This window comes from Perca flavescens, chromosome 19, assembly GCF_004354835.1.
Source record: "Perca flavescens isolate YP-PL-M2 chromosome 19, PFLA_1.0, whole genome shotgun sequence".
Taxonomy (NCBI): domain Eukaryota; kingdom Metazoa; phylum Chordata; class Actinopteri; order Perciformes; family Percidae; genus Perca; species Perca flavescens.
The window spans coordinates 14598882-14743060 of NC_041349.1; the positions used below are offsets into that span (position 1 = coordinate 14598882).

Below are 144179 nucleotides of genomic sequence, written 5' to 3' on the forward strand. Positions count from 1 at the left end.
TTCTGTAGGAAGACTTTTTTTCGACATACTATCTTATGACGTTTTTTGTAACTTTTTTCAACATACTATACTATGATGTTTTTTTGACTTTTTTCAACATACTATACTATGATTATTTCAAAATACTATACTATGACTTTTTTTCGACATAGTATACTATGACTTTTGTGACCTTTCTCGACATGCTATACTATGACTTTTTGTGACTTTTTCCGACATTCTGTAGGAAGACTTTTTTTCGACATACTATCTTATGACGTTTTTTGTAACTTTTTTCAACATACTATACTATGATGTTTTTTTGACTTTTTTCAACATACTATACTATGATTATTTCAAAATACTATACTATGACTTTTTTTCGACATAGTATACTATGACTTTTGTGACCTTTCTCGACATGCTATACTATGACTTTTTTGACATACTATACTGACATTTTTGTGACTTTTTTTGACTTATTATACTATGACTTTTTCCGACATTTTATATTATGACTTTTTTTCGACATATTATGCTTTGATTATACAATGACTTGTTTCCACATGCTATATTAAGACGTTTTTGTGAGTTTTTTAGACATACTATACTTTGACTTTTTTCGACATACTATCTTATGACGTTTTTGTGACTTTTTCAACATACTATACTATGACGTTTTTGTGACTTTTTTCAACATACTATACTATGATTATTTTAACATACTAAACTATGACTTCTTTTGACATACTATACTATGACCTTTTTGTGACTTTTTTTACATACTATACTATAACATTTTGTGACCTTTCTCGACATGCTATACAATTACTTTTTTGACATACTATACTATGACCTTTTTTCGACATTATATACTATGACATTTTTGTGACTTTTTTCGACTTATTATACTATGACTTTTTCCGACATTCTGTAGGAAGACTTTTTTTCGACATACTATCTTATGACGTTTTTTGTAACTTTTTTCAACATACTATACTATGATGTTTTTTTGACTTTTTTCAACATACTATACTATGATTATTTCAAAATACTATACTATGACTTTTTTTCGACATAGTATACTATGACTTTTTGTGACCTTTCTCGACATGCTATACTATGACTTTTTTGACATACTATACTGACATTTTTGTGACTTTTTTTGACTTATTATACTATGACTTTTTCCGACATTTTATATTATGACTTTTTTTCGACATATTATGCTTTGATTATACAATGACTTGTTTCCACATGCTATATTAAGACGTTTTTGTGAGTTTTTTAGACATACTATACTTTGACTTTTTTCGACATACTATCTTATGACGTTTTTGTGACTTTTTCAACATACTATACTATGACGTTTTTGTAACTTTTTTCAACATACTATACTATGACGTTTTTGTGACTTTTTTCAACATACTATACTATGATTATTTTAACATACTAAACTATGACTTTTTTTGACATACTATACTATGACCTTTTTGTGACTTTTTTTACATACTATACTATAACATTTTGTGACCTTTCTCGACATGCTATACAATTACTTTTTTGACATACTATACTATGACCTTTTTTCGACATTATATACTATGACATTTTTGTGACTTTTTTCGACTTATTATACTATGACTTTTTCCGACATTCTGTAGGAAGACTTTTTTTCGACATACTATCTTATGACGTTTTTTGTAACTTTTTTCAACATACTATACTATGATGTTTTTTTGACTTTTTTCAACATACTATACTATGATTATTTCAAAATACTATACTATGACTTTTTTTCGACATAGTATACTATGACTTTTTGTGACCTTTCTCGACATGCTATACTAATTGTGTCTATGTGAAATGCTATACTATGACCTTTTTTTCAACATAATATACTGTGACTTTTTTCGACATACTATACAATGACGTTTTTGGACATTACTGTATATACTATGACATTTTTGTGACTTTTTTTGACTTACTATGCTATGACTTTTTCCAACATTCTATACTATTACTTTTTTCAACATGCTATACTATGACCTTTTTTTCGACATAATATACTGTGACTTTTTTAGGACTTTTTTCGACATACTATACTATGACATTTTTGTGACCATTTTTTGACAGACTTCATTATGACTTTTTTCGACATACTATCGTTTGATTATACGATGACTTGTTTGCACATACTATACTATGACGTTTTTGTGACTTTTTTCGACCTAAAATACTTGTTAACGTACTATACTATGACATTTTGTGATCTTTTTCAACATGCTATACTATGAATTTTTTGACATACTATATTATGACTTTTTTCTACATACTTTTTGTCGACATACTATCCTATGACTTTTGTGACTTTTTCTGATATGCTATAGGAAGAATTTTTTTCGACATACTATACTACGACAATTTTTTCAACATACTATACTGTGACCTTTTTTTCAACATAATATACTGTGACTTTTTATTACTTTTTTCGAAATACTATGACTTTTTTGTGACTTTATTTCGACATACTATAGTGTGAGAGCCATTTGGGTTTATGTTTACCATTTGTTGCTGTTAAACCTCCCGCCACTGGGGTAGCAAGGGCGCTGTCCATTTGGCTGGGACAGAGGTGATTTAATCAATGTCCAACTGGGCACAGGTGGTGGCAGGAGAAGGGAGCAAACATTTTTTGACCGTGCAACATGGTATGAGAAGGAAAGTGGAATTAATGTGTTTGTGTTTTGATGTTTACACATAAATGGACTCTATGTATGGGAACTGCCTAAGTGTAAAATAAATGCTTACTGGCAATGTTTGACATTGGCTCACATAGTGCACTTAAATAGTTCAATTATCCACCCAGCAATCGTAGTGGACTTTTTTGAGTAGCAAAGGGTCCCACATATAGGAAGACTTTTTTTCGACATAGTACATTAACTTTTTTAAGACATACTTTATTATGACTTTTTTCAACATTCTATACTTTGATTATACAATGACTTATTTCCACATACTATATTATGACGTTTTTGTGACTTATTTTTACATACTATACTATGACTTTTTTAACATGCTATCTTATGACGTTTTTTGTAACTTTTTTCAACATACTATACTATGACATTTTTGTGACCTTTTTTCGACAAAAAAATATACTGTCTTTTTTCGACATACTATACTATGATGTTTTCATGACCTTCATTCGACATTCTTTTTTCAACATATTATACTATGACTTTTTTCAAGATACTAAACTATGACTTTTTTGTGACTTTTTTTCAACATACTATACTATGATTATTTCAACGTACTATACTATGACTTTTTTGACATACTATACTATGACTTTTTTTCGACAGAGTATACTATGACTTTTTGTGACTTTTTCCAACATACTATAGGAAGACTTTTTTTCAACATACTAAACTGTTACTTTTTTTACGTACTATACTACAACATTTTGTGACCGTTCTCAACATGCTATACTATGACTTTTTTGACATACTATACTATGACTTTTTTTTGACAATTGTTTGTTTCGACATGACTTTTTGTATGCATATATACTGTACATACTCTCCACTTTACTGCCTTTTGTATTTCTTTTTAGATGCTTAAATGCATTTCGTTGTTTCAGTACCTGTACTCTGTGCAATGACAATAAAGTTGAATGTAAATGTTATTGTGTCTCGTTTTTTTTTTCGAAATGCCATACTATGACTTTTGAATGAGTTTTTCGACATACCATACTATGACCTTTTTGTGACTTTTTTCAACATGCTATACTATGACCTTTTTTTCGACATAATATACTGTGACTTTTTTAGACATACTATACAATGACGTTTTTCGACATTATATACTATGACATTTTTGTGACTTTTTTTGACTTATTATACTATGACTTTTTCCGACATTCTATACTATTACTTTTGTCGACATACTATACTATGGCGTTTTTTTTGACATACCATACTATGATGTTTTCATGACCTTTATTCGAGATTCTATACTAAACTGTGACTTTTTTTACGTACTATACTATAACATTTTGTGACCGTTCTCGACATGCTATACTAGGACATTTTCATGACCTTTATTCAACATTCAATACTATGACTTTTTTCGATATATTATACTTTGATTATACAATGACTTGTTTCCACATACTATATTATGACGTTTTTTGTAACTTTTTTCAACGTACTATACTATGACGTTTTTTGACATATATACTATGACTTTTTTTTGACATAGTATACTATCATAGATATAAACACATCTATGGTATGCTATGACTTTTTGTGACTTTTTCCGACATACTATAGGAAGACTTTTTTTCTACATACTAAACTGTGACCTTTTTTTACGTACCATCCATCCATCCATCTTCGTCCGCTTATCCGGTGTCGGGTCGCGGGGGGAGCAGCTCCAGCAGGGGACCCCAAACTTCCCTTTCCCGAGCAACATTAACCAGCTCCGACTGGGGGATCCCGAGGGGTTCCCAGGCCAGGTTGGAGATATAATCCCTTCACCTAGTCCTGGGTCTTCCCCGAGGCCTCCTCCCAGCTGGACGTGCCTGGAACACCTCCCTAGGGAGGCGCCCAGGGGGCATCCTTACCAGATGCCCGAACCACCTCAACTGGCTCCTTTCGACGCAAAGGAGCAGCGGCTCTACTCCGAGCTCCTCACGGATGACTGAGCTTCTCACCCTATCTCTAAGGGAGACGCCAGCCACCCTCCTGAGGAAACCCATTTCAGCCGCTTGTACCCTGGATCTCGTTCTTTCGGTCATGACCCAGCCTTCATGACCATAGGTGAGGGTAGGAACGAAAACTGACCCGGTAGATCGAGAGCTTTGCCTTCTGGCTAAGCTCTCTTTTAAATCTAACGGTGCGATAGATTGAATGCAATACCGCACCCGCTGCGCCCGATTCTCCGACCAATCTCCCGCTCCATTGTCCCCTCACTCGCGAACACAACCCCAAGGTACTTGAACTCCTTCACTTGGGGTAAGGACTCATTCCCAACCTGGAGAAGGCATTCCATCGGTTTCCTGCTGAGAACCATGGCCTCAGATTTAGAGGTGCTGATCCTCATCCCAACCGCTTCACACTCGGTTGCGAACCGATCCAGTGAGTGCTGAAGGTCGCAGGCCGATGATGCCATCAGGACCACATCATCTGCAAAGAGCAGCGATGAGATCCCCAGCCCACCAAACTGCAACCCCTCCCCACCCCGACTACGCCTCGATATCCTGTCCATAAATACTACAAACAGGATTGGTGACAAAGCGCAGCCCTGGCGGAGGCCAACCCTCACCTGAAACGAGTCCGACTTACTACCGAGAACCCGGACACAGCTCTCGCTTTGGTTGTACAGAGATTGGATGGCCCTGAGAAGAGACCCCCTCACCCCATACTCCCGCAGCACCTCCCACAGTCTTCCCCCCCAGAGTTTTCCCCCCCACAACCCGCAGGCGTAGGGAGGCGACCCTCTCGTCCACCGGGGTAAACTCCAACACAGCGGCGCTCAGCCGGGGGCTTGTGAGTATCCCCACACCTGCCCGGCGCCTCACACCCTGGGCAACTCCGGAGAAGAAAAGAGTCCAACCCCTATCCAGGAGTATGGTTCCAGAACCAAGACTGTGCGTAGAGGTAAGCCCCACCAGATCTAACCGGTAGCGCTCCACCTCCCGCACCAGTTCCGGCTCCTTCCCCCACAGAGAGGTGACGTTCCACGTCCCCAGAGCCAGCGTCTGCTGCCCGGGTCTGGTCCGTCGAGGCCCCTGACCTTCACTGCCACCCATGTGGCATCGCACCCGACCCCAACGGTTCCTCCCACAGGTGGTGGGCCCATGGGATGGAGAGGGAGTTGCCACGTAGCTTGTTCGGGCTGTGCCCGGCCGGGCTCCGTGGCAAACCCGCCACCAGGCGCTTCGCCGACGAGCCCACCGCCTGGGCCTGGCTCCAGACGGGGCCCCGGGCTTCCTCCGGGCAGGGTCACTCCATCTCTGCTTAGCTTTTTCATTGGGGTTTTTGAACCATTCTTTGTTTGGCCCCTCACCTGAGACCACTTTGCCTTGGGAGACCCTACCAGGAGCACAAAGCTCCAGACAACACAGCCCTCAGGTTCACAGAGACACACAAACCTCTCCACCACGATAAGGTGATGGTTCACGGAGAGGCTTTTTTTACGTACCATACTATGTTAATATTTTGTATGTATATATACTTTACAACTCTCCACTTTACTGCCTTTTGTACTTCTTTTTAGATGCTTAAATGCATTTTGTTGTCTCAGTACCTGTACTCTGTGCATTGACAATAAAGTTGAATCTAAATGTTATTGTGTCTTGTTTTGTTTTTTTTCTAAATGCCATATTATGACTTTTTAATGAGTTTTTCAACATACCATACTATGACGTTTTTGTGACTTTTTTCAACATGCTATACTATAACCTTTTTTTCGACATACAGTAATATACTGTGACTTTTTTAGACATACTATACAATGAGGTTTTTCAAGATACTATACTATGACGTTTTTGTGAGTTTTTCGACATACTATACTATGACTTTTTTCAACATACTTTTTCCGACATACTATATTAGTCTCCTTCACCTTGATGAGTTCGGCACTTCTGTGACAACATTCATACACTGTTAATACCATTCATACAGCTGAAATTGTATAAATCCAGCGTATTCACATCCCTTACTGTTTATTCATAATTTTGTATGTATATATTCTGTAAATACTCTCCGCTTTACTGCTTTATGCACTTCTGGTTAGATGCTAAACTGAATTGAGTTGTCTCAGTACCTGTATCTGTGCAATAAGAATAAAGTTGAATGTTATTGTGTGTTATTGTGTGTTATTTTTTTAACTATGACCTTTTTTGTGACATTTTTCGACATACGATACTATGACTTTTGTTCCACTTCTATACCATGATTTTTTTTTCACTTTTTATTTCGACATACTATACCATACGTTTTTATGACTCTTTTTAACATATTATACTATGACTTTTTTCAGCATACTATAATACTACGACTTTTTATGACTTTATTCGACATACTATACTATGACTTTTTCCGACATTCTGTATTATGACGTTTTTTTTACTTTGTCCGACATACTATACTATAACTTTCTTCGACATACTATTCTATGATATTTTTGTGACTTTTTTCAACATACTATACTATGACTTTCTTCGACATACTATAGTTTGACTTTTTTATCATTGGCTCTCCACCTCCTGTCATTAAGGCTGTTCCTGTTTCATGGTAGCCAGAAAGCACAGGGGAGAATCTCCCTCCTGGGCTGATGCTTTTCGGGGGTAACACCCTTCACTTTACCGGCAGTATCAAGAACAGATGAAGCCACTTTGTCTTGGGAAGCTTGCTGTTTATTGTTCATTGTAACTCACTTTACAACTTCTTTGCCATTTTGTTTTCTTCTCGCTTTCGTCACACTGCACTCACTCGTACGCTAAGTTACTCTGACTCTGACATTGCTAACACTAACACTTTTATCTAGTGTTTTAATACCCCTTTCTGTTTTGTCCATATTTTATTTATTTGATGTTATTCTGTATACTCTACATTACTCTGCACATACTGTTTTTTGCACTTATGGTTAGAGGCAAAACTGCTTTCAGTTATCTCAGTATGTACTCTGTTTAATGACAATAAAGTTGAATCTTATCTGATCTAATTGGATCTCATGATATTTTTCTGACATTTTTAATGAAAATATATATTAGGACTTTTTATATGACATTTTTTACAACATTGTAGTATAATGTTTTTATGGCAAACTATATATAAATAAACAAACCAACCTTCAATTTCTTCATTAATCATACAAGTCTTTAGTCAGGCATATTACATCAAAAGAGATTGGTTTTTCTTTATACTCAAATCTTTTGACGCCTTACATAGAGCTCTGCCAAGGTTTTGGCTTAAAAAACATCACATACAATTTCAACAACATTAAACAACAGCATCCGTCTTAATCCATGCAAGAAGGCCTCTCCCTGAGTTCCTTCCATGAGCAGAACTGGTATTTGAAGCTGACCTTTTCGTTATAAACCCAGCGGAGGGCAGACATGCTGTATTCAAAGCAACCTGTGTCAGACTGGAAGTTAAGGAGTGAAAAGGAAGACAAATAGTTTTTGTTTAACTACACACTGAAATACTTACTTTTGCTGTTGTTGGGCCTATTGCAGCCACGCAATTTGCAACCATTTTTGTGGATTTTAGAAAAAATGTTTGATAGCCTCAAAATAAAGCTGCCTTGAAATTTGCTCTGACAGAAATGCACTTTAATTGCACTAAAGATTGGTTCTGAATTAAAATATTTTAAGGAAAAAAAGATTACCCCATAGACTGTGTTAACTACAGGTTCAAGTTCAGTCCAAACCCTGAAGTGCTGTTTCAGAAGACAATACATATTGTGCTATTCATGATACAGTATATGTAACAATGTATGGCTTATGACAACATAAGGAAATAGTACAACCCATTTTGTAGCACTTCTTCAGTATGAAAGCAATATGTTATACAATCTGGATGTCTCTGAAAATTTGAAAATTTGAAAAATAGTGCTTAACGGCACTGCCTCATATGCAGTAAACAATGAAAATGTATACATTTTAAGATGGCATATGACATGGTTGATTAACCATTGTATATATTTCAGATTTGGTTTAAAACATGGATGATGTCTGAATTTCTCAAAACATTACAAATAGAAAACAATTGAAATAATACATGTATGTTGTGTTAAGTTATTGATTGGTCATACCTAACGCACTAATTAGCTCATCTCATGCTGCTGGCTATGTGTAAGCAGTTAAAGACGTATGAAGAATTGGAAGAGTTCAATTCATAGAAATTTGATGTAAATTTGATATTAGTGGTGTCAAACGTGAGAATGTAAGCAGGTTCGAGAACTTGCACTGGCTTTCCTCCAGAAACTTTTGGTTTTAGTTTCCATGTGAGTCAGGGCAGCATATCCGTAGCAATAATGTCAGGCTCACAGTGACAAATGTATACATCTGTTTGCTTCCATAGTTACTTTGCATGGATTGCCACACATATTCCTATATTTTGAAGTTATTATTATGTTATGAAGAGTGAAAATTGTGTGAAAGAGAATAAGTTCAAGATATTTTTAAAGACAATTTTACAACACCTCTTCATTTGAATTGGGATGTCACACACTTTAACTCTAAACATTCCTCCTCCAAAAAACTAAGAAGATAATTTTACTAAGGTTCAAGGGAGTTAAATATTTTGAAAGGTTTTAATGTGGAATAATAGCCAGAATGTATGAAAGATGAGGAGCATTTGAGTTTCTAGCTTAAAGTATGAAGTAGATAAGTGTTCAAAATGCATGGAAAAGTGTGAGAATGTTTTAATTCTAAACATTCCGTCCATTTATTTGGTTGGGGACATTTTGCCGTGAAAATAACATTGAAGATTACGGAGTTTTCAAAGGAGTTGAATGATCACAGTTATATGTCCTTATTTAGCTGAATGTGTTGATGTTTGATTGAAGTTTCTATATTTGAAAATGTGGAAGTTGTGCATTTACACTCAGCTAGCTTTACACTGCAACAACTTTTACAAGACTTTCATTCTAAGAACAAGTCAGGGAGTCAGCATTTTAAACAGTTTATGGAGCTAATGCTAGCTTAGCTAACTGCTGCGTTCCGACTCCGGCACAGCTCCGGCGGTCCGCAGCCCTCCAGATATGCAGAGCTTCTATTTTTGCCGGACGCTGGAGAGCTCCGCAACAATTCAATTCAGCACACGGCAGATAGTGCGGGACAGGAAGTCGAGCACAGAAACAAAATAAACATCTGGTTAATTTTCTAAATAAAATACACCATGCTCACGGCGGATCATATTTCCCTGCACTACACCTTGAAAACACAGCACAGAGTCGTTTCCCCTCTACTCCTCTGGATGGAAACAAAATGTTGTTGGTTTTGTGGTTCTATTCTACGTGAATTCAAGAGAACTTGTGGGTCCTCGTGACTACAGCTGTCAGTTATGGCCGCAGCCGTGCCGCATCAAATCCGGACCAGGTGGGTATTGACGGACACAGCAGACACGCAACGGAGCCGGTCTGCAGCCGTTCTGCATAGGGTTGGGCATCGTTTGGATTTTAACGATTCTAATTCCAATTCCGATTCTTCCTTTCGATTCCGGTTCTTATCGATTCTCGATTCTGATTCTTTGAGGGGTGGAGTTGAAACAGGTCACGTGCCTATTTTCACAAATGAGAGGAAAGTTTTATTTTGATTCAATGGTGGTTTGCAGTTTTACAGCTTTTTCAATGTAAAATAAAGCCACACTAGAGCTCTGCTTACTGTGCTGCACGGCTACAACACAACAACCGCCTGGTCGCTACGGAAACCAAAACTTGCGCATATTAAATTTGGAACCTATGATCAGATTTGAAACCAAATCCTCCAAACGATTCCAAACGATTCCAATAAAGAAACAATTCTACTGGAACCGTAATTTTTGAAAACGATTCCGAGTAGGAATCGGTTCTCGATGCCCAACCCTAGTTCTGTATCCAGTGGAAATCCGGAGTCAGAACTGTCACATAGCCTACAATTTAAACAGCCTTTTAAAACACATTTAAACAACATAATCTGAGTCTTTTAAAATTAGGTTGAACATTAAAATTACCTTTTTACCTTTTATCTTGCTTGATGTAAAACATTAATATTTACATGGAAGAAAGTAATGAAAAGACTGGTAATACAAATATTTCATGTTGCTTCTTTAGTAGCTTTAAGAGGCCTTGTATTTTCAAATGTCATAAATCCAATAACAAAATGCTTAAACAGATGCTATGTAAATGATTACAGGTTTAGGAGCTTAATTTCATTGCTCTTTTCATCTGAAGTGTCTGATGTGCGATCAGCTGATATAAATGACCTGGAGCATTCCTTTTCACAGCAGACACAAATAGGTTTATCACTAAAAGTGCTTTCCTGATGACTAGTATAGGGCGCTGGATTTAATTGATAACATTGTGTCCAGCAACTATTGTGTCAAAAGCCCACTTAATGTCAGAAACACATATTTCTACTTTTACATTTTGCTCCTTCAATCAGATCCCTCAAGCTCATTGATGAGAGGCCTCATACTCTTCATCCTTCTAAGGATGTCACAGAGAGCGTCTTTGCCCATTGTGCTGGAAGTCAAACTCTGAATAATGCCACTCATCTGGTCTTTTCTGGATTTTAAAGCTCTCACAGCCTCATAGTTCTCATTTGAGATCAACCCCCTATTCTTGAGCTTCAACAGGATGCCTTCTGTATCAATCACTCTGTTAATCAGATCTGTCTGATGGAGATCTACGAAATGACCTGAGGCAGGAAGAAAAAAGTATAAAAAAATAAATAAAAAAAATATGTTAAAATTGTAAATCAAGGAACTGACAAAAATTTGAGGGTGGCAATGGTTCTCGAGGCCACTATGTAAAGTAATTTTATCATTGCTCAATCCTAATTTCTATTTTTGCACATTACTTACCTCGATTTTTATCCGTCCATGGAGAGAGTTGTGGTTTTATTTCCTTGGGTTCTGAGCTAGCCATCGCTGAGGATTGTACTGCCACACAGTACAATGGGATGGGATGCCATTAGTGGTGCATACAGCAATAAAAAATAACATTTAAAAAAATTCTACAGAAATGTGTCCCTGCAAAAACAGTGCCCCGACCTTTTATTACTTTCTAATGTGTAACTGAAAATATACATAACTATTCTGTATTGTCTTCCAGAACAGAGCAGAAGATAACACAACTAGTCCAATCACAGAGCAACAGCAACAATACTTAAAATAATTAAACAATTAAGCCTGGAACTATTTTAGAAATTTCTGCCAGGTGGGTATTTCATTATGCTTAAATTATAGTAGCCTATATAACAATTCTTACCCTTTTCTGCAGGTTTTGTCTGGATGGCAAAGGCTACAGGACCTCTGATGGTAAATCCAATGTAAAAGGAAACTTGGCGTGATCTCCAGAGGCTGTTTCGGAGGTTTGCATCCATCTCAATCTCTTTACCATCAATTCTTGCATAGACTCTGTAGTTTCGTACCACCCCTTCAACTTTGAGAAGGCGTGCTTGGATCGTCGGATCTTTGAAAATCTTCTCGTTGCTCCAGTTGTTGCTCCAATCTTGTATTGTTTCCTCATTTTGTTCAAGAAACATTTCTTTGAGGACCTTTCTGTGAACAATTCTGCTCAGATCTTGACCTTTTCCAATGAAAAACAGAGGGGTGAGGTACCTTGATCGAAAGTGTATCTTATATGCACGTTCATAGGAGTGGTGCATAAGCAGAATTAATTCATTGAGGTCAAGGACACATTTCTCTTTACTGTCTGAAGGCCAGCACAGGAGGAGGGTTAACATCTGGAGCTCAGGTGAATCTTCGGGGATCAGAGGCATTTTTGGTTTAAACACAGTTAAATCATTGCAATCAGAAGGAAACATTGCTCTCAGATTTTTTAACACAATATGATTGAGGATGTAGTTGGCCAGAGCTGAGACCGAATCTCTCTGTGAAAAGATTTCTTCCCACCATGTAGTTATTTCCTTAAGGTCTGATTCAGCGCATTCTCTGTCAAGACATGAGAGTACTCCAGCAGATGTGTCTGCCCGGTTTTGCTTAAGCTTCTGGATGAGATCAGCACCTTTGTCTTTGAAATGCTTTGGTGGGTAGTCTCCGACATACTTCCTGTAGCAGTCTGAGGTGTCTCTAGAAATGTATGAGGGATCATCTTTCTTCATGTCAGGCTTTGAGTAAGTAAGATATTTATCAAAAAATGCACATTTTCTCTCAACCTCATCTCTTAGGCTGTTTATTAGATGGTTAAATCTGAAGAGTTTGTTGTCTCCAAGTGATCCCAGGACAGACTGCAAGGACACTTTCTTTGTGAGAACTTCTCTCCAAGTTTCGTTCTGACTGACAAGTCGGTCATACACAAGGTTGCAAACTTGTAGATAACCAAACATCCCTCTGTTGTTAAAAACATGTGAGATTTTAGTCTCGCCATCTCCTTTCATCTCTATCCCACGTTCATTTTCAGCAAGTTGTTCTTCATCTTTGAAAGCCTTAATGGCCTTTGCGGCCAGTTGCAAAATTTCTCTTGGATTGGCAGGATGCTCTATGTTCTTCAGGTGGTTCTTATGGACTTGGCCCAGTGTGTCAGTAATAAATGAACTTTGGGGATCTCTTTCCTTTGCTCTCTTTGCCCACATTTCTGCCAGGTTGTAGTCTTTTAGTTCCGTGTAATAAAAACGAGCAAGTGCTTGTGGAAAAAATGGATTTTGATCAAACTTTTTTGATGCCATCTTTAAAACAGATGCACTCTGGACATAATCCTCTGTCCTTTGAATATCTAGAATCAGTCGAGAAAATCTTTCTTGCTCCTCTTTCATCTCTGTACTATTGATTTGGTTCTCTTCTATTTTTGGTCTTCTCCTGGTTAACATGTCTTTGACAAAACCAACCAAAAATGCAGGAACCTCATCTCTGCACAAAGTGTTCAATAGGTTTCTTGCTGTGTTACTTCTGGCTACGCCCGCCTCTACCATCAATTCAGTACAACACTTTGCTATCATAGGGTGAGCCATGCAGACTTTTTTTTTCAGATGCTTCTTGGAAGGTGATGATGAGATGGCTAAAGGGCTCCATTCTGTCCTCCAGTGAAAAGTCTCCATGAATGTAGTCATCATGTTTGAAGAAGTCCAGGCACTGAGACTCCAGGAGATATGAGCCTGGTACATAGGCATTCAGCAGCGATATGAAGGCAGCAAGCTGGGTTTTCTTTGGTTTATTTGCACTTCGGACTGTGCTGAATACTTTGCATACTTGTTTGACATAAGCTTGAGAGAAATTAGTTTGCATTATGTTAAAGCCATGGAATTGGTTGCATTTGTAATTATACTTTCTACAAAGTTCTTTCTTTTTCTCATCAAATTTTTGCTTCTCTGTGTCAGAAAGTTTTTGTTTTAGTACGACATGGTCACTGTTTTGTAGAAGGGCATCATTTCTAACGCAGTTAAGGAATATCACCACAGGCATACGGGTGACTATCTGCTGCTCAGCAATCTTTAGCATAATGTTGTCTTGCAGAATTTCCAAAATCTGCTCATCATTCACTAACATCAGCACAGTTTTCTGGTGACGTTGACTGCCTGCTGTGAAAAGGTGGACCACCTCCTTCGCAACATTTGTGATGTCTGAGGTTGAGCCTGTTAAAACAGCACATCTGAAGGTTTTTCTCAAGTCCCATAACACCTTCATTGCCATTGTGGTCCCCCCACAACCTGGCTGGTGGAATAGTTTAACAGTTGATATTCCGGGGAATTTCCTCTGTTGTTGAATTTGATCCACAAGTTTGTCGTATCCATCTCGTTTGATGAAAAGAGTTCCACTAATGTAAAAGTTTAACCATTTGGGTGGGGCCCCTCTGTAAAAGTTTTCCTCTGCCTGTTTAACAACTTTTGGATCAATGAACTCTCCTTCAAACTGATTTGCATTGAGAACATCCAACATTTCCCCACTTCTAGCAGTGGACAAGGCTGGTCCATTTGCCATCTCGGACTTTCAGTTTCCTGTACATTAATGGATGAAAAGTTGATGAGGAAAAATCTGTTATCTGGACTATAGACACACACAAAATGCTACAAAGCTAGCATGCAACCATCAAGGACAGATGCAGGGGAGAAACGTTAAACACCTGGTTCAGCTTTGTGAACCTCTTCCTGTTCAGCTTGATGTTGCCTAGCAACGCAAGAAGCATATGTAAGGGATAATGTAGAGCGAGGCGGTTGTTCGCTCTACATTATCCCGCTTATTACATGGCTACTTACCAAATAAATCAATAATTTGACTAATAACTTGACAAAATATTTATTTAAATGGGAGTTTATTGATTTAAATACGACTGTATTGCTTCCACTAGAGAAAATAGTCCGTTCCGTCTCTACGGTTGGGATACTGCGTCCATGGCAATGTAAACTCTGTAGCTTTTTAATGCAGCCCTTCGTCTATTACTCAGCACCACCTTACGGGCTGTGGTAGTAGCCGTATATTTTATGGGGTGCTGTCGTGGTGGACAAATGACCCAGCTGCTGTTTTAATCACTGCAGCAATTGACACAACATTAGCTGAAGCGTTGTAGTGAGCTAGCGGGCTATCGGCTGCTCTACTTCACATTAAACTGAACATTTCTGTTGACAGTGAAGTGGGACACAGTAAATGGCTTCTTTGGGAATATTTATCTGGACGTTTATGTCCTCATTCATTTCATTTCCTTTTTACACAGCCGCTGCATGTTGACACACCGGTAGCTAAGTTAACGTTAAACAAGTTGCAATGTAAGCTAACTAATTAGCCTTGTTGTCCCTACGGCTGTTACTGCGTAGCGATCATAGACCGTATATAAAGATGTGGTGATAGGCGCTCACCAGATCTGCTGTCATTGCTTGAATTGGAGGACAGAAGTTGCTCCACGTTTCCCCACTTTTTGCCACAGCTGATACATTATCCGGACTTCTAGCTGTCCTCCAGAGTTAACAGAACTGCGTCCATGGCAACGCTCTGCTATGCAACAGCGGTCTGTTATCAAGAAATCAGAAATCAGAAAAGCAAGAAAAAAATGAATTGTTTAAGTAAAAGGAATTCATTATATTTTTTTTATAATTGCAAGTGGCCATGGTATAAGCGGATGGGTTTTGGCCTCCACGTCATCCGTTACAATAATGAAGCACTGCGCAGGGAGGGTCCATTGCTCTAACCTAGAAAATAGACTGTGGCTTAACTCAATGATTCTGGTTGAGATGCATTTAGTTGATTTGTATGATTTGGCACCATGAATCATTTATGTGTATATATATTGTATAAAGAACAATTACATGTTATATGTGAACCAGTAATCTGGCCTTACCAGCCCATATTTTACAACAGCTAGTAAAAGTATTTTACTTGATCCCCAGGTTCTCAAATGTGCTGTGAACTGGAGATCTCGGAGTTAGCCCCATACATAAAATAATAAATAATTCACAATGCTATGCTGCACAGCACAGATACAATGTATAGGCCTGTGCATTTATTATTGATTTAAACATTTGTTTTTAATGAGTTATTAGCCTACTCCAACTTAGACAACAATGTTTCTGATAAAATAGGCCTCCTTCACATTAAATTAATATGGATGTTTGTTTGACATTATCAAAATAAAATGATCAAATGCTTCACCTGCAGCTGGCCTGCTAGCAGTTTTGAGCCAGTTCTGCAAAGTTGCAGTTCTTTATCTGGCTCCTTATTCTCTTTTTTTTTTTCTCTCTCTCTCTCTCTCCCTCCCTCCTTCAGTCGTCTTTGTTATGAAGGAAAATATAATAATACAAAGTTTATTACATTAACCAATTGGGACATTTGTATTTATCATCTCATAACAAAATAAGCTTTTATCTTTCACTTACGTTACATCTGCTTGTTGGTTTAAAAGTCACGTTACATATGACATGCACATGTAAACAATGTACTGTATAATCTAGCATGATTCAAGAGCCCAAACCATCACATCACTGAGCCTCTCTCTTGTCTACAGAGCACACACTAATGTAACAGACGTATAACTACAATAGCCTGCTGCTGCTACATCATAGGCTTCATTAGCTTTGTAATGTAGCATGATACTTTAATATAAGTCAATGCTGCGCGATGTGATGCAAATGTTACAAGCTGCACATTATTTGAAGCCCGAGTACATTTTTTTTTTTACTATTCACAGACATTTGTCATTATCTCCATAACTTCCAAAACTCACGTGAAGGTGGAAGGGCTTTCCGTCTTTAACATGCAGTGCCAAAGACTCTCTACTTCTTAACTGTCTCTAGCGGTGCTCAGTGTGTGAGAATATCAACAAAGTCACAAGACTGGGGGCACAGGCTGACAACTGGCTGTTGCCCAGGCAACAATAGCCCGTACCTGTGCACATCCCTGAGTAAGGTAGGCTATTATACATTGATGTATTAAAAGAGCTGGATTTAGTGCTGCCACTCTCTCCGTCTTGATATAGTTTGGCACTCAAGATACAGATTGACAGCACAAGAATGTCACCAAAAAGTTTGGTACCAAAATGTCAAATAGTATCTTTATAGTCTAACTGAAACTTCTACATGTTTGCAGATTTAAAATTGTTCTCAACTTTTTCCATATAATGCAGAAGTCTCACATGTCATGTATTCAGTAGTAGTGATCGGTAACTATGTGCTGTAACCTGAATGGTGGTTGGATTAATATAGCCAAATGTCAAACCCACAGTACGTGGGTGTAATTACAGACAGGTATGTACAACATACTGTGAATGCCAACTAAAGTAATACATATTTTCCTGCGGCAGTATCGTTTTATTGGAAATGCTTACAGAGATTTTCAGTAAAGGGTGGGGAGCTTGATTTGATCTATGAAATGTTGGTCACAGTTCATGCAAATAATTTACTATCATTGCCAATTATTATTCTCAACAACGAATAATAAACCTTAAAACACTGGTTTGTTTTTCAAACCAGTGTTTTAAGGTTTATTTTAATACACTTTCAGTTTAGTTTCCTTTGATCTCATTCCTCACAAGGAAACCTAACAATGCAATCTTTCACTTTCACAACAGTTTATTTCTGTGGTGATTTAAACCTGTTCATCAGGTTTCACCAGAGTCAGATTAAATGTCTGTTGTTAAGTCAGGGTTTTGCATAGATACTTTACAATTTAAATGACAAGTTCAGCTTAATAAATGGACTACTTGATAAATTTAGCTCATTTTATTTTTGTATGTTATGGACGGCCGCAACTAATGATTATTTTCAAGATTAATCTGGTACAAGTACCTCACATTTAGAGAGTAGAGGTACAATGGCAAATGGCATCCAACGGGGTTATTTCATGAGCTATGGGAAAATGTAGAAATGGATGTTATGACGCTCTTTTCTGTATTAAGCACAGTGTCACATCCTCCAACACCACATCAGTTTTTTGTCACTGGGACAGCACTGGATCACTTCACTGACTCAAACCAAATTAAACTGTGTGCACATTATCTAACAGCTGTAAATCCAAATAATCACACTTGTTAAAGAGCAATAAGTCTGACAAACATAATGGAGTGGAATAACAATGTGGGGGAAAAAAATACCTGTCACTTTCTACATGTTTGAAGCACATTACAAAATAACAAGCAGAAGACGAGAGAAAACATCCCACTGGCTGAATCTTAAGGCAGAGACACACAGGGCAACTCTCAGTGCCTACGAATAATCTCTGCAAAATTACTTACATCAAAATATTTTTAAAATGTATAGTTCAAATGTTCACATTTTATGATATTAATCAATTGAATTCAGTTAGCAGCTGAAAATTATGTTTCAATTCAAACCCTGCAGATGCATTTTGGGAAAATCTCTGCTACTTGGAGAATTGTCCACCCTCAAAGTCATTGAAATAATTTGTATAATACTAACACATTATAATTTTCAAGTCCTGTCTGACGCCTCTGTATATACCTTAACTCCTCCCATTGTAAATCAAAACTTAAACTGCACCACAGGAATGTTTTTCAGTTAAACCTACAGTAACACAGATCAGATTACAGTGGAAACACAACACCTCAAAATAGCCTCTTTGTCCAGTACTGCAAAAACGCACACACGTCAGAAATTCTGTGATCAAGCCAAAAACCTTAAAGTGACCATCTGAAATAAAGATTGATGACCACAAACATCATTAGACATTGCTTAATGTTAAGCACCGCACGATTTCAAATTCATCCACCCAAGCAGTTTGCAACTGAATCAAGTTGGCACTTATACCCACTATGTGAAAGCTTGCTTTTTATTGTGCATGAAATGTAAACTTTATTTGTCAAATTGAAAAGAAAACATTTCTTTGCTTTGCAGCTCTAGAGAAAAGTAAGTAGGTGTGGTTAAAAATCATGAGCACAATATTCAGGAACTTAATGTGACTTACACTCTTCCTGTGACGTCTAAAAGGTACAAAGGAAAACATAAAAACATCGCTGCACAACTTTATATGACGCAACTCTGACCAGACATTCAGCATTCCTAACATTAACACATTTTACAGCATTCTTGTGCAAGTCCTGCCACATTCAAAAAGATATTGACTAGATGCAGAGGTGTGGCATCTTGTACACACACCAGAGATGTTTATGAAAGTATGAATCTACATACAGTATTACTCTCTGATCACATCTCAAACATCTACAACCACCCAGACTATTCACATTACTCTACCCAGCACATAGTTACCTCTTCACTCTATTACTTCATCCATGCACCATTTAAACATTCACTAACACCTTCCTTTAAAAATAAAAATAGCAAATAAACTATGGAGCCAATATTGAATAAATAAACAGTAGGCCCTACACTATGAAATAAAAAAATATGAATACATTGTGTAAATTAAATCAATAAACCAATAAATTGTGAAATAATTTAAGAAATCTATTCAAGCTTAACTTCATTATAATGATACATTTCATACTAAAGTTTTATTCAATTTCATTATGTACATTCTTACTTCAAAATGCCCTTTCAGCTCAACAACTGCTACCAAATTTAGCCAGTTAGCTCATGATAGCTAGAGTAACAAGTCATTCTGATTAAATTAACTAGAAGCTGCTGCTCTTAATAAACATAGCACATTAACTATAACCTTTCATTTCGCTTAGCATGGCTGTACATGCTACCTATCTAATTAGCTTGCTGGGTTGTTTAGCAGTATTTAGCAACTAGCTCCAGTTCAAGCTCTAGGCAAGATTGACTACAGTCTTTTTGTTCTTCTAGCTAGTTAGCTGGCTATAGGTAGGTAGCATTTGAAGCTTGTTAGGCTAAATAAAATGTTAATTTCAGTGTCTATGTACTGCTTTTATTTACAGTTGGACAGAATCTGTATTACTTTGACATTTTGCTCTAGCTAACATAAGCTAAGTGGCTAAGTTTGGTTGTTGAGCTTCCTTGCTCAACAACGATTGCTAAATTAATTATTTTACACAATTTATTCATGTGACACTGCTAACAATCTGATAATAAAGGCTGCACTCTACAAATCAGAGGTCAACATTTCTTAAACTTTCTACATGCACCTAGCCCAACATTTCAAGACGCTATCTTTACATTTCCTACTCTTGGTGCAATGTGCAAGTGACAACATGTCTCATATGGACAAAAAGGCAGATTACCACTTTGTGACTGCTTTTATCTTTTGTCATGATTCGGAAACTCTGAATAAAATCATTTTCACGAGCGGTGACCACGACACATCTGATCAAATACGACACAGAGAAACATAATATGTTACATATCAGTAAATACAATGAAATGAATATCACTTTTTTTTGTAAAATCATCACCCAAAGGCAAAACAGCAAAACGTGAATGAAGAGAATAACATGAATTATAAGTGTTGAAACATGGTCTGCTTAACATTAGATAAGCAACATGTTTTCACCTCCTTGATTTGTTTCCAGTTAGCTAAACAAAATCAGGGGACATAAAAACAACAATATATAGGCATGAAAAAATTAATCAAGTTCAAAACAAACAGTGATATATACAGTATCATCACCTTCCTAAAATAATGTCAATTATTTAAAAAAAATAAGTCATATTTTAACAAAATTGATTTCTTTGCCTAAATCATCCCATCATGGTGCTTGCCACATCTGGTAAAATTGCCTACATCCTCAGTTGAACAGGTCATGTTATTCTACATCTTTAGTATAATTGCCTATGTCAAGTGTGTGACTTAGGCCGTTTAGTTTTTTGTGTTTTCTGAAAAATCTGAAAAAATGACTTAGGCAATTATAGGAAGGTGACGATATTCAAAATACATATTTAAAACATAATAAAATGAAGTAAAAAGCAACAACGAACAACAGTCTTATTAAGGGAAAATTATACTTTTGTTTGAATCAATTTTAATTAATGGTTAGCATTACATGCTGAATACCTTCACACAATATGTGCCTCTTCGTCTCCTACTTCATCTATACTCATGTATTGTTATAATTAGGTATTAACATTAAATACTTACATATTTTAGTAGGTTTATACTTTTGCAGCATTTACTAAGCAGATATGTACTTGGTATAAGGATATCCAAATTTGACATCATTTGTGACTGATATGTTGGTATATTATGTGCCGATTGGCTAGCGAAAACGCTAAGCAATGCCAAACATATAATCCACCTGGTGATGAAGTCAGAGGGGCTGTGCCACGGTTACCATGGTGACATTTATGGGGGTTGACTTTAGAGGAGTAGTAAACAGGAAGTGGATGTTAAAAACTATAAAACAAATAGAGAAGGGTGCATCACAGCCACATGTTGATGCTGACAGAACTTCTAACACTCCAGTGAATACAACCAGGAGAATCTAGAGCATCTGTCAGCTGGATTTTTTTTCTTCTTTTTTTGATGTTTACATATATTGCATGGACAAACTACTGACAAACTACCATACAATTGTTAACATGAGTCCACTGCCTACTGAAATTCTGAGAGAGAAAAAAATAAAAGTCACTTGGTCACAAACGTCTAAATTCACATGTTGCTATTCAAAAACATTTCAAATAAAAAGAGAAGATAAAAGAAAGTACAATGGCCCAAATCCTCCCTTGCTGATATTTTGAACAATTACGGAAACGCATGCTAAGATCTGCATGTTGGTTTGTAAAGCATCCTGGTATAATAATTACATCGTTTGCCATCTAAGTTTATCGTGTTAGTATGCTAACATTTGCTAATTTGCCCCAAAAAAAGTATCAATGATTGGAGTGTTATTAGTCTTGAAAGAATTTGGTCATAAACTAATGTACTGGACTGATGATGGCACTAGATGAAAAGTCAGACATGCTGTATTCAAAGCAACCTGCGTCAGACTGGAAGTTAAGGAGTGAAAAGGAAGACAAATAGTTTTGGTTTAACTACACACTGAAATACTTACTTTTGCTGTCGTTGGGCCTATTGCAGCCACGCAATTTGCAACCATTTTTTGTGGATTTTAGAAAAAATGTTTGATAGCCTCAAAATAAAGCTGCCTTGAAATTGGCTCTGACAGAAATGCACTTTAATTGCACTAAAGATTGGTTCTGAATTAAATTATTTTAAAGAAAAAAAGATTACCCCATAGACTGTGTTAACTACAGGTTCAAGTTCAGTCCAAACCCTGAAGTCCTGTTTCAGAAGACAATACATATTGTGCTATTCATGATATATGTAACAATGTATGGCTTATGACAACATAAGGAAATAGTACAACCCATTTTGTAGCACTTTTTCAGTATGACAGCAATATGTTATACAATCTGGATGTCTCTGAAAATTTGAAAGATAGTGCTTAACTGCAGTAAACAATGAAAATGTATACATTTTAAGATGGCATATGACATGGTTGATTAACCATTGTATACATTTCAGATTTGGTTTAAAACATGAATGATGTCTGAATTTCTCAAAACATTACAAATAGAAAACAATTGAAATAATACATTAACACACAGTATGTTGTGTTAAGTTATTGATTGGTCATACCTGTATCAATACTGCACTAATTAGCTCATCTCATGCTGCTGGCTATGTGTAAGCAGTTAAAGACGTATGAAGAATTGGAAAAGTTCAATTCATAGAAATTTGATGTAAATTTGATATTAGTGGTGTCAAACGTGAGAATGTAAGCAGGTTCAACTTGCACTGGCTTTCCTCCAGAAACTTCTGGTTTTAGTTTCCATGTGAGTCAGGGCTAGCCTGATGTGGTCATACTCAGATTCTAGTCAGAATGTGGCCTTGAATGTTGTAGGTGGGGCTAAGTTCGGCTGGCATCCAGGCTAAGTCAGGGCAGCATATCCTTGGCAATAATGTCAGGCTCACAGTGACAAATATATACGTCTGTTTGCTTCCATAGACAATTTTACAGCACCTCTTCACTTTAATTGGGATGTCACACACTTTAACTCTAAACATTCCTCCTCCAAAAAAAATAAAAAGATAATTTTACTAAGGTTCAAGAAAGTCGAATATTTTGAAAGGTATTAATGTGGAATAATGGCCAGAATGTATGAAAGATGAGGAGCATTTTAAAGTTTTGAATTGAGAATAAGTAGATACGTATTCAAAATGCATGGAAAAGTGTGAAAATGTTTTCATTCTAAACATTCCATCCATTTATTTGGAGGGGGACATTTTGCCGTGGAAATAACATTGAAGATTACGGAGTTTTCAAAGGTTTGAATGATCACAGTTATATGAACAATGTCCTTATTTAGCTCAATGTTTTGATGTTTGATTGAAGTTTCTATATTTGAAAATGTGGAAGTAGTGCATTCACACTCTAGCTAGCTTTACACTGCAAAAAATCAGAACGGCACAACAGTATGTTGTATGTAGCCATTAAGTGCATATTTCGGACCCTTTTTACAAGACTTTCATTCTAGAATAAGTCAAGGAGTCAGCATTTTAAACAGCTTATGGAGCTAATGCTATCTTAGCTAGCCAGCTAAAACTAATAAAATCTGCAAGCAGACTGACTACTGAGCATACCTTTGAACTCTTCGGGGGGGTCTCTGTGGAGAACATTAGGGATTAAGTCAATTTATGTGCCACACATGCATTAACATCTTAATGTGATAATAGTAATGTATGATAAATATAATATAAAAGAGACAAAGCAACACATTTCTTTCTGGCTTAAGAATGCCTGAACCAAATGGATATTCTTACAATCTTTATTTATCTTTATTTATCTATATGGGCATTTTCTTTCTAAATGACATAGTCAAAATTTACAAATCATAATTAGTTAATCATTATTGAGTGTTACTGTGTGTGAAAGTGCAAATTGAACTAAAATTGGGAGTGGCAGTAGCTCAGTCCATACGGACCGAAGTACGGAGCATGGACTGGTAGCTGGAGAGGTGCCAGTTTACCTTCTGGGCACTGCCAAGGTGTTCTTGAGCAAGGCACCAAATCCCCCAACTGCTCGGGGCGCATGTCCAGCAGTTGCAGCCCACTCACTATGACATTTCTCCATTTTTGCATGTGTAGGACCTGAGCATGTGTGTGTACTATAGACCTGTGTGTAGTGTGTTCTAAAAAAAAATTGTAAGCCCCCCTGGGATCAATAAAAGTATACATTATTATTAATAATTGCAATAACAAGTTTGTCTTTCATTGGAATTAGTTTATTATTTAAGAAAAAAATTCTTATTGGGAAATTTCTAGTAAAAAAATTCCATGACTATACACAAATGTCACAGTATATCTAGACAATCTCATTCTTATTCTTCTTAATCCTTTCTCTCAACAATCTAGAGACAAGATAAAATGGCGGACAGAGGTAACATGGGAAAATAATAACTAAATAATCCCTCTGTTTTAGATTAAAACTCTCAATGTATTGAGATTATTCTGGTTTTACCATTAAACTGAATAATTATTTTTTAAACACACAAACAGTAAAACACACAAACAGTTAATCTTCATTAATCATACTAATCTAACATTTTCAAAGTCTTTAGTCAAGCCTATTATAGCAAAACATCAAAAGTCATGTGTTCTTCCTTACATACTTAGAATTATTGATGAATACATCTAAAAAGCTTCAGTACTGTCACATAGCCTACAATTTAAACAACATAATCGGTGTCTTTAAAAATTAGGTTGACCATTACAATTACTTTGGGGATGCTTAACCCATCTTGCTTGACGTAAAACATGAATATTTACATGGAAGAAAGTAATGAAAAGACTGATAATACAAATATTTCATGTTGCTTCTTTAGTAGTTTTAAGAGGCCTTGTATTTTCAAATTTCATAAATCCAATAACAAAATGCTTAAACAGATGCTATATACACGATTAAAGGTTTAGGAGCTTAATTTCATTGCGGTTTTCCTCTGAACTGCCTGATGTGCGATCAGCTGATATAAATGACCTGGAGCATTCCTTTTCACAGCAGACACAAATAGGTTCATCACTAAAAGTGCTTTCCTGATGACTAGTATAGGGCGCTGGATTTAATTGATAACATTGTGTCCAGCAACTATTGTGTCAAAAGCCCACTTAATGTCAAAAGCTACAACACATATTTGTACTTGTACATTTTGCTCCTTTAATCAGATCCCTCAAGCTCATTGATGAGAGGCCTCATACTCTTCATCCTTCTAAGGATGTCACAGAGAGCGTCTTTGCCCATTGTGCTGGAAGTCAAACTCTGAATAATGCCACTCATCTGGTCTTTTCTGGATTTTACAGCTCTCACAGCCTCATAGTTCTCATTTGAAATCAACCCCCTATCCTTGAGCTTCAACAGGATGCCTTCTGTATCAGTCACTCTGTTAATCAGATCTGTCTGATGGAGATCTACGAAATGACCTGAGGCAGGAAGAAAAAAGCAAAAAAAAATGTTAAAATTGTAAATCAATGAACTGACAAAAAATTGAGAGTGGAAATGGTGCTCGAGGCCACTATGTAAAGTAATTTTATCATTGCTCAATCCTAATTTGTATTTTTGCACATTACTTACCTCGATTTTTATCCGTCCATGGAGAGAGTTGTGGTTTTATTTCCTTGGGTTCTGAGCTAGCCATCTCTGGGGATTGTACTGCCACACAGTACAATGGGACGGGATGCCATTAGTGGTGCATACAGCAATAAAAAATAACATTTAAAAAATTCTACAGAAATGTGTCCCTCCAAAAACAGTGCCCCGACCTTGTATTACTTTCTAATGTGTAACTGAAAATATACATAACTATTCTGTATTGTCTTCCAGAACAGAGCAGAAGATAACACAAATAGTCCAATCACAGAGCAACAGCAACAATACTTAAAATAATTAAACAATTAAGCCTGGAACTATTTTAGAAATTTCTGCCAGGTGGGTATTTCATTATGCTTAAATTATAGTAGCCTATATAACAATTCTTACCCTTTTCTGCAGGTTTTGTCTGGATGGCAAAGGCTACAGGACCTCTGATGGTAAATCCAATGTAAAAGGAAACTTGGCGTGATCTCCAGAGGCTGTTTCGGAGGTTTGCATCCATCTCAATCTCTTTACCATCAATTCTTGCATAGACTCTGTAGTTTCGTACCACCCCTTCAACTTTGAGAAGGCGTGCTTGGATCGTCGGATCTTTGAAAATCTTCTCGTTGCTCCAGTTGTTGCTCCAATCTTGTATTGTTTCCTCATTTTGTTCAAGAAACATTTCTTTGAGGACCTTTCTGTGAACAATTCTGGTCAGATCTTGACCTTTTCCAATGAAAAACAGAGGGGGGAGGTACCTTGATCGATAGTGTCTCTTATATGCACGTTCATAGGAGTGGTGCATAAGCAGAATTAATTCATTGAGGTCAAGGACACATTTCTCTTTACTGTCTGAAGGCCAGCACAGGAGGAGGGTTAACATCTGGAGCTCAGGTGAATCTTCGGGGATCAGAGGCATTTTTGGTTTAAACACAGTTAAATCATTGCAATCAGAAGGAAACATTGCTCTCAGATTTTTTAACACAATATGATTGAGGATGTAGTTGGCCAGAGCTGAGACCGAATCTCTCTGTGAAAAGATTTCTTCCCACCATGTAGTTATTTCCTTAAGGTCTGATTCAGCGCATTCTCTGTCAAGACATGAGAGTACTCCAGCAGATGTGTCTGCCCGGTTTTGCTTAAGCTTCTGGATGAGATCAGCACCTTTGTCTTTGAAATGCTTTGGTGGGTAGTCTCCGACATACTTCCTGTAGCAGTCTGAGGTGTCTCTAGAAATGTATGAGGGATCATCTTTCTTCATGTCAGGCTTTGAGTAAGTAAGATATTTATCAAAAAATGCACATTTTCTCTCAACCTCATCTCTTAGGCTGTTTATTAGATGGTTAAATCTGAAGAGTTTGTTGTCTCCAAGTGATCCCAGGACAGACTGCAAGGACACTTTCTTTGTGAGAACTTCTATCCAAGTTTCATTCTGACTGACAAGTCGGTCATACACAAGGTTGCAAACTTGTAGATAACCAAACATCCCTCTGTTGTTAAAAACATGTGAGATTTTGGTCTCGCCATCTCCTTTCATCTCTATCCCACGTTCATTTTCAGCAAGTTGTTCTTCATCTTTGAAAGCCTTAATGGCCTTTGCGGCCAGTTGCAAAATTTCTCTTGGATTGGCAGGATGCTCTATGTTCTTCAGGTGGTTCTTATGGACTTGGCCCAGTGTGTCTGCAATAAATGAACTTTGGGGATCTCTTTCCTTTGCTCTCTTTGCCCACATTTCTGCCAGGTTGTAGTCTTTTAGTTCCGTGTAATAAAAACGAGCAAGTGCTTGTGGAAAAAATGGATTTTGATCAAACTTTTTTGATGCCATCTTTAAAACAGATGCACTCTGGACATAATCCTCTGTCCTTTGAATATCTAGAATCAGTCGAGAAAATCTTTCTTGCTCCTCTTTCATCTCTGTACTATTGATTTGGTTCTCTTCTATTTTTGGTCTTCTCCTGGTTAACATGTCTTTGACAAAACCAACCAAAAATGCAGGAACCTCATCTCTGCACAAAGTGTTCAATAGGTTTCTTGCTGTGTTACTTCTGGCTACGCCCGCCTCTACCATCAATTCAGTACAACACTTTGCTATCATAGGGTGAGCCATGCAGACTTTTTTTCCAGATGCTTCTTGGAAGGTGATGATGAGATGGCTAAAGGGCTCCATTCTGTCCTCCAGTGAAAAGTCTCCATGAATGTAGTCATCATGTTTGAAGAAGTCCAGGCACTGAGACTCCAGGAGATATGAGCCTGGTACATAGGCATTCAGCAGCGATATGAAGGCAGCAAGCTGGGTTTTCTTTGGTTTATTTGCACTTCGGACTGTGCTGAATACTTTGCATACTTGTTTGACATAAGCTTGAGAGAAATTAGTTTGCATTATGTTAAAGCCATGGAATTGGTTGCATTTGTAATTATACTTTCTACAAAGTTCTTTCTTTTTCTCATCAAATTTTTGCTTCTCTGTGTCAGAAAGTTTTTGTTTTAGTACGACATGGTCACTGTTTTGTAGAAGGGCATCATTTCTAACGCAGTTAAGGAATATCACCACAGGCATACGGGTGACTATCTGCTGCTCAGCAATCTTTAGCATAATGTTGTCTTGCAGAATTTCCAAAATCTGCTCATCATTCACTAACATCAGCACAGTTTTCTGGTGACGTTGACTGCCTGCTGTGAAAAGGTGGACCACCTCCTTCGCAACATTTGTGATGTCTGAGGTTGAGCCTGTTAAAACAGCACATCTGAAGGTTTTTCTCAAGTCCCATAACACCTTCATTGCCAGTGTGGTCCCCCCACAACCTGGCTGGTGGAATAGTTTAACAGTTGATATTCCGGGGAATTTCCTCTGTTGTTGAATTTGATCCACAAGTTTGTCGTATCCATCTCGTTTGATGAAAAGAGTTCCACTAATGTAAAAGTTTAACCATTTGGGTGGGGCCCCTCTGTAAAAGTTTTCCTCTGCCTGTTTAACAACTTTTGGATCAATGAACTCTCCTTCAAACTGATTTGCATTGAGAACATCCAACATTTCCCCACTTCTAGCAGTGGACAAGGCTGGTCCATTTGCCATCTTGGACTTTCAGTTTCCTGTACATTAATGGATGAAAAGTTGATAAGGAAAAATCTGGTATCTGGACGGTAAACACACACAAAATGCTACAAAGCTAGCATGCAATTATCAAGGACAGATGCAGGGGAGAAACGTTAAACACCTGGCTCAGCTTTGTGCAGCTGTACCATGAATCATTTATGTGTATATATATTGTATAAAGAACAATTACATGTTATATGTGAACCAGTAATCTGACCTTCACATCCCATATTTTACAACAGCTAGTAAAAGTATTTTACTTGATCCCCAGGTTCTCAAATGTGCTGTGAACTGGAGAATTTGGGGTTAGCCCCATACATAAAATAATAACTAATTCACAATGCTATGCTGCACAGCACAGATACAATGTAGGCCTGTGCATTTATTATTGATTTAAACATTTGTTTTTAATGAGTTATAGACTACTCCAACTTAGACAAAAATGTTTCTGATAAAATAGGCCTACTTCACAATAAATTAATATGGATGGTTGTTTAATGACATTATCAAAATAAAATTATCAAATGCTTCACCTGCAGCTGGCCTGCTAGCAGTTTTGATCCAGCTCTGCAAAGTTGCAGTTCTTTATCTGCTTCCTTATTCTCTTTTTTCTTTCTCTCTCTCTCCCTCCTTCAGTCATCTTTGTTACAGTACAGGCCAAAAGTTCGGACACACCTTCTCATTCAATGTGTTTCTTTATTTTCATGACTATTTACATTGTAGATTCTCACTGAATTCATCAAAACTATGAATGAATACAGATGGAATTATGTACTTAACAAAAATGTGAAATAACTGAAAACATGTCTTATATTTTAGATTCTTCAAAGTAGCCACCCTTTGCTTTTTTTGATAACTCTGCAAACCCTTGGTGTTCTCTCAATGAGCTTCATGAGTTAGTCACCTGAAATGGTTTTCACTTCACAGATGTACTTTGTCAGGGTTAATTTGTGGAATTTTTTCCCTTATTAATAAAAAAGCAAAGGGTGGCTACTTTGAAGAATCTAAAATATAAGACATGTTTTCAGTTATTTCACACTTTTTTGTTAAGTACATAATTCCATATGTGTTCATTCATAGTTTTTATGCCTTCAGTGAGAATCTACAATGTAAATAGTCATGAAAATAAAAAGGAAACTCATTGAATGAGAAGGTGTGTCCAAACTTTTGGCCTGTACTGTATGAAGGAAAATATAATAATATAAAGTGTATTACATTAACCAATTGGCACATGTTTATTTATCATCTCATAACAAAATAAGCTTTTAGCTTTCACTTACGTTACATCTGCTTGTTGGTTTAAAAGTCACGTTACATATGACATGCACTGTAATGTAACAGATGTACTGACTACAATAGCCTGCTGCTGATAGGCTTCATTAGCTTTGTAATGTAGGATGATACGTTAATATAAGTCAATGGTGCGCAATGTGCTGCAAACGTTACAAGCTGCACATTATTTGAAGCCCAAGTTAATTTTTTTTTTTTACTATTCACAGAGCATTTGTCATTATCTCCATAACTTCCAAAACTCACGTGAAGGCGGAAGGGCTTTCCGTCTTTAACATGCAGTGCCAAAGACTCTCTACTTCTTAACTGTATCTGGCGGTGCTCAGTGTGTGAGAATATCAACAAAGTCACAAGACTGGGGGCACAGGCTGACAACTGGCTGTTGCCCAGGCAACTATAGCCCGTACCTGTGCACATCCCTGAGTCAGGTAGGCTATTATACATTGATGAATTAAAAGAGCTGGATTTGGTGCTGCCACTCTCTCAGTCTTGATATAGTTTGGCACTCAAGATACAGATTGACAGCACAAGAACGTCACCAAAAAGGTTGGTACCAAAATGTCAAATAGTATCTTTATAGTCTAACTGAAACTTCAACATGTTTGCAGATTTAAAAATGTTCTCACCTTTTTCCATATAATGCAGAAGTCTCACATGTCATGTACTCAGTAGTAGTGATCGGTAACTATGTGCTGTAACCTGAATGGTGGTTAGATTAATATAGCCAAATGTCACACCCACAGTACATGGGTGTAATTACAGACAGGTATGTACAACTGACTGTGAATGCCAACTAAAGTAATACATATTTTCCTGCAGCAGTATCGTTTTATTGGAAATGCTTACAAAGATTTTCAGTAAAGGGTGGGGAGCTTGATTTGATCTATGAAATGTTGGTCACAGTTCATGCAAATAATTTACTATCATTGCCAATTATTAATCTCAACAACAAATAATAAACCTTAAAACACTGGTTTGTTGTTCAAACCAGTGTTTTAAGGTTTATTTTAATATACTTTCAGTTTAGTTTCCTTTGATCTCATTCCTCACAAGGAAACCTAACAATGCAATCTTTCACTTTCACAACAGTTCATTTCTGTGGTGATTTAAACCTGTTCATCAGGTTTCACCAGAGTCAGATTAAATGTCTGTTGTTAAGTCAGGGTTTTGCATAGATACTTTACAATTTAAATGACAAGTTCAGCTTAATAAATGGACTACTTGATAAATTTAGCTCATTTTATTTTTGTATGTTATGGACGGCTGCAACTAATGATTATTTTCAAGATTAATCTGGTACAAGTACCTCACATTTAGAGAGTAGAGGTACATAGTTACATTCCAATATGTTATCTTTAGGTTTTGTAACATCTCAACCATCTTTGAAAGAAAGCAAGTTCACACAGTATAGGTTAGCAAATATATTTTAATATATAATATTTATATTCATTTTAGCACAATGACAAAATGGCATAATTTCAGTTGTCTCATTTAAATCATGACAAAAGCCACCCCTTAATATATTTGTTTCAATAATACCTCATATCATATTTTGTTGCAGTCATTGCAAAATGAATCCTAAAGCACTTCCTGTTCCGTGAGAGGAAAACCTTAGCAGAAGTTTCTAACAGCATTGAGCCAATGGCATCGAACGGGGTTATTTCATGAGCTATGGGAAAATGTAGAAATGGATGTTATGACGCTCTTTTCTGTATTAAGCACAGTGTCACATCCTCCAACACCACATCAGTTTTTTGTCACTGGGACAGCACTGGATCACTTCACTGACTCAAACCAAATTAAACTGTGTGCACATTATCTAACAGCTGTAAAGCTAAATAATCACACTTGTTAAAGAGCAATAAGTCTGACAAACATAATGGAGTGGAATAACAATGTGGGGAAAAAAAATACCTGTCACTTTCTACATGTTTGAAGCACATTACAAAATAACAAGCAGATGACGAGAGAAAACATCCCACCGGCTGACTTATAAGGCAGAGACACACAGGGCAACTCTCAGTGCCTACGAATAATCTCTGCAACATTACTTACATCTAAATGTTTTTAAAATGTATAGTTCAAATGTTCACATTTTCTGATATTAATCAATTGAATTCAGTTAGCAGCTGAAAGTGATGTTTCAATTCAAAACCCTGCAGGTGCATTTTGGGAAAATCTCTGCTACTTGGAGAATTATCCACCCTCAAAGTCATTGAAATAATTTGTATAATACTAACACATTATAATTTTCAAGTCCTGTCTGACGCCTCTGTATATACCTTAACTCCTCCCATTGTAAATCAAAACTTAAACTGCACCACAGGAATGTTTTTCAGTTAAACCTACAGTAACACAGATCAGATTACAGTTGAAAACACAACACCTCAAAATAGCCTCTATTGTCCACTACTGCAAAAACGCACACACGTCAGATATTCTGTGATCGAGCCACAAACCTTAAAGTGACCATCTGAAATAAAGATTGATCACCACAAACATCATTAGACATTGCTTAATGTTAAGCACCGCACGATTTCAAATTCATCCACCCGAGCAGTTTGCAACTGAATCAAGTTGGCACTTATACCCACTATGTGAAAGCTTGCTTTTTATTGTGCATGAAATGTAAACTTTATTTGTCAAATTGAAAAGAAAACATTTCTTTGCTTTGCAGCTCTAGAGAAAAGTAAGTAGGTGTGGTTAAAAATCATGAGCACAATATTCAGGAACTTAATGTGACTTACACTCTTCCTGTGACGTCTAAAAGGTACAAAGGAAAACATAAAAACATTGCTGCACAACTTTATATGACGCAACTCTGACCAGACATTCAGCATTCCTAACATTAACACATTTTACAGCATTCTTGTGCAAGTCCTGCCACATTCAAAAAGATATTGACTAGATGAGGTGTGGCATCTTGTACACACACCAGAGATGTTTATGAAAGTATGAACCTACATACAGTATTACTCTCTGATCATATCTCAAACAGCTACAACCACCCAGACTATTCACACTACTCTACCCAGCATATAGTTACCTCTTCACTCTATTACTTCATCCATGCACCATTTAACCATTAACTAACACCTTCCTTTAAAAATAGCAAATAAAACTATGGAGCCAATATTGAATAGATAAACAGTAGGCCCTACACTATGAAATAAAATGAAAATATGAATACATTGTGTAAATTAAATCAATAAACCAATAAATTGTGAAGTAATTTAAGAAATGTATTTAAGCTCAACTTCATTATAATGATACATTTCATATTAAAGTTTTATTCAATTTCATTATGTACATTCTTACTTCAAAATGCCCTTTCAGCTCAACAACTGCTACCAAATTTAGCCAGTTAGCTCATGATAGCTAGAGTAACAAGTCATTCTGATTAAATTAACTAGAAGCTGCTGCTCTTAATAAACATAGCACATTAACTATAACCTTTCATTTCGCTTAGCATGGCTGTACATGCTACCTATCTAATTAGCTTGCTGGGTTGTTTAGCAGTATTTAGCAACTAGCTCCAGTTCAAGCTCTAGGCAAGATTGACTACAGTCTTTTTGTTCTTCTAGCTAGTTAGCTGGCTATAGGTAGGTAGCATTTGAAGCTTGTTAGGCTAAATAAAATGTTAATTTCAGTGTCTATGTACTGCTTTTATTTACAGTTGGACAGAATCTGTATTACTTTGACATTTTGCTCTAGCTAACATAAGCTAAGTGGCAAAGTTTGGTTGTTGAGCTTCCTTGCTCAACAACAATTTCTAAATTAATTATTTTACACAATTTATTCATGTGACTGTTTTTTAGAATTACTTATTTATTCATCTAACATCGAACCTTTTGGGGCTCCATACAAACTAGAGGGACTGCTTATTGTTTTTATATCCAATGGGTTATCTTTTTATAAAGTGAGTGGAATCAGAAAATACTTTTCAGGAAAACACTGCTAACAATCTGATAATAAAGGCTGCACTCTACAAATCAGAGGTCAACATTTCTTAAACTTTCTACATGCACCTAGCCCAACATTTCAAGACGCTATGCTCTTTACATTTCCTACGCTTGGTGCAATGTGCAAGTGACAACATGTCTCATATGGACAAAAAGGCAGATTACCACTTTGTGACTGCTTTTATCTTTTGTCATGATTCGGAAACTCTGAATAAAATCATTTTCACGAGCGGTGACCACGACACATCTGATCAAATACGACACAGAGAAACATAATATGTTACATATCAGTAAATACAATGAAATGAATATCACTTTTTTTTGTAAAATCATCACCCAAAGGCAAAACAGCAAAACGTGAATGAAGAGAATAACATGAATTATAAAAGTGTTGAAACATGGTCTGCTTAACATTAGATAAGCAACACGTTTTCACCTCCTTGATTTGTTTCCAGTTAGTTAAACAAAATCAGGGGACATAAAAACAACAATATATAGGCATAAATAAATTAATCAAGTTCAAAACAAACAGAGATATATATTCAAAATACATATTTACAACATAATAAAATGAAGAAAGAAAAACAACGAACAACAGTCTTATTAAGGGAAAATTATACTTTTGTTTGAATCAATTTTAATTAATGGTTAGCATTACATGCTGAATACCTTCACACAATATGTGCCTCTTTGTTTCCTACTTCATCTATACTCATGTATTGGTTATAATCAGGTATTAACATTAAATACTTATATATTTTAGTAGGTTTATACTTTTGCAGCATTTACTAAGTTGATATGTACTTGGTATAAGGATATCCAAATTTGACATCATTTGTGACTGATATGTTGGTATATTATGTGCCGATTGGCTACCGAAAACGCTAAGCAATGCCAAACATATAATCCACCTGGTGATGAAGTCAGAGGGGCTGTGCCAAGGTTACCATGGTGACATTTATGGGGGTTGACTTTAGAGGAGTAGGAAACAGGAAGTGGATGTTAAAAACTATAAAACAAAGAGAAGGGTGCATCACAACCACATGTTGATGCTGACAGAACTTCTAACACTCCAGTGAATACAACCAGGAGAATCTAGAGCATCTCTCAGCTGGATTTTTTTTCTTCTTTTTTTGATGTTTACATATATTGCATGGACAAACTACTGACAAACTACCATACAATTGTTAACATGAGTCCACTGCCTACTGAAATTCTGAGAGAGAAAAAAATAAAAGTCACTTGGTCACATACGTCTAAATTCACAAGTTGCTATTCAAAAACCTTTCAAATAAAAAGAGAAGATAAAAGAAAGTACAATGGCCCAAATCCTCCCTTGCCGATATTTTGAACAATTACGGAAACGCATGCTAAGATCTGCATGTTGGTTTGTAAAGTCAACAAAGCTCTTCACTGAAAATGGGGAGTGGCAATCGGTCGTCAATAAACATCCATTTTAACGCTGGTAAGGACCATTACCCACAGGTCATAGCAGTAAGTTCAACTGCCCCCTTTTGCCTGATAAAATGCTGTCAGTTCAGCTCTGTGATAAATGCAGTAGTCATATTTTGTGTTCAATAGGCTCAAGCTATAGGAGGGCAGTAACCGCTTCACTTGGGGTCAGGCCTAGCAAGGGCTAGTCTGGACGCTCTAGGGAAGAGCCACCCAGAAACACTCTGACACTGTTATACTTCATCAATCTGAAATATCAGTACATGGATATACGATATATTTTATGATTAAGTGCTGCATTCTACAGTTTTTTGTATGGCATTTGGTAATACCTTCGCTAAGCATGCGTTATGGCTCAATTTGAATTTTAATCTACACTCAGAGACGCTTCAGCGATTCATTTCTCCCTCTATGTTAAAAGTCGGTGCAAAACTACAAAAACACAGAGTTTAAAATAAGTCCTTTCTCTTTGATTCTTAAGGGACACAAACTTATAGAAAAAAACTACTGGCTGCACTTAGGCACAGTGGTGCTTTAAGCTAAATGCTAACATCGGCACACTAACATGTTCACAATAACAAAGCTAATATGCTGATGTTTAGCATCCTGGTATAATAATTACCATGTTTGCCATCTAAGTTTAGCATGTTAGTATGCTAACATTTGCTAATTTGCACCAAAAAACGTATGAATGATTGGAGTGTTATTAGTCTTGAAAGAATTTGGTCATAAACTAATGTATTGGACTGATGATGGCACTAGATGAAAAGTCAGAGGAATCACTAAGGTTATTATAATTCATCCTAACAGGGACATGAATTTCTGTACCAAATGTCATGGCAATCCATCCAATAGTTGTTGAGACATTTTATACTGAAAAACAAACGTCAACCTGTTTGTTGTGTTGGAGGAAAGATCAGGGGATCACCAAAGTCATCAGGATTTACTCGCTGGTGACCATAAATGTGTGTACCAAATGTCATGGCAATCAATCCAAAAGTTGTTGAGATATTTCAGTCTGAACTGCAAAATGGGCCCATATAGCATAAAGAACAGTGTTCAGGTATTTAAGGGTGGACTATTCCTTTAACAGTACAATTAAAAAGTTTGATCTGACCTAGATTAACTGGATGTCTTATGCAAAGAAACATGATGGTTCGTAAACATCGCCACACAATTGCAGGCATTAAAAGACTATTGAGTGTTTGCTTTGATTTATAGTCTGTCTAACAAGTTTATTTCCTAGTTCTAAACAGTGAACATTGGGTAACAAGCATATATTTTCTTTCCCCAAACTGCACACTTTCTTCTTATCAAGTGCCACTCAGCACGTCCGTCATGCAGATTCAACACAAGAATATCAAGATCTAGTCAAACACCCTGACTTGTCTCAATTGAAGAGTTCAGTTCTTTAGATTAAGCGATTTGTTAGGAGGATATGGTACAGTGCAAAGTTCTCCTACAGACGTAAATGCATAGGATACAAATCAGTCCAACACTACAATATACGGCGAGCAATAAAAAAGAGAGAGAGAAAAAAAAAACAGATCACAGAAACAGTGATCAAAATAAAAGTCTTGGTCGTTGGCACTGGGGTCTGGAGTGGAGCAGGGCTGGGAGATAGATTTTTATGTTGTTGGTTCATTTTTTGGATCCTACAGCTTTGATAACAACGAAGATGGGGGCAGAAATAGACCCACAGACTAGTCCTTAGCAAATTTCAGAATAAAAGCGCTCTTTAAAAGTGAGAGCCGTTTTGATTAACTTGATGTGTGTGCCAGCGTCTGTCTCCGCTTTTTACACACACACAAACACACACAATCACTCACAGTTGTTAAAGATTTCGGGGTAAACACAAAGTCCGCTAAGGCTTTAATGCGGGGGGAAAAAGAGACACAGTGTTCAAAATAGCAGTTATTATAGTTTAGTTTCAACAGTCTTGCTAGCTATGTTGGTGCATGGCGGTAATGGCACAGTCAGTGGGTTATGAGCCGTCGTGTTCATTAGAGATCCTTTGTCACAATCTACTCTATGTACACTTTGTTAAAATGACATGTTTTATTACCACATGCCACATTGTCTTTCTGACCTTTTCTTTCACTTTGATCTGCACTTACATTTATTTCCAGAGGCCATAGTTTAACCCCTCATATAGAGAAAAATCACAAGCTGGTCAGTTACTTTCTGTGCAACAAATGAAATGGCAAGAAAGGGGTGTAAGAAAGTTTAGTGTTTGTCTCTTTATGTGTAACACAACACAACATTTCCACGCAATATAATACCCAATATGATCTCTCAAAATATACTTTTCTAATGTAGTCCAAATTGATGTACTTTAAGTGCTTCAGTGTTTTTCCCCTCAATTTCAGATTACATAAAATCAGGGTCTTTAGTTTCAAAAACCAGACATGGTGAAATTGAACGTACAGTGGAAACACACACTGCAGGTCAATATATTATTTCTGCTATATTTTCTTCTAATATATTATTTGTATATTTACATCTCTAGCCAGCTCATACAACAGACTTTCATGCTATCTGGTCCCATTGATGAAAAGAGAACCCATGGAGAGGGAATATCCATAGTTTAGAAATAATTGCTTTACTTTTCCCATCTAAATGTTCTCTAAATATATCTTGCTATGATTATAAGCTAAAGGCAAATATTGGCTTTCCTATGAAAATCAACTTTAAATATATTCTTCTAAAATATTAGTTTTTTTTTTTTTTTGCTCTTGAAATATGATATCATTATCTGTGTAAGAGTAAAGGGAATGCATACAAAACCTCAAGCTGAGGAACAGTGACTGTCCTGGCCTTTCAGTTTGACTTACAGTTTAATTTCAAATACAGCAACCTCATGGCAAAAGATGGTAACTTGATGACTGTAATTATTTTTTAATGAACTATACAGACTTTAAAGGAATAGTCTGACATTTTGGAAAATCCTTTCCTTTTAATATGAAGCGGTTAGCTGAGCAGATTATCTTAGCACAAAGATGAGAAATTTCTGGCCGACTATGTCCAAAGGAAACAAAATCTGCCAACCAGCACCTCTAAAAACTAATTAACAAAATATATCTCATTCAATTAATCCCTATATTAACCCAAGTGTAAAAACAAGGCTAGCTGTTTCCGGTCTTTATGCTAAAATAAACTAAGCTAAGCTGTAGTTTCATATTTAAAAGACAGACATGAATGTGGTATCTTTCTTCTCACCCAAGTCACAGCAGAACAGTGAATATACGCGTCTGTTGAACTATCCCTTTCACATTTCAAAACACACCTGAACTATTAATGCAGCTACACACTAAAACAAGCACCCTCACAGAAACAAACCAGAGTCATATTATGTGAGATTTAGATACCGGTACGTTTTAAATTTCTTTTTTAAGAAGTGTTAACTTTTGCTGCAGTTTTGTTTGTAAAATACTTTTTGATAATGTAAACTATGCATTTGAAATGTTTTTGGCTGTTTTGCAATTTCTAATTCAATTTTTAAAAACAATTAAGCAACTGCTGAACTACGTTCATAGTCACAGTCATAGTTAAGTATCATTGTACTGTACATACAATGCATTCCCAGCTTAATTGTTTCTATGGTTACCCATCAGCTTTCTGACATTTTTAGAACGTCTGAAAAAATGAAACTTTGCCATTTCACTTTGTTGTTACGTTTTGAACGCAGGGTTTGTAGTTTTAAACTCGTCATGGCTGGATGTAGTCTTTGTCTTAACAATAACAACCTTCACTGGCATGCACACACTCAGACAGATGGTTGCATACAGTAAGCACAGCATCACAGATTGAACAGTGTTTACAGATTACACTCATTCTAAACTGACCCATTCAGCATTTGAATCGAGGGTAGACTTTGGCTCTCTCTCTCTTTCTCTCTCTCTCTCTCCTCTCTCTCTCTCTCTCTCTCTCACACACTCTCTCCTTACACACATACACTTTTCATCCGTCTCCAGATTACGTCTTCTAATGTCTCTTTTTCGCAGCTTCCCGCCTCCCCTCAGCTTGGAAAGAGGCTGCATCGCTACGATCTGATTGGTTGCTTGGTTGGTGGCTGCCTGCGCGGTTCTGTGTTAGTGCAAGGATGGTGCTTGGCTGGATGTGTGTGTGTGTGTGTGTGTGTGTGTGTGTGTGTGTGTGTGTGTGTGTGTGTGTGTGTGTGTGTGTGTGTGTAGGGGAGTGATGGGGTTGGTCATAAACGGTTGGTCGGTTGATTGGAGGGCCAGGAGTGAAGAAATCAAGGTGCAAAGATCAGGGTTGTGTGTCGCGATCTCACACTTTTTTAGGAGGTGGGGCCAACTTGATGATCTCATCTTCAGAGGGCTGGCGGATGATATCTTTTAGGGGGGAGGGGTTGGAAAAAGAAGGTAGAGAGAGACAAAGAGAAATAATAAGAAATCTATACGTTGAACAAAAAAAAGATGTAGCCAAAGTAGAGGAGAGCACATCGCACCAGGAAACGATTCATGCAATCCATTTTTTTGTATGTCATTGATATCAGAGCTGTATAAGGCATCATTTGTACATATGCTGCTTCAAATTAAACATGTTAAACAGGCAAAACATTTTATTGTGAAGCAGTCTGAAGAAACAACAGTGTACCTGTATTTATCACCGATGTTAGCACTGACTGTAGACATTCATCAAAAATGCATCTACATTTTTTTTTACTATTATTCTAATTCAAAATAAAATACATTCATTTTAGACAAAAGATTGGAGCTCTGAGCATATTATTTATAGTACATGAACACTAACTTTGTCATTAAAAACCATGTTCAGTATTATAAGCAGAGCTGGATATTGAACTGCAGTGCTTTTTGTATTGAAAACTGCAAAGTCTTTTGCTCTGTCCGAGTATATCTCATATACTTTTACATTTTTTATCTTTGGATTATGAATCATTTTATTCATTCCTCAAGCAAGATGCACAAAGTGCCCTCCAAATTTGGGAAGATAAAACACAATGACAGAACATAAGCAGCCTTAAAACAGCAGCACGGGATAAAAATAAAGCAACGCATATTAATATGACATAGTATAAGACTAAATATATAATCCATGTAAAAAACCTAAATCTCAAAGTTAGTTTAGTGCACATAATATAAAAATCCTGCTTCCTGAATAGAACTGAGCTAAACAGACATTCAATCATTTTAACAGTAGAGCAATTTATGTTATTTCTTTGGGCAGTGCATGCGTTTTTATGTTGTTGTAAATCAACCTGGCTGTAAGCTAAATTTCCCCTGTGAACTGAACCGAGCTACAAAGAAAGAAAGAGGTAGCAAAAAGCAGGTTGAGAGAGGAGGGAAACATTTTTTTTTTTTTTATTATTGCAACGTGACCTTCCTCTTATTTATTATTTCAATCTTTATTTACAACCAAAGGAAACTGTTATAAAATACATGATTAAGCCAGAATATATGTAAAGCAAAGACTCATAATAACAATTCATGACAAGGAAATGACTGTTCAGCATTAGATGCTTTTGTTGACCAGTCATTGCGGCATTAATCCAGACCATGTTTATGCATGTTTCCTAAATTTGTACACAGTTGGCCTGCAAATTATTAATAATGTTATATTAATATGATAGTTTGTAGCCCTTTGTAAACACAAAATGCCCTCAAATAGAGTCCTCAAAAGTAGAATCTTAAAAGTATGACAAATATGATGATTGCTTGCAAAGTTTTGTTTGTTTTAACTAAAACAAAACTATTCACAAAAAATTGTTTAATATCACGTTATCAAGTTTAATTGGTACGTCTTATAATTTATTAGAATGTTTTTTCCTTGCAGCTCTTTTGTCACAGGTTGTTTTTATGTTTTATTATGTCTACCGATTGTGACCAGTTCAACCAAAGTTTTTTTTTTTGTTGTCGTGAAAAAAGTACAATGAATTATTATTAATTAGTTAAGTAAGTAACTGGACAGGAACTCAGAGAATTTTTTTTTTTCTTCTGCTTTCCTATCCTGTTAATCATTTTCCAACTGCGTCAGAATGATCTTGCTACCACTTGTGTGGGGCCTGATACATACGTAGGTTGGAAAACCACTGAGGATAGGATGTTAAGGCAGTTTTCTGTTTAGCCATTAGGGGGCAGAACTCACCTACTACTACTAAGAACAGATTTGGCAGGCCAGGAAGCTAATCAGAATACCTTCTTTAAAGTCAAACATACAGAAATGTCTAAAAGAACTAATATAAGCCTGATTCTCTGATATATAAAGCTAACCCTACATCTACATGTTCTAGAGATTAAGCTCAAAGAGTGGGCTACCTTTGTATTTCTTGGCTGAGGGGATGCGTGTGAGCTTGGTGTCGATCTCGTCATCCTCAGAGATCTTGAGCACGGTGGTGCGGTACTCGATCACCCTCGTCAGCAGGTCCGGTCGCCGCGAAATCTCGAAGATGTGCTCGATGTACGACAGATTATCTGCATGAGAAGTGTTGTTTTTAGTGTTAGTTGACAGCAGGGGTCTTTGACATTTTTTAAGCCAAGGACCCCTTAGCTGAAAGAGAGACGGCCCCTTAGGGCTCCCGGATTCCATGTTGAAGATCTTTGGTTTACAGTATATCAGGCATGTCATACAGTTGATGTTTATTGGAAATAAGAAAGGACAAACTCTGCTCTTTACAAATTTTCACCCAGGTAGATAAAATACAGTATATACAATAATTGGATTTATTTGATTTGATTATTATACTTGTTCTCAATCTGTGTTTCTCACCTTGGGCCAGCTTGTCGTTCTTCTCCAGGTAGCTGAACCACTCCTTTGAGGAAGTGATGTTGTTGCTCTGGTCCTCGGGAATGTCCTCTTTGCAGGCCGACTTGAGCTGCTCCAAGTCTTCGTTGGTGATGTTTTCAGACAGGTCGCTGAGCAGAGAGCTGTACTCCGCCATGGTCTGGTCAGAGAAAGAGAGAAGGGAACCAGTTAGATATACTGAACAAAGTGATGCCAAAAGAGAACAGACAGTATAGGGGAGAAAGAAAGATATCCTACTGTTGTTAAATTCCTCAATGTGGAAACAGCCCACCTACTTCCCAGATTTCAGAATGGAAAGTTAGGAAATCTTAGCTAATGACAATAGCATACTGTCAGAGTGGGATGGAAAAGCACAAAGACACTGAGAATAGATAATATTAAACAGGTCAATCCTCTCTCTTTCTATCTGAAAGAGGAGATTGATTTAAAAGACAGGACGGGACAAAACGGGACGAAACACTGTCTTGCGCCTAAATTAAGGCCGTCCCAAAGGGGGGATCTATAGCACTCAGTGAAGGACTTCAGTCAGCATTCGGCTTTCGTTTATTATACTTGGACTGATCTTCAATTGAAGGACGGTGACATTCTATATTTCTTTATTGTCAACCAATCTCACGAAAAGACCAAAACCAACTAAACCTACGAACAAGTATTGACTGAAATAGCTTGTTCCTTTGTGTCATAGACTTCCACTGTTGTCCAAAAACAATTGCAAACACATCAATGAGCCACACTGTTGCACTCAGTGACATGTTTCTACATTACAAAGAACATAGACACTGTAAAGTATTGAGCGATGGATTAAGGCATTGTTGGCTTTCCTCTTTTCATGGGATGTGTTGCCAATAAGAAAAATATAGAATGACATTGGCCTTTTAAATGTTGTACAATCTACATGTATTGGCAAGTACAGTAAAACAGTTAGTTATTAGTTGCTTTTCATCAAATCAACTCAAGTTTTATAGATGTATTAAAGAAGACCATTTCTGTGCTGCTGTAGAATCACAGAAGCCAGTAGTCTGTGTATGTTGGAGGATAGGCAAGTCTACCCCTCAGTTAAGTTCATTTTGTTACCTTACATAAAAATAATTTTAAGCAGGGAGGTATATAGATTTTAAATTTGAGAAAAAAAAAAAAAGAATTATATATATATATATATATATATATATATATATATATATATATATATATATATATATATATATAAAAATCTATAATCATATACATTCTAACAGTAAATATATCCCAAAGAAAATTCCTCACATCATTATAGGCCTCCTACTTTTGGACAAAAATTTTGTAGACCATAGCTCTGTAAACGTTTTTTATAGTTGGTGACAAGATATTCAAATACATTGCAATACACTGGATTGTTTTCAGATTTAGACCTGGATGGGAACAGTGGTTTAAGGATTCAGTACATAGGCATGCAGTGGTTACGTATCAGGCTAGCGTTAATGAATGTGAGTTGCCAAGATTGCAAAGTTTGGGTTATCCTCACAAAGATAGGGTATTTGTCCTTGTGTGTGTGCACGAGCGTGTGGGAGTGTGTGTGTTGGCATGCGAGTTGTTCAGAAACAGGCAGTTGGCAACAAACAGACAAAAAAAGAACCACAGTGAGAAAGAAAGAAAGAAAGAAAGAAAGAAAAACAGAAAAACAGACTGAGTGATTCAGACGTGTTTTGAGGCCGTCTGCTCTGTTCAGCTGCGTCAGTTTAGAAGAAGTAAAGAAAAGACAGGCTTCAGATTGCAGCTCATTGCTTATTATTAACATACTTGGGTATGTTCATGTAAGTATTCCTATGCATCTTTATATCAGGATAATCACAAATATCTGTGCACATTACTGCAAATATTATGGTAGTATGCAAAATGTGAAAAACCTAAACAAAAGAATATATAATTTATGCAGGAGATATATAAAATATACAATTATACAAAATTGACTGTTAGATTGAAATTTGTTGGCAGCAAGAAGGATAATCATTAATTCCATTAAGTCCATTTTTAAGCAAAAACGTGAAAATGTAGTGGTTCTACATTCCTCTCTAGTTCCAAATGCAAAAATCTAAAAGTCTTTTAAAGATATTTGAAGATATCATCTTGGACTCTGGGACTTTGTTCTATACAGTGTTTGATAGAATAAGCAATTCTGCTATTATTTATGTATTCATTATTTTCATCATCAATTCATCTGCAGATTTTTTTTGGACAATTTAGTCAAAAGATTGTGGAAATAAATATCCCTCACAACTCCTTTAAATGTCTTTGTTTTGTCCAGCCATCAGTTCAAAAGCCAGTTTACAAAGATATGAATATATATCCACTCATCAGAGATGCTGGAATCAAAGAACATTTGTCATTTTTACACAGTTTATGCTTGAAAATTTTTCTTTTTCTGTTGATCGACTAATGGTGGAGACACAGTGGGATGCCAATGACATAATGCTAGAGTAAACCAAAAACCAACTGGTGGTGCTGCTTCCAACATTTTCAACCTTGCATCCAATGAATTGGCTGCTTCAGGTTTTCTATCCCAACATCCTGGTGAGATTTTCCCCAGCCCTTAGTGAGTTTAACGAGGCAGGGCTTTAGCTATGAGGAAATGATTAAGGTCACATAAAAAAAGCTGCATTTGAGCTGATTGGGATCCAGTGTCTTGCTCAGGGACACTTTGGCAACTTTGAGGAGCGATACAAGTCGCAGAAGGACTGCCTCCCTTCTATAGCCTAGAAATCTAGAGGCACCCTAGCGAAAGCAAATGTAATTTGCAGCCAGGGTCAGTCTAGCAACTCTCCGTTGGCTTGCTAGCTGGAAAAATCACAGGCCAATCACATCGTGTATAGAATCGGTGGGCGGGCTTAACATAAGGACGGCAGAGTTGCGACGGTTCTGCGTAAATTCCCTGCTACTTGAAAACAAAGAAGATGGCTGCTGCTGCTGGCGAACAGCTGTTTTTCGAATCGGCTTTGGTCGCGACTCTGGAAGACTTGGAGTTAAGCACTGAAGTCATTCTTAAAAAAGGAAGATGTGTTCGGAGTTTTGCCGACCGGCTACGGCAAAAGTTGAATCTATCAACTAGCGTTGCTCTGGTTGGCTATGAGTGCAGAGGGAATTTGAAAGACAACCGTTTAGCCCTCCCCTCGGATTGAGCCCTGCCAATGGTGAGTTCCCAGACCCAACATCTTGATGTGGGTCTGGCTTGTCAGGCTATCCCTTCTACCCATCTCCTCAGCATAACCGTGAATCTGAACACATATCTCTTTCTATGTCACCACCCCTCCCCAATCCCTGGCATCTATGCAGCTGGCGAGAGGCTGCCGCTCAATGCAGTGCATCATAGGCACTGGTACGAAAATCTGTCTGCCTCTGATCCCCTCAGTCTCATCACAGATAAACACAGCGTGCAGAAAGCCCAAAAGAGGCTCTGTGATGAGTGGTGTGACCTATATAATGGAGCAGCTGTTACCAGCAGCTACCACCAGAGGGCCCCCATTTGCTGTGGAGCATTATATACTTTAACGGCAGCTTAAGCATCTTATGGTGCAACAATGCTATTGTCTTTAGCCTGCTCACAGGGACATATGGATAGGAGGGGATGCTCTCTAGCTGAGCAGCAGACCGTGAACACATGATAGTAAACAGTGATGGAAAAAACGATGGTTTTATGACCTCATTCTTTCAAAAATACAGTTGAATTTGACAAAATGTACATTTCCAGCTAATAACTGGCGACTAGATGAATAGGTCTACATGCTGTCCTGACAAACAGTGACAGGTCTTTAAGTCAGCATATAATGTATGGGACGCTGCAGTCCCAGAGGCGGATTTTAAGGTCATGATTTGTTGGTCTGTTCTCTAATGGCCAATTGGTGGCATTTGGTTTGGTTTGTCTGATCCACGATCTCAGCCTCAGGGCAAGAGCACAATGATGACAGAGCGCTTTTAGTGTGCGTGTGGTGAGAGAGAGAGAGAGAGAGAGAGAGAGAGAGAGAGAGAGAGAGAGAGATAGTGTTATTTCAGTCTTAAATGTGACATTCATCTTCTCTCTAACAAGAGCAACTTGCTCAATCAAGACAAAGAGAGAGCAGGGATATGCACCTTAACTCCAGTGAATAAAACAAGGGTCTGAATTGTCTGTGTGTGTGTGTGTGTGTGTGTGCGCGAGCATTTTTGCATGTATTTGCGTGCACTCAAGTGATTGTGTGTTTGAACGCAATCACAAGCTTGTGTATTGTGTGTGTGTGATGGAGGGAGACAAAAAGGAGTAAGTGTGTGTGTGTGTGTGTGTGTGTGTGTGTGTGTGTGTGTGTGTGTGTGTGTGTGTGTGGGGGGGGGTCCCTGAGCCTCCTCTTTCGACCGAGGTCGCCCTGTCTGCTCTCTGTTTTGCACCACAATGGACTGGCGCTGCTTTTGTGTACTTTTAGCCGAGAAGGGGGAACAAAAAACAACAATGGATTGAGTGGCTACATTTAGTGTTTCTCTCTCCCACCGTCTCCCTCACATCGCTCCCTCTCACTGTCGCCTTTAACTCTTTCTTATCCACCAAATAAAGATGTTTCTATTAAAAACGGGCATGCTTCAAAAATTTAAATGAGAAAAATGAAATGCTATTCATGTTTTTTTATTTTTTATTAATCAAGTATTTTTATTAACCATGTCCTGCTATAATATTTATGATTTATTTTCCATTTTATCTTCGGTTCTTATTTGTTGTCTTCAAAAAATTATTTAAAATCAATACATCAATGTTTTTGCCATCATCAACACAGAAAAATATGACAATAAAAGACACCACCTAAAGTGCGTGATCTGCTATGATGGACCCAATGTATTAGTAATCATAGAGAGAGGCCACAGAAAGTCTGTTTCAGTACACATCTATTTCTGCAAAGGCAGACTACCATGCATCAGTGTTTTGTAAAAAGTTCTGAGAAAATATATGCATTTTTAAATTCCTGTGCAACATGGTAGTCATGCTCTAAGTAAGTAAAAGAGTTTGTGAAATCCCCTCCAACTAACGCTCCCCCGTCCCTAGTCTCTCTGGGACGAGCCTGACACAGCTTCCATACATAGAGACCCACTGTGCTTCGCATTCTCATGAACACAAACATGCTTTTGTCTGCTCGTTCCTCTGTCTCTGCTGTCTGTGCGTGTGAGTGTATGTGTGTGTCCTTAAATGTGGGAAAGAGAGAGAGAGAGAGAGAGAGAGAGAGAGAGAGAGAGAGAGAGAGAGAGAGAGAGAGAGAGAGAGAGTTGTCACTGAAATTATAATAAAGTCAAATTCAGCTATATATTAAGTAGTCTTAACAATAAAAGATAACCTAGAACAAAGAAAGATTTTGGGACGAGAAAAAACTATAGTACGTAAAGACTCTCCACTTTATAAATATATACTATTAATGCTTTAAGTGTGTTCGGTTACATTTGGAAGTTTATTAGTGACAAAACAGTTTGATGAGCAGTAAATTAATTTCAATTTCAATTAATTCAAGCTGTGAGCAATCTGTAAGGGAAAGATTTGCACTTGTAAAAGGAGTTCTTCATGTTTAGTTCGAAATGTCAGTTTTCTCTAGCAGTTTTGGGGGAGCTTAGCAACTTTTTTCCACACAGGCTTCAACAGATTTATATTGTATCTCTTACAGTTTAAGTCTTTAAATGAATAGTTTGGGAAATACACTTGTTTACTTGCAATAGCTGGAACTGAAAATAGCTAACCAGGCTCTTTCCAAGGGTAAAGAAATCCACCCGCCAGCATGTCTAAAGCTAACCAAGACTCCAAGTCGCTAGGCTCAGCTAAGCTAACCACGTCCTGCCTCTAGCTTCATATTTAGCATAGACATTATTCAGTAGACAGCGATTAACAGGATGAAGCTTCCCTCTCTGGCCAAATCCAGTAATCCTCCTAACTGCAATGCTGAAAATAGTGCGTAAAGGAAAATACTACAACTCAATCAAATCTGGTGACACAGCTCCGCTTGTTCTACTACATTTGCAGCTGAAATGCAAAGCAAAGCGTAAGCCAAAGTTTTTAACCATCATTGAATTTTGCTTCAATTGCAAAAACGATACATTGTTTTGTTTCACTATGGGTGGTGATTAGCTAGCCACATTTCTGCAACTCAACACTGAGGGAAAATAAAAGTTTTTTTCTATTTTAAGCTGCAAAGCAAGTTGAAGCAGCCAAGCTATTTTTCAATACTTAAAAAACGTGAGTCAAGGGCTTCCATTGCAGTTTATGGTGCATATTGGCTGCACATGTCAGCATGTAAAGTTTGGAACCTTTAAATACAAAAAAAGCCATAGCTCCTCAAGGCGTGAATGGATGCCAAGCAGTCTTTTTCCACTCCGTGACTAAACTGTTAACCCCCCCCACCACCCCATCAACTATAGTCTGCTTTACATTGTGCAATCAGGCCATTATTCATCCAGACAAGACCCACTTTTTTGTCTATACCGATAGTTTTCTGCTTCTTTTTTACACTTTCTTGTCTCTATTCCTATTAGATCCTTTCTCTCATTTCTGTCTTTATCTCCATGTCTGATTGCAAAGGGGTTTCATAAATGTGCAACAGCATTCAAGCACAGAATGACGGCACAAACATATGCTGCAGCATATATATATATATATATATATATATATATATATATATATATATATATATATATATATATATATATATATCTATATCAAGTATATAAATGCAGTGTTGAGGCGGGGTGTGTACAAATAAAGATAATGTCAAGTACAAATGTGGAAGACCCAGGTCTGAAAGCTGTGACGATATCTGCAGAGTCCTCGAGCACTTAGAGAGATCAAATCTATTTTTTTTTTTTCATTATACGCCTCATATTTTACAACACTTCACTATTCGCTTTCCATTTTCAATTGCCCTAATAATGAACCTGCTGAGTCCATCTCACAGACACAGAGACACATACAGACGTACAGTACATATACGTATATCACAACCACCAAAACGCCATTCACCCTCCACACCAATGACGTTGCCATGGCGACCAGGCCTAGCTTTGACTTTAGGCCTGGAGACTGTTACCTAGCGACAGGGCAGAGACCATACTCCCTTCTCACTTTACCTCGCACCCTCCTCACACCTTTCAGAATAAAAGCCCCACAAGGTGTGTAATTTGAGTAAAGTCATATGTTGAGATTTTCTTTTCTTGACTTAGTTATCATGGAATATTAGTTTATTAGCAACAACAAAACAGGGCTGTGACGACATGGATTTTTTCTTGCCGCGGTGAAGAAGCAACGTATAATGTATGGTGGTTAACCGCACTCCTCAAGCCTAGAAACAATTAATAATAATCAAACACAAAATAAATCCCCCATATGTTTAATAGACTGTACATTCCCTTTGTAGAAAGCTGAAGTGACAAGCAACTTAAATATGAATAAAAAGACAGTCAATGATGATAACTAAACAATGATTTTGTTTATTATTTCATATCACACAACAAATGCACACCAGCAAATAAATTACCCCTCCCCCCCCCAAAAAAAACCCAAAAACAAACGGTTTTCGTCACAGCCCACGGAAACACCATAATTTGTTATTAACACCAGTTTTGCTTTACAGTAATGAACAAGGTGTAACAATATTAGAGGTCGACCGATAGTGGATTTTACCGATACCGATAGCTAGGTTGGGCCGTATTTGCCGATAACCGATTAATCGACCGATAGTATTTAGAATTCATACTGGATAAAAACAAACATGACACTAAAAGTAAAACAGTGCTGAACTTTCTTATAAAAATAAAAAAAACTGTATTGAACCATGAAAACATGCAAAATGAAATAAATATAAATATTGAAGTCAATAAAAGACATTCATTCAAACTGAAACAAAAAGTAATAAATAACACATAAAAACAGTTAAACTGTCGGTTTAGAGCGGTAACAGACGATCTCTGACCTGGAGGGATCTATCTTTCTCACTATATACTCGTTGTTCTCGCTTGGATGCCCATATAAGGCGTAATGTGTGACGGACCTGCCTTCCCATTGGTTGAAAACATAAACAAAGGCATCATGGGAGATTCCCTTGTCGGTAGCACCTACGGTCTATGGGTAGCACGGAGTTAGCGGCAGAAATGACTGAAAACGTGATAAATTATGGACATCAAGTGGATGTAACAGTTTGGATTTAATGCTCAACAACCCCAAAAAAAGGCCCAAGTTCCAGGCTGGATAGAAGATCACCTGTAAAGGCTAGAAAGACCCTCTAGAGGAGCTATTGTAATGCACGATGCCAGCAGACCCTTCTCAGCTCTCGCGTACTGTGTAATGAATGACGCGCATTTCTCAGCCGCTCCAGCAATGGACGCAACCAGGAAAAACTATCGGTATGGATTTTTGCCGATAACGATAGTTCCACCAATCAACTATCGGTGCCGATTAATCGTCAAAACAGATTAATCGGTCTACCTCTAAACAATATACAGAAAAGTGCCAGAAAACATTATACACAGATACATGAGTGAGTAACAAAGACAATATGTGACATTGTGCCAGTCATATTTACATGCTTGCGTAACTCTACCTCCTCGGTCTCTCTTTTTATCAAAGCACACACAACGCGCACACACACACACACACACACACACACACACACACACACACACACACACACACACACACACACACACACACACACACACACACACACACACACACACACACACACACACACACACACACACACACACACACACACACGCTGGACTTCAGCGTGGAGACAAGCCTTTAGATTTCACCATGGCAACCAAACCACCGGGATAGCAGCTTAAAAATCTCCCTGACAGAGATCTGGAAAGTGAAATAGACTCTGTGATACTGTTTCCTAAACAATATATTCAGAACTTGTTTATGTGTCTGGTTTGTTTTTGGCAGGTCTTTTTTTCCCTTTTTAACTTGCTCTTTGATCCATCCCTCCCTCCCCTCATGTAGTGCCCTTTTGTCTCTGTTGCTGTTAGTGTAATTCTCCGCCTCCTCAAACTCTCAGCTGTGAATTTACAATCTATCACTATAGGCTCTAGTAAGTGATGATTAATCGAGGAACTGTTTGGTCTATAAAATGCCAAAAAATAGTGAAAATGTCGAACAGCCCAAAGCCCAAGATGACGTCCTCAAATGTCTTGTTTTGTCCACAACTCAAATATATTCAGTTTACTGTCATAGAGAAATAAAGAAACCAGAAATATTCACATTTAACAAGCTGGAATCAGAGATTAATCTATTATCAAAATAGTTTCTGATTAATTAAATAATATACACTAATAGATTCATCTTTGCAGTTCCAACCCAATGGGTAACCTTGAAACAGCTTCTTTTGTCTGAACAACAGTCAAGTTCCCACAGATTTTAGAAAACAGAGAAAAGCAGCAAATTCTTACATTTGAGAAGCTAGAAATGGAAACCATAAAACTTGTTGATGATTAGGTTTCTGTTGCTTAACTCATTCATTATCCGGCTAGTTGTTTTAGCACTGACAAAATGAGACCACAGATACAATCGGGCAACTCATAAACCTGACAAAGTGGCATCTAACCGTAAACGTAGTATAGAGGCCAATGTTTTACACACTTAAAAGGGGCTACTTTTGAAATACTGAAAGAAAAAAACAGCATGCTGGGATTGCCTCCACATGGCTCTCACTGACTGTACCCCAATATGTGAAATATCGACATTTTTTTTTTCACAGCCACATGGACTAACATACATGCGTGGCCGGACCGGCTTTCAAAATAAAGAAAAAAGCAGCTGTACACACAGAGGGAGTATGAAGTCATTCTCTGCTCAGAACGCCATTACTCCATTATATCTTTACTTAGCATATATTTGTTTGCTGCTATATTGATGTTCTGAATATTGCGTACAGCCCCTTTGAGTGTCAAAATGCTAATAAATCCTGCACAACTTCTTGTATCTTCATGTTTGACTCGGTGAGTACAAGCAGTTAGTCTCCATCTTCTTTTATTAAAAATACCGTGACATTTCTCAACCTCCTGTGCTCGCTTTCTCGCTCTCAGTATATTTTTCTCTTTCACAAAGATGGACCAAGAGGCAGAGTGTAGGAGTCCCACCCACACTTAAATCTCCCATGAAACTCACCTCGACTTTACAAAAGTCTGTTTGGCTGACCATGTATGGAAATTTTACTCCAAAAATGTAAAACAAATGCAACAAAAAAATGATATAATATACCTAATGAAATCTTTCTCTAATTCTGGCAATGTTGCAGTTCGATGTTACATATTTTTCTGATTTTGTCTTTCCTCCTTCTTATCTATATGCCTCTCTCTGTGCAATAAACTGTCTTCCTCTCTCTCTGAATATATTGTTAGTCTTGCAGGCGCAGCAGGACGTGAGGGATTAGAGAGTGAGAGGCAGAAGAGCTCACAATTGCAGGTCGAAGCGAATGTCCGCCTCCAAAATCTACCTTTTCAGGTCAGAAGTCTCTCCTACCCATCCACAGATATCATTTTGCATTTCTGAGCGTGTAATTAATTGCAACCCACCTGCTCACGCTCACTCATTATGAAACCCACTGTAGAAGAAATCTTTCAACAACAAAACAAAAAAACATGGAATTTAGCTAAAATGATTCTGAACAATCTTGAAAAAGACTCAGTGGCTGTTTAGCTTTTACAGTATGTTTGTCCATCATCCTTCTGTTGCTATTGGACTGCTGCCTAATGCAGCAGAGTTGTATTTATTGAGGTGACTGCATGCATTACCGACAATGAGTAATGGCTAAAGCAAATATTATAGCAGGAGATAGCATTGCTCACAAATAATATACTCTAGTTTATTCGTTTTATATGGATTTATCAACACTGTGGGCACAGTGAGAGACTTTTAAGTTTTGTTTAAACTGTCCATGGTTATTAGGGTTGGGTACCATTCACATTTTTTGCCGGTAACAATACCTCCCCTCCCAAACCCGTCCCTACAGTCTATTAAATCAAATCATTATTAATTTCCTTCTCACTGTAACTTTTATTGTTGTATTTGTATATTATTCTATTTTAGCCTGTTTAATTTTCATGACCGTTTTTAATTGCTCTTTAAGGTTTTGGGCAAAGCACTTTGAAATTGCCATGCTGCTGTAAGTGCTATAGAAACAAAGTTGCCTTGCCTTAAACTCTCAGCCTGTCAGTCAGTCAGTCACCAGGGCATAGAAACCACTGTTGCGCTTGCTTGTCTTAGAGGAAATAAAAGGTCAACAGCACCGCGACTGCTTTCGCCGCACCATAAAGATATCGCAGTGAATGGTGTCTGCGTGAAGTTTTGAAAACTGTAACCACACTTGCATTCATTTTAATGCATGACCAGAACTATTGAGGTTTGGGTTGGTTGAAGTGAGTAATTCTAGAGGAGGTAATGAAAGGCTACACTTGTACAAACAAGGAAGCTTTTCGGTTTTAATAGTGTTGTACTGGATGTGGTTAAACTGGATATGTAATTAAAGAAATTGGTTCAATATTTCGGTTTTCATAATATTTGCTTTTCCATTTCTCCTGATGTTATCACAGCCAGTGCCAAGACTTAATCTCTCACTCTGCCTCATTCAAATGTTGTGCATGAGTCCTGTCAAAATTATCACCATATAAGATACATTAATGTTATAGTGAGGGGACATTAAATAGGCTATTTCACACAAATACAAAATAAATGCATAACTTACTTTAGAAATACTTCAGCCAAGATCTGAACACACGTCTCCTATATTGCAAGTCACCAAACTAGAACTTCCCGTTAAGGTCGGTACAACAGTTAGACCCAGAATCTCTCCCTGTTTACACCCTGGGTTCCTGCAGTAAATACACAGAATGTAACAGCAACCAATGCATATCACATGCTGCATGCCCTCTATTCTGTATACTGTATGTGTAAACCAATCCGAGCGTCCGAGAGTCTCACGAGCAACGGACATTGATCAGTGCTCGATGCCACAGGCGCTAAAGCGATCCAATCTGCCTCTCTGCAGGCTTCTTTTCCACCAGCAAACAACAAACAGACGCCCCCTGCAGACGAGGAGACCGAGGAGGAAACACTGTCCAGTCACTGCAGGCGATGACCAGGCCTCGCTGCACATCGCCATGTAACAGTTTTATACCGCCGCTGCTACACCGCATCCTGCTGGGCTTCAGAAGGACACCATGCTGTTAGCATGTAGCTGTGTCTCCGTTTCATTTTTACTGAGGTGGTTCTGAGTTGGTTGGGGGGCAGTTTGAGTTTTAATTCTCTGTCTGTGTGTGTTTTGGTTTCTGGCAGTCTGTTGCAAACCCTCTCTCTCCGTATTGTCCCAGCATAACTAAATGAATGTACCGAAATGCTGCAATAAAAACAGGTTAACTACATAGTTTTAAGATTGATTGTTCACAACATTAAATTGTGTCGGAAATCCTGAAAATTCCATCTGCTAGATAAATAATTGACAATCACAGCTGCAGAAAAAGGATTTGCTTATGGGGCTACAGTGCATGTAAAGAGCTTCCAGTCCCAAACCAGCTGACTCTAATCAGAGTGCCTGATGTAGGCTGGATGGCTTCAAACAAACACTGTGTTTAGTTTTGGAGCACCCCCCAAAATTCCTGTGATCGCATGGTTTATGAGCAAATGCATCCATCCATTTTAGCTGCTTATCTGGGCCCACTTCGACATCGTTACAGTAGTAGCAGGTTAAAAAGGTGACCCAGACATCCTTAACTCCAGCCACATAATCCATCCCACCTTGGAGGATACAGAGGTGGTTTCCAAATGCCTGAACAACTGGCTCCTGCCAGCACGAAGTAGCAGCAATATGCTCTGAACTTCTTCTAAATATCTTAGCTCCTTAGACAGTTTTGTATGAGCACAGACATCTTTGACCGGTTTCAAGTGTCAAATCCATAAGCACAAATACAAGTGAAGTTACAAGTATTCTTAATTTGTAAAGTAGCCACTAAGAAAGTTAGAGTAGAAGCATAAAGCATGAAATGGAAATACACGAATAACCTGTGAGTACCTTAAATTTATACTAAAGTACAGCACTTGTGTAAATGTACTTACTTTCCAACACTACAAAATGCACTTTCAAGGCCAGCAAAAAGTTTGCTGACACGATTTATATCACATCTCGCAAAATATAAAATGGATACAGTAATGGATGTATGATTTATTCATATTGGGGAATGAGCTAACAGTTAAGTTAGTCTGCTAATGGTGAAGCACTCAGCCAGAACTCTGGTTGCTGGAAGCAGATGTGCAGTTTTGGAAAATGCCAGTTTAATAAGTGAGGAAGAGGACTTTTACGTTGCTCTTACTGTACTTCAGTTTTCACTGTTAAGCGTCACGCTGCCATCTGGTACATGCATTCACGCACACACGCAGACATCTCAAATTAAAAATACAAGCCTGCCATCAAAAGGTCAAACACACTGCTCCAAGGTTGTGCCATCCGCCCCCTCTCCTCATCCACATCATTCTGAACTAAAGCTGCTTCTTTCCTTCTTCCTTCTCCCTCTCAGAGACAGGGCAGTCTATGAAGTTGACAATATCACAGGGGCATTTTGCTGCCGGGAAACAGCATTGATTTCTGACCATTAATCTTACTTTGATGTCTCTCTCACTGACAACATTGCCAAATGAAACACCAAGTCCCCCCTGTCTTTTCCCTCCTTTGCTCACTCGTTCTATCCTCCTTGCCCTCTTTCTGAAACTCCTGTTGTTTCTCTCTCGGGTGTCCCGTTTGTTTTTGCATGCTTTGATAGAGATCCCCTGCCCATTTACCATGGGATTAACCATCGTCCTGTCGGCAGTGTGCCCGCACCGCTCCCTTCCCATTTACACCACAGGCCTGGACAGCGAAAAGAGGGATATAGAAGTGAAGAGGAAGAGCGGAGAGAGTGATATTGTTCACGGGATTATGGGATAAGAGAGGGAAAGAGGGATAAGAAGGGGTTAGATGGCAGAGCGCAGAGGACAGAGAGAAAAAAGGTTTGGTCCTTTTCCTCGCAGACGGCCTCGTGTCCAATGAGGCAGTGAATACTGCCATAACTTATCAGTTCAAAAGCCCAGAGCGAGAGAGAGCAGGAGAGAGAGATTGAGATACGGAAAAAAAGGAGGAGGCGCTAATCTGGGGAGAAGCCGCAAAGCGCCGGAGAATGTAGGCCACTGGCCCATTTTTCATTGAGGAGAAAAGAAGATTTGCTGTGTGTAAAAATAGGGCCTTTGATTCAAATATCTTTTTTTAACAATCCATGAGTTTGTCTTTTTCAAACCGCTGTTTTTTTACTTCTTTCGTCTTCTTTTGTGCATCCTCTTGAAGACTTTTTTCTTGATGACTTTGTTTTTCTTTTCTTGAAGACTTGGTTACTTCATTTTAAAAATCTGTGACATTTTCAAATAAATTAATCATTATAAATTTCACACATGCTAGTTTTTTGTACAGTAAATAGAAAAACTGAGGAGTTAGCATGAGTACAGCTGACAAACGCACTGTCATGAACGGGTCCGTATGATATCGTACGACAATGTATGCAGAGGATGGATACCCAAACCGAGCCGGCTGGGGTCAGACAGATATTTAGAAATTATATTCGGGTTCGGATTGGGCTCGGTCACATCAGCACAATAAGGCATTGAACATTTTAAATTTAAAACAGCTTAATATGTAGGTGCCAGTCTGTGTTAACGTGCGCTTGTTGCCTGGTGTGAGCTGATCCGCTCATCTGTTGACATTTCCGAATGCCTTCCTACAGTTGCTTAATAAAAGCGGGCTTTCCACACAAAAAAAAACTACTGTATGTGTGTCATTAGTATGGGAAAAAACAAGATTTTAACTGTGTCGGGCTCGGACAAAAATATCTTAATGCCCGTTGGGCTCGGGCCGGGTTAGGTTACTACTCAGTCAGACACGGGCCCGGGCTCGGACAGAAATATCCGGCCCGATCCGCGCTCTAATGCACACCAACACGTATGATATCCTACAAAATTAGGAGAACGCCGGTGACCAGCCAGTGTCCAGTGGACATTACTGTTAAATTTTGTCCACAAAATATGACCGTTTTGCCGGAACGAAAGTTAACCGTGTAATTAAGGCACCAAAACGACCAATTAAGATTAGAAAAAAAGATCATGGTTTGGATTAAAACACTCCTAAGGAACACGAATTTCCTGGGTCAAAGTCTTTTGTTTTATCCGGTAAGCAAACTCCGCTCACTGGCTTGAAAGTGCTGTATGTCCCCCCCAACCACCTCCCTACGCGGTCAGCTGTGTCCTTATACAACAGCAGTCAATGTAGTGAAAACAGCAAAAGAAAATGTGGAATGCTTACGAATTACAGTGCTTATCTTTTCGTAGCTTTTTGGATGAATGGTTCACGTCATCAGGCTGAGCTGATAAGGCGGGAAGACCAAAAAAGACAAACTTTAACGACAAGACTGTACTTTGGCACAGCGGAGCTTTGAGGTAGCTATAACGGCAACATGCTCACAATGACAATGCTAACATGCTGGTGTTTCGAAGGTATATTCTTCATCATCTTAATTTAGCCTTTTAGCATGCTTACACTAGCTAATCAGCGCTGAACACAAGTACAGCTGAGGCTGATGGGAAATGTTCTTTGTTTTGCAGGTATTTAGTTATAAAGCAAAGTTATAAAGCCAAGTACTGGACAAATTAAAAGTTTGATCTGATGATGGTGCTCGAAAAAGAGTGAAGGGATACTGCCAGGAACACATTTTGTGGCTAAAAACTGCAGTAGCCAGCTGTGCGAGTATATTACAGAACATCTTTTTTGTTTAATGTGTCTATCTTTAGTAGGAATGAATGGGCTTGGAGAGCCAAAGACAGAATAGTGGGAAAGTGCTGAGCAACGGATTAACACAGTGTAGGTTTCGGTCTTTTCATGGAATGTGTTGACATTAAGAGAAATAGATCATAACTTTTAAAGTGCTCAGAAAAATCTCTGTGACAACTGGGCAACTCCATCTGCTGTGGACGATCCTGTAATATGATTGAAAACTGGACCGCGAGCCTTATCCTCTAAATCCTCTGCAGTTACAGTTACCGTGCAACGGCCAACTGGCCTCTACTTTCAGTCATTTGTATTTTAAAGTATGTACAAGTTAACAGATTCTATACATAATGAGGGAAATACATTTAATTTAATTCAACCCTTCATACAATCCCATGTTCGGTCTGAATGAAACATGATAATAAACTGAATGCAGAGCTGACTGAGGCTTTGTGTAGCCTGAAGAGAGCTAATGGTGAAACCTGCTGGATTGTTGTTAAACCGGTTATTTGAAGAAAAAAAATCAATGCAACACGGCTCATTTTACACCCTTTTAAATTAACAGCTCAGATTTAGTTTTGGTCTCTTACAGTAAGTAGCTGGATTGAGGAAGATTTACTTTGGATCATCTGGGTTGGAGTTTGCTGAGGTCTAAAAGGTCACTATACCCAAATTACACAGGAAAAACACTTACATTTAGTAATATCTAGCCATGGTTTGGTTTTAGTTTTGTTATATCAGCCCAGGTTTTGAGATATTCATCGTCTGGGAGCTCAATGGAATTTTGTTTATGTTAACAATAAAAAAATTATGTATTGAACTGAAATGTCTTATTCCCTGTAATACAAAGGCTTAACTGCAATGAGTAGTCCCTCAAATGTGGGTGGATTGATCCTTTAAACTTCCAGTTGCTAGTTTCCTAAAAATCTATTTTGTCATAAAGGTTATGAAACTACTTAATGAGGCTGATTTATTGTTGCAATTTATGTCTACAGGTACTCATATGGATACACTCATTTACATCCAGTATCCTACCAAGAATCCTTGTGTATCGATCTCTGAATTTAAGTTTTCATTTACATGCCTGACAATATTTTGTTCTCGTATTCACATATGCAATTATAACTACGTTACATGTATGTTTGTATTTTCCTCCCTCACACTTTTCTTTCAGCTATAGAAGAACGTCGGTGAGGAGTTTGTGTAGGCAGAGCCAACAATCAATCCTCCCAAGTGACACACAAACACAAAAAACACACTCGCACACACTGTGGGCAGTGTGTGGATGTGCCCTGCATACAGATACACCTTGTTTTTTTGGAACAAGCTTGCGTAAAGACAGAGGGTAAAGGTCACTGAAAGAGAGTGAAAAGAACACCATGGGAGACTTTCGGCAACTAAATCAAAGTGTTGCGCTGGGTGAACACCAGAATAAATACAAAATGTGAAAACGTGAACGTGAATGAATGAAAGCATGAAGAGATTTTTTGTTCAGCGGTGGAAGAGATGGAGCAGAATGTGCTGTTCTGTACAGGCGGGGTGGATTAAATAGTAAAACCAGCTGCTGCACACACAAATGTCACAAACCCTCAGTGGGCAAACAAAACACAGGCGTGACAGCTTGAGTGCATCTTCACCTGTCTTTCCTCTGAATTATAATAATAGGAAAATAACATAAAATGAGGTAAGAGAGACACCATTTAAGACTGTCCAAGGGCTTGGATGAATGAGAAAACAAGATATTTCAAGCAGCAGCAGACAGTATATTGCGTGCCGTGGAGAACTGGCTGCGACTGACCAGCCAGGCTTTACTTCCTGCCGTCACCATGGACACACTTCCTGGCCCCGGGTGTGTGGCAGCGGAAAAAACAGCAGCCGCCAAGGGAGAGAGAGAGAGTGTAGATGGAGAGGGGTGAGAAAGGGAGAGCAGAGAGGATAGAGTGATGAAGAGAAGGGGAAAAAAAGCAGCAGCAGGACTCGACATCGGAATTAAAACGAGAGCTAATCCCTTCTGCTTTGTTCAACACTGCCCTCTTTTTCTTCTCTCTCTCACTCTTCCCCTCAGGGCTTTGTGCAGAGACGTTTTGCAGACAGTGGCTCTCATTTGTCAAATTATGTTTTCAAAAATACGTACCGAAGGCGCTTCAAACATATCCACAGGAACACGTTAAGGCTGCACATTAGACTTTCCATTGCGGCTTTGCTTGCAACACATTAGCATCATTAGTCCGAGTGAACTGTACAGGACTCAGTGAGGACACAAAGGTTACATATATAATATTGTTGGTCCTAGTTTGAATGTAGACTGGAACATATCACTTTAATAAAGTTGATATGGCGAACATTTTCGCAAACTAATTTACACATTCAGCAGATACAGAGCAAACATCAACATTCATTTAGATTTGTGGTTTTGGCCACCCAACAAAACACTTGTTTTCCTTTTAGCTCCGTTTTGGTCTCCACCAACTCCTGGTAGTGTGGCTGATTCTGTGAATACCCCTACAGTTTCTATGAAGTGCTGATGGCCTGCATGCCTGTACAAGGGTTGATAATCTCTTTAACTATATGCATCAATAGCTGTGTGAATATGAATATAAATGGCTGCCTGTGCCACACACGTGTGAATGAGTGCACTGATATGAGCGAAATAGAGAAAAGGAGAGAGTGAGTTACTCTATCCCCATCACTGGAGCTGCCTACTGCTTAATCTAAATTCTAAATGGCAAACGCTTCATCACGGCTGTAGGAAAAGACCAGATGGCCACGGCTAAAACCAGAGAGAGAGACCAGATGTAGTGTGTAGAGATGCAGGAAGAGATACTGGCTAAAAAAAAAGGGAGAGAAATAAAGAAGACTGACATGGAGTAGATGAAGGTAAATGGGGTTAGAGCATGTGCAGAAATAACAGGAGTGAGTTATTGCGTATATATAAACACACACACACACACACACACACACACACACACACACACACACACACACACACACACACACAATCCCTTTTTTACCACCTCTTATCAAAGCAAAGACCTGTGTATTTTGGGCTAGACCTCACGACTGTGACCCCGCAGTAAAAACGAGACCACGACGGCGTGCAATCACGCACCACACCACCCATCGCTCCAGAATTAATTCTCTAATCCATTAAAATCCTCCTTCCATGCGGCTTAACTACCATAAGCAAGTCAGTAACCTTCAGCACCTGATAAGTCGGCACAGTCAATACACATTACAAGCTGTTTATGCTTCAAGGTAGTTTTAAGCTGCTGGTGTCGCTATAAGTAATGTTGTTTCCTTTTGTTTCGAGGATTCAGATGTTGCTGACTGGAGCATATAGCGGCCTACAAATCGTATTTTACAGACTTCTATTTTTTTGGTACAGATCCAAGCAAAAACATCACACCACAACAATTTTAATATATGTTTCAATGGAAATGAGAAGAACGGTTTATAAATGATCATTTCTTTTAATATTGTGAATCATATTGGAATTGCAATATCAGTCTAAAATAATCACATATAATATAAGCATGCCCATATATGTCTTCAACTGTCCTTTAAAAATAAAGGCCTAAAATGTCCTCAAAAAAAAAAAAAAAAAAAAACAACATAAAGATGTATTTTAAAAAATCTACATACCTACAGATTACAAAATAAACACTAGAACTGCAAGCAGTTACGAACGGGGCCCAAGCCTCCGACGCCGCCCGCCCCCGACGCCGCCCGCCTCCTACGCCGCCAGCCTCCAACGCCGCCAGCCTCCAACGCCGCCAGCCTCCGACGCCGGTCGTCCGCGACACCCCCGGGAGCCGCGCCAGTCGCGCCCGAAGAAGCGCGAAGCTGCGCCGATGCGGGACCCGAAGCGTCGAGTAGGGGGGGCACACGTCGTTGAATATCGAGAGGTTTGATGCACGAGGTCTAGTCTGCTTTTCACGTTGTTTAAAAAAACGTAAAGTAGTCAAAAGTTGTTCGCATTTCAGAACCTTAGGAAATGGACAGCGGCCGACACGAGCGCGCGCGCCTATTAAGTCGATAATAAAGCCGTAAAGTAGGCTTTCAACTCAGTAGGCTTTCATCTCACGGTGTATCAATCTTGGATATAACAGTATGGATCAATTTAAAAATACCCGAAAAACTCTGGACTTCAAGGCTGGACGCAAAACCTTCTGTAAGGGCTAGGAAGACAAAGAAAACAACATAAGAAAGGGGCAACTGTTAGCTTTTAGCTCCAAAAGACCCTACGCTTCGACTATTTATGATTATGAAGTTATGAAGTTAGTATAAAGAAGTGCCGTTTGGCGTTGCATACGACATGCTCGACTCAGAATGGATTAAAAGGCCCAAACTGGTATTCCAACATATGTTGAGTATAGCGCCCCCTAATGGCCGATCTTCGCCAAATTTGGTACAGCGCGTCAGAAGGCCATGCCGAACGAGCGCCACAAATTTTGTGTTGATTGCTTTTACTGTGGCAGAGATATTGCAATTGCAAATTTCCCATTTAAATGCATTGAGTAAGTGGGCGAAACAAATAAACGTTGCTTATAGCGCCCCCTAAAGGCCGATCTTCGCCAAATTTGGTACAGCGCCTCAGAACGCCATCCCGAAAGAGCACCACACATTTTGTGTTGATTGCTTTTACTGTGGCAGAGATATTGCAATAGCAAATTTCCCATTGAAATGTACTAAGAAAATTGGCGGGAAAACAAATAAACTTTGCTTATAGCGCCCCCTAAAGGCCGATCTTCACCAAATTTGGTACACAGTATCGTAGTGGAATGGTGAACAAGGATCTCAAGTCATTTGGTGAGAACTTTAAATTTAACCGAGATATGATATGATACGTGTGTCGTAGCTAACTAGGACAATTTGTTTGGTTGTCAAATTGGCATACTTCAACGTAGCAAAACGATTTCCATAACTTTTTGTCAGGTCCATCTGGAGATGCTAACTACCAGGTTTCATGCAAATCGGTCGCACGGCCTAGGACTAGTTCGCAAAAGTTGGTTTTGCACGTTGCGCGATACTGCAAAAAAACGTTTGCGCGGAAATGGGCGGGGCCTATATCAGGCAATTCAGCTTGATTCAAGGAACACGTGGATGTAAGAATTTCTAATGTGTGATGTGTATTGTGGGAGTTAATGACAAAAAGCCATTATAGCGCCACCTAGTGGTCCACATGTGTAATTTTTGGTAGGTGTGATCCATTGCCCATTGTTCATCTACCCTGTAAATTTAAAGTTGTTCACATTAGTGTAAGTGGTGAATCTAGAGTTGGGTCACATTGGGTCCCATAGGCCACGCCCACTTTGACCCCTCGGTACTCCATTCTAGGGATGGCCTCAGGATTGGCCACAGATGTTATGCGTCAAATTTCGTATAAATCGGATGAGGCGTCCAAGAGATATAAACTTTTTGTAGTTGTAGCGCCCCCTAGTGACCAATTTTCGTAAAACTCATGGAGTACCTCCAGAGGGGCATGGCAAAGAATAATCTAAAGTTTGGGGTTGATAGCTTTCATTTTGGCTGAGATATGGCAAAGTTGGTGTTTTCATAGTTAGCTACGCAAATTTGTTTGTGCGTTATATGCGCAATTTTTATCGTATAAAATTTCTTTCCATAACTTTTAGTCAGGTCAGTCTGGAGATACTACGGTCCAAGTTTCGTGCAGATCGGTTGCACGGTCTAGGAGGAGTTCAAAAAAGTAGGTTTTTGAGAAATCGCGATTTTTAAGCTATAACAGTCTAGGCGGAAATGGGCGTGGCCTATATCTCGTGATTCAGTTGGATCCAGGGAACGCGTAGATGTATTGTTTTTGAATGTCGGGTGTACGGTGTGGGAGTTATAGGGCCAAACGCGTTTTTCTGCTGTAGCGCCACCTAGTGGTGGAAATGGGTCAATTTTTGCGACTGAGGTCCTTGCGGTGATTTGGACCAGTCCTGAAAATGGCAACTCTCCACTATGTACGGTTTAGGCTGCAGTCGGAGTTTTAGACGGAGAAGAATAATAAGTAAGAAGAAAAAAATCCTTAGAAAAACAATAGGGTTCCACGCTCCGTTGGAAGCTGTGAACCGCGATGCTTTGCATTACGCGGTTCCCATGCCCCCTCGGGCTTGGACCCCTAAAAATAATGTCCCATACCGTATAACAAAATTTAAAGACCAAAGACCTCTCTCTCTTTATCTCGAGCATGCAGGAGGCAGGACATGAGGCGGATAACACCGTGGTCACGTAGCCGGTTTGTAATTTAGTCATAAACAACAGAGTCTCTTGCCGTTCCTTGAATTTGTCGATTTTGGTGTCAGCTCTTACGGACAGAAGTTCCCGAATCTCGTGGTCTCTCCAGTTGGACATTTTTGTTGGCTTCATGTAAATCAACCTTCCTTTTCACCCTCAGTTGTGTTTTCTTCCGGTTTTGCGCCAGCCTCATGATAGAAACCTCATCAACAGGCCCAACTGCTCGCTGTGAATTCTCCGGACAATGACCGGCTCAATCACACAATACACAGACTTTGTAGCCGGGAGCTAAATGTTTAGAGTCATTTAGGGAGCGGCGGCCCAGGCTCACGCACGATGCAGGCAGCCGCGATCATTTTTCACAATCACATTTACATTTACATATCCAAATGTCTGGGGTTATTTCAGCACACAAAAAAGAGAGTGATCTCTATTGGCAGATCCACTGCCTGAACAACCACTAGATTTGGTCATGAAGCATTGCATCACACTTATGTTTGCAGAGGATTATCTGACATAAATCCTAAAGATAAATAAAAAAATAACAAATAAACAGGTAAATATCACATCGCCTCAGCACTAATCTGATGGCACTGAGGAGGAATGATATCATCTGGTGCCAGGATGTAATATGTAGCCTTATATGGTATGTACTGTATATTGAATGAAATACAGTATGACAATCTATTGCATCACGTGGACTGAAACCACATGCCTCGATGACGACATGATCTGGACATGTCTGAGTTTGTGTCTCAGGTGATTGGTTTAGCATTTGAAGACTTTTGAATCTTAACCTACAGCAATGAAAAAAGAAATTTTGACCGATTGTATTCCTTGTGTAAACCTTTATGTCTGCAGCTAAACATATGGATCAAGCTAAACAAAAATACTACCAACTATACAAAGCAAATGCAACTTGTAAAAAGACTTTTCTGCCCTCTTATCCAATCATCTTGTTTTCCTGAAACATGACACAATCTGGCATTTGTGTTTATACTTTCACTCATTTCAAGTGCAGATAATTAATTTCAAGAGTTGCTTTCAACAAAGTGTGTGTGTGTGTGTGTGTTGGAAGGTCTTATTTTATGACACTGTCAACTGTTTAACAAAAATGCTCGAAACAAGTAAATGGACTAGAAATAAGTGGCATCATCTCACCTCGCTGCCTCTCTCACCTAACACAATTTCAAGACTGAGTTCATGATTAAACTGCTATTTAAAATGTGCAATTATCACTGAAATGACTCACGCGACTTATAGATTGTGACACTCATGCACTGTGACAGTTTATGTTCACAACAGCAGACAGAGATTGTGCAGTGTCACAGCAGTGGTGGTAGGAACCAGATCTGAAAAATGTCATGGAAATGTATTTGTGTTGTGATGCTTCATTAGCGTTTGGGCTTTATGGAAGATAAAAATATCTTTGTGCCTCTGGGAGAAGAGCGGATGAGGAGGGGAGGTGCAGGCTGTGTGTGTGCATGAATGTGTGTGGAGACGAAACGAGGATGCAGGAGGGTTTTTTGTGTGTGTGTGCTGTGAATGTGTGTGTTCGTGCACAAGCGAAACCGGAACAGTGACATTGATTTCATCAAAATTTCCAGGCAAAAATGTGACAAAACGTGCGAATCACGAGCTGACGTCAGCCCCTCCAGACATCCTGCTGTGAAGTCAAAAATATCTCTTGTCTTCATCTCCTTCGCTCCGTAGCTCTTTTTCACTTCATCCTCCTGCTCCTTCAGAGAAAGCACACTGCAGGCTTTCGTAAGAATGTGTGCAGCGGTGCATGAAAATGTGTGTTGGTGACAATGAGACTTATAAAAACAAACTAAGCAACTTTGTGGCTGAAAACTAATGTCTTCCAAAAACATTAACATCTCAACCACCTGAAAGAAAACTTCCAACACGTTTTCATCCATCTCTGCTTTTCAGGCTCAACCAAGAGCACAGATTAAAACATCCTGTATGGCTAACGCACCTTTCGGACCCGTTCTGACAATGGATGAAGGACTAAATTGCGCATCATCACACTAAATCGCACTAATTTCATATCCGTTCGTTTCACCATGACCTGCGGGTAAATTATGTTGTAAAGGTTTTTAACAACTAACCGTCACGTCTAAAATGGGCAGCTGAGCTGAACACTGGAACAAACAGCCAAAAGGCTGGAGAGTCTGGACTGTTTCAGCTCTGGACAAAGAACCACCACAATACGGATATAACCAACTAGGGCTGGGTATCGTTCAAAACATTTCGATACTGGTACCGATACCAATACCGGTTCCTAAATGATACTTTTTTTCGACACCAATTGAATAAAACAAAAGGATTTTTTTTTCTTTCAGCTCCTACTACGTGTGTGTAATGTGGAGTTTTTCCTGCCTGCCTCTGCAACGTGGAACATTAGACAGCCCATCACACACATTATTAGATCTTGGTAGAAGCATGCATGCTTATTGGCTCCCTGACTCTGATGAGATTTACTCCTTAGGTATTGAAAATTGGTATTGAATGGCAAGGCCTTATTTTTATTTTTATTTTTTTGATACTCGATACTTTAGTCGGTGCCTAAAAAGTATTAAATTCAGGACCCAGCCCTTTAACCAACAAGTCCTGCTGTGACCTCATCCACAGCCACATTAAACAAACTCGGACACGGTGGGTTAATCGAGAGAGGACTTGAAGACAGTATGTGTGTGCATAATCAGTCATGTCATTTGTGATAATGAATTGCCTTGGCTGAGTTGTATAGCCCTGGTGTGTGTTATTATACTCATAAACAAGGCTGTGTTTTTGTCCTATGAAAAATATGCTTAGCCGAAACCTTTTTATTTTAATATTCATGAAGCTTTTTAGATACTCCATTTGAGCCCATTTTGGTGATACATGGTTTTCACTGGACAGCACTGATTTTTCAGTTTAATGGTTCAACTGAGCGTGAACACATTCAAAACTACCAGAGGGCTTGTTTAAGCACCAACATTGAATAAAACACCTTTAATTCCTCTCCTAATCCAGACAAATCATCATCCCAGTATTCAACTACAAATAATCAGGATTAGAAATGTTGCCCCTAAATGTGCAGCTCTACTTCAAAAACGAGTGCCAGGCAGACAGGTGGCCAGGTAGTCAAGCGGGAAAACTAATTAGGAGCCAAAAACATTCAGACACAGTCAGCCTGCAGGGAAACGCTGTCGGATGTTTTGACCGGTTGTCCAATAATCAAGAAAATCAGACAGGAGTCTGGCTGGTTTCTTACCGTCATCTGGTGACGTGTTTGTGCGCAACCAGGGGCATGAGAACAGAACTACAAAGACAAGCAGTGAAAGGCCTGAGAGAGAGGAGGGAAAAAAGAGAGGTAATGAGTACGAAAGAGAGGGACGAGGCGGTGTTGTGAGGTTAAAGTTGAGCAGCCTGTTGAAAGTTACGCTCTCAGTGAGCTCCGACTTGTGTTTAAGGTGCGTTTACAGCCCGTCTCCTGATGAGAAGATGAGAGCCAGATGGCATCTCATTTTCTCGAGGGGTTGGAGTTCACAGAGCAAATTCATCATTTAGAGAGGAAAAAAGGTGAAAAGAGTAAATACTCTGTGGACAGGAAGCAGAGCAAGAGTACTCATTTTCATCTAAGAAGCTGATTATGAAGTTTAAAGCCTCCATCAATCTGAAATTAAACCCCAGCAGAGCAGCAAGTAGACGAGGAGAAGGAATCTAGGTACTCTAAACATCTAATCTCTAGTAAATACCACCAAGCATCACATATAAATGATATTTGAAACATGTAAGGGGATCTTACAGAACAGAATTCTCTTTTCAAAGTACATTCATGTGATGTTGGAAGTACTTTTTTAAATACATCTAAAGACCTTGTAGTGTTGCATCTGTGCTGTAGCTTTATATTTAGCATACACACATGAAAGAGGCATCGCTTTTCTTATCAAACTCCTTAGCAACAAAACAAATGTGCACACTTTCCAAAATGAACTATATATGAACTGAAATAAGGCTATCAAAAAGACATTTAAGGTGACGTCAAAAAAAGGTGAGTGCTGCAGAACCCCCCCACCCCAAAACATTTTTCTCACTTCTTCATTCTCCAACACCTTTACCTGGCGATTCAACCCTCCTTTATGCTTTACGTCCCCCAAACATCTCCACCACCTCCACCCTTCACTCTTATCACATTTCCATTTCCTGCTCACAAAATCTCACACATTCTATTTTGTCCCTGTTTCTCTCTGAGACTCTTCCAGCATCTTACAATCTGTTGTATGTGAACTAGAGGTGTTGAAATTAATCAAATAATCGATGCATCAAATCGTGGACATGGACAATGCTGCATCGATGATCGGCAGGCTCATAATTGATTATTTCTGTTTACAATTTAATGTAACATTTCTGTTTACATATTATGTTATGTTTTTTTATTCAGGAAGTGCCATGTGCTCAGTGCTGTAGTTTTATGTATCCAATTTATTTAGTATTAGAGCACTGCAGAATGTTTTGTTTTTGAAGCTTGAAAAGCTATTAAAATTAAATATCCTGCATGGCTTTAATAGAAAAATGTATTTGACGCATCTTGTGTCGTATTCTCTCTTTGACGCACTATGCACTCCATTTTGAAAGTAATAGCTACCTGCTCCAAGGAGGTGGTGTTTTCGGTTCAGTGTATCTGTTGGTCTGTTTGTTTGTTTGTCAGCAGAATAATCAAATACTGGCCTGACTTTCATGAAACCTGGTGGAAGGGTGAAGTATCGTCCCAGGAAGAAGCCATTACATTTTGGAGTAGATCCAAATCACGGGGCGGATACACAAATTATTTTCCCCTTTTGTTATCATTGCAAGATAAGACATTCGCGCCGCATTCACGTGGTGTCGGAATAATCGGAGAGATTAGTTCCAGACTGAGAAAATTCACACTGCATTAACATCGTGAGATAGGGGATGCCTTGGCAGATATCTGCACTTTCAGAGTGCCCTTCTAGTTTTTATACGCTCCATTTGTGCAATTCATGTTTACGGCCATGAGAAGATACTTTGGCACTTCCTGTCCCTGCTAGGGGTGTTGAAATTAATCTTTGCATCGTGATGCGGACGTGGACGAATCTGCATTGATGCGGTTGACAGACCATAATCGATTATTGCCTACCGATGTTGCTTGTTGATTTTCTGTTTCTGCTTAATTCGTTTTATGCCTTTTGTCTGTTGTCTTCTGTGTTCAGACTCTACTACATTCAGGAAGTGTCTTTTTTTTTTTTAGAGCTGATACAATAAAAAGAGGATCTCATACATCTGACTGCTTGAATTTGTTGATGAAAACCATGTGTAGTATATAATAATACTGAGGAGGTGACGCATTGTGATGCATCTTAATATTGAATCGATTTGAATCGTTGACAGGATAATCGAAATCGTGAGACCAGTGAAGACTCACACCCCTAGTCCCGGCCAACAATCGATGGGGACTTTTCCAAACTTTTCCCAACAACTCTGCCCTAATCTTGACCATAAAGGAATAGTTTGCTTATTTGCTTTCCTGCTGAGAGTTGGATGTCAGTAAATAGTTCCAGCAGGAAACTTTATCAAACAAACTTTATATAACATTAGTTATTATAGGTAGGGATAGGCAGATTCCTTTACCAGTCCTTAAGCTAAGCTAAGCTAAGCTAAACGGCTGCTGGCAGGAGCATCGTATTTAACTTTTGGCAAGAAAGCAAATAAGCATACTGTATTTCCCTAAATGTCAAACTTTAACCATCTTAAATCTGAATTATTTGATTGGTAGTGCTTGTGTGTGATTGGTGGGGCACTACCTGGGAGACTCTACCCAGGGCACCAAAAGCAAATAAGCATATTTCCCTAAATGACAAACTTTAACCATTTTAAATCTGAATTATTTGATTGGTAGTGCTTGTGTGTGATTGGTGGTGCACTACCTGGGAGACACTACCAAGGGCACCAAAATCCCTAAACCTGTCAAATCCATGAGAAGCAGAAACATTCATTTCTATCTGCTGAGATAATAACTTTATTAAAACAATGAAATCGGTAAAGACTCAACTCTGCATGATGAAAAAAAAGAGCTGAATGGGGCCCTTAACTTTATTATTCCCATGGTGGAGGCTTTTTAAATATTAGAAGAAATGTTGACTGTAGCAGACAGCAGAGCACAGCCTGGGCCACGATATGGCTTTTCTACCCTGAAAACAACACCAACACCTCCACCACACATGCAGAATCCTCTCCCGGCAATATGCCAACAAAGGCAACGAAACAAGCACAGGGTCCAAGTGACACACACACTGGTTCAAAATCACTCACGCAGACATGCAAAACACTGCTGATAAATGGCCCACTCAGACTTCTGATGTTGCAGGGTTTGCTCGCTCACTTTGCACACAGCACCTTTGCATAAATAACTTCAAGACGCTGACTGTACAAAAACAAGAGAAGAAAAAAAAAAACGATTTCCTGTTTGGCTCCTGCCTGATCCCAGATGGAGAAATGGCTGTGTGGAAGAAAAAAAAATGCTGCTGGAGCATTTGTACAAGACGGGAAAGAAATGACTTGCTCACATGTTTGCATATCATGACACATACAGAAATAGCAACTTATCCAAATGAGACATACCGATTTTTTTCCCCCCAGCTACTCATTTGTCAGTTCATCCGCTGCATATTATCTCACTGTAGGTGTGATTGTATGTTTTAATTCCGTATTTGACAGACACTTGCACAAACCCACATTATCATCTTTTCCAAGCTGTTATCGACGAGCGAACATTGTTCCTCTACAACAACATGTTTCTCTCCCCTACTGTTGGCCTGTGATATTTACTAGTGTGGAGCATATGCAGAAGTGTTAGCTTGCGACTCTGGGGTTTGTTCGGCCTGCCTATCACAGCCTTTACAGCAGCTGCTGTCTCAGGGAGGAGATGGGATATAGCTGCACATAGGGAAGGAAGATATGCACCAAAACACATCAATGTTTACTCTAAACTTAAATTCACACTAACCCTACCACCAAATTCAGACATCTTCTCACTTTTTTGTCACATTTTTATCCATGTTCAGACATTTGGTCCTCACAGATATAGAAATACAAGAGCATAAACACGCACGCACACAGCTATGCAGACAAAACCAATTTAGCAAAAGAAAATGTCAGGGAAATTCAATTCACATAGCTACAAACTTGAACACACACACACACACACACACACACACACACACACACACACACACACACACACACACACACACACACACACACACACACACACACACACACACACACACACACACACACACACACACACACACACACACACACACACAGTTACACAGCAGGCCTATGTCCGGATGCCGGCATTCTCCACAGTGATAATGGGGCTGTATCCCACTGTAATGCACAGTTCACTGAGGCTGGCTCGGCTCCAGACGGAGAGGCAGCGAGGAAAAGGAACAGGATGCCATAACCTCGCCTCACACAGTGGACAAGAGACACAGCTGCAGGCGCGCACACACACACACACACACACACACACACACACACACACACACACACACACAATCAACCCACATGGAAGCTTGCATCTACAGGAGGACAAACACACTGGACATATCTACTGTATGTTTTCACGAAACCATGGAACAGAAACATGCTTGCAAACACATTCAAGTTTCATGCACAGTCACCACAAAAACACAACAAAACTGGTCTCAGTAGACGCTGACATCACACACCCTTACATAAAGTACACTTCATATAGAGTGTTGACTGTAATCATGCAGCTCCTCCATCCGACAAGAGCAGAGAGTAAAAGGCGGCGGAGTGGGAGGAAGAGAGAGTGCCTTTTTGTCGTGTTTTCAGGCTTTATGCGACAAGAAAGGCAGAGGAGCCGCAATGGGAGAGAGGATTTGTCGCTAAAAAGTAATAATCTTATTCCGCCCCGTTCTGGCCTGTTTAGATGAGGGATTCTGCATCAGAGCTGGTTTAAACAATCAGAAGCAAAGCGCGGAAGAACTGGAGGTCCTAACAATGTTAACATTCAATTTTTATAATCAGTTATTAGTTCTTTCAGCTTGTTTAAATTGTGTTATTATTCAGCTTCTTCCTACACTACAGCTGTTTCAGTGATGCAAGTCACCTCTGTCCGGACTAAAATATCTCAGCAACTATTGGATGGATTACCATGAAATGCGGTGCAGATATTCATGGTTTCCAGACGATAAATTCACTTTGGTGACCCCCAGACTTGTTTCTCTCGCACCACCATGACACACACAAAGGGACAAGGTTACCCAGTTCCAACCCTGGTTTGATAAAAAAAAGAAAAAAGGAAGGGCACAAAGTAAAGGTAGAAATAAAATAAAAGGTTTTACAGGGATTGGGTACAGGGCCTCTGATCAGAGCGAAAAATGCTTCATATTGCTTATATATCAAACTAACTTAATTATAATGTTTTGTAGTCTTTCAAATTTGGAGTCTCCTGTTGGTAAAAGAGCAGCATGTTATTTTGGTTATTTTGTCACTGAAGTCTTAGCCTTAGCATTAGCTTGCAAAAACGGTTTTAATTGAGGAATTTAGAATTATGCTTAATCTACGATTGTCAGCATTTTGGAACAAAGATAAAAGGACGTGTGCGGAGAGAACATCTATACCCTGATCCTTAATATACAGTAATTGCCAGAAACACCGGAGCTGCTGCTGCGATGGAGGTCAGGGGGGAAAAAAGGGGAGAGGAGGGAGACATAAGGGATAAGGGAAGAGGAGGTGAGAGAAAAGAGAGAGGAAAGAGGTGAAAGAAAGAGAGGAAGGAGAGCAGGATGAGGGAAAGGAAGAGGAAGGAGGGGTGGGGTGCACGAGTCTGAGTCATCGTCAGTTATAGCCATCATCTGAGCCGAAGGGGGAGAAGGGAAAGCACACACGCACACACACACACACACGAGAGGCAGTGTTTCATGGCAGCTTCCTTTTCTCTCTCACTAACGGGACGAGGAGTCAAACGGTCAGGGACTGGGGGGGAATGGCTGTCCATATTGCAGCCATTGACCCCTCTTACACACACACACACACACACACACACACACACACACACACACACACACACACACACACACACACACACACACACACACACACACACACACACACACACACACACACACACACACACACACACACACACACACACACACACACACACACACACACACACACACACACACACACACACACACACACACACACACAGCCTGGATTCCCAAAACAGTCCATTAGAGATTAAACAAGTTGTTCAGTTGGTTTCAGACTCCAGGCGCGACTCAAATTTTCAGACTACTCTGTTTGCCTCCTCTCTCTTTCTCTTCCACTCCTCCTCTTGTACTCGCTGCGTCTCTCTTTCTATTGCTCAGTCCTCTCCGTCGCCCCATTAGCGGATTAAGCACGGCAGAACCAGGGGAGAAAGATGGGTGCAATTCAGAGAAAATTAAACTGAGTCCATCACCCTGCAAAAAGGGGCGACGTTAAGACATCTAACTGGCGTACTTGACCTGCCTGCCTTCATCGCCTCTTCACATTACATCTCTATAATGGATTTCTATAATAACACAACAGTTGATGAATTCACTGCAGGACTCCCATGTGCAGTCCTTCCATTTCCCATCCACATTATTGAGGTAATAACTCACATTACACGAAGTGTTCTTGTTGGCAATGCAGGACTATGGGGAGGTTTATGTTTATGTTGGCACCAGTGAAACTGACGAGAATCCAACGGCAGGGTTGTACCTGATTCTGTTATACAAGAGTCTACAGCCATGCTTGCGGCTCTGTGAGGCTGAATTGACTTAGCTAGAAATGCAATAAATGTATTGTGCATTGTCCCTATTTAATAAAAAATAAACACAGGGCTACCTCCAGCTCATCCAGTAGACTGTGCGCCCCCATAAAGAGCAGCCGTCTAAGTATCCACAACTATGAAGAACAACCTCAAGGATATTGCTGCTTTTTCACCGTATGAAGATGAGATGTAGTAGCAATATATCATCATTCCAGACAATTAGCTCCATGGTTACCAAAGCACTTGCCTCAGCAACCAAAACAGCTCTGTCTTCGAACAGTAGTTATCAGTATGGCGGATATGCAACACTATTATTGCTTGGATTCAATTACTGCTTATGTAATACACCCATTAAAGATCAATTTGCTCTATCACACATCCTTGTTGTTCCACCTATTGTGAGACTAGATGCTGTGCAAGGTCTTTAAAAGAGGAACGTGGCAGTGCTATTTAATGTTTCCCTTTCATGTTCTCATTGTGGTGATGTTTTCAGTATTTCTGAAATTGACTTTCCTGCTCGTTAGTTCCTCGTCTGTCCGAAGCACGTCTACAACACAACCAAGAGACTGTTGACAATGTAAGAAACAGTGCAGTGGTGTGATGACTAAGGGTTTTTGTTTTAATATTGGAGTGCACAGTGTGACTCAGTTTGTGTACTCTAAGCTGCATAGTGTATACTACAGGAGGAAAACAGCTATGAACAATGAACTGAAAAATGTATTTCTGTCTGGAAACTGATTTACTGACACTTTTAATCAATTTGATATAATGTCAGCTGAGCTAGCTAATATATATGGCAAGTGATTGGTCAGCTAATAGGTTATTACAAATGTCATCATGGCATTTGCCAATAAATAAAATACCTGTAGAAAATCAAATCCACTATGTGCGGAATTAAAATAAAATAAATGAAAGACTTTACACCCCCTAGTAGTAGAATCAAATAAAATATGCCATCAATTTTTTAAAAAGATGCTACAATCACAAACAAATTCTAGTGACTAAATATAACAGACAGAAAGGATCCTTCACCAACTTGATTAGATTTTAGAAAGATGTTGTAGGTTGCACAAGTACTCACATTAAAAAGGCTGCAGGGGTTTTAAGGTTGTTATACATATTAATTATTTCAAATATACACAAAAAAAACTTTCTGTTTTCATGAAAAAGGCATGAACATTCCTTAAAGATTTCATCTAGTAAACCAAACTTCACTCACAAAGCAGAGATGTGATTTGAAAATAGCAGACAGGCAGGCTAAAGCAGTTATAACCCACAAGGACTGAGCAAAATGGAACTTGAACTCATTAATGAGAAGATGTTCAGTTTTGAATACTAAGCGCTGCAAAGAAAAGAAACATATGGGATGTGGCTTATGGGCTGCTAGCTGCCCACCTTGGGTTTCGTCTCTCCAAAAACTCTGTGGAAAAAGTATTAAATTAAAGCTTCTAGTCGGGCCTTTGTGTAACGGTATGGTGCATTAGTGCTAGCTGCAAAACCGCGAGCACTAGGTTGGTACACAGCTCCCCAGAGGGTTACATAAACAACATACACCGAGCAAGTTTGACGCCTGCATCACATTTTATCAGTTTGAGCGGCGAGAAGGTACACGTGTGTGCGTGTGTGTGTGTGTACGTTGTGATTTTTTTTTTCTCTCTGTGGCGGGGAGGTTAACCTGATTCCTGAGGCTTTTTAAACCACACATACAGTACATGAACACACACACACACACACACACACACACACACACACACACACACACACACACACACACACACACACACACACACACACACACACATAAAATAGAGAAGGGGATGGAGGTAGTAACAGTAAGGCATGCTAAGACACATTCTGGGCTTTAACTGACGAGTTCAGGAAGCATATTTCCTTTTTGAGATGGATGACATGGATGCTGAGACAGTTGTAGAGGAAAAACACACACAAACATCAGGAAATGCCAGAAAAACACTTTAGAAGAAAAAAGTTAGAACATGTATTTCAACAGCTTGTTATTCTCCTAAAATCTCACATAAAATCATGTTCAAAGAGTCTTTCATGAAGCACATAAGTATAACATTTGGTCTCATTCAGGGTGCCACAAAAAAAAACGCTCTGAATCACCTCAGCAACACAAAGCGTCTCATCACAGCACTCACGGCTCATCAGAGCAACTGTTATAGACCTGTACTTTCCACCCACGCCACATGCAGCATCATCCAAAGAGCAGATGAAGAAGCTCAAACACATCAGACCCCCCGATGGGCACTGGCCCATCTGTCGCATGACAGAAACAAAAACTGGCCAAAACGTTAGCTGTGTGTAACATACCAGGCTGTCTCATGATTCATTTGTACATATAACTATGAAAAGTAATGCACGGTAATTTGTATGTATTCCACACATTTATTGCTGTTGAGCCCCAAATACCATTCAACTGGAGACCATTAGCTTAGCATAAACACTGGAAACCGGGGAAAACAGCTAGCCATGCTCTGTCCAACAAACTCAGCCTACCAGCACCTGTATTGCTCACTAATAACCATTCCATACACAAGCTGGGAAACAAACTCTGACCCAGGCTAGTGATTTCTCTCTGCTCCAGTCTTTATGCTAAGCTAGTCTATGGCCTTCGCGTTCCACTTCCGGGATTGCTCCGGTGCTGCAGGAAATTCAGTCGGATGGATGTATTTTCCGTTTCCTTCCGCTTTCTTTGTGTTGGAATTATAAAATTTAGTGGATTAAGGAGGATTTTTGTTAACTGCTCCTCAGATCTTTTCATGGTAAATTGTAGGGGTGGAACAGTACATGTATTCGTATTGAACCGAAATGGTACAGGCGTCACGGTTCAGTGCATGAATTTACATTGAGAATAAACGGTATAAAAATAAATAAAACTCAAGTGCAAATTAATTAATGTAATGCGGAACTAATGTAATGCGGAACTACTGTTAGATACGCGGGTTCTTTAGGGACACTTGAGCACACCCTAAGATAACTGAAGCAACCAGAATTTACATGTCATCCTCAATGCGCCCATACTCACTCGTAGAGGAACCTGGCTTCAAGTATTTGCTGCATGTACTCAAACCTCGTTACAACATGCCATCCCATCCACATATGAGGCAAACTGTAGTCACTTCGATATATTAAACCAAACATGGACATTGATGGAGCATGAGTTGTCAGCTGCACCCTCCGTTTCACTAATGACCAGTTGGCAAAGGTATGCCTGTCGCACTTAATAGCAAGAATACTTTCTTTTATCTTTTGTGGGGGAAGGTCTCGCCTTCTATGTCATTTGCACTTTCATAAATAAGAGATGCTGTACTTTGTTTTATAGCTGATTGTCTTATTTTGTTTACAAGTTACAGATGGAGTCTGGAGATGATGTGGGGTACTTATTCTTTACTGTTTACATCTTACTTTACACACCTCAGGCTGTTGCAGCTAATTCAGGGGAGAGACTGTCTGACACTAGGTGGTACAGCCTGAGACACGCACAATAAATAAAAAATTGCCTTCTGCATTTTTATTTTGCTTTTCCCTCCATTGTACCGAACCGTGATGTCTGAACCGAGGTATGAACCGAACCGTGTCGTCTGTGCTGTACCGTTCCACCCCTAGTAAAGTGAGACAGCTAGCTAGACTATAGTCCCTTTCCGACCGGAGGGATTTTTGCAGTTCCTAGTACATAACGTTCCTAGAATCCTTTTTTTCTCGTGTTCCGACTGGACCAATTTGGGGATTATTAAGTTCCTCTGACCGCAGTTCCTGTAACTCTTTCAGCTCCTACTTCAGGGCAGGGTATTTTCCTTTTTCCGCGTAGGAACCCAAGCAACGTCTGAAAGACAAACCGTACATATTCTTCACTGTCTGTTGCAATTCGCCTACGTATGCTAACTCATGAGACAAACATCACGCATTCAACCAGCTAATTGTTAATGCTAGTTAAACTTACCCGTCGTTTCATTTGCCTGTTGCGCTCTGCTCTTCTATCTTCTTCCATCATATTAATTAGGATCCTATTACGCTGGAGCCTTCGTCTTCTGTGTTTTCTCTGTTAAATGGTCCCATGGTATGAAAATTTCTCTTAATGAGTTTTTTTTTTAACATTAATATGTGTTCCCCCAGCCTGCCTATGGTCCCCCAGTGGCTACAAATGGCGATAGGTGTAAACCAAGCCATGGGTATGAAAGCTCAGATGGGCCGATCTGGAATCTTCTCCTTATGAGGTCATAAGGAGCAAGGTTACCTCCTCTTTCTCTGCTTTGCCCGCCCAGAGAATTTGGCCCACCCATGAGAGAGAGACATCATGGCTTGGAAACAAGTGAATCATGGCAGGTGGTCAAGGCCATACCCTCACCATCCACCTTGCCCCCCCCTCTCTTTTCCTCCATAGCTACATACACAGAAATGTCACATACTAAGTAAAGCTCATTGTGGGACTGGCTCTAGTGGCTGTAATTCTGCACCAAGGCTGAATTTTGGGAAAGAGACTTCAGATACAGTATTAGGGGACCACTGAGGCCTTTATAAAAGCATCCAAAGAGCAGCATTTTATAGGACCTTTAAGCCGTTATGAGGATCCCGGCAAGGCACCAACATTCCGATGGCCTCCTCCATGCTGGTTTGTTGTATGTGGCGCTAAAGTCAAGTGATGACGCTATAAAGACTGCTGCCGTGCTTGCGTCATTCCCTTACCCCTCCTACCAGTTCCTATGGCCACTTGGCCAGTGCGAAAGCAAATGGAAAAACCGGTTTTGGGCGAGAGTAGTTAGTAGAACTGTTTAGAAGTGGACTGTTCCTATAACTACGTTCCCGTAACTACTTGGGTCGGAAAGAGGCTTATCTGTCCAATCTGAGTTTTCTCTCGCACAACTATTTTGCAGCGGCTTTGTGTGGAGTTTAGCACCGCCCATGACGATTCTGATTGGTTTAAAGGAATTCCATTAAACCAGAGCACGTTTGACTCCCATCCCTGAATGCTATGTGGAGCAGCCAGACCCTCCTTCAGCGCGCTTTGGAGGAGGGTCTGGCAAAGCGAGACTAATGCTAAGCTAACCACCTCCTGTGCGTAGCTTCACATTTCACACATGGATATGTGGTATCTATCTTCTCATCTAACTCTCCGCAAGAAAACTAATTAGCATAATTCCCCAAATGACCTTTATGGAAAAATTGCTAAATCTGAGACATCAGTGTGGGCTGTTACACAGCAACTTTCTCAATAAAAGAAACAACATAATTCCTAACAAGTTTTTAGAACATCAAAGTTTTGTTTGTCCTTCAGGTTTGATTTTGACTCGATACTGTAACTGACACTATTTTCACCACCACGTGTGTGTCTGTGTGAGGATCTGTACAGGTGTAGATGAGAAGAACGTGAAATTCATCAGCACTGAGGGGAACTCAACGGCCTTTTCTAAACAATCGATTACAGTACTTACGGTTTTGTGATGTTTCCTTCTCAACACAGGAAGTGATGGAGAGTTTGGTGCGATCATGTTTACGCTAATGTACACACTGGTTGAAAAACTGTTGGATGCCGGGACTTTTTCACAGTCAATTTGATGATTAAAAACTGATGTGAGCAACAGAGACAGGCAGACAGAAACAGAGTCTACACTTTGAGGTGACCCTTGACGGTATATTCTCACACACACACACACACACACACACACACACACACACACACACACAGCAGAACTGTATTCACCCCCCTGCCCTCCTGCTCCAATCGAATCAACTCTTATGAAATCCAATCAGACCCACTGAGCCGTTTCATTTTGGAGGCGAGCGGCAGAGTAGATTATGCACACGAGCGAAGGGGAATGGCCTGGCTCAAAGTGTGTATGTATGTGTGTGTGGGCATGTAAAACAGAGAGAAAGATAGCGTGTATTCACGTGTTTTCGCATGTGTGCGCCATCTGCACTGTTGCGGTTTGTGTGGATCTGTCCGTCTGTGTAGGCTTAGGTGTACTGCATGTGTGTGGATCACTTCATCCATTATCATTGGGCTTATGAAACACTTCCACAGCTGTGTGTTAAAGCAGGCAACACCCCTCTGTTCCTCCCTCTATCCATAAAATCAACAGAATTACTCCAGTTTTGCACAAAACAACGTTAAAGTTGTACCTACATCCACACAACCTGGTGCGTTGCTGCTCCACCCCAAAATAGGACATTTGAAATAGGGCTACACAATATCAGGTAAATATCTAATTGTGATTATTTTGACTGATATTGTGATTACGGTGTGATTTTTGATATGAGGGAATGATCTTTTCTGTATCATTATTCTCATTTTCAGTTAAAAATATTACAATGAAAAAAAAAATTTAAATGATCATAGTGTAATTTTTGCAAGGATCTGTACCAATCAAGATGTTTTCATCTAGTCTGTCAGATAGGATTTGTAGGCTGGGACATCTCTGCATCACTACAATATTTTAGAATGGTTTGACACAGATTTTGCCTTTAACAAATATTGAGCCCCCCTGCGATTTGAATATTAGTCCTAGTAATACTAGTCCATATTGCGCTTTCAATAAAATTGCGATTAATTGTGATGCCCTAAACTGAAATCTCTGCTGCATGATATATTTGCATGAATTCAATCACAACACAGAGCAGATAAAATGCATCAACAGTAGAAGCAAGTATTTTTATTATTTTTTTAATTTAAAATAAATCATTGCACATGCTACAAAACACTGTAAATCACTCATTCAGATTAAAAGCCTAATAAGTTGTGACTAGCTGCTCATTTCCTCTTTCAAATAACATACACGGTTTTTGATGCTACATACCAAGTAATCATCAGCATAATCATCTTGCCAAATACAGTAACCTGCAAATGAAATGGTACATATTCATATACTGTAGGATAGTGGTTTTGGATATGAAAACACACCTAATAGGACCACCTGTATTGTATAGAGAATATAAGAAATCTGACAGGGAATAACAGCTAATTACAGTATAACTGGTGATGTAACTGGAAATGTGGACTTCCCCTTTAAGGCATTACTTCCTGTTTGCAGAGCATCCAGTGCTCTGGGTGAGCCCAACACAATACACAGAGTTTGTTATGGAAACAGTGGGGGCGGTAAGCTTAGTTCTGGGTGCTGGTTTCACTCTTGGCCCAGTCACTGTTTGCCGTACCACTTCCTGCGACCCCAAAGACTGAGACAGAGACACCAGGCTGAGGAGTCCTATGCTGTTTCACCTGATATGGTCTTGCTTTGCCAGACTCTCCTCCACAGCACTGCTAAGGAGGGTCTGGCTAGTCCATATGCATTCCGGGATGGGAGAAAAACGTGCTCTGGTTCATTGGCATTTCTTTAAACCAATCACAATCATCTTGGACGGCACTAAGCGCTGGACGGAGCCCCGGTGCCAGTTCAAAATAGCCTCGTGAAGGAACTTGTTTTGGTAGAACATGTGTACGTTCAAAAGTTTTTTTAGTCGTGCAACTGAAAACTCAGATTGGACATATAGTCTAGCTAGCTGTCTGGATTTACCCTGCAGAGATCTGAGGAGCGGTTAATCATAGTCCTCATGCATCCAATGGAGTTTAAAATTCCAATACAAAGAAAGCGAAAGTGAACGGACATCCAGCCGAGAAGACTGTCATCCGGCAAAATGTACCACCTGATATACAGTTGAAACTGAATTTTCCAAGCTAGCTCCAAGTTTCATGCTTGGGACAAATACTCAACTTTTCACTGTTTTGCATTTTCATAACCTGCCATGCTGTAATACTGGCTGTGTATAATCACGCAGCTACAAAGAGCAGTGATTTGACGAGGTCTAGCTCGGGGACTTCTCGACTGATGATTCTTATCATTGAAGTTTCGGTGGCAGCCAGCTCAATGGGGTCAACGGGAACCAAAGCCTTTGAGACAATTAGTCAATTAAGCATTAAGGATTTATGTACTTAACCTTCAATCATATGGGAAGTTTTGGCAGTAACTCAATAAAAACAGGAACATACAATAAGTGTCATTAATAGAAAAGATTTACATATTTGTAGCTGGAGGATTATTCCATAATGTTATCATTCTCCGCATCACTTCAAGCTTTGCATCCCTCCTGCAGGATTACAATGCAAATGTTGTTGCATGTACTAAATTCAGGTTCTTCTGCTTGTTGCATGTCTAGAACATGTGTAGCGGTTTACTCTCAGGAGCCTTTCCCTGTTCAGTTAGAATGTGGCATCTGCTCTAACAGTTTAATCTGTAAATGGATACCAATATCAGACCTGAGGAAGAGTGGGCAGCAGCGGAGGACGGTGTCAGCGAGCAGCCGTAGTGCCAATTGCAGGCAGTGATGTAACGCCAGCTAATGACACTGACCTTGTGTAACTCGTAGCTTCCTGAGATCTTGGCGCACTCATGGTGAAAGTAAACAAATGCGCAGCAAGGGGGGGAGGGTTGGGAAACAAAAGGCAGGTGTAGTCTGACAGTGATAGTGCGTTCCATTTACCTCAGAACTCGGAAGCCGAAGCTGGGAATGACGTCACACACGAGAGTGAATGCGTTCCATTTACAAGTCGGATTTTCATTGTTTTCATTTGTTGCCAGGTTAGCCATTGTTAGTTAATAACAACGCATTACGCTGTTTTTTTGTGCATACAAACAGCGTAACAACATTGTCCACAGATAGAATATGGACAGCGTTGCGTGTATGACTGATTTAGTGAGACACAATAACACAGAAGTGCCTATAACTGTATGTTACTACAGCTTTCACAACTGTTGAAGCACAGAGCAGCCATGTTGGATTTTTAGCTCGGGGTACTTGGTGGTTGCCCAAGTTCCGAGCTCGGATATCCAAGATCAGGGGGGGCGTGTTTCCGACTTCTGAGTTGGGAGTACAAAGGGAACGCACTATTACATTTCAAGAGGATCCACTGTTGCAGGAAGTGATCCTTTCTGAGTGACGGCGAGGCTGAACAACACAGGTTATTCATGATATCAGAGTCCTTACTTTGACACCACACACATTTGTGTTGGTTTTCAGCATGATGTGATCTTAGTTACCCAGTGTGCTGTGTTGACGTGCATTGTTGTCAGATCAGCCTGATGCAGGGCTTTATTAAATATCAAATGTTGGCCTGTCAGTGCGGAGGTTAGCCTGGGACTCATGTTGATGTAAAGGCTTTTTCAGAGATCCTCAATACTACCAGTAATAAAAATACATTTAAAATAAAAACACTGAATATTACCAAACTTAGTGACATAATTTTTGTTCTTTAAAGACACAAATTGATACAATTGGGTGTAGAAACCAAACCTGCTTGGTTCTAAATGGACTCTGGCTCTCCTCATAATAAAGATTTGACAAGCTTTCAGTCAAAATACATCTGGGGATTAAAAGTGTTTTGACACATTTTTTCAACAAGCTAATGAAATAACTATTTTAAAAACTATGTTCTGTGCTTTTAGATATTGTGCATTTCTTTACAAAATGTGGTTATTAAAAAAACTTAAAAATGGTTGAGCCTGAATTGCTTTGCAAGAACACTGGCAGCTGTAAAATACAGCAAGAGTTGAACTTTCAAACATGCATGTAGGTCTGGACGCTATATCAAATTAATTTTATTAATTGGAAATGAAATGTTAAATGTCTACACTGTGAAAATACAGTTGTTACAATGTGTGCACAAAAAGGTTATTTTGTAGATGATAGTGTAGCTGGCAACATTTGCTTATCCTATGACGTCAATACTGAAATCTCTCATCAACTACTGGATGGATTGCTACGGAAGTTTGTAGAGACATTCATGGTCTCCAGAGGATGAACCTACTGACTTTAGTGATCTTAGCACCACCAGGAGGAAGACTTTATTTGCTTTAGTGACTAGTGACTACTGGATGGATTGCGGTCACAGAGTCCATGGTGCTGCCAGCCAAGCAAGTGGTGCAGGAGTTTAAAGCAACACTATGTAACTTTTAGCTGTAGCTGTAGTTCCAATGAGACAACCTGTAGGGGTTGAAGTTACATAGTGTTGCTTTAAGTATTTTAATTGTAACTGTTTGTACATGTAGGTCTACAACATATGTTTTAATCATGTTTTAATTCTGCTTCATTATGTGGGGGAAAAAAAGAATCACTTTTTGACATATTACCCAGCCCTACTTTTGCCAGATGATGTCAGTGAGTCACACACTGCATGCTGTGGTTTCCCACTCTGGCTAATTTGGGAGGTTCCATACCAAATGAAACCAAATAAAGAAGAGAGAGGACATAGATCAGATGTTGGTGAGTCCAGTTGCTTCTGAACATTGTTTCCATTCCTCATTTCCTGTGGTTACAAAAGTGACCATACTTAACACCACAATTTCACATTTTGGGTGAATATATGGGTTTCAATTTGCGGCAAAGAGATGCTCTTCCTTTGATTATTAAAAAGACAATGTTAGGCTGAAAACGGTTTCTTACGGTTATGGTGAAGTCGATTTTATTCTATTGTCAGTTGTCTGGAATGTGTTAATAAACAGCTTGCCAACAAGGGAGGCGTGAAAAAAAAAAAAAAAAGAACTGACATGTTTTTCTTCTGTTTTCATTGCTTTACTTCAAGTTACACCAGTTTAATGCTGATCTTCCCAAAAACTGTGTTTGACTCAGTTCCTGTAAACAGTCAACCACAAACATTCCCCTGGCGGCGGCGGGGGAGACAACCGACACCACCGACGCGCACAGAGAGGAAGTGAACCCGAGAGAGGAAGCACATTTCTGCTGCGCTGCCCAGTTTTGTTTTTCTCTGTCCGAGAAGACAGATCGATATCAGAGAGAAGACAGATCGATATCAGAGAGGAGACAGGCTCCCAAAAAGCTGAGTCAAGGCACGCACACACACACACACACACACACACACACACACACACACACACACACACACACACACACACACACACACACACACACACACACACACACACACACACACACACACACACACACACACACACACACACACACACACACACACACACACACACACACACACACACACACACACACAGGTGTGAGGACCCTAGCTCCTAACCAACACAACTGCATGCCCTAATATTGACCTACAACTAAATCTAATGTCCTTAAAACCCTCATAAAGCCACTTTGAGGAAATCCCCACTTTTCAAAGATGTCCTCATAAACCTGCAAAACTACCCACACACAAAAACGGATTACAGGGACGCTTTACCGTCGCTAGCACTATATGAAAGACTCGAAACTTGACTAGAATTTAGCAGTTACTGATTCAATAAAATAAAGTTGACTCTATTCTGCTATACTGGGATTGTTTAACAGCTTGTAAAACGTGCACACTGTGGAGGGATAATATGACTGGAATGCAGCATGCTGTACAAGTGTCACACACTCTGAAGTCACTGTATGCATGTGTACGTAGATGTATATACAGTATGTGTGTGTCACTCGGGGTCAGGATGCAAGAGAAGGGACGTTGAAACGATTAGAAAATGAATCAAGCAATTGTTCTGACAACTCATGAATCGTTTGCCATTGTTGTGCAAATGTACCTATTTATCTTTGTTTTTTGGTAATGTCTCTGTTGGTCACACCAAACAACCAAGTTGATGACGTAACCTGGGCTCTCTAACATTGTGATGATTTTGCACTATTTTCTGATATATTTTTTTGGAACAAGCAATAAAATTAATCATTATAATAAGACAAAAACAGAGACGAAACCGAGCATCTGCATTGCAAAATACACTAAAACATGTAAAAGTATCCAAATCACAATGGCTTTCACGGCTTCATATTTACCGCTGCCACGCTAATATGAGTTCCTAAGGAATGACATCTATTTAAGGCAAAACAAAAAAGGTATTAAACGTATTTCCATCTTTAACAGAATGTCTTAACTTTACATACCAGGCCTACTTTAACTCAGTGTTTCTGTTACACTTTGTCTTAATGTGTTTTTATGTTTTTTTTTAATCATGTCTTCTACATTGAGTCAGAGCAAAAAAATATTGTAGTCCCCCCCCAAAAAAGAATATTATAGGAATACTTTTATGACACAATCAGGGGAATAAAACACAGAAAATACAGGGTTATTAGGTGATATAAACCAGCTATTGTCACCCCCACCCCTCACAGCACACATACCCACACATCGTGTTGGCAGGCCAGACATCCATTCATAAAAGACCCACCCCTTCCACACACACACACACACACACACACACACACACACACACACACACACACACACACACACACACACACACACACACACACACACACACACACACACACACACACACACACACACACAAAAGGTGGTCGCTGGCAGTGTGGTCCTATTTGTGGTTTTTAGAGGCAGAACATTCCTGATAATCTGTCTGCAGTTATTCTTACAAATACAGATATGACCCTGTAGGAAACATCACAATGTAAGGAGTCTCATATAGGCTAATAAATAATGTAACTTATGAGAACAAACAGGAAATCAAGTTTCAATGGGAGTACTATGAGCATATTTGGCTGGGAAGTAACGAAAAGGACATTGGATACTGAATGCCTCCAGCGACACTAAACCCAATCCAATTAGTCTAATTAATGGTGTGTTAAATGCCCTCTTGTGAATGGGAAAAATCACCAACTTGCCACTCAACAGTCAAGTGCATGACTGAGTTGTGTCAAGTCAACAAGGCATTGCACATTTCTCATGGCTTGTTACTTCCCAGCACTTTACAGATAGCCTACAACATTTCTATTTTCAAATATATTAATATTATTTTTGGGGTGATTTGGGCTATTTTGGTCAAATCTTTTGGAGATTTCTAAATCCATAAAGGCCACGAACGCCCCATTTCTTCAACTTTTCCCCCTCTGTTAAATCTACCTTTTTGATGCCAACAACACGCCGGAAAACTACATTTTACAGGCAGCCTTTGAAGTAGGCGAGTCTCTCACACAGCTATCACGTAACGGTTTGTGAGGAGATAAATGATCCATATCCTTGAATAGAGGTGGGTGACGGAGGGGTGACTCCCAACCCGGCCCAACTAATGAACAACACCCGGGACGTTTAGACTTAAAAAAAATATATATATATAAATAAATAAAAAAGCCCACAACAAGAGAGCAGTGAGAAATGCAGAAAAGCAATGTACTCACCCCGAGAGCAGCAGATATGAGTCAGCTACAGACAGGAAGAGAGATGCGGGAAGATAATCTCCTCTGGATCTCACAGAAAGCAGCTCTGTGGGAAGGAGACGGGACAGACGTGCTGCAGAAATGGAAAGAGAAAAAAAAAGTCCACCCGGCCAATCTCGGTTCACTTTTGCGGTTTCAAGTCGTTCTGTGATGGATTTGAGTCGGTTTCATTAGCGTGGGGAAACGCGACCGTGGAGGGGACACGGGTGAGATGAACTGTCAGTCAGTTTTTGTAGATAATAAAAACAGAAATGTTCAGGATGACCGTGATTCCGCTCTGTGGCCGTCTGCTTCTCTGTCCGCTGCTCAGTCACCGGCTGCTGAAACGTGGAAACGCCTTTTCTCTCTCTCTCTCTCTCTCTCTCTCTCTCTCTCTCTGTTAAGCACGCTGTCTGAGTCGTCCAGAGATCGTCTATTGCAAACAACGGCTCACTCTCTCAATAAACCACCAATGAGTAAATGGGTGAATTAAAATGTGGGGGGAAATTGAGATCCAAATTTCAATAGCTTTATGTGGATGACATCAACGGTCACAGAAGAGGGCCATATGCATACATTTATTTTCAAATTGATTTTAAAAAGGTACCCGAGGACAGTCACACCCAATCCAAACTGATTGGAGGATAACTGCCCCGGGGCCCAGGAATCCAAGGGGCCCAAAAAGCCAGAGGTTTACAGCATGTCAACTAGTTTTGGTAATTCGGTTAGTTGCAAATGTGTTAGGGAATTATAGCAGCAGTACAATATAAACCTAGGGGAGGTGGCCTTACATTATTTTCTTATCTAAATTAAAATCTTTATATTTTTGTTCATACTGTAGTATAAGTATTATTCTAGCAAAGGTGTACTGGTTGCACTGTCTAGAGTTCATCTGGTGGAGGGGTCATAGGGCCCCAGGGCTGCAAAAACAAAGTCATGAATGGCCATGCATTTTCAAACATGTTTGGCATTTCTGGAGCCTTTTCATCACCATCCACAATTTATTTAAAAATGTTCAAGGTCTGATCAAAATTACAGTATACAGTGTAGGATCTCTACACCTTGAATGGATGGATGGGAACATGTGCTACATGCTAATCATGACACTGTTACCTTTACTGACTTTAAAGGTAGCTGACTTTTCTTTAATCAGCTTTTTTCCTGTTCTCCTTGCCTGACATTTGGTCCTGGGTAAAAAAAAGAACAAAGTGAGAGCTCTTCCTGTCCCGCTTCCTCTTGATTCCACTTTTTCTCAGACACTGGCACACACTCAGACACACACACTTGCGCACACACATTTTTCAAAGCTGATGTCACCGAGCTATCCGGTCTGCAAATCCCTCCTCCTGTTTCTTTCTCTCCATCACAACACGATCCAAAACACCCCCACTCCCATCCCCAAGCCAATTCTTTTAAAAAGTGACAGGGAGCCAACAGGAGCTGTGCTGCTGGGTGTGATGCCTCAAATAAAGTTAAACCATCCATCAGTTTCTCTTGTCTGTCCTGCTGAAAGAAATGTTGCCCTGCAGTAAAATTAAAATGAATACAAGTAGGAAAACAGGACTGATATTCCATATGACCATTTCAGGTTTTTAAAAAGGTACAGTTAAAAAAACATTCAGCCTGCAGTCAAGGTAAACCAATCATAACGCAACATGACATCATGACTTTGCGTAAATGTTATCTGTACGCATTTCGAGCTATCCGCGTGTATGTCTACGCTGTATATAGCAGACGGCAGTCTGCAACGTCACAGAGTAAACATACACACCACTTTCTAAAGCCACGTGCCATGTTATTGTGAGGCTACGTGTTAGCGCGAGGCTACGTGTTAGCGCGAGGCTACGTGTTAGCGCGAGGCTACGTGTTAGCGCGAGGCTACGCTTAGGTTTAGGAAACGTCACACGTTTAGGAAAAGAAAAAACGTGGAAAGGAAACATCACACACAGGACACGATCCCCGCTCTCTTGGGGGAAAGTCCTGTGTTTTACCCATCCTCCACTGACCAACCTCCCTATGCAGATTTTCGGCCTTTCATACTACTCGCTACGGCGTCAATTCACACAAAATCGCAAGGTGATGTAAGTCAATGGAGGCCAAACGGCGTTGATAAACAAGCTAAAAAGCGAGTATGCGTCTTGATAACGCGCCAATAATGGCGTACGAATTGGCGTGTCATACATACACCACTTCATGAGATCAGTCTGCATAAAGTCAGTTATCTACATCCACACAGCTGAAAACCAATAGGTCCATTTCTTCTTCAAGTATGTTTACAATATGACAATATTCTGAATATGATACAGGTCGTGTAAACAGCATATTACAATTGGGTATTCTGAATAAGGCCTTTTTCCGAATATAGCATTTTCCGATTAAGACGTGGTATATTCCGGGATTATTCGGGTTTTAGACATGGACAGTAGGTTTTAGAGGCATTCTTGTATAGAGATTTCAATCGGGGTTTTTACCGCAGTTTACAGCCTCTTGTCTGTTTACGGCTTTTGGTCAGCCCTGTGCGTTGCTATGGTTGTTGTAAACAAACCAACCAGCCGACAGTTTGCAAGGCTAGAGACCCGATAAGAAGGAGAAACACAGACACTTTTAAAAATTTAAAGACTTGGATATCAACAGGTTTTTGGATATTTGCACACATTTGCAACTTTGAGAAGCTGGTTGAAGGAATGAAAGAGAGATGCTTTGTTCACACAGTCCAACAAGTCCCCCGCAATTGGTAAACTTTGAAAAGAATCCTGTTTTGCACGGCTACATGTAAACGGGAATATTAGTGGAATACTCACTTTCATTAGCCATGTAAACAGCTTAGTCGGAATATCGTCTTTTTCGGAATTAGAGCAAAAAACTGAATATTACGTGCATGTAAACATCGTCAGTGTTATCCTCAAAAATGCTCACACGTGGGTTGGAAGTGCACAGCTGCTTTAACTCTTGTTAACAGTCTTAAAAGTGTAACTCAAACCCCAAATGTTGACAGCTGTTGGAGACCAAAGTGGCCACAACCACACATGAAGCCACTGAAAGAAATGATCCTGCTTGCAGCTACATAGAGCTAATGACTTCTAATGGTTTCACATACCTCAGGTGTGTGTGAATGTGTGTCCATTTGTAAGACTATAAATTGCCCAGATGGTCAGAAGGTCCAAACGTACAATATAATATGAATGCAATTCTTAAGAATAGAATAGTATATAGATATATAAAATATAATATATAGTTTTATAACAACTTTTTATTTTTATTTTGATCAGTGCATGGTTTTGAAATGAGTCACTCTGAGCACAATTAGTTGTCCGGAAATTTCCTTTAAATGTGTGGTGAGTCTCATGACTTTTAGAACTGTGCTTTGAACTGTGCTTCAGTTCTCATCAGAATAAGAGTTGTGACTTTGTAGTTGGTCTCTAACTCATGATCTTCAAATCTTTGGACATGAATTAGACTTTTGTTGTGAGATCTGTGACCCTGAGGCAAGGAGTCTCCCGTTTAACACAAATACACAAAGACACATCCTCTAACATATACACACGTGCTCTGGAGAAAGTGTCCAACCCTTTTGATTATATGAGATTTTATGATATTGCCTCAATTTAAAAAGCAGCCAGACATTTAGTAAACAATTGCAGACTAGGTGAATATTTGGATGCAGATTAACTTTACGACCCTTCCTCACATGATGTGTGTATCTTGGGGGGGGGGCACTGTGATGTTTTTACATACTTATTACATGTAGTTCTGTGCAAAACTAGGCCTATGAAAGCCCTGTTTATAGGGTTAAAGGCTCAGCGGCCGGCCACAGTTTTCTCATCATGATTGTTTCTGTGGCTTCGGCTGTCTCTTATAAGCTTTTAAACAGTAAGTGATGCATGCATGAAGTGTCACAATAGCGATTCAGTATAGCCACTTCATTTTGAAGATTTGGTGTTTAAGACTTGTTTGTACACCTAGCTATCAACAGCGTGACAGATTTTAACCGTTGATAGCGCCTCGCCACACTCATGTCTCGTACGTGATTTAGGGCCATCACGTTTTGTTTCGAATGTAGTTAATATTCGAACTGTGATGACCTGTTTGAGTTCAAAATGCCCAGTCTATAAACGCAACAGACGAAGTAGTCTGCCTTGTTATTCAGCAGAGGGCGCTCTAAACATATCAGCTTGACCCATTGGATGCGTTATTGACTTATCAGTAGACTAAAGGCCTTTTTATGGTTGTGCGTCGAATCGACGGCGTGCCCCCGCAGACCCCCTCAGACCCCATGGCTTGGTAGCGTTGCATTTCCCCCGACTCATTCCTCGTTCTCCTTCTCCATAAACAACATGAAATCAAGGAGAGGGTTCACTTTTCCTGCTACAGATTTCCCACCGTGTTCAGAAAGCACAGGGGAGACGCTTTGTTTCTCTCACTATGACTCTAGAGTCAGTGCTCGCTCTGAAGCTAATCGCCGTCACTCTCTCACTTCTCCCTCGCTCTATCACCCACTCCCCACACACGCCGGCTCGACGCACACACCAGCACACAAGTATAAACATCAGGCCACTTACGTAGGCTACGGCGAAAGCCATAAAAAGGCCTTAAGGCTGCATTCGCACTGCCTGCGTTGGCCGTCAAAAGGTCGTAGTGTGTTTAGGCTGTGGCGGGAGTTGCCGCAGGGGGGGACACTCAAAAAATGCAGTGGGTCTCCGGCAAAAAGTTGAGATCGACTCAACTTTTGGAGAAACAACCCCACGTCACGCTGCGGTGGCCAATGATGTAACCGGCGATCAGACTTGTGGGTGTGTTTTGTGTCAATTTGACCCAAAGTCAACACAAGGCAACAGGACCTCACAGAAATGGGCCGTTTCATTGACAGCCCCCAAGTACCTTCATTTATTCACTGAGTGCATTTCCAACCACCTGTTTTTGTGCACATTTTCAATTTGCGCTTAAAAAGTGGAAAAATCGAAGAAAAAAAAAAAAAGTTGAAATATCGCTAATTGGAAACTTGGCTGAGTTGGAAAAGTTGGTGTACCTGTTCAGCCGAAGAGACAAAAAATGGCAGTGGACAGAAAAAAAAACATCAGATCTGTATGCACATTTAAAAAAGAAATTTAGAAAGTCTATCTAATTAAATGTTGAGTGTTGCTGAACACAACATTGCAGCTATTGAAGCCAGATCTTCACACAGTTTAACCCTCATGTTGTCCTCGGGTCAAATTTGACCCATTTTCAAAGATTCTATATCAGAAATAGGGGTTTCTTTTAACCAAATTTCCCAAAAATAACATGGATGGATCCATATGCGAATTGATGATCACTACTTAATGTATACCCGGGTGAAGATCTGTGATAATCCATAAACATATGTTCCTCTGATCTTAACTATTAGAAGAAAATGAGGCATCATTTCAGTAAATGAGGTTTATTGAACATCAATTCCAAAAAGAAGTGTAAAACTAGTGGTAATAAGCTACTTTATGCTTTATAAACAGGCAAACCAAACCGGAGGACAAGTGCATGGTCGACGGGAAGACGATACAAGGGTTAAATTTCCTCCACCTGTAACCAGCTGAATGAAATGGAGCCCTCTCACCGGCTGGTTTCACTGAAACAATAGGCACATTGTTGTTAATGTATGCAAATAAGCACACAGTCATTTGCATTTGAGCAACAGAGAATGCTCTTTGGATTGACATTGACACAGATTCACAAACATCCACACCTACTTACGTATACATATCTAAACTGGATTTTTTTTCTTTCCTTATTGCTTTAATGTAAAATATATTTTTGACTTTAGAGTTTTGACAGAGAGGGTTAACTTCCCTTTTCTATAATTAATGAAAAGAAATGTGTTCATGCTAACTTTTGGCAAAACCGAGTACATCACCGAACATAAAATGAAGTGAAAAACAACAACCTGTTTTCTCTAACCTCACATGTCAGTTATTCAAATAGCTCTCGGTGGGTGATGCATGAGTCAGTTGATGATCTTTGGCTCCCTGGGAGGCCATATGTTGATTAGCATGCTGGGAGTTATGGAAATGCTCTCAAAATTACAAACAAGACAAGGGATCACCAACTTTGCCTAATCACAGAGAACGATGACTGAACACAGCCCATATCTTTTCTATGTCACTATAAAATATAACATTTTCTGACTCTGACAAGTAACAAAACACTTTCACATGGATTTTGAACTATAGAAATGGAAGTGGGAAAAGGGCCCCTTACAGAGAAGCAAACACTGCCACAGTACAGAGCTTCCCATTAACCGCTCTATTAATAATCTCACGACATGCTATGTTTACAAAGGACTAAATAAACATCTCTTAATGTCCATGGGTGTACTTTCTTAAACCCTTTAAACCTCAGTGATGGCACACTGGTAAGTACAAACCTGTCTTGGTCCAAACCCAAAGATAACTACTTTAATTTGATGGTGTGATGCAACCATGAAATATAAATATATTAAGAAATTAAGAAATAAAAAATGGAACTCTATGTTTGCTATCCGTTTTTTTGAAGATTTACATCCAACCAAAGAGTCCTGATCTGATTTGACAAACTGGTTAGGAAAGTTCAGAAGAACCGAGAGATGAAATAAGGAACTGTTGGTTTTGGTCTTACCATGGAAATGGTTGACAAAACAATGTCATCTTTATCCTTTAAAAAAAGAAAGGCGATATTTGTTTGTTGAGGAGTAATCGAGGTGTCCAGCCACTGTTTTATAGAATTATAGAACAGAGGGAAGACAAGAGGACAACAATACAGGAACGACCTGCAGAAACATTTTCATACCATAAGTCCCATGTGCATATGCAGTTTTAAGAAGGGCTGATAAGGGGTTCTTAAAATAAACATCAGGTATTCTAAAAAATATTGATGTTTGGGCCATTACAATTGCAGTACAGTTGCAGTACTGGATTTGTTTTTTGCACATCCAATCTACAGAGAGCATGTGTCTGTCTGTGTGAGTGTGTTTTCATACTGGGGACTGTGGAAGTCCTAACTGACAAACAGAAACCAGATTGAATACAAAGCCAAGCTCTCTTTATGCATGACATGTGAATTTGGTTGATGCCCATTTTAATAGAAAAACATGGTTCTCTATATTTATGCGAGTCTGTGCTTGATTGTGCTTGTGTGTGTGTTTTCCCCAGAGCAGACAAAAATAGGGAAGTTCTTGTTTTCTCATCACAAGACCGGTGAGGGGAAAAGAAAGAGCCACAGAAAGGAAGTTCTCCCAAGCAAAACAACTCTGAGGATTCAGCTGGAGAGAAAGGAAGGAGGGAGGGAGGGAGGGAGGGAGGGAGGGAAGGACGGAAGAGAAATCAAAAAGAAGTAACCAAGGGATGGAGAGAGAGAAGAGTGAAAGGATGGAGGAAGGACAGAATAGAGATCAACAGAGAGAGACTGTTGTGTCAGTGTGTGTGAATGTGCTCATTGAAAGGGATGAGTCAGTGGAAAGAGAAACAATGAAAATGCAGAGTCACTGTGCCCCATTTCATTTAAATCTCTTATTCGGCTGCTCTTATGTTCTCTACCTCTGTTTTTTTTTTCTGTCTTTTTGGTTGATTAAAATCCTCTGCAAAGATAATGCCACTACATTAAGTTATACTCTCAAGTTCAGGCCTCAGCTCCAGTGTTTCAAAGCACATGTTCTGTACGGCATTATATAACCATGTATTTTTTGGAAAGCAAATGGTCATAGATGAAATATTCTATCAAATAAAACACAAAAAAGGATTAAATTCAATGCAGCAGAAGCAGAGATATCATTTTTTTCCCTCCATGTATTCTTCTTCTTTGTCAAAACCTGGTGCCTACGTAACCCACGATGCAACTTAACCTTAGACAGTTCGTCTGGAGATTTGAGTGTGCTACGTTAGTAGCGGCTAATATAGCCTCGAGAAGAGATGAGGACTGGAATACAGAGGTGTGGAAAACTCTTCTTCCAACTTCACACCCCCAGATTTTATTTTTTAAATTTCAAACCTGTAGTCTTCAGCCTCAAGCGACGCAGACTCAAGTGACATCACTTGAGGCAATTTCTCAAACTCTGCGCTGCTTTCTCTGGAGACACAAAAGGCTTTATACAACTTTTAAACATAGGTCACAAAGTAGCCATTTTAGGTCCTTTAAAATACCCAGGCTTGTCACTTAGTCACACACGCACGCACGCACACACACACACACACACACACGTTTTAGTTTTAAAATTGTCTTTATATGCGTTAATTTTACTAGCAGCAGCAAAAGTACACATTTTATTTTTGACAGTTAAAACAGTCGGTTCTTTTTAGAGGGATTAGAGTCTTTACCCTTTCACGCGGGGAAGGGGGACAGTGACACCCGTATTGTCCGTATTGACGCCTACTGGTCGGTGCGTCCGTGCAGTGCTGGTGGCCTAGTGTACTTCTTGCTGTCTGACAGCCTGCCCCTTTATCCTGGGTTCAGCTCCGCATCGTCCTGCACTCCCAAAGGGTCCTATCCTCATCCTCGGCCAGCTCCGCCTTCCAAGCCAGTCCCACTGCACGTCGTCCTGCCAAAAGCAAAACATCACACTATATACAATAAAAATATGAAAAACACACTAGCTGCCTGGCTACACTTTGTGACACATACAGTACTCCCCAACACCTGTAAACTGTAGACTTTAATGTGAAAAAATTGGTGGAGTTCCCCTTTAAGAAACATGTGTTAATGTTAATGGTGTTTCAACAACACCATCAGTCAGGCACGATACAGAGACTGTCTTTCTCTCCATCTTCCTTCCACCAGGTGTCTGTTGTCATTTATCATTCTGCCATCTCACCTGCCTGCAGTCATCACTCACTGCCTGTCTGTGCTTTTCATCAATCCTCTTTTATAGACATGTTTCTCCCTTTACATGCTCAAACTCACAAGGTGCTCACTCGTATTTTGATCTATGTTTGGCATCTTTCTTGTTCTCATCCCCCACCCTCTCTGTCACACTCCCCCCCCTCGGCCATTCTGACATGATGAGACCGACTCTGCAGCAGAAATTAAAGGCCTAGGTCTAATCACTAACAGCACTAAGTGCAGGCCAGCAGCGCAGGGCATCAGACCCCATTATAAACACAGAGACAGTCAGCTTGGAGCGCTAATGACAAACCGTACAAAGCAGACTGTTGATGACAGAGAGACAAACCCTGCCCTCCCTTGTTAAACCATGACACCCTTTAATGCTTTCTGCTGTGCTTGCTTCTGTGATTAAATAATAAAAGCACTACTATTATTATGAACAATATGAAAAAAACATCAGTGATTATTGTCCTTATAAATTGTTGCAATTACTGTTCACATTTACAAAGACCTTGCTGACATTATTAGCAAATATGTTAAATATCACTGCTATGCTGATGATACCGAGCTATACTGTATGTACCTGTACAGCCAAACAACCTTTCCCAACTCCTAAATTTAGAGGCATGTGTATCAGACATAAAAAATATGGATGGGTATGCACTTCCCGCTGTTGAATGCTGATAAAACAGAGATATTAGTAGTAAGACCAGCCAAACATGGTCACTTGTTTGAGAATCTGTGTATTAATATTGATGGTTGTATTATCTCTGAAAGCTCGAGCATCAAAAACCTTGGTGCTATTTTTGATCCTCGCCTGACATTCCAGTCTCACATCGAGGCTATTACCAGACAGGATTTTTCCATCTCAGTAATATTGTATCATTTAATGATGCTAAAACTGTAATCCATGCATTTGTATCTTCCCAACTTGATTACTGCAATGTCCTTTTTTTTGGTCTTCCAAATTGTGCAAATATAGGCCTTCACCTCCTTAGAACACTGCAGCCAGAATCCGGACAAAAACTAGGAAATATGATCACATAACACCCATTCTCGCCACTCTTCACTGGCTCCTAGTGCAAGCTAGAGCTTATTTTAAGGTTTGTCTTTTAACATATAAGGCCCTGAATGGACTTGCACCACCTTATTTATCTGAGCTTATTACACCATATACACCGGCATGCACTCTCTGCTCCCTTGATGCTGGTCTCCTGCTAATTCCCCTAGTAAACAAAAAATCAGTTGCTCATAGAGCATTATCGTGCCCCTCATCTTTGGAATGGCCTCCCACCAGTGACGGACTGGGAACAAAAAACGGCCCTGGCATTTCCACCCACCAGCGGCCCTCCGGCACGGAAAGAACACGCACTTTTGATAGCCCCATGGTGAACGTAAACTCCCATGCTATAAACAACTGCACCAAAACATAGACTTATAAAAAAAATTAATAAATTATCAGAGCCAGCCGCTCCATAATAATACAATATTCTGAAGTAGTCAAACTCCAAGTTTGTCAGCTCGGCTGCGGTTACTGTAAAACAAGCTTTACTGTACCTAGACTCCCTCCTGCAGCATTGGTCTCCATCTCTGTTGCTTCTGGTAATCCACATTCAGACCCACAACAGGATTGTTGTTCTGTGTTGGTTAGTTCCATAGATTCGTTATCCATGTCTATCTCTTCATCCTCCTCTTGCTCGTTTTGTTCTTCCTCTTCCTCATATTCCTCACTGTCCTGTCTTTCTCCCTGGTGTGCTGGCTCAGCTGTGTCGCTAACATGCTAGCAGTATTAGCGCTAATGCTAGCTGAAGCTGCACTTGAGTTTAAAAACAAATCAGTCAGTTTGCAGCATTTTTCAACGTCAGCCAACAGTGCTCTTTTATATTTCTCACTCTTTTTATTTGCCCCCCTCCCCCCCATTTGTGTCGCTTGATGCCTCGATTAATTTTTTTGTCAACAACTTCCAACCACCACACTGACGTAGACCATAGACACACTAAGACGCAAACGCGGTCCAGTCGGCTCTACTTGATTCTGTCTTGAAATTCCCAGAAGGCATTGCTTCATTTAAACTTTTGCAAACAAATATTAAAATAAAAGAAATGCAGGTAGATTTGTTTATTTCAAACCATGCACGTTTACGTTTTTGAACATCTGATCTGAATAAGTAATTTTGCTACAAAACAATACAGACTGATGTAAAAGTTTGTGACTGTAGAGAACCATGACTGTGATATCGAGAGACTCATATATGGTATAAATACAAATTAGATTATATGAGTAGTAAGCGTGAAGTAATTTGATATATTTGGCTACTGTTTAGCAAAACAACTTTGTTATTGATGCTGCGCAAGGGGCCCGAGAGAAATTATATGGGCCGCAGTTTACAATTAAGTGGCCGCATGACTGTGACAATCATGCGGCTCTCTGATTGGCCGGCCGGCCCAAACGGCCCATGAGGGCCCGCGGCCCCTCTGGCATCTGCCCAAATGCCAGATTACCAGTCCGTCACTGCCTCCCACAACATGTTAAGCCCAGTTCAGACCAAACATTCGCAACTAGACAATTTGAAACGTGCAAATTCTTGCAACGAGCCGGTCTGCAGCGTTCTAAGACCTGCCAGTTCACACCAATACGACAAGACGAGACGGTGTATCATCTCCATAACAACGCCTCATTGAACTTCCATTCTAACTTCCGACTTTTAGGCTTTTTTGTAGCTGGATATATCATTTGTTTAATCTAAATATGAATATGGATAACGTTAGTGATATTGAGATGCTTGCTACAGTTGCATTTCTAGTGATGAATTGGCAAAAACACTTTTTATTTCTCTAAAACCAGCCTCTGTGACTTGAACAGCTGAGTCGCAACGAAACCATCAGCTGGCTTGAGTCGAGCTGAGACAGGCCGGGTTCCGACCACTGCTACTTTTCCCTGCGACGTTCTAAGGCGGTTTTGTCTCGTCGTGAATCTTTGGTCTGAACTGGGCTTTAAAGAAGCTCACTCAGTTGACATTTTTAAATCTAGATTAGAAACCCACCTCTACTCGTTATATTAGAGCCAACCATAACACACCATCTTTCCTGCATCCTGCACAAACAAACCTTTTTCACTTATTCTCTTATGTTGCTGGTTTTGTATTGTTTATTATTACTGCTTTAATGCCGTTTAATTGTCTTGTTGCTGTCTCTTATTTCTGTATTCCTTTAATTGTAAAGTGCACTGAGACCATGTTGAATGGTGATTTTACAATTTAAATGACATTTGCAGTGTTTCCTCTATGTTGATTTGACCGTGGCGGCCCCCCATGGCAACATTTCTGCTCCCCACGGTATCAGAAATAGGGCTGCATTGGTAACACTTTACAATAAGGTACACAAAAAAATAGGTAGTCAATGATTAGTTAGTGTTTTTGAAAGGGTAGTTACCCTTTTTCAGAAGGGTAACAACTGGTTAGTTACCCTTTTCAAAAAGGGTAACTACCATTCTGAAAAAGGGTAACTAGCCATTTGTTACCCTTCTGAAAAAGGTTAACTACCCTTTCAAAAACAGTAACTGATCATTAACTACCTACTTTTTTTTTTTAAGTGTTACCGCTGCATTGTTAGAGTGCATGTCGAAGAATAGCGCGGTCACTCAGCAGAAAAAGGTGGGGGTGTTCAGACCTGCCCCCACTGCTAAAAAAAATCCTAAAGGAAACACTGATTTGATTGATTGATTGATTTACAGTATGTGAACGTGTTGCCTTAAGCTCAGGGCTTTATATGTAAATGGCAGTTGTCTCCCTTAATTAAAAGGGTAATTTGTATTATTTATCTTGGTTCTTTTGGTAGTTTTTCCATAGTTTAACCATGATGAAAAACATATGCCTTCAACATGCAGTAAGTTCATCTTTCAGTAACAACTTTTTGATGATTCCGGATGAGTGAATTTTGAGTTAAAATTATGATCATGAGTCAAGATCCATATTTCCTCAGGGTGACTTGAGTCAATCAGAGCTTTGTTTGGTCTCCTGAAATGCTCCTGCCTCGTCTAAATGTGTCAGACGGTCGTGACTCCTCAGCGTGGTTTGCTTATCGCAGCCCGGTGGTGTCTGGTGCTGTGATGAGTAATGACTGAATAAACTAAAGATTTTTTTTAAACTTTTGGACCATGTCATAAAAACGGGCAAATCCTACATGACATTACACCATATGACACATTTTCTTAACATGACATTAAGGATTGTTTGGGGGTTTCTCATCATTGTCATCGGGCAAATCATTGGTAAACGCTTCCATCTTTGTGCGCTGTACTCCAGCTAGATATCATGTCAAATATGTCATGAAGAGCCTAAAAATCTTCAAAGACAAACTGATATAGTCAAAGATGTCAGATTTGATGAATTATCCCGCTGGTGCACATTCACATCACTTGTCTCAACACTTTTTTCCTCTCCCGGAGCCATTTTCGTATTTATGATTTGTGCCTCTGCTTCCACTGTCTCCTTGCCGTCAGACACAGCTAGGCCAGGTCTTTGTTAAAAATCCATACAACAATAACTGCTCTAAATTACCAGCACTTTCTCAATTATACCCTCCCCACAAGGCCAGTTAGCCAGGGCACAATTACAATGTGCAATAATGGCCTAAAAGGGTTGTCACATTAGGTGTTGCTCAGAGACCTGCAGAGGTATTGATGCAGCTCGTTAATAACAGCACAAAATGGCTGTGGCATTTTGTAGCTGTGTGTGGGAAAATGATGAAACAGTTGGAAAAATGATGCACATTTATTCAACTAAAAAAAATAAAAAATAAAAGATGATAAGGCTTCAAAGAAAGGGATGTCTCTGTCTTGAAGCACACAACTGTTTCAGTGGGGTTGGCTCAGCAGGCTGTGCAAGCTTTGAGGGGATTTATAGAAGGGGGAAGAGACTAATTTGAGAGATAATGAAAAAAGATTATTGAAAATCTGGAACACTAAGCAAGGTGGGTTTTGCTAGATATCCAACAATCAAAAAATGACCAAGGCCAACAGAAATGAAAGAATATTGCAACCCAAAGACAGAAGAAAGAGGTAAAGGGAAATAAAATGTTCTCAGTTTGGGCTAATACCTACAGACTGAAAATGCTAAAGGTATGTGTAATCAGTAATATGTCCTCATAACACTAAAAGTAAGTAAGTAAAAGTAGTAGAGTACTCAATGAAGAAAAAATGTCCCAAACTGTTTGGATTATTATTACTCATGTATTTTGTAAAAACAAGATTTCACTGTTGTAGTCTGTTGAGATGGAGCTGATTCTGTATAAGACTCCAATTGATTATTTTCATTATGGATTCATCTGTTGATTGTTTTCTTTATTAACCGATTACTTGGCTTGTAAAAATGTAATTATCAAAGAATGTACATAAAAAGCAGCTAGAAACAAAAAATGTTTTACATGAAAACTTACTTTTTCAGAGGATTTTCAAAATATTGCTATAAAACATTTGTTGCACAAAAGCAGGCACTCTGTTGCAATATGTTTCTAGTTATTCCTTAGCCTGGAACTCATCCCAGCATGCAATTGGTTAGATGTGGGAAAACAGCTTAGGCAGGTTACTAATTTGTGCGTTTGTTTAGACCAACAAAAAATCCCATCTTAAAAGATGCAAGGGGCTGCTTTAGTGGGTGTTGCCTTCAGGCACCAATTTAAGGTTTACAGTGAACCAGATCTGGAAGTCTGACTCATGCACCACACAAAATGTTGATAATGACCAGTCTGCAAATCCCGCATTAGGGTTAATGATGATGTCAGGCAATATCAAATCATGGCCACTAGGGGTGGGAAAAAATTATGGCCACAGTATGTTTCCCTGATTGTCACATGCCATAAAAAAGACATGCTCTGTCCTTCTGATTCCACAACCATCTGCTTCAGTCTCTTGATTGTAGGCGTCCCACAGGTTAAACTCCTTGACCCCACCTCAAACATTTGCAATTTTCCTCTCACAGTCTCTCTCCACATCCCTGCTTCACATATTAACACAGCTCACACATACACACACACTTAGTACAGCACATATACCCATCCTACACACACCAACTGTTTGGTCTGAAGTCAGTCAGTCTGTCATCTTTTCGGTTACTAAGCAATATCTCATCCCCAAGTCGTCAGCCAACTGTCAAAGAGTCTTTTCATACTGACATTTCTCGACAGAGACTTAATAGTCTCACAGTTCAGGCATACTAGAGCAAGAGTCTGTCCTGGCACAGATGTCCTCAAATGTTCATAAGATGAGCAGTTAAGGCCCATAAAAGCCCCTGATTTCTTTGCATTTCACTATGTTCACATTTTATTCAGCAACTTGCCAAATATTCATGGTGAATGCAAATGCTGTCCCTTGTGGGCCAACGTGGGTGATGTGATAAAAAAGTAAAATGGTAGAAAACCAAGTGCGCAGCAGCCTGAAGCAGTTAGAAATGTTGGCAGCAGCCAGCAGTATCACGCTATAACCACCGCCTCAATAAACAAATACAAGACAAATATACATTTTTTGCAGCCCCATCTCAGTTTCTTTTTGTGTGGATATTTTTTTATATATATACAGTATATATTTTTATATAGAACAGAAGCACAAAAATACAAAATGATAAGCATACAAAAAATACACAAATTTGATATATTCTAGCACAGTTATAGCATTCCTTTAAAGGTAAAATAAAATATGTGACTGAAAAATAAACTAGAAATAAAAAAAATGGATCTATCATTCATGCGTTATATTAAGCATTGCAAGAGCAGTATCTGCAATCAGTTTTGTGGCATCTGCTTTTGTAAAGATAGAAAAAATGTGTCAGAAAAGGATGTCATATCTTAATAAGGTTTGCCAGACTGGTTTTAATGGATCCTTTCAATATGAATTGTACCAATCATTTCAGTAAAGCAAATCTGAGGAGTCATTTGGGTCATTTACAATCTTCCATTCGTAAGTCTTTAGAATTTTGTGTGAAATAATGAATTTAACTGTACACCAGCATTATTTGAAGTTTGAATGTTTTTTGTCTTTCATCATCAAATTATCAAACTTGAAAATATTAGCCTCTCTCTGTAAATTATGCTAATTAGCTGCTAAGCTACAATGGTAAATTGTAATTTTTTTTTTTTTTTTTATTTAAAACACTTTGGTAAAGCATGCTTTATTTCATTATGACTGCTATTTCTGTTTTTGAACTGCCCGTGTGGCAAATGCAGGCCTTGAGTCTTATTTTGTCACTACAGTGAAGTATTGAATCTTTCATGAAGTCAAACTGCTCTTCCCTTTCATTCACAGCCGAGTGCCGACCTGGAAGACAGGTGAAGTCTGACAGCCGTTCAAAGTGTCTCACCTGAAAGACTGGGACTTCTGAACTGTAAAGAATCTGGCTCACTCACAGCCGCTGCACACGCCCTTTCCTCATTCTTCTGGAAATGTCAAGGCCTTAACTGCTAATAATATGCAATTTCATGTCAAAGAATCTTTGTGTATGCATGTGCTGTGCTGTGTGCATGTGTGCATGTGTGCGTGAGTGTACACTCTTTTCTGCCCTCTGGTTGCTTGAACACCATCCCAACCCAACACTTTACCAATAGATTGAGTTTTATATACATTATATATTCATGTCTATCCGTACATCTGAATATTTGGGTTGTGCATGTATGTGTGTTTTTCGAAAAACAGTGTGCTCTTACATCTTATTCTGTGATTTTTACAAACTTTTGGGCATGCTGGTGTGGGTGTACTGTATGTATGTGCGTGCGTGCGTGTCAGAGCAGGAGAGAGTGTTGGTTGTGTGTGGAGACACTTAGCAACATTTATGCCAGCATACGGGCCGTGGGTGTGGGACAGCGAGGGAGCGGGCACCAGGGCCAGACCGGTCCTGGTGGGAGGTGGCAGTGTGTGGGGTTGTGACTTGGGTTTGATTACTCAGATGTGATAAACTACTAGTCAAACAAATCTTGTGTTAAAACATGTTGAATCTCAAATCTGGTCGGCTGCAGTCAGTTGATGTGATTTTAAAAGAGAAAAAAAACAAAAAACAGGTTGATGTCATATGTGGACGCCCACCGCTATGCTCCGATTGCCTGCAGGATAGTCAGCATGGATATAACAAGCAGCAACCCCCATGAAGCCTCGAAGGTGAAATCCATTATGCTTTCTTTCAAATTAAAGTTCAGCTGGACATACAGTATTTGGTACTTTTTATAAACTTAGGATCTCTACTAGAACTTAGAATTAAGTTCTGAGGCGTTGAACAATGACTACATTTACATGCACATAATATTCCGGTTTTTGCCCTTATTCCAAAAAAGTCGATATTCCGACTAAGCTGATTACATGGCTAACGAAAGTGAATATTCAACTAATATTCCCGTTTACATGTAGCCGTGCAAAAAACGATTTTTATGATGGCGGACTTGGTTGGACCGTGCAAACACAGTGTCCCTCTTTACATTCCCTCAACCAGCTTCTTGAAAAGGTCGGATTTGTTGATATCCAAGTCTTTCTCCTTCTTATATTCTCTCATAATGAAAAGTTGATCAGGTTGTCCATGTCTGGTTAGAAGATGCTAATAAAGTAAATAATATATTTGGATTCAAGGTAAGATTTTACGCTGTACCCCACCAAGTCAGCTAATGCCTTTTTCTATGTAAACCCACACACCAGCAGTGCCTTGACATGCGTCATTGCAGTGTTGATCAGCAGTGTTGACCCACGTTATCTCTCCATAAAAACAAGTATTTGGCACTACTGCACCTTGACTACTGCACTTGTGTTGTGTGATGTGTTTGACACAGGTCAACATTCTACAGCTAAATAATGGCCTCTCAAAAACTTTTAGAAAATGATGCAACCAGTTCCCAAATAAAGCTTTAGTGAAAGTTAAACAAGAAAGATCTTTTCTCTCACATTCTGCTTTTATTCCTCTGTTGGTGAATATCTGCTGTTCCAACCTTCTCTATCACTTATGCTTCCCCACGCTGTCAAAATTCCTGCCTTCGATCTTCGGGCCAATCCATCCCTGGCTGCTGTTCTTCAAATATAATTGCTCAAACCCTCTGCAAGCAGGCACATTCTCCTGTTTTCTACTCCCTTATTCACTGTGCCAATCTTCCTTCATTTCATCTTCCATTAATACCTTTCCCTCTTTTCTTCACACCTCGCTCTCTCACCTTAATTTTTCTTTTCCCATTACACCTTGCAATCCCCCCTCGACTTTGTCTCCTTTCGATGGAGCCTTTCGATCTCATTAGCGCCTGCATGGACTCACATTCTCACGCTCTGCCATAGCGGAGGAGGTGACATTCAGTATAACATGGTGGCCTATCATTCAGACACGCTGGTCTCCATCCAGAACCCATTCAATCGTTCCTGTAAAGGGGCAAAGCAATATGGACTGTGAAAAAAAAATACTAGTCTGAAAAGGTAGTAAAAACTAGCCTGTACCTTTTCATTGTCCACTTTCTGAGAGATAGATTCTAATGTCTGCGTGACAAATTTCAAAGACTCTTTTAAAACAAAACAGAAAATGAATCAGCATTAATTGGGACTGATGGATCAAATTATTTTGCTTCAATTTGATTAATTCTCTTCAAATCCTCGACATGAAATATACTTGCTGTGTCGTGTGTTCTCATCTGACAAAGCGAGCTGTTTGAGGCAACCCTCCGGTCGCCATAACAACAGCACACACGCACACAGTGTAACGACCTCGGCACAAACTGTACGCATGATTGCCCCACTCATCATACTCGAGCCGATTTTAAAAAAATGAGGGAGGGTTTAGAGGGAAAAGATGGACTTGTAATAATGCAAAAGCAATGAGGTCTATTAGTGCAACTGCCAGATGAGGGTGCTAATACCTCAGAGGTGCAACAGTTAGGGAGTCCCATACATGCATCTATACACACACACACACACACACACACACACACACACAGATATAGACGGTCGCACATCTGTTAATATTTGAGAGAAAATGTCAGTGAAAGTATCGTTTTAAACCTTATTCTCCAGATGTTTAAAGCTGAATACAGAAAGGTGATAACTGTATTCTGTTTCTGTGTCAGGTCTCTTCCACTCTCTGTCACCACGTACTCTAATGGCTCTTTGAAAAATCTCGAGCCCTGCTGCTGACTGCCATTACAGCAGCAGCCACTCCTGCCTGCGACTTTTAAAAATACTTGATACAGGGATGATGAAGTGCAACTGGAAGCCTTTTCTGTCAGCATGATCACTCTCACACTTTCTGACAGCTGAAAAAAATGAAATAAAAAAAATTGTAAGCAAACAACAGGTATAATGTGATATCTCTACAATGTCTACATAATACTGCAAGTCAATACAGTAATGTGGTGCCTTTTCTTTAACAGACCGTAACAATGTTTTATTTTGCCTGTCCCTTCCGTGGGTGTGAAAAATGTTTTACTGCACACAGCTTGAGTTTGTATTATCTGACCCTAATGTGTCAGCAGGGTTTAAGAGGTTATCTGGGCAAGTGTTGCTGCATTGTCATCGTGCTAAAATTGAATGTTTCATCACAGCTGTATTTTTATGGTTAAATTAAACATGCAATGTTTAACTTAAATTTTCTTTTATAAAATAACAGCATGAGCATAAAGTAAATATATTTCCCATGAAAACATGAATAAAAAGTGTTAAAAATTGCATGGGTTGTGATTTAAAGAGACAGCAAAAGCCTAACAGGTACTTTTTTAATAGGAAATGTAGCACCGTGTGAGTTTGACTCGTATTATGGAATAAAAGTCAAGCCATCTCCGCCTCTGCTGCAAAGATTTTGATTTTGATTTATGTTTATTTTCTAAGTCTGCCACATTATGGAAGTGCAATACTAAATGCATGATGCAGTGCCCCTTTAATGTGATTGCAAAGGACCATTATTATATCATAATAATGCAATATCTACCTCTAATATAACTAAAGTAGTTAGAAAATATATACACGTTAATGCTCAATTTATCAACTTCCTATTGTGAATCCTAGAATTTTACAGACCACATACAGGAAGTCAATTTTTTTGTATCTTCTTACATCATCATCATCATGCTCTAGAGACCCTCAAACCAGTGCCCAACTTCCCCACGCCGTCAATGGCGCACACACACTGTCTGACCCACCATGCTAGCAGGGGGATCATATTACACATTGTTATTAATAGCTATCCTCTCCCCTTTTTCATTGTAAACTAATAGCTGACATGATCTCACACTGACCACGTTTACATTCACATAATAAATCCGGTGTTTGACCTTATTCTGAATAAGTTTGTTACATGGCTAATGAAAGTGAATATTCCACTAATATTCCCGTTTACATGTAACTGTGCAAAATACGATTTTTTTCAAAGTTTACCAGCAGTGGTGGAGTTGTTGGATCGTGCAAACACAGCGTCCCTCTTTCATTCCTTCAATCAGCTTCTTGAAAAGGTCGGTGTAGCGATGTGTGGGCATATCCAAAAACCTGTTGATATCCAAGTCTTTGATAATGTTTAAAAGTGGCTGTGTTTCTCCTTCTTATCGGGTCTGCAGTTGGCTGGTTGGTTTGTTTACAGCAACCATAGCAAGGCACAGAGCTGACCATAAGCCTTAAACAGGCAAGAGACTGTAAACTGTGGTTAAAACCCTGATTGAGACGCATATTCCGAATGTGCTGTATACAAGAATGCCTCTAAAACCCGAATACCAGAATATATCACATGAAATCTTCTTTTTGTAACATTTGATTTAATTCTTGAGTGTAAACCAACTAAGGGTAAAACATTTAAACAGACAGATATTCAAAACTGCACACAATTGATGGTTTTATTTTATTATTATAATGTTATACTACTGACGTTGAACACTAGTATGATTGCTTGACACTACAGTATCCACACTGTTTACAAGAAAACTCCACAGGGCACCTTTAACCTTAACAGGGTTTTTTTTTGTTTTGTTAAAGTTTTATTTATACATATTGATATAGTAAATGCAATGAGAGTATATAAAAATACAATCAAGTAGAAATATTATATAAAATGAAGTATTTTGTCATCATCTGTGCCTACAGAGCACATCTACCCTCTGATCCTATGCATGGATGCCATCTTGTCCTCAGTGTTGTCCCGCAGAGGCCTTATTTTTAGCGAGAGTGCGGCTCCTCTACAAAACTTAATATGGTAATGGCATCTTGAAGCTCTTCTTTCCTCAAGCTCTCATCGTACATCCATCCATACCTTCAGTCCTCCAAGACACTGAGCTCGTATCTGTAGCTCTCCAAACTCCCAACACAAACGCTGTCCCTTTCATAACCACAGCTTCAAACAGGTGGCCGTATGACCTAAGCACGGCTCCTCCCATGTTACGCCCCAATGCTATTTTTCTGTATACTGCTCAGGAGTCCCCTCCCAACCCCTCTCACTGTCTGTCCTTCTATTTTGGCAGCCCCTGTGACTGTCCGGCTCTTGGACGAGTGGGATCAGTGTCTTGCCTGCTTACATACCAATTTGCGTCCCCAAAAATGGCCCCTCCCCTTTTTTTCAGCCAGTGGCGTCAGCAAAACCACGTGTAGCTCTTTTTTTAAAGGGGGGGTGCCACTGTCGGACCTGCTCTTCTCTAGCCGGTGGGGAAAGGAAGTCGACTTTGTTCCTAATTCTCCCTGCTTGACACCAACTTGCGTTAGGGACAACGTTAAACCTCTCAAGTGTATTTTCCCCTCTACTTAAGGCTCTGAGAAGAGGCGTTCTCGCAGCCACCAGGTGACTATAGCCATGAAGTGGGGCTGGGTGTTTTTGGGGGTCTTCCTATCCTTGGGGACCCTTTCCTGGGGGGAGAAGGGCTTAGAGATCCCCGAGTATGATGGCAAAGACCGCGTCCATGACCTCAGCACCAAGAACTACAAGTCCATCATGAAGAAGTATGACGTGATGGTGATCTACTACCACAGAAACGTGGATGGGAACCGCATTGCCACGAAGCAGTTACAGATAGAGGAGCTGGCTTTGGAGGTGGGTCTCCGCCAAAGCATGACAGGGGATGGATTTGTGGCCCATGTGGGGGAAGGGTCATGGTGGGAAGAGGGGATGAAGGGAAGCATTTCACATGGAGAATTTGGCTCCAGTTGAGGATTCCTGGACGCAGTCATGGCTTTTGCACTTAGAGTTTCAGATAAGTGGGTTTACGGCTGTTGACAGGTGTGGAGGAAGAGCGGGTGAGATCCAGTTGAGCGATTCATGGAACCTTCAGGTGTGGCAGCCTGCCACGTATGACTGGATAGAGGCAGAGCTGAAGAAACAGGATGGAGGGAAGTACTGATAGGGAACTATACACCTGGAAGTATATGTCAAGTGATAGGTGAACACATATTCACTTGCTGTCTGATTGTCAATTAAGTTGTGATTGGGTCAGATTGTCTCAACCCAATGGACCTAAAAAATACAACCTGTCCAGTGTCTGATTTTTATTTATTTTTTCTCTTTGAGGGGAGAAATCACAACTCGTCCTTTTGGCCATTCGGAATAGCTACATGCACTTTTTGCCTTTAGATGTGATTGGACGAGACTTTGTCTAGTGTAATGCAGCCAATCCCCGGCCATTAGCAACATCATGCTAGTCAAGTTAGCCCAGTTCATATAGGCCATTTCACAGTTGTAAACGTAAACATTCTAAATGGCCCCAAGTTGGTATCCTGCTGCAATGTATGTGTATGACATCAACTGACAGGAAGTTAACAAGGGGCCAGGCTGTTGCCTAGCAAGCAAAGTCCATTGAAAAGGTCTACAGCTACTTTAGTGTCCAGTACACATCATTTTAATCCCCTATTTGGGAGCATTATGGTTTCCTGTTAAATTATTAGATCAGACAGAAAGTCAAACAGAAATTCAAATGATGTCAGCATCACATACGTGTGTCTATTGAGCAAATCATTCACTTCAATGGCATCCCAGCAGCGTCTAACACTAGGCTCAGACCAAGCCAAGCTTGGCACCATGCATGTATTTCTGTGATTGGCTACTTACTTCAAAATAGTTAAATATATCTTCTAACTCCATATTTAAATGCAATTGCTCAAAGTTTACTTTATTAATACAATTAAATCAAGGCTTATGTCACACAATGGCCCCTCACTCATCAAGCTATTATATTATACTGTACTGTACTATACCGTAGCAATTTGTCACATCATTCATCATACCTTGTTACACATCTATAATGATCAAAAGACCAGGACAATCTTTGATAGGTTGTACTTCCTTAGTGTTACAATGCAAATTCTGTCAGCTCAGTTTAGCAGTCAACCACAGTCTGTATTAGTAAATAGAGAAGAAGCTTGTAGTCTGCAAATCACACTGGGGAAAGTAAAAAGCAAGTATTTTGTCCTTCAAGAGCCATTACCGAGGTGCCTTTGAGCCAGGCACTTACTCTTAAATTGCTCCAGTGGTGCTGCTTATCAGTTGGCAGTAGAAAAAAAAGAGCATGCATGTTCTGGAAACTTTATTGATATGATAAATAAATCCAACAGGCTCTTTAGCAGCCAGCCCACAGTCGATGCACCTGGGCCCCACTGTCAGCCTATGTATTCACCACAGCAAACCTCTGCCTGTCAGAGCAGTAGTGTCTTCTTACAGAGGCTCAGTGTACCTTACACTAGCCTGCATAAGTCACCTCTGTAAATAGCCTGGGACAGCTCTGCATGCTTAGCAAGAGGCTAAAAGTCCTCCTGGGATGGACAGAGAGCTCAAGGCCATATCTCACAGCGACTCCTACTCCCTCAGCCATTGGATCTGATCAATTTGCTGTCGGTGCTGCCAAGTTGTGCTTCTTGGCTTGAGAAAGAGATGCTTACTGGAGCAGGTCCCTGTTGAACTGTTACTGACTTTCTGCAAGTTGTGACCAAACAGCCAATCAGGAAAGAGCACTAAAAGGGCTCAGAGGAGATTCTTTAAATAGCTGGTCATTACCACCTATGAAGCTTGGACCATAGCTGTATAACAGGATGTACTTTGAGACGGCATACTGTGCATTTACATTATTCATAAACATGCATGTATGTATCTTAATATGAGCAAAATCAATGTTTGTTTTCCATGTGTGTGACTCATGACATGCTAGAGCTGACACTTTGAGGTTTATTCTCCCTGCAGCTGTTTCTTCGGGTTATCACTCATACTGTCAGGCGACACAGGAAACGGCCCGTCTTCATTTTCAATATAAATATAAATAGAATAAGTTAAATTTAGCAAATTAGTCTAGAGAAAAATCCTGCAGGCACTGCCACAAGCAGACTGTAATTCCCCCTGCATTTTCCAGTCTGAATATAAGTATTATATACGTATCACAGGATCATCACATGTTTAATGTCCAGATTTAGGAGTAAATGTACATGATGCATTAAAGAATTGAGCAAATGGCAGATTGTTGCCATCAAATTAAATCCTTTAAAAATATTTCTTAGTCCATTGTGGGTGGACAAACCTGTTAGGCTCCAGACTAGTCACACAAATTTAAAACTACATTACTTTCAAGCTAGAAATTGACTTTATGGAGATAATGTGATCTCAGCAACATGATACACCATGCTACTATTGTGTGAATTCTGGTAGGTTATTCAGTGTACTGCAAGCTGCAGGGTTGTTGCAAAGCTCGTACAAATGCTTAAATTGACATGTAGTGAACTTGTTTGAGCGATGAGAAGTTTAAAATGCTGACGCGACAGAAATCCTGACAGCTAGGACAGGTAGCAAGACCTCCCACTGCAGCGACACTGTGAGACACGTCACCAATAAACTCAGCATTTTCCACTGAAAAAATGGTTATGTGATGGTGGAGTCAACCTGTCAGCACCAATTTTTTGTGGGCTCATTTGCTAAATGAGCCGTGGGATGAATGATAAAACAGCTTTGCAAGCAGGACAACATTAATAGTTCATATGTTTTGGCTTTGTATGGGAATGTGTTAAGGTCTCCTAATAGGATATTTCACATTGGTTGGGATGAAAATGGCCCGGGTGTTCTATGCTCCCTAATGCAACCCTGTGAAATAGCCCTGGAATGAATGAGGTTTTTTCCCTTATATGGTATGCTCATGAAAATTTAGATGAGCTGCGCACTGATTGGTTGGTTTACAACGAGGTGATTTGGCGGCCACAGGAGAGAAATTCCTTCCATGCTCAACAATACTGGCGTCTTTTCTACAGAAAGTCGCCGGATTTGTCGCTAGTCGCTTTTGTAAAGAAAAAAAGTCGCTAAGGGGGTCTGAAAAGTCGCTAAATGTAGCAACAAAGTCGCTAAGTTGGCAACACTGTCACAGTGCGCAGGCAGGTAGAAAGGGGAGAAGGGACAGGGTGCCGGGCCGGTGTAGGTAGGAGAGACAGCGGCAGCGCCGCCGGAGCAGAACATTGGCCCGAGAAAACATCCCCAGCTGGCTTCAAACTTAATTTCTGCTCCGACACATTTAAACTCATCAACTAATGCTACTGTACAACGTACCAGAGACACAGTTTAGTCATCCACCAGTGTGTCGCGAAAAGACCCACCCACACACACACACACACACACACACACACACAACACACACAAACGCAAAGTTTCAACACTTTCATTACATTACACCCTTGGGACAAAAAAAAAACTCCACTTCCAGACCAGACTGATCTCATAAAGTGGCATATGTATGACACGCCAATTCGTATGCCATTTTGGCGTGTTATCAAGACGCATGATCGCTTTTTAGCTTGTTTTTCAACGCCGTTCGGCCGCCCTACATTACATGTGAATTTTCACCATAGCGGGTAATATGAAGGGACATAAGTCCACAGAAGGAGGTTGGTTGGGGTGGCAGATGGTTAAAATACAAGCCATTCACCCAGGAGAGCTAGGTTTGCGTCCTGTATGTGGCGTTTTTTTTTTTTAAGCCTTCCCCAATGTTTCTTTCCTAAACCCAACCGTTTGTTTTCCTAAGCGTGTGACGTTGTTTTTTTTCTTGTTTTTATCAATTTTTTTTGTGTTACTAAAGCCTTTTCCCAATGTTCTTTTTCTAAACCCAACTTATTTTTATTTTTTTTTTACAAATGTGTGATGTTCTCGCGATAGTACGGCACGTTCTTGCGATAATACGCAACGTGGCAACGCCACGTGGTGTGTATGTTCTGCTGTATACAGCGTAGACATACACATGGATAGCTCAAAATGTGTACAGATAACACGCCATTTGGCTTTAGGAAAGTGCCGTATATGTTTACGTAAAGTCATGATGCCATGTTGTCCAGACAAGGAATCACAACTCGCGCTGTAGCTAGTTCAGTGTCTCAGTGCGTAGACATTTAGCAGAGAGTGAAACCCACAAGCACACAGACAAAGAGCAGCACAACAACAGCAGCAGCAGCAGCTCCAGCAGCACATTGCCCATATAACTATTATCAGACCAGCACTCGCGGCCTCGAAACACTACCGGCCCACCGGGAAAAGTCCAGACTCTCCCGATTGCCACTCCGCTATTGGTTAAGTGTATTATTTATATTACAATATAAATGAAAACATAACTTAATTTATTAATTTCAGGGAACATGCCTGCCACACTGGCAGTTACCCGGTAACTGAACCACTAACTACAGCTTACCAGGAGCACCACGACAGGCAGCCAGTGATGAAATGTGAAACGTGTCAGCATTCCCTGTACAGCCTGGAACACCGCATCTACAGCCGTGGTTCATCTTCAATATCCTTGAAAAACTTCTTCGTAATTCCCCTGGAAATGTAAAACTCGCAGCTAAACTGGTGTGTGAAATCTGCGTGACCTACTTTCAGAAGACCAGCTGGTCTCAGACCAGTGGTCTGTATGTACATTTTGGGGAGTGACAAAAGGTACAGACCAGAGCCAATTGAGGTACAGCCACCGAGTTGATGTCAACTATTAGCTTCGTTGGGATTCGCCCGTTTTCAGCGGCAGTTTCAAATTGTTAGATTTGCATAGGAAAGGGATGTCAATGGGACTTTGAGGTTCTCTGTATGCCCATTTCACACACCGAACTGTCGTTATTCAACTATGACAAGGTAAACTCGGTTTTGCATTCTATCACCCCTTTAAAGCTGGAAGGAGGTGAAAACAGGTGGACTTTTTTCTCTGCTGAGAGAACTAAATATACATGAATATTAAATCTCAGTTAAATCTATACCATAAGTATGGTGGTTGGAGGTCTGGACACCACAGCGGGTGCAACAATTATTATTAAGCCACATTAATAAATAGCCTTGACATCTTATTGAATCAACAGCAGAATAAAACATCACCAAAGCAGACAACACAGAGGTAAACAACATATAAACTCCACAGCGGCTGCAGCCACAACCACACATAGGCTATTAGCCTACAGCAAATAAGAGTCTGCACAGTCTCTGCAAACCAGAGCAGTATACACTAATGCGCGTGTACTGTACTTAAGCTCAACTGTGTGAACGCTAGTCATGTGCATCGCAATCTGCTCCAGCTTCAACTCAGTCCCTCTGGTCCCACAGTGCACCTCAATTTTTTTTAAATCAGCAGAAAGTCCTCACTGAATGTAAGAAGTTCCTCAGTGAAAGCAGCAGTCAAAGTGAGCATGTTAGCAATTAGCCAGGTTCAGTGTGCACCTGTCGGTGACGTACCATTATGGGTGCGTTTGATTTGGGACACAAAGATGCCTATCTGTTAGTGTTACATGCAAAAAAAATGTAAAACTTTTACACGGTTTATTTTGACTTTTTCATGTGACTTTTTTTTAAAAAAAACTCAAAAAAGTAGGTCTACACAACAGCCGGCTTTAGAGTACCTAACTAGGGTAAATGTAGGCTAATTTGTTACTTGCACCCCTGCTAGTCGATAAATGGACTAAACCATACTGCATGTCTTTTACCACTCATCAAACCTTTTAATTCACGTAGAGCATAGCTCCCTCCATAGCAAATGTATTTTTGTTAAAAAAATAAAAATAAAAATTAATTATTTTTGTTTTGCATGTAGGCCTATAAAGTTCTAATTTTAGACAGTAAGCCAGTATGTGAACTTGCAGACAAGAAGTTGAAAAATTTGACAAAGATATTGAAGTTCTTGTCAGTAGCCATTGCAATATGCAGCTGCTTTAGGAGTTTACTGCAGCACACAGTTACCACCTTATGTGGAATTTGCCTTGGTGATTGGTGCATACATACACAAACAAACATATTAAACCTTAATAAGAATAAACAAAAACAGAGACAAATATGTACAAAATAGCTGTTTAAGTAAAGTTAATATTTTTTTTTCAGTTTTCATTTTTGGCTCAGCAACAGGGTTTGACATACAGTAGCTCTCACTATGCAATATTTCAGTTCCATTTACGTCTTGGAGAGTAATGTTAGAGGTGTTTAACATTCAACCTGACAACAACAATCTGTTTAACGAACTGGGAGCAAATTCACAAGGCATATAAAAAGATTTGACAGTCCTGATGAGTTATGAGCACACCTCCCCTGCAGCTCTCTTGACAAAAATATCTCTCACTACGATGACTCAGACCAAATATTATGAAGTCATCCAAAGATATGATTAAAGTCCAATAGGCAGGTCAAAATTAACTGACACTTAAAAGTAGTATAAGAAATATGAAACATGTTGGTCCCCATTTTAGAGACAAGCTGGTACTGAACATCAACTCAACATCTTTCTGACTTGTCTGCTGTCTTCATTCTCTCTTTCTTTTTCTCTGTTTGAACTCTGACCTTTGGCATATAGCATACTGGTATTGCCCATACTCATCCATCACTGCAATGCACACAGCTCAGATTGCAGTGATCTTTTACTTGCCACCCTCTCTGCCACCCTCACATTGTTGCTAAGGCACCCTGTGTACCCAAGGGGGGAAGTCTCTCTCCACAACCCGTACCTCCTATGCCGCCATTTTGATGCTAACAGGCCATCATCTTCCATTAGCATTCCATTGACTGCCATTCATTTTGACGTCACTTTGACAGCGAATAACTTTATATCTGAAGCGTGTAAAGACTTTATTTGAAACACAACAATGTATAAAAGGTTCCATTACCTTGTATCTCATGTTATGGCTCCGTAGCAGACATTCTTGTAAAAATAGGCTAATGATTGTGTCATAACAACGCAACTTACTGTCACATAGTAGAGGAATTTCCGTATAGTACAGGAGAAGCTCGCAGGCAGTTTCGACTAATCTTAACTAGCATGTTAGTTAGCAATAATTAGCCTTTGCCTATGTTATCTCCTTACATATACCTACGCTCTCTGTCTCTGTAAGATTGGGAATGATTGAGATTTATCTTGGCACAGCTACCAGAAGACTTCCAACTTTCAGACAGGTTGCTCACGTCACATATACGTACGTCTTCAACCTCAGCTGGAGGCTGCGCAGTAACGCTCAGCCATCACCAGAAAAGTGTTTCTAATATTCTTCACTGGTCTACGTCCATAGCAACGGGATCTGTTGGTCCATTTATTTAACTATCTATGTGTATACAATTACCTTATTTATTTATTATTATGACGTAAGCAAGTCGATTATACAGTTCGAGACAGATAAGAAAAAGAAGAGAACATTAAATCAAATATATAGCACCACATAACTGTTAAATGATGACATAACATGGCAAAGATATAATCATCCAGCATGTAATTATTTCTAACATGCTGTCATCTTTATGTAACGCCATCAGACAACTTAGACGGTCGGCTGAGCATTTCCAGACGGAAATATTTAAACAACTATTGGATGTATTGCCATGGAATTTTGAACAGTTATTGATGCTTCCCTAATGGTGAAGCTTACTAACTTTGGTGAACCCCTGACTTTTCCTGTAGCGCCACCATGAGGTTTTTTTTGTGAAATATCTCAACAGCTATTTCATGGATTTGCCATGAACTCTGGTACACATGTCACCAACATGAATTGGAATCACTTTGGTAAATAAACTTTTTAATCAGGTTTTCAGATTCTTTTATTTAAATTATCATAATATAAAAAAAATCTTTTTTTTTACAAAATAAAACATAGTAACATAGTAATCTTTTTTTCAATTTAATTCTCTTATATTAGTTTTTTAATATAACAATTTATAACTCTAATTCTTAATTTGTAAATATGTTCAATACATGCATACTGTATACTGTATATTCTCTATCTGGGATCTCTGGCTAAAAACAATGAGAACTTCTGATTTAGAGACATGGTCAAGTCAAAATGACTTGGTTTATCAGCTAACCCAAATGAAATTCTGCTCTTCAGTATATACACCTTTGCGTAATGTCCACAGAGGGCTAAATATGTTTAAAATCCTATCCTATCAATTTCTGGTTATGGAAGTTGAAACTGTGACCTAATGCTGTCATACTGCTGCCAAAATGTAACTTGATATAAGCCACAAACCTAAAAGTGAGTCACAAAATCTGAGTTGAATGTATTTCTTGCTGCATTAGCAAAATGAACAATGATCTACTTCAAGTAGTTAAATCAAATTGTTTCTGCTTTCATTGCATAAGACCTCTTTTTCAGATCCATGAACTCATTAAACAACTCATAAACATAAATTAAACAAGCCTAAACAACATTTTTTATAATTACTTCAGGGAAATTAGGGCTTTACAGGAGGAGATGCAGCAATAAAAGAGGTTAGGTTATAGCCATAAGTATAGAATATAAAAAAATGCATTGAGTGAAACCAAGCACAACAAAACCAAATTCTAAAAAACTAATTGCATCATGAGAGCAAAATGGAAATGAAAGTGAAAGTAAAATATAGTGTTAAAGAAACAAAAACTCAAAATGGAAGCAGCAGAGGCTGCGATATCAAGCTACAAGCAACGAAAGCACGGGAGCCTACATTTCCAACAATGCACCACATTACTATTTTTCATTATCATCGGGTCAAAATGACTTGGGTTTATGATCAAACTGTTGATCCCCCTATGAGCCTAATTTGCTAATTAACAAATGTAAATCCATTGTCATTGTGAGCATGTTAGCCTGCTGACGCTAGCATTTAGCTTAAAGCACTGCTGTTCTTACAGTATGTACAGCCTTACAAAACTGCTAGTGTGGCTGTAGACTCTCTTATGGAATTTCATAGAAAATATTCACAGCTGTATGAAAAAATATTTTATGATTTGAATTTCTATATTTAGCAGACCTTTACAGAACAGTGCTGTGACTGGAACAGTAAAATACATCTTATTCCATTGATCATTATATTGCCAGAAGACAATTGATGGTACAAAGTCTTCCTGTGAGAGAAAGGCGAAAGGAAACGAATGCTCGAGGCTGTTTCTTCTCCCTTTTTAACCCCTCAGGTCGCATGCCATTATGTTAATAACTAAGAAAGGTGGCAGGTGCACACAAGGCAATTTAAAACACAGTCACATAATGTGCAGGGAATCTTGGTGGTTTGAAGGAGAACACTGCTTTGTCTTTTCTAATCTCCTTCTATCTACTGAGGGATCTGGGAAAAGGTCAGACTGTCGCTGTGGTAACCGTGATCCAAACTGACTGTTGGAGCCCTCCTCCTTTCACCGGCACACTCCATTTCATGCTTACATTTTTAATAGTACTGGATGGTGTTGATAGAGAGAGAGAGAAAGAAGGGGGATCATTTTGTATGTGCCCACTGAATCACCTCAATTTGTCAATGCTATGGCCACTGTTTGATGCTCCTCTGGTATAAATAAAACATTTGAACTTGAATTTAATCAAATGTATAGAGATGATAGAGATTTTCAAAATAAGATAAAGATTTTAAAAAAAGACTCACAGTTTATAATTGTTTAAGTTGTGCATCCTAACAAGTCCCCTTCAGTGTGATCTGTGGCTCTTCTGCTGCACTGGACATATACATAAATGTTTCATTTTTCAACATAATCCTGTTTCCAAGTGGTAACATTTCACTGTATCTGCACAAAGGTGAAGATTCTACTTATTTGGCTCCCAACAGTTGATTACTAAATATTTCAAAATCTAAAATAATTATCTATGAAATACTGTCCCACAATGTCTGAATATCTCAGTTTATAATGGCATAATTTGCTCTGTGTGTATCTTTGAACAAATCCCCCTTTTGCTTATTCTAAACAGATGGTAATGGACTTGAAATGGATTGTTTGCTATACCACTATATCACGTTTACAGCCATCATGTGTGCATTCAAGACCCCTTTTACAAAATACTTGTTTTTAAAAGACTCAGCCATCTATTCTCTGTATTGTAACCTTAATATGTCGTCAGTCGGCTGATGTTGTTAGCAACCAGGCTATTGAAAACTCTGTCAGGCTCCTCCCAGTCTTGCTGCTGCTACTGTAAAAAGAGAACAAGATAAGCCAGTTTTGCAATCCTCAGTGGACACAAAGTGTAAATCAGGGTCAGTATTTACTCGTATGTCCCCCGGGGCATTTCCATCCCCTGTGAACTTGACAGGCAGCCAGATAACTGGCATTGAGTCTGATTTTAAGCGACGACATTGACACGCCACGTTCAGAATGCATAAGTCGCATCAGATCTCATTACCCCGATTTATCTTGGACCAGGCTGGGCCAAAAGGCCAAGTCCCCGTGGTCCTTTTACATCATGAACTCCTGATGAGGTACTTTAGCTTTAAACCACTTTAGTTCCTCCAGGATAAACTGTGAGTCTTTCCAATATCGTAAAGCTCCCTTTACTCTGCATAGTCCAGAATTCTCATCCTCATTCAAGTAGCACAGCTGTCATTAACATTCCCCTCCCTTAAGTGACACTGCTGTCAAGTTGAGTGAGAGCAACCTCACATCTTTATGGATCTCTCCTCTTACCTTCCTCTGGATGCATCTCGACCCCCGCAATTAATCGTGTGAAAGAGGCACTAAATTAAGATCTACTTCGTCAGATGTAATGTAATGTTAATGTTGTTTAATGTAATTAAATATGACGGGTTATGTTTGGATAACGTGTCCTTGGTTTGTTCCATCTCAAAATCCACCTATTGTTTGAGGATTCATAATAGAAGATTTTGCCCATTGATTTCGAGGGTCTCAGCTGTTGTTAAAACTGTATTGCTGCCTGATGCACTGTGTCACAATATGGATCAATGTTAAATGCTTTATTTGATAATGCTAAGCTATCTCACGTATTATTTTTTACATCTTTCGCCCATTTCTTTTTTCCTAAATATCTCATTAATCTCAGGCATGACTGTGTATCTTTGTGATAAGTATGACCTGAGGACACTCAGTAGAATTTGAGACCTTACTTGTATTTTTGTGTTTTGTACAGATTGAATTTGATGAACTGCATTTCTCATGTTGATTTATTGTACCAGAACTCTATCAGGCAGGCAGTCATCTCTTCATCCTCTCTTGGATAAATTAAATGAGATATTTTGTATGATTTTGTAAAATGTATTTTAGAACACCTCATAGTGAAAGCAACCCCCCCTACATATGAATAGTGTTGTAAATTTGCATAAGAATCCCCTACAGAGTACATCTGCACATCTGCAATCTAGTTTGGTGAAAAACACTTAATGGCTTCATCATCGCTCGTGCTCCATCAAGCAGCTGTCGACTGCACTGTACCTGGAATTGAAGTGTGGCTGCAATTGAGAGGAGTGGCTCATATCAGCTAACCCAAATGAAATTCTGCTCTTCAGTATATACACCTTTGTGTAGTGTTCAAAGAGGGCGAAAGATGTTTAAAATCCTATCAAAGTTGGCATGGAGCAGAGTTTTGCAGTGTGGTCAACATGAACAGTTCACTGATGTGATCTTGGATTTCTGGTTATGGAAGTTGAAACTGTGACCTAATGCTGTCATACTGCTGCCAAAATGTAACTTGATATAAGCCACAAACCTGAAAGTGAGTCATAAAATCTGAGTTGAAAGTATTTCTTGCGTCAACGACGATCTACTTTACTATAGCTAAATTGAATTGTTTCTGCTTTCATTGCATAAGATGTACCTCTTTTTCAGATCCATTAACTCATTAAACAACTCATAAACATGAATTAAGCAAGCCTTAACAACATTTTTATAATTAATTCAGGGAAACAGGGCCTTTGCAGGAAGAGATGTTATAGCCATAAGTATGGAATATGGAAAAAATACATTGATTGAAACCAAACCCACAGAACAAAAATCTCAAAAACTAATTTCATCATGAGAGCAAAAGGGAAATGAAAGTGAAAGTAAAATAGAGTGTTAAAGGCAGTGTTGCCACAGTTACTTTGAAAGATTACTTGATTTTAAAAGTAACTTAGTTACTTTACAGAATACTTGATTTTAAAAGTAACAAAGTTAGATTACGAGATACTTTATTAGTTACATTCAACAACTGCCGACAACACCCCCACAGCCTCAACATAAAAATGACAACCGGTTTACTGTGAGGCAGCTTGGCGTTGCCAGTATAGGGATCTGGTTAATTATGGCACGAAAGAGAGCGAGTCAACCTTGTTTAAGGGCAGCATTTCCGCTACAACATACTGCCTGACCAACTTCTTCAACTCTCCCTCACTTATTGGTTTTGCACCGAAGACCAGCTTTTGTTGTTTGGGTGGTGGGGGACCTTCTTCTCTCTGCTTTGCTCCACCTGCTGGGACTTGCTCTGTAAGTTTGAGTGCAGCGCTGCGACTCCAAATGTTTCTTCAAATTTGACGTAGTGTTTTTGTAGCTAGATAGCACTTTGTCGCCACCAGCACAGAGTGTAGCCTACAACGGACCTTAATATTGCCATCTTTAGCTGACACAAACTCAAAATAGTGACTGTATTTCCAGCTAGAAAACGTGCATCTCTCTCCTCCCTCCATTGTTGTTTACGTTTGTGTCGCTGCGTGGTACAAGTGAACTGTCCACATGCTGAAAACGTGACGTGACTTCACTCCCCGACACACAAGAAGAAATTAAAAATATATATTTTTACTAAGGAAAATGACAAAAATAGTAACGCACAGTGACTTGGATAAGTAACTTTAATATGATTACTGGTTTGGAATCAGTAAAGCGTTAGATTACTCGTTACTGAAAAAAGTGGTCAGATTAGACTAACGGTTTACTAAGTAACGCGTTACTGGCATCACTGGTTAAAGGGATATTCCAATTTGTTATTGCACTTCCATAAAGACAAAAAACAAAAAACAAAAATTCAAAATGGAAGCAGCCGAAGCTGAGATATCAAGCTACAAGCAACAAAAGCACGTGAGCCTACATTTCTCACAATGTACCACATTACTATTTTTCAATAGACCCCATCTGCCTCCTAAATGCCCACTTTCATTACATCGTCATACACGATATGAAACATGTTTTATCTCACTCGCGAGATATGACATAAACCTGAAGCCATACCTACTTCTTTAAAACTTTTAAGTCCTTTCAGAGCCACAGACAACATTACACAACTATAGTTCTCCTTGTGACAAGTTAACTGAACACCATATGTACAACCATGGAGCTCCCCTTAAACTAAGTAAGTGCACAGATACAATATTGGTGCATGGCTTACAAATGTGCAGTAAAGACAGAAATAAAATGAGGAGAATACATTAAATAGGAAAATAAATGATACAGTGGTAATTGCAAGATGTATCTCAAATCAAATTTAGCAGAGGTGGGAGCTTCGCAGCTCACTGAGGGACCTGTCAGCAGCTCCCAACAACAGGCCAAAATAGTTAATGGCAGAGAGCCTGCATGCTGTCTGTCCTGCTAAATTTACAACCTGCATCTTTCCCACTCACCCCGACTGCTCCCACCCCAATGTTGACTGACTGCCTCCATATTAAAACCCAATCAGTTTTGTCCAAGAACACTATATTGTGTACATACTGTGTTTGCACCCCCTGACATTCAGTGTATTACAGTATACATACTTTCTTGCTGTAATTACTTATAAATGACCCTGCTGTTCTCCCTTTCGCCCTCAACATAACATACATATTATTTGTATGCTGTTTCCATTGAATATTCTTTTCTGCTTCCCCCCCTCCTCCATTATTTGTATTAGGGAATGTCTTCATATCACTTATTCATGGGAGAAAAATGTCAAGGAAATGCAGGGAATAATGGGGTATCATGAAAAATTTAAATGTGAATTTTTTTTGGACGTTGAAACCATGACTTACATCTCTATTCCACAAAGAGATGGTCCCTGAATAAAGATAGCACGGAGAGCACAGTGCATAAGTGCTTTACGTCACCATGTGTAAGTGAACATGCCATATCTGCTTCTGGGTATTTTATTTTCCCTTTTATAATTTCATAGAGCTGCAACTGCTGTATTTTACAGCACATGTATCATATTAACATGAAGCACAGGTTTAATTTAAGAGACAGGTGCTAAAAGTGCTAAAACAGTGCTAAAATTAAGAGTTTAAGAGGGTGAATGCAGATATATTCAGACAGACAGTATGAGAAAAATATTGTTTTTTGTAACCAAAATTCAAGCATAAACCTGACAATTAGCATGATATGAGACCTTTAACGATTGCTCCATTCCATACCCCTTTTTTAAAGCAGACATTTTGACTTGAAAAAGCACAAGTTCAAATGTCGCAGTAAGTCATGACAGTGTGACAGTGAGCCAGCATGCACACTACCAGGACCCTGAAACTGTAGCAGCTAAATGGAATTCAGCCACCATTAACTTCATTATTTGAAAGTATTTTTTGTTTGTGAAAAAGGCCTATTGGGGTATGTGACTGTATGTGTTTGCTGACTGATGTTATTTACTGGGACATTCAAATGCAATGTAGCAATCATTATTTGTTATTAGTTGCACATGTACATTTCTAAAAATGTAAAAAAAAAAAAAAAGATTATTAGCCTACATAATATCACTGAAATACAAATCAATGCACGCCCCCCATCAAATTTAAATTACCTAAAAAGAACACATCTTCTTGTCCTTTAGAAAGTGTGTTGCATTTAAAAACTGCTGGCTTTGTGTGACTCACAAAAACAAGCTTGACAAATGCAGGAGTTTATTAGCTGAGATTGTTATGCAACATGTTTGTAATATGGTTTATTGCTGTCAAATTGAGTCATTCACAGATGGTCCCAGACACTTCTGTCCTCACAGTTTGTTGGAGTGAATCAGCTTGTGTGCCTGTGACTTCTCTAAAAGCGCAGAAAAAAGTAAAAAATAATAAACTCTAAGTAAAAAAAACAAAAAACAGAGGAGATTTATAGAGATTTATTACATATATATAATCTGTAAAACATTTAAAAACACAGCATCTTATTTCTGTGCATAATCCTGGATCAGCCTTTTTAAAATAGTGCAGTTATGCTAGCTGGCAGCAAGTCACAGCATGTGGTTTGTACACTTCTGTATCTGAATCTTTCATGACCACCCTGGCGCAGTGTTATGTAACAGCCTGGTGTAGAACGTCCTGATGTGTAACAGCAGTCATTATTAATTTACTCCCTGGCTGGGGGGAAAAGCTGGCTAAAATTCCTATTTTGCACAGATACCAGGCCACCTGCTCATATAGGAAGATGGGAAATGTTGTTGCTTTGATAAACTTTTAATGTTTCTTCATTTTACTGATTCAGCAATTTTTGGGGGTACGAAATGTTAGAGACAGTTTGAGAAAGATGATTTATTTCCGTTTTTTTTGTTGGCTGTATTACCTACTAGTTTCTGTGTGGGCTTTGAAGTTAAAGCAATAATGTTTTTGCATTTTGTTTTGTGTTTTTGTGCTAAACAATACGTTAATGTTGCACTATCAACATAACAATGTAGATTTTTCAAATGCATTTGCAGACACACCATTACATAAACAAACAACATTACATGCAACAATATATTTTACAGCCATAAAACAGACAAGTTTTCATTACATCTCAAAAAGTCTATGTGATTTTGTACCATATAGAAATCAATGGACAGCAATAGCTGCCTGGTAGATCACATTCATAAGTATACCATTTTTTTCCTAATTTATGGATCCTTTTTGGACAATGATTGGCAATAAGATAAGATTCCGTTTCAAGTTTTCAGAAAAATCTGAAACTTATCCTACTATTATTTTGATTATTAATATTTGATTTAAAAAAGGGAAATTAATTAATTATAATTATGTACAACATCTAGACGTTGTACACTGAAAACAGTAATGTAAAGTGTTCATGATTTAGCATTATTCTTGCAATCTAAAACTTGCAATATGCAAAGTCACCAGATTACATGCATTAATGGCACAAGTAAAACCATGTTAACACATATGCACACTGTACACATAACAGTATGCACACAAGTACATGCACTCTCCTTCACAGCTCTGAATAATTAGATTTTTGGTCGCAAATAAAAATGACAACAAGGCCAACTGCAAAGCTAGCTGTTTCTCTGCAGCTGGTGCTATTACCGTCTGAGTGTGTGCTAGTGTCCCTGGGGTTCTCACAGAGGGACTTACATCATAAGGTGACACACATACACATGTGTGACTCAGTAACTGCTCAGTTGTTCACTTAAGAAACACACAAGGCCTACATGGGAATGTATGACCAAACAAAAAGAGATTTAGACCAATGATAGAGAAAGGAACAGCACAGCAAGTTGTTTTACATTGATGGTTTATTCAGCCCTTTTCAAAGCCCCAGTACTGGCCCTGGGAGGGTGAATGACACAGAAGGACAGTGCTGAGTGGATGGATAAATAAAAAAGATCAGGCTTATTTCCAGTATCTCTTCTGGTACATGGTTTACATGGACATGACAAATTCTACCAGTACCAATTCTGCCTTACTTTTTTTTTTATATAACAGGTGAAATGTGTAACTTACCCTTGTTTAGAGGGAGTTTTTCCTCGCCACTGTCGCAATAGCCATTTATAATGCTTGCTCTTGAGGGAATTACTGTAATTGTTGGGGCTTTGTAAATTGTAAATTATAGAGTGTGGTCTAGACCTACTCTATCTGTAAAGTATCTCGAGATAATTCTGTTATGATTTGATACTATAAATAAAATTGAATTGAATTGAATTGAATTGTTTCAGGTAGAAACGTTTTCAGTACTTTTTGTCAAGTCAAATGTATCTACTCAGTAGCATTAACACCTGTCACTCAAGTCCAGTTTTACCAAAGTAACCAAAATATAGGCTAACCTGCATTGAGTAGTTTTTAGGAAGGATATATATATTATTACTATATTCCAACAAATTAGGGGTGGGAATCACCAGAGGCCTCACGATACGATATCATCACGATACGATATTATTGCGATTTCAAACATATTGCAATATTCTGCAATATATTGCAATTTATTACCTTTTTTACAACTTCAAATTTTTCCCAATTTCAAATGATGTCTCCAAAAGGAAACTTTGTCAACATCTGTTTTATCTAAAAAGATGCATTTTTTTATTTTTTTATATCTCACTTCAATTTTATTGCTGCAAAATGGGATTGTCAAGCAGACAAACTGACCAACACATACTGTATATAATAAAAGATCGAGCCTGACGTGGTCATACTCAGATTCTAGTCAGAATGTGACCTCGAATTTTGTGGGCGGGGCTAAGTTCGGCTGGCATCCAGGCTATAAAAGATCAGTATTGCCACGGAAAATATCGCAATACTATGCTATATCAATTTTCCCCCCAACAAATGTGACCCCTCTACTGCACTGCGAACCTGCCACCCTTGCCTATAGCTCATCATATGGTGCCATATCCGTGACCCAGAGCATGTTTTTAACAACTCACCATGGCTCTCTGCCCTCATCTTGTGTCACCTGACAAGCTGACACTGACTGGGCATTGGGAGATGAAGCCAAACGATTACACTGCTGACCTCTCACTTGGCTCCACGCACCTAGATTTTTTAGATGGGGTCGGGATGATAGCAAGGGGAACAGATGAGGAAGGGGGAAGGGTTGTCTTAGGAAACTGCTGTAAGTCAGGACAAAATATCCAGATGGTCACAGAGAGTGGGAAAGAAAGGAGGTACTACAGAGTGAGAAGAACACCAGAAAGCAGAAATGAGAGATGTCAGCGGGAGGACAGAACTAGAAGCAGATGATGGCTGTGAAGTGTTAACGTGCGTGTCAAATGTCTTCTTCCATTCATCAGCAGCCAAGTCTGCCGTCCCCCCCTTCCCTTTCCACGGCCATTTCTATATGTAACAGATCTTCTTTTCTGCTACTCAACATGCTTTCTTACACACCCTTATAAAGCTGTGGGACTCCTTGCTTCGCCTCCACCCCACTGCAGGCACCCACAACTTCACCTCTCTTATAAATACCCCAGTGTTACTAATATCGTCATGCCCTGTGGTAAAAGGGAGGGGAATATAGTTTTGGACAAACAAAGTCCTACACTTGACAATTCGATTTGGAAAATAGATGTTGTTATATTATCTTTGGCGTTTTGTTGTTGTCAATTCTTTGAACACACTCTTGCAGTAGTAGTGTTTTTTTAATGTTTTTATGAGAAAGTTTGACTTTAATTAATTCATGCAATGCAATGGTTAAGGCAATCTACTACAGAAGATCATGCAAAAAAATGCAAAACTACATCCTGATTTAGTTCCTATTCTATGCACCACAAGCAGAAGTTTTGTATAAAGGGTAATTTGTGCCTGAGGTCAATATAAGCAACAGCAGATTTTATTAAAGTGCTCATATTATGCTCATTTTCAGGTTCATAATTGTATTAAGAGGTTGTACCAAAATAGGTTTACATGTTTTAATTTTCAAAACACAACCTATTTTCACCCTGTGTGTTGAGCTCTCTGTTTTAGCTACAGAGTGAGGCATCTCACTTCTGTTCCATCTTTGTTGGGAGTCGCAAATGCACAGTAGCTAGGTAAGGACAACTAGCCATTAAGAAGCAGAGTATGAGGGGCGTGCCACGCTAGCAGCTAGGTGAGCATTATAATGTGTGTTACAAAGTGATGCACGTTTGTCACGGAAGTAAAGGCTGGACTACAATAGAGCTGTTTGGAGCAGTTTGTGAACAGTGTTTTCTGTTGGAGATGGTAAGTCCCTTTGGGGTGGACTTTGGGCTTTTTCACTTTGTAAACCTGTAATGTGCATAAAAAAAGACATATAACACAATAAAGGAAAGGGAAGCAGAGAAAAGGGAAAAAGCTAAAAAGCATAATATGAGCACTTTAACGTTGCTCCATCCACTAATTGCAGATTCAAATAAACATGTTTTCAAAATGGTTATTTCTCTAACTTGACACTCTTTTGCTTCCAGGCAGCGTTTGAAACAATTAAGAATAATCTAATTACTCAATCACTAGTGCATGCTACACTCAAAACTATTTAATAATCGTCTGATTTCTTGTGTTAAGCTCCTATTCACAATCAGTTAGCATTACCTCAGGACCTCCAATACTGTTTTATTCAAATCTACTATTTTTCTAATACTATTAATCTCCATTTTTGCATTATGATGGAAATAAAACAGAACTTGTAAATGTCCTCAGTATCTTAGTATTATCTCTGTTAAAAGAAAAAGAGGAGAAGAGGATAGGAATGGAAGGGAGAAACAAGGATACCTTTTTATATCACTATACTGTAATTGAACAAGAAATTGTTGGGATGCGAGGTGATTAAGATTAAGCAAACCAGCTGCATTGGAAATAACATGAGGTCCTCAGGTAAGGATAGTAACACTTTCCTTTAAGTCCCCCTATTTAGCATTTACAAGTAGTATATAAACTGGAAATAAATGGTTAATAACTCATTATAATGTAGTGTAAAGCAGATATAAGTGATATAAGTTTATACATGTATACAAATGAAGGCTGCTGCATAATTAATGACAATAACATGTTTTCAATGGATAAGCTATATTTGCTGACACATACTGTATATTAATAAACACACAAATAAAATGTTCTCATAGCTCCGTACACTATTATGAAGTGTTACATTATTACATGTATTCATACTCCTTATGAATGTTAAATAAGGGCACTTATAGTAAAGTGTTGTCCATTGTTGTGTGTAAACGGGGCTTTATAAACCAAGTACAATCTCAGTGTTTAAGTTTGGACCTATTTTGTCTCCTGTGAAGGCCACTCCCATTTGTTGTAAACCTGGAGGCTGTGACTATTGTGCCTTGCCCTAAAGCGTTACCTCTTCTTGCAGTTGATCACAAGTCAAGCAGCACTTATCTTTCAGGTATGTCAAGGTCTGCCCTTTTTGTGTCTGTAAAGCTGGGCTGCAAAACACAGATTCTTCTGCCGCTGCAGGATCTGCCGATTGTTCTCTTCCACTCCTTGACTGCAGATATCACAGAGAGATTCAACTGCTTTCAAAGTCCAGCAGCAGCAGCAGGAGCAGCTTGGGCTGTGCCAGTTTGAGTCATAGCAAGCTGATTTACCTGTGAAAGAGAAATGGAAGATTGTTTCAAAAAGGCTCCCATCTAATCTATTAATCAAACTTTAACATCCATCCATCCCTCCTCCCACCCATTCATCCATCAATGGTCGTAATGGGTCACTTCACCCAAATTACAAAAATCATATTTTCTAATTTACTAGTGCTATCTAACATTGCAATTAGTTTTATGTGCCAAGATGTTATACTGTCTATACTGTATGGTACAGCTCTGCTCGACTCTCTTTTTTTTGGTACCAGTACTTTTGTCTTTTAGTTTTCCACTGTCAATAGTACCCCTTGAGTGTGAGTGGCATTATCAGGTGATCGTTATAACGACACTATGTGAATCTGCAGTGACATAATGAGTAGAGTGAATTAAAATATTGTTGTCCCTAGTGACAGTAGCTATTGCGTCGAGTAATGTCGTACCATGCAATGGAAAAACAGCATTAGTCTTTAGAATTCCTCCCAATTCCAACAGAAGTGGATCGTATTTTGTGCTGCTCATAACATTGAAAACTTACATAAAACCTGAATAGTCTCAATTGAAAACAGTTGAGAGTGAGGTATGTGGGATTATTTTCTTGAAGTTTTAAGAAGCACAACATGAAACCACATTCACCTCCATTGTATTGGTGGGACATAATTCAAGGAAACGGGTATCTTAAAGGTATAGTTTGCCATTTTGGGAAATACACTTATTTAATGTCTTGCAATGAGTTAGATGAGCTAAGCTAACTGGCTGCTGGCTGTAGCTTTATACTGAAAAGACAGATATGACTCTTCGCATTGATGTGTATTTCCCAGAATACTGAACTTCAAGACTTCACCAGCTAAAACTATCTATCAGGACAACTAGACAGAATATTTTTTTCTGATTTGGGTGAATTTACCCTTTAAAGTAAAAGAAGCCTTACCCTGAATGGAACATTTGATATCACCTTTTCCATTGCGATTATCTTGCTTTAGTGTTTCAAGGCAAATACGCCAACGCTCCTAACCAGATTAGAGAAAAATTGGCCATGGGTCCAAACATGAGCTAATGTCTCTGGACTGTGGAGACCAAAAGAATGGATGGCATTAAAGATTGCCTGTGAAGAGCAGCATAACACATACTCTACCAAACTATACATACTGCAAAAGCTAACTGTTGCTGGTGCTTTGGGGTATTTGGCCACATATGGATGTCACTGTACAACCCTATTCACAATGCTGCTTTGCTACATAATGCTTTTCACTCACAAGTCTAACCTCACATTCCAAGGGGCAATCATCTTTTTCATACTCTACAAATGCTAAAGCAATAAATTGGAGAGCAAATTAGCATTAAAAATTGAAAATGGTAGTGTGTTGTTGTATACAACTATGAGAAATACAGTTAATTTATTGCTTAAGTCTGTATATTTACAGTATGTATGTGCATGTATGCAGCAGCTTGACTCTGGCTCCTCTCCTTTCCACCACACCTGTTGCAGCGTCTCTTCCCCTCAACATAGTTGGCTCAAGTTCTGCCCCTCTTGTTCTTCTGGAAACCCCGCTGTCTGTACTCCTCTCACGCCGGCTATGAGGGCTGTCAATTGTTGGTTTCGGTTTCACTCCGATTTAGAAAGTGCAAGGCAGCAATCCAAAGCTTTTGCTTTTAAGGCCTTGAAATTAAGATGAAATGCCAAGGGATAACATGTGTGAATGAAACTGAAAGTATGTTTTCAATGGAGTTCTCAGATTAGGAAATGTCTATCATGGGTAGCCCAGTGGATTGCTAAGATCAGTCAGATATAGAAGCAGCACTCATGTGATACTAAATACAACGTTCTCTTTCTTCTTCACTACCCCACCCCTCTCTCTCTCTATGTCTCTCTGCCCAGCTTGCAGCCCAAGTTCTGGGTGATTTTGATGATGAGGACATTGGATTCGGCCTGGTGGATGAAAAGAAGGACTCTGCTGTTGCCAAGAAGCTTGGTAAGCTTGCCAAGCATTGACAGAGACCTTGCTGATGAAAACACGCCTAATTGTCAACGATACCAACAGAAAAAAAAATCTTTGGCTCAGTGTAAATCATCTCTTTCCATCACCACATTTCTCATGGTCTCTCCTGGTGTTCTCAAAGAATAGGGCTGAACGAAAGTGCTACTCAGCAAATTCAAGGTTATCTTTATTGTCCCACTTGGGGAAATTAGTTTTGCAGCCAAGGTTCACATAAAAAATAAATAAATAAATAAAAAGACAAAATCAACGACACAATAAATCCTAGAGCTAGAGCAGGGAAATGGAAATTCATACCAAGTGCACAAGAGTGCAAATATATGTTCAACTGTAAAAGGGAATAGCAAGAAATGCAGCTAGAGTGCAATTTGTTATTAAGCATATTGATGGCACTTGGGGTGAAGGAGATGTGATTTCTGCAGATTTAACATGTACGTCTTTATTCCAGTTCAGTTCTATAGTCATTTAATCCATATTTACTCTGGATTTATGGGGAGTTAGTTTTAATAGGAATTTGGGTACAATTTATTTATTTATTTACATAAATTATACAGGACTTTCTGTTAATTTAATGTAGCACCCAGTATGTGTGCCTTTATGGACACATTTGAACTTTAACTTGCCCAGTGTTACTCCATGGCCACATATGAATACATTAATAAATAACTTACAAAACAAAATTAAACTCTAATAAGTTTTAAAATATGTTAATATTAAATGGGATTCAACATGTAGTAATGCAATGATAGACAATAAATGTTAAACAAGACTGCCCTCAAGTGTTGACCAAAGATGTCACAGCTTCTTTCAAACAACATGTGCTGCAGCTGTAAACAGTATGAGCAGTACTTATTGTATAAAAGAACAATCAGGCACATTAATGTTACCCACTGACATATTCTTCTTTCTCTGCAGGTTTTGATGAGGTGGAGAGCATCTACATCTTTGCCGACAATGAGATCATCGAGTACGATGGAGAGCTGGCAGCCGACACCCTGGTGGAGTTCCTCTATGATGTAGGTAATTTTTGGTCAATGAGGAGGGATGGTGCCAAGTACGGTAGTTGAATTCAGACTATGGTTTAGTCTAATTTCTAACTGTATACAATGCCTCAGCTTGGTCATTTGGGCTTATATCTGACATACAAGGCACCCATTCGAGTCTGTTTGAGATGCACCGGGGTTGGACGCATGCACTGTGAGATGAAATAGTATACAGAATGCCAAAGTCTGCATAGAGAAGATGCTGGGGCAGATGAATGGGTCAAACAAACACAGGAATTTAACCAGGAGACCCCTGTTTGTGTTCCGTGTGAAAGCAAAAGTCAACCCTAACCCTGTAACATACTTAACTCATGCATGTATGTATGTATGTACAGTACAGGCCAAAAGTTTGGACACACCTTCTCATTCAATGCGTTTCCTTTTTATTTTCATGACTATTTACATTGTAGATTCTCACTGAAGGCATCAAAACTATGAATGAACACATATGGAATTATGTACTTAACAAAAAAGTGTGAAATAACTGATGACATGTCTTATATTTTAGATTCTTCAAAGTAGCCACCCTTTGCTTTTTTATTAATAAGGGAAAAACTTCCACTAATTAACCCTGACAAAGCACACCTGTGAAGTGAAAACCATTTCAGGTGACTACCTCATGAAGCTCATTGAGAGAACACCTTTTTTGTTAAGTACATAATTCCATATGTGTTCATTCATAGTTTTGATGCCTTCAGTGAGAATCTACAATGTAAATAGTCATGAAAATAAAGAAACACATTGAATGAGAAGGTGTGTCTAAACTTTTGGCCTGTACTGTATGTATGTATGTATGTATGTTAAATAACAAACTTACGTATTATAACCCAAACCATGATCTTTTCCTAAACCTAACCAGGTAGTTTTGTTGCCTAAACCGAATCCTGCCCTGCACATTGAAAAATGACGCCAGAGGGGTAGCCAAAACATTAAAAATGTCCGTATGTGACGAGTTGTGAGTGAGAATGTGTTGATTGAGCACACTTTAAAGCAGACAGTAGCAGATTGCCTTATACTGCTTGTGGAATTATGTCACCCAGATATTAGGACTGATATAAAAGTCTCTTGTCAGGTGATTGAAGACCCCGTGGAGATCATTGACAACGAGCGTGAGCTGAAGGGTTTCCACAACATGGACGAGGTCATCAAGTTGGTTGGCTATTTCAAGAGCGACAAATCTCCTCGTAGGTTAAAGATTATGATCTAAAGACTGAGCTTCAAACAGATGAAACTTTAAGAAACTGTTGTTGTCAGCCTAATGATGTTTTCCTTATTTTCACCATACAGACTTCATTGAGTTTGATGACGCTGCTGAGGAGTTCCACCCCTTCGTCAAATTCTTTGCCACATTTGACCCAAAGGTTTAAATTGTTTGTTTGCGTATTGGTATGGATTGGCCTATTTTGTGCATAAAAATGTGAATTTGAGTTCATCTGAAAATCATAGGAGACTTGGCAATTTCATGGGCGTGTAATAATATAGACATTAAGTACATTTTAGGATTATATTGTTACTAGTAATGTTTAAATGTCTGTGCTGTGCTAGCAAACATCTTCAGTAATTTTTACTTTTCTTTTAACTTTGTATTTCCTGTCTGATTCTCTTCTCTATTAACATTATTTCAGATCGCCAAGAAGCTGAAGATGAAGATGAATGAAGTTGACTTCTATGAGCCCTTCATGGAGGAACCTGTCACCATTCCAGGAAAGCCCTACATCGAGTCTGAGCTTGTTGAATACATTGAGCAGCATGACAGGTGAGCATCCATGGTGTCCTTTAATCCAACTTTGGTCACATAATTTCAGTGGTGGAATGATTGTAAATAAATTGTACATGTTTATTGAGGTACACTTACGTGAGTATTTCCATTTGATGCTACTCTCTACCTATATTTATTTGAAGGAGCAGTGTGTAGAGAGTAGAGCACAGTGCAACTAACTGAATACCCCTCCCCTCCGGGGTAACGTTGTTACCCGGTTTAGCTCACGATACATCCAAAGTAGGCTAAGTTACTGTATGCAACACTTGAAATGCAACAATGCATCTCTTACTTATACTCTTATTGTATTTCACTGAGCCTACTAACACTTAGAAAATAAATCGCATTACATCAGTGGGTTAAAACTGCTTGTTGTGTGTAATTTGGACTGACACTGAGATGCATGTTGTTTGGTAACTGATGTAGCACTGCCACTATTATCTTGATTTCCACTTCAATGTTAGACTTTTTTTTTATTTGTGCCATTGTTCGGTGCATTGACCACCCATGCACCATTTGCAACTCTGGGGATTTTCTTTAATTGCTCATGCGAGATGACAAACATTTTTTTCTTGTCTCCACCTCCTAGGCTAGAAATCTAGACGCACCATAGCGGCAGCAAATGTAATTTGCAGCCATGGTCAGTCTAGCAACTCTCTGTTGGATGTGAGCTGGAAAAACCAAACTCAGGCCAATCACATCGTGTATAGAGTCGGTGGGCGGGCTTAACATAATGATGGCAGAGTTACGACGGTTCCGCGTGAATTCCCTGCTACTTGAAAACAATGAAGATGGCTGCTGCTGCTGGCGAACAGCGGTCTTTGGCCATGACTCTGGAGACTTGGAGTTAAGCTTTAGCCTGGCTCTGCCCTCCTACGTACTTCCGCTCAATTTTCATTTTCCTTCAGTACTCCTATACTCTGCGGTATATTCTTTGGTTTTCTCCAGCCAAATATTTGGCGGTCCAATCAGCAAACAGAGTGGCTGAGAATGATGACGTTGAGGATGTGCGCTAGAAAGATGCAAGTGAAGCCATTCGGTCCTGCTGCAGAATATCCAGAAGTTAAAGTCAGAGCAAGAACAATATTTGCTGAGTTGTGTTGGTGGCCATGATGTTGTGGCCATCCACCCCACGGGGTTCGGGAAAAGTTGGATTTTCCAGCTTGCTCCGTTAATGGTGAAGGAGTTGGCTAAGGCCAACGCTAGCGTTGCTAAAGCTAAATATAAGCCTATAGTTGTTGTCGGTCTCCCCTCTTGTTGCACATGCGCATGACATACGTCACGACCAAACGTTAGCGATTGGTTATGGCAGATCCAGAGTGGCTCTGGGCAGATCCAATAGTTTTAAACTTCAACAGAGTACCCGCCTTCAAGGAAGTTAACACTTGTCAATGGAGAGTGGCCAGACTCTCTGTACAAATGAAATGTACGAGAATCTGGTAGGACCAGGCTAGTTAAGCTTTTCTTTGAGAAAAGAACAAAGAATGGCGCGAAAGTCATTCTTAAAAAAATGTGTTACGGCAAAAGTTTAATCTGTCAACTAGCGTTGCTCTGGTTGGTTGTAGAGCTATCCTATTGCGTGCAGAAGGAATTTGAAAGACAGCCGTTTATCCCGCCCCTCAGATTGAGTCCTACCAATGTACCGAGTTCCCAGACCCAACATCTTGATGTGGGTCTGGCTTGTTAGGCTATCCACCTCCGTGGTCAGCACCTCAATCTCACAGTCGGTGAAGTTTTTTTCCATCTACAACGGGATAACCCGTTGTGATTGGACAAAGAATGAATCGTTGGGGTGCATTTATAGTAATTTCCATATTAATTTATGGGAAGAGGCAAGGAAGAGTCGGTGGCTCATTCACGTGCGCTCAATTTCACATTGATTGTGATGTATAAAGGAAAAGTGTTCAGGACCTGGCGTATTCCCGGTTTTAATACATGTGAATATTTCTGAGTCAAGTTTCGGCCGTACACCATCTTCTGGTATGAAAGCTGTGCAATCTTTTATACATGAGGCCCCTGGTGATGTAAAACACTAGTGTTTTTGTCCGAATCGGCTGCTAGAATCAACACAAACTGAAAGTTATATATAGCCACTTTAAATACCTTTAGTTACTTTGAAAATTTAGATTATTAATTAAAAAAATAAAAGGTCAAGCTACCCAATAGTAAAGTAACCAAAATGATTTTACCATATACAACATTAAAGTGATGAACACATTAATGCAATACTAATTATTATCCAGCAAAATATATATATATATATATATATATATAAATAAAAGATTCTCTTCATAATGCTAATACTTAAGTAGGCATTTGAATGCAGGACTTTTACTTGAAACTGATTATTTTTATACTGTGGTATTGCTACTTTTACGATCTGAGCACTTCTTCAATTGATTTACACAATCAATGCCGATAATCATTTCACATTTGAGTCAAACAAGTGTTTCTTCTCTGTGTCATTGGAATATTACATTTGATTTTTTAATGTTTCAGGCCCACTCTGAGGAAGCTTGAGCCTCACAGCATGTATGAGATCTGGGTAAGAAATCTCAAATTGCTATTTAAAAAGAGTCATCCGTTGTTGATTGTTCATTTATTTTTCTCCAATAAAACTTGGATTTCTTATCAGTCAATCTGTGGAATATAGGACATCCTCGTCTTATCCTTCTTTTGTGCTCACAGGAGGATGACATTGATGGAGAGCACATTGTTGCCTTTGCTGAGGAAGATGACCCAGGTAAACGTCTACTTTAATGCCTCTTTATACATACAGATATAGCATTGATATTATCCACACTGTGATAGCTGGATGATCAACTATCTACATAATGCTTTAGGGTGCCTGACATTTGAACTTTTCCTTAGACGGTTATGAATTCCTGGAAATCCTGAAGGAGGTGGCACGCGAGAACACTGACAACCCCAACCTCAGCATCATCTGGATTGACCCCGACAATTTCCCCCTGGTATAAATACCCCTCACTTAAACTCTATATAAGATTTATTTCAATATCATTTATGCTGCTTAACCTTAAGTTCCTTATATCTGCTTTAAAACAAAAACAACAAAGTATATACAATATATATATATATATATATATATATATATATATATATATATGTTTCATTTATAGTCTTTTTATAGCTAAGAATTTTTTTTTTACAAATTTGTCCTTATAAAATATAAAAACTACTTTGAATATCATTCATAATTGCATCAGGATATACAAGCCTTACCATCTGTCTGTATCTCTCTTTCAGCTGGTGCCATACTGGGAGAAGACCTTTGGCATCGATCTCTCTTCTCCTCACATTGGTGTGGTTGATGTTGATGATGTAAGCATCCTTTCTCACCCCTTGCAAACACCTAAAATGAAAATGTTGTTGTTTGGAGTCTTACTCGGGACAAGTGAGTAATTAAGTGTTAGACATGTGTTGTCAAAAATGCATTTGTATGTTGAAGTTTTTGTGAATCAAGTGCCACCATTCTGATACTGGAGTGTTCTCTCACTACCATGGTATGAAAGTCTTACATTTTCTGTGTCTTTGCCAAACTTTCGAAGAAGTAAAGCAAAACACTGCGCTTCATCCCAGCACTCATCCCATGAGATGAGTGCAGCACTTTGTGCTACCACATGCCACACAAACAAATTAGCGACCGGCGTTACAGACAGCTGAAAGCGCACCGGAAGTGAGGCAACCTGATGTGGTTATGGCAACAAAGAGTGAGAGGTTGTCAAGAGGACAACCCCCCCTGCCCAAATTGCCTGCGGTCAACTCATGATTGGCCAAAGAGTGTGTCTGATTGAGAGCACAACAACCAATCAAAATGCTACATTAACATTAGCTAGGTAGCTAACTTAGCGCTATGTTAAAGTGGGATTGAATAAATAGCTACCAATAAACTGACAACACATACAGCAACATTCAGTGTCCGGCCAACATGCTCCCAAAAATGGGCTTTTCCGCGTTTTGTTTCTGAAAAGCTCAGAGATTTACAACTAGAAGTGCAGCACCAAAAAGTGAGAATGCTCTAAAAAATATACTGGATTCAGCGTTTCCTCTCTATGCGCCACATACAAACTCTTTGCATTGGAAACTATTGAAAAAAGATGCTGTGCACTCAGCAAAAACGCTATGTGGACACAGGGCCTTAAGCTAGCTTTAACAGTGACTTATCTAAAAATATAGCAACGTTTTTCTTCGTCAGCAAACTATAAAAACCCAATTCAACTATTTGAAACACTATAAAAAAACACTAAAATATGTGTTGGATTCCAATCAAGATTGAATTATTCTGCGTTTTACTTATTACTTTACAGTCATTTTGAGCTGTAAACTGGGCATCGGAAAACATTTTATCATTCTGTTATATTTGAGTGACACTGCGTGTCATCGGCAGGCCGACAGCGTGTGGATGGAAATGGATGACCAGGATGACATGCCCACAGCTGATGAGCTGGAGCAGTGGATCGAGGACGTTCTGTCAGGAAAGGTCGACCCAGATGATGACGATGACGATGACGAGGATGAGGATGAAGATGATGATGACGACGATGACGAGGATGATGACGACGACGACGATGACGATGACGATGATGACGATGACGACGATGATGACGATGATGACGACGAGGATGATGATGATGATGATGATGATGATGATGACGATGATGACGATGATGACGACGATGATGACGATGATGACGACGATGATGAATAAAATTTGACCATCTTTCACTTCACTATAATATAGCCAGAAATGGCAAAATCCAAAAGTAGCAGCAGTTTTTTTTCTTCTAACATCTTGCAACAAATACACTTTGTATCCGTTTGCTTCCTGTATGGTTTCCGGTAAGGGACAAAAATAATGGCCCTATGAGAAACTTGTACTGTCAGTCAGACAAGGAGAGGATTTGCATCTCTGTTGATGAACAGGGTTGCAACTTAAAATGTTATACGTCCTTTGTTACTGTATTGAAATATGCTAATCTCTCACTTCTTTGGTTTACAATGAATGTGGGCAGCATATGAGAGGCTAATTCCCCTGACATTTTCTACCACATGTCACAGAACAGGTTTCACCCCTTTTGTCATTTTCTCCAATTAACTGTAATCCTGTTTCAATGACATGTTTTCTACTTGATGAAGAGAAGAAACAAATACTTTCTTGTACTATTTTTAAAGAGAACTACACCTAAACTCACTGGACAGTCTTAAGATTTTTACAATCTTGGAAAAGGATTAAGGTACCGGATAACAAAAAAAATACAAAATAATTTGTTTCTGCTCTCATATCAAAAATGAAAGACAAAAATATTTAAAAACCAGTGGTGTTTGTTGTTTTCATTGTTATATGAGAATCTCTACAATTTATACTTTGTGTGTGTGGTCTGCAGGCAATGAAGTTTGAGCATTACTATACCAACATACATAATTAGCAATAATAATGAGATTATTTATATCCATTTATGTGATTTGTTGTCATCAAGAATGCATACTAGGAGAAATAAGTCTTGATGTCTGAAAGTATTGAGGAACAAAGGTGAGTGTGACAGGCTACCTGAGTCTAGTGTGCGCGCGCACACACACACACACACACACACACACACACACACACACACACACACACACACACACACACACACACACACACACACACCAATCCTAGTGTGAACTAAAATGCCTCTTCAGTGCACAGAAAGAGACACATTATCTTTGCAAACAAGAGGGGCGTTTATTTGAAAAAACCTGTGACATTCTCAGCTGTATTTATCTGGTGTTGGGTATCCATAGTTCTTGGGAACTTCAGGGACATGAATATTATTGTACCAACATAAGAATCACAAACACAGAGGAGACATTTTGCATTTACATCACAGATCATCTTCTGATAAACTGAAATCAGCAGTTTCCAAGTCCCCATTCCTTTTGCCCAAATGGATGAGGGTGGTGTTCAGTCCCTTGGATCCAGCATTGTCTGTAGATCTGTTTAGCTGGTAAGCAAACTTTTAAGGTACTGGATAAGAAAAAAAATACTAAATAATTTGTTTCTGCTCTCATATTAAAAATGAAAGACAAAAATAATTAAAAACCAATGGTGTTTGTTGTTTTCATTGCTATATGAGATTCTCTACAATTTATACAGTGTGTTTGTGGTCTGTGGGCAATGAAGTTTGAGCATTACAATACCAACATACATAATTAATTAAATAATAATGAGATTATTTATATCCATTTATGTGATTTGTTGTCATCAAGAATGCATACTAGGAGAAATAAGTTTTGATGTCTGAAAGTATTGAGGAACAAATGTGAGTGTGAGAGAGGCTAGCTGAGTCTAGTGTGCGCGCGCGCACACACACACACACACACACACACACACACACACACACACACACACACACACACACACACACACACACACAGCCATACTAGTGTGAACTAAAATGCCTCTTCAGTGCACAGAAAGAGACACATTATCTTTGCAAACAAGAGGAGCGTTTATGTGAAAAAAACTAACATTTTCCGCTGTATTTATCTGGTGTTGGGTATCCATTCTTCTTGGGAACTTCAGGGACATGAATATTATTGTACCAACACAAGGATTACAAACGCAGAGGAGACATTTTTCATTTACATCCCATTTACATCTGATCATCTTCTGATAAACTGAAATCAGCAGTTTGGATGACCAAATGGATGAGGGTGATGTGCAGTCCCTTGGAGCCAGCATTGTCCGTAGATCTGTTTGTCTGGTAAGCAAACTTTGGTAGGTCCAGGGCGTGAGGGAGAAAGGAGCAGATAGTCCTTAATCAACCTCTCAAAGCACTGTATGACCACAGAGGTGAGGGTAGTAGTCGTTCAGGTAGGATGGAGAAGTGCTCTTGAGTACAGGCACATTAGTCTACCTTTTCAGGCTGAGAGTGCTTAATGTAAGGCCTAAAAATGACCCTACTTCTCACTTGAATTGTTGTAAGGTAAACATTTTCCTAATGACTTTAAGGTCTCAATTGCTAGTTTCAAGTCTTCAATACAGCATGTTCATTTTGTAAAGTATGGTCCAATTTAGAGTAAAATAGATGATTAAGCAGGATATGTTTTAGGGAGTGGCTACCTTCTCATTGACAAGTCGCTACCACAGCGGTGGCCTTGTGTTCTCAGTCATATCAACTGTACGCTCATGCCAAGCTCTATGTCAAAATATGATCTCAAACGTCATTAAAATCCCCAGCAACGATAACGGCAGCGGCCAGCAAATCATGTCATGTATCTTTGATAATGCTGTGTAGGTATACGCTTGTGGTGGAACGTACACAATAGAGAAAAGAACTAAAGTAAATACCCAGGGAAGGTAGGGGGCAGGGGTTTTAATGCCCCTAAATTGCTTCTATTGTTGTTCATGATGAAACGAGTCCTTTTCTCTAGAGGTGTAGATTCCTCTGTTCTGTCCATACCGAAAACACAAAATGGATGGCTCGATCCAGGACCTTGGGTATGAATCATGTTTCAGTAAGACAGAGGACTTTAGAGCCTCTCATGTCCTGTTGAAATCTAATCCTCTCTGTAGATCATGTTGTTCTCCAATGACTGGACATTTGCAAGAAGAAAACTGGGCAGGGGCCAATGGTGGGCTTCAGCTCTCAGACTGTTTCCGAACTCTAGGTTGTCTTCCCTGGTGTTTCTTCTAGTGGTGCAACAACCTGATAAATCATGATACAGTCAGACGACCTATCTTTCAATACGTTCTTTACAAGTGCGAGAGACCCACCAAGAGAAAAAAAAAAAACATTACCCTGAGGTGATAAACTGCAAATCAATACAAAGTTATACTGGTGTGAGCACTTTTATTCTTTGATGAAACATTTCTATCCTGATATATGTGATTGCTTCTAGGAAGACAATGATCCCATCCACAGAGCACAAGGAATAATTCAATGTCTTGGAGATTATAAAATGATATGAATCACATGCTAAAAGTCGTCTCATGCTTCTTGCGTTCAGCGCGGTCGGCGGGGTGCAGACGGCAATATGACGCAAACGTGGCCTGGGCGCAGAGGCTGCGGAGGGTCGGATTGGCGCACACTTCCAAGATTTTGTAACAATGTGGACACGCATACACCGCGTTGCAATGATTGGCTACAGGAGAGAAGAAGTGCGTTCTTTGAGCTGCTCTGACCGCAATCAGTATGAAAGACCAGACGGTTCACCGCGACCATGCGCCCCGACCGCGCTGAACACACATAGCGTGAAACAACTTTAAGGTCTTTACAGACGCCAGATCTCAACTGAACACCAATCATTTTCTATCCCTTGTGTCAAGTTCCTGGGACTTACCTAGTCCAAAGAACAATGAAGCTGTTATATACAGGCTTCCAACATTTTATAAAAAACACATTCAGTATTATTTTAACTAAATGTTATGTTAATAAATTTCTGCATCTTCCGTGTGTGTAATTTCCGATAATACTTCTGTTCCTGAAGTTCGATAGCACAGGGTGGAGTGGCAACTTATTGTTTGGAGATTGATATCTGATCTATGTTTGTTACGCTACACTCAGCAAACATTATCACTAGACAAATACAGACATTATATCTGAAATGATGCATATTCGTGTTTGCGTTTTCGTGCATGCAGTGGGTGTGACCTCAGATCCGGGTTCTGGCAGGATAAGCAACTGTATATAAGAGGCATGTTTTCTCCTGTTAGATAATTCTGTGACACTGCAAAGGAAGAAGATCATTTTGCAAAAGGTTTGCTATAAACTCTTATTTTCTGTCCTCTCTTTAATGGATTGACAGTCGCTAAGGGTAATTTTTAAGTCTTATTAACATGTTTGTTTCTTTCTTTGAAGGTCGCCTTCATCAACTTCTCCATGAAGATGCTAGCTGTGTCTGTACTTGTTGCAGCCATGATGGCTCTGACTACTGGTGAGTAGGAGTGATTAAGCAGTGTATGTACTCTGAATATTTACTGTTTAAGAGAGAGAGGGAAAAGAGATTGAATAATTTTTTGTGGCAATACGAACAACAAAAGTCACTTACTCTTGTGTCAAACGGTCCAGTTCTTCCAGAGGCAGAGGCCGCTGTTGTGACAGGACAAACAATTCAACCAAGTGAGTTCCTCAGATTTCTATTAAAGCACATCAGGCTTTGGTATTTGATAAACATTTTTTTTATTACTTTTTCTTTGATTACATTTGTTTACATTTCATCTGTAAAATTGAGACTCAACATTGCCCTTGCTTGTCTATTTCAGGAGAAGATCATGTTGTCAAGAGGTCCATACTATGCGAACTTGGTTGGTCTCGGTACAGAGGCCGCTGTTTCCGCTACTTCCCAGGAGCCACCAGCTGGGCTGTGGCTGAGGTAGTCAGGATGATTTGAGTCATTATTCTCTATGTTTATTCTGCTTGAATTGACTTGTACATTTTGCAAACACATTTTGCATCTTCTTCTGTTTTCTCAATCTCATTTTGTTTTTGGCAACTGTCTGTATGTGTGTCTTCACTGTAGAGATCCTGTCTCACTTTCAATGCAAACCTAGCATCTGTGCACAACAGAGATGAGGAACTTTGGATTCAGCGTTTGGCAGGCCTCAACGCTGCATGGATTGGAGGCTCTGATGCACAACAGGTAAATTAGAAAAGGTCTTAGAGGTATTTGAATTTTTTTGTATATTTTTTTTTTTTTTAAGATACATTTTTGGGCATTTCTGCCTTTTACCCCAGGGGCAGCTTGGATATGAAAGGGGAGAGAGAGAGAGAGAGAGAGAGAGAGAGAGAGAGAGGGGGAAGAAATGCAGGAAATCACCACAGGTCCGATGTGAACCCTTGGCCTCTGTGTCGAGGGATAAACATGTGAGCTACCAACTGAGCTACCCGAGCACCCAGAGGAATTCCAATTTTTGACTTTTTTTGGGCATTACTGCCTTTAATCACCGGG

At 39.3% G+C, this 144179-nt stretch overlaps 4 protein-coding genes across 5 annotated transcripts; 1 reads left to right on the plus strand and 3 right to left on the minus strand.

Moving 5' to 3' along the window:
• Window positions 1–10773: 10773 nt before the first annotated feature.
• Window positions 10774–13652, minus strand: LOC114545919 (sterile alpha motif domain-containing protein 9-like). The gene is made up of 3 exons (XM_028564523.1): window positions 11959–13652; window positions 11553–11630; window positions 10774–11386 (listed from the first exon to the last, which is right to left on the minus strand). Exons 1-3 carry the CDS (start codon window positions 13646–13648, stop codon window positions 11124–11126), a joined length of 2031 nt encoding a protein of 676 aa, XP_028420324.1. The 5' UTR covers window positions 13649–13652; the 3' UTR covers window positions 10774–11123.
• An 11521-nt stretch (window positions 13653–25173) lies between these two features.
• Window positions 25174–28708, minus strand: LOC114545374 (sterile alpha motif domain-containing protein 9-like). The gene is made up of 3 exons (XM_028563647.1): window positions 26041–28708; window positions 25636–25713; window positions 25174–25484 (listed from the first exon to the last, which is right to left on the minus strand). Exons 1-3 carry the CDS (start codon window positions 28706–28708, stop codon window positions 25222–25224), a joined length of 3009 nt encoding a protein of 1002 aa, XP_028419448.1. The 3' UTR covers window positions 25174–25221.
• Window positions 28709–33289: 4581 nt separating this feature from the next.
• Window positions 33290–87646, minus strand: pea15 (proliferation and apoptosis adaptor protein 15). Its single transcript, XM_028606294.1, has 4 exons — window positions 87271–87646; window positions 42184–42358; window positions 41733–41888; window positions 33290–39788 (listed from the first exon to the last, which is right to left on the minus strand). The coding sequence occupies exons 2-4, from the start codon at window positions 42353–42355 to the stop codon at window positions 39724–39726; spliced, it is 393 nt and encodes a 130-aa protein (XP_028462095.1). The 5' UTR covers window positions 42356–42358; window positions 87271–87646; the 3' UTR covers window positions 33290–39723.
• Window positions 87647–108682: 21036 nt separating this feature from the next.
• Window positions 108683–140086, plus strand: casq1b (calsequestrin 1b). 2 transcript variants are annotated; one of them, XM_028564017.1, is made up of 12 exons: window positions 108683–109120; window positions 129210–129242; window positions 131309–131402; window positions 132342–132442; window positions 133542–133653; window positions 133757–133830; window positions 134095–134225; window positions 136728–136773; window positions 136917–136971; window positions 137100–137200; window positions 137496–137570; window positions 138637–140086. In XM_028564017.1, exons 1-12 carry the CDS (start codon window positions 108884–108886, stop codon window positions 138955–138957), a joined length of 1380 nt encoding a protein of 459 aa, XP_028419818.1. In that variant the 5' UTR covers window positions 108683–108883; the 3' UTR covers window positions 138958–140086. The 2 variants fall into 2 exon arrangements, with proteins under 2 accessions (XP_028419818.1, XP_028419819.1); XM_028564018.1 differs by lacking the exon at window positions 129210–129242 and having other exon boundaries at window positions 108684–109120.
• Window positions 140087–144179: the final 4093 nt, after the last annotated feature.

Bases quoted from the DNA above. Each gene is read 5' to 3' on its own strand.
- casq1b (XM_028564017.1), top strand. From the start codon at position 108,884: ATGAAGTGGGGCTGGGTGTTTTTGGGGGTCTTCCTATCCTTGGGGACC. The intron at 129,243-131,308 runs GTATGTCAAGGT...CTCTCTGCCCAG, and splicing joins AAGCAGCACTTATCTTTCAG to CTTGCAGCCCAAGTTCTGGG. The intron at 134,226-136,727 runs GTGAGCATCCAT...TTAATGTTTCAG, and splicing joins TACATTGAGCAGCATGACAG to GCCCACTCTGAGGAAGCTTG.
- pea15 (XM_028606294.1), bottom strand. From the start codon at position 42,355: ATGGCGGAGTACAGCTCTCTGCTCAGCGACCTGTCTGAAAACATCACC. The intron at 41,889-42,183 runs GTGAGAAACACA...CTTCTCATGCAG, and splicing joins GAACGACAAGCTGGCCCAAG to ATAATCTGTCGTACATCGAG. The intron at 39,789-41,732 runs GTAGCCCACTCT...CCCCCCTAAAAG, and splicing joins CTCAGCCAAGAAATACAAAG to ATATCATCCGCCAGCCCTCT.
- LOC114545919 (XM_028564523.1), bottom strand. From the start codon at position 13,648: ATGATAGCAAAGTGTTGTACTGAATTGATGGTAGAGGCGGGCGTAGCC. The intron at 11,631-11,958 runs GTAAGAATTGTT...ACTGTGTGGCAG, and splicing joins GACAAAACCTGCAGAAAAGG to TACAATCCTCAGCGATGGCT. The intron at 11,387-11,552 runs GTAAGTAATGTG...TTCCTGCCTCAG, and splicing joins ATGGACGGATAAAAATCGAG to GTCATTTCGTAGATCTCCAT.
- LOC114545374 (XM_028563647.1), bottom strand. From the start codon at position 28,708: ATGGCAAATGGACCAGCCTTGTCCACTGCTAGAAGTGGGGAAATGTTG. The intron at 25,714-26,040 runs GTAAGAATTGTT...ACTGTGTGGCAG, and splicing joins GACAAAACCTGCAGAAAAGG to TACAATCCCCAGAGATGGCT. The intron at 25,485-25,635 runs GTAAGTAATGTG...TTCCTGCCTCAG, and splicing joins ATGGACGGATAAAAATCGAG to GTCATTTCGTAGATCTCCAT.